This window comes from Podarcis liolepis, assembly GCF_965112155.1.
Source record: "Podarcis liolepis genome assembly, chromosome: 13".
Lineage (NCBI taxonomy): Eukaryota > Metazoa > Chordata > Lepidosauria > Squamata > Lacertidae > Podarcis > Podarcis liolepis.
Genome location: NC_139573.1, coordinates 23971530 through 24115708, shown reverse-complemented (window position 1 = coordinate 24115708; position 144179 = coordinate 23971530). Strand labels below are relative to the sequence as shown.

At 39.8% G+C, this 144179-nt stretch overlaps 1 protein-coding gene across 1 annotated transcript; it reads right to left on the bottom strand.

Moving 5' to 3' along the window:
* Positions 1–29000: 29000 nt before the first annotated feature.
* LOC310691589 (vomeronasal type-2 receptor 26-like) lies at positions 29001–143510 on the bottom strand (the record flags this gene model as incomplete). Its single annotated transcript, XM_083471448.1, has 7 exons — positions 29001–29911; positions 30780–30906; positions 31828–32055; positions 32309–33163; positions 141583–141709; positions 142175–142353; positions 142713–143510. The coding sequence occupies 7 exons, from the start codon at positions 143508–143510 to the stop codon at positions 29001–29003; spliced, it is 3225 nt and encodes a 1074-aa protein (XP_083327574.1).
* Between the last annotated feature and the right edge of the window lie 669 nt (positions 143511–144179).

The window sequence follows — 144179 nt, the reverse complement described above, 5'->3', positions numbered from 1 at the left end:
GCCTTATAAGTCATTCCTGCAGTGTAGTAGCTATTGAGGATGTGGAACCCCAAGGAAACATTTGATAAAATGTTGAGATTCTCATTTATCTCTTTTACAGCAAATGTGAAAGCCATGACATGCTGGTAGTTCTTGGGCACTGAACTGCAATTAGAGTTACAGGCTCTTTAATCAAATAACAACAACAATAATAATAATTTGTTGAATTTATTATAATCATTTATTGGCATCATTTCATAAGTTAAATGTAGCAAAAAATGCTAATTCTGGTAGGAACCAGAATTAGTCAGAATAGACCGTTGACTTAATGAGCAAAACTAATATAGGACTTTTTTCATTTTAATGAGTCTGCTTTGAGTAGAACTCAGTAAATACTAACTACTCAGGAGAAGTGGTAGTCTACAGTATAATGAAATGAAGGGGGGCAAAAATTTGGGGACAATCTCATTGTTGATCAAACTGCTCCCTCCACTTATTTTTAGGAGCAGAATAGGAATATTTTTTGCCTTCTCCCTACACATTTATTTCATTTAGTACATTTATTATTGAAAATCTGTTTAGCAGCAGGTTAAATCAAACATTAAATATACATAATAATAAGTAAGCTACAGATCAAGCAACTGATCTGGATCATTTATGATATCAGGGGCCAGATATATTTTAATTCAGTTGCAGTGCGTATACCCAAAGAAAGAAGAGAAGAAGAAGAGGAGTTTGGATTTGATATCCCGCCTTTCACTCCCTTTAAGGAGCCTCAAAGCGGCTAACATTCTCCTTTCCCTTCCTCCCCCACAACAAACACTCTGTGAGGTGAGTGGGGCTGAGAGACTTCAAAGAAGTGTGACTAGCCCAAGGTCACCCAACAGCTGCATGTGGAGGAGTGGAGACATGAACCCGGTTCCCCAGATTACGAGATTACTGCTCTTAACCACTACACCACACTGGCTCTCAAGTGAAATGAGAAAGTGAAATGAGAAACGATCCTGCAGGTGGAAAGTACAAAGGAGAGCCTACAAGAATGAACTCACCTATATTTAAAATATCACCTATACTGACCCAGTTTCTTATGACTGAGGGCCAATTCCAAAATAATATTTTACAAACCATGTACCTGTACAATAATTTGTGTGCACACTTTTAAATTCAAAAAGTATGTGCGAGACCATATTGTATTTCCAACCACAAATATCAAAAACATACTCTCAATAGAGATTCAGATCCTTCACTAATTCTGAGTTTATCATTGTACAAGACGGGAATAGACTGGGCAAGCTACGCTCATACCAAAAACTCAATAATTTTACTTAAGCACAGTTTTACTTAATGATGCATTCTGAGTCACTATGGACTAAACATATTACAGGAAGAGAGAGAGAAAGGGAAAGAGAGAGAGAAGATGATGCTTTACATGGGTTCATTAATCAAGATTTTTGCAGGCTGTTCCATGAAAGAAAGGTTATTATAGAGGAATAAGACCTGAGAAACAATCCCTCCAATGAGGAGGTCTCCTGGTTGATAAAATCCATGAGGAATCAGGAGACGATCATCAAACATGGTGCAATTAATCAGGTTTGTCATGCATACACTTTGGCACAGGAGTACAAGTAGCAACATCACCATCACCCAGATCCTGTTGAAAATGTTTTCCATCCCAGCATAGATCTCTGTGTTTCCAACTATTGGATTTCTATCAACACTATTTATTGTGCAGCGCAATGTGTTAGTATTGTAAATTTTGTTACAGCCTCCCTTGAATGGTAATGATTCTGTTGGTACACACAGTTTTATAGCTGAAATTCTTAGATTAGCTCTGCACGAGTAACCTGGTAGCAAAGTTAATAATTGCTCCCTTTTCACATGCCTAATTAAAGAGGTCCAGTTTTTCACAGGAAGAAATGGACAAGTGGAAAATCATCAGCCGACAAAAAAGGGATGAGAAGCAGAGATACTCTAGAATACATTTCTTGAATTTTATTCTAAAAAAGTATAGTTGAATCAGCTGCTGGGATTATAGGTGAACATATGAAGTGGAAACAGTCACCCAAAAGATTAGCAAAGCTCTTCCTGTGCTAGGATTCAGTTGTGAACCATATGAAGATTATATAGCCTTTTCAGATGCTGATTGTTGATCTTGTTATTGGCCTCTGAAAATCTATTCTGTCAGAGGATGCAAAACAGTAATTTGAACAATGATGGGATGATGATCACTTCCCCAGAGTGCTATTGGCATTTGAAGTTACATAATATACCACAAAACTGCAAGGAATAGCCTCCTCCTAATCCTACAACTATTTTCCCTTATATTTTAGGGAGATTTAGAAATACATGGCCCATGGCCTTATTGGTGCAGGTTGCTTCTGCCCAGAACTAAGTTCACACACTTGCCACTCAGATTTGGTATAAGTGTGTTTAATGCAGAGTTATAGCCTGGCAAATCTGAGGGTGAGTGTTTTCATGTAAAACAGTATATTATATGTTGTTTTGTTTTGTTTTGTTTATTAAATGTGTATATCACCCTTCATACATAGATCTCAAGGGGGTTCACAACATAAAATCTAAGATAAAAAACACAAATTAAATAATAAAAACAAGAAAAAGAACAGAAAAAAATCAATTACCTCCTCCAGTTCGTTTAGCAGAACAATTGCAATTGTCTGTCACAGTTATTGATATTAATATTATTTTGTCATTGAAAAAAAATTCATTCATGCAGTAATAACAATGTCCAAGATACAGCAGACAGAATATCAGCTCCATGGAGCTTACAGCATATAAATTGACTGAGTATATGTATCTAGGAGCAAGGAACAGAGTAAGCAACTGGAGTTCTGGGCCCATTGCAAACTTGTTTTCATGGTCTGTGTAACTCCATGGTGTGAATGACAGTGGCCCTACTACGTTTTCGGGCAAAGTTCATTTCCAGCTACAACGGTAGCTAATGTGGAACACCTACCCACCTTGCTAGTTATTAGATGCACCCCGTAATTCCTTTTAAGGAGCACTGAGAGGAGAAGTGCTGGGATCAGCCACATCAGCACCATTTTCATTCTCCATGATGCCATACCTTTCAAGATACCTCAGATGAAAATAGGGACATTTCTCACTCCCCCCAACTGATACTCTCCGAGCTCCATTTTTGTTTTCCCGCCACAGAGCCGTTCCTATCAGAAGAAGGGTGAGGGCTGCCACCACTGCATCAACAGGACACAGCATACATACCCTCAACCATATCAATAACGGGGCAAGATTAGACGCAGGCACACAAAGCATTTTTTAAAAGCAAGATTCCTTGTGGCCCACTCTGCTCCCTCTTTCTTCCTGCCCAGGGTGGCCCTTCCCTCTGCCTGCCCTTCAGAGCCAGTGCATCATATGGGTTTGGGCCTTGGTGGTGGCAGCCTCTCCTCCTCCTCACCCACTCTCCAGCAACCACTACAAACTGCCCAAGGGAGGAAGCCAGCAGCTGCGGCCATGGAGAGGCCATGGAAAGGCTACAGGATGCTCCCTCACCTCCGCTGCCACTTGAGACAAGCACTGCCTCATCCTCCTTCCTGAGCTCAGCAGTGGCAGCACTGGTGGAGGAAATAGGGACATTCCAGGTTCAAATCAGAAGCCAGGGTGGCTTTCTTAATTCCAGGACTATGCCTGGAAAATCTGGACACTTGGAGGGTATGCAATGCCTCTTGGCTCTGATTTAGCACCACAGAGGGATACTTCACAGGGACAGAACCTAAAAATAATGTAGAAAATCATATAGTGCCTATAAGCCCTTACTTTTAAAATAAAAATAAAAAGATGCCAGCTGTGGTGGTTGAACTGGCTCTCATCTCCTTCCCCTGCAACAGTCTGTAAGGCCCATGTTTCCCATCAAAGTTTATGGTGCAGAATTTCACAGCTTATCAACACTAGTGGGAACCGTGCCCACCCCCCTAGTGCCGGTGTGCTGGTAATGTCTTCACATTACTAAGAATAGAAGAAGGCAGACAGAAGGAGTAGACCACCAACCCTTTATCATAATCGGGTATCTCTTATTCTCTGCCTGAATCAATATAGGGAGTACTTTGAGGTGGGCTGTGGCCAAGAATTTCTTCAGAAATTTTTGACTAAGGAAGCACTTGTACTGGAATTACAGATATACCTAAAATAAGCATTTCCAAAGGACTACATATATGAGCAGAAAGAAATGTATTTATTCTTCTTTTTATTTTCTTCTTATTATTAATTGATCCCGGTTGTTCAGCTCAGGCCTGAGCAGAATGATGTAGCATTTAGGGAAGAAGATGCAGCCCAGTAACCCAGCACTCGAGGACAAGATGGAAAAGACCTCTACAGCCACCATATATTTCCCTTTGGTGCTTAGATAGGTTGGAACAAAGGATAACCAAACAGTGCAAAACACCAACATGCTGAAAGTGATGAACTTGGCTTCATTGAAACTGTCGGGCAACTTCCTAGCCAGGAAAGCCACAACAAAGCTGACAATGGCCAGTGAGCCCATGTAGCCCAAGACACAGTAAAACATGAAAGCAGAACCATCATTACATTCCACTATGATTTCCCTATCCAATGAGTACATGTCCATATCTGGGAAAGGAGGGGAGGTACTTAACCAAAGAGTACAAATGCCAACTTGAATGAAGGAAGAGGAAAGGACAATAGAATCTGCCATTCTTTTCCCCACCCATCTCCTCATTCCAGATCCTGGTTTGGTTGCCATGAAAGCCAGAACCACAGTGATGGTCTTTGCCAACACAGAAGAAAGGGCCACAGAGAATATGATACCAAAGGCTGTTTGTCGGAGAAGGCAGATGAGCTTTCCAGGATGACCAATGAAGAGCAAGGAGCAGAGGAAGCAAAGGAGGAGGGAGATGAGGAGGATGTAGGTGAGGGTTCGGTTGTTGGCTTTGACTATGGGAGTGTCCTTGTACTTCATAAAAATTCCAAGTACTAAACTTGTGATCAAGCAGAAAGAAATCACCAATATAGTTAAGATGATCCCTAAATCTTCTTTGTAAGAGAGGTAGTTCACATCCTTTGGAATGCATTTAGTTTGTTCCTTGTTAGGACACTGTTCTTCTGGACAACTGACACAGGCATCGGCATCTTTAAAAAAGGAAGATATAGTTAACAGCTGTGAGGCACTTTCTATTTCTACATTTATATGGCTGCTGAAAACTTGACTTATGCAGGCAAATAAAAATACATATTTCCACAATAGCTCTAGCTACTTCAGCTAGCCAACTAGCCAACAGGATGAGGTGGTAGCATAGCTGGAGACAGAGGGTAGGAAACAATCTTGTGCCAGGAGCCAGACACCAGATTTATAGGTGGGATCAGAGGGAATCCACCGCTTGACACAGACATAATGGAGCACACATTCAGCAGAACTGACGACAAGGGATTTCCATGAGTGAGCTTGCTCTGTCTCATCTTTAAACGCTCTGTACAAGGGGTATTTCAACTCTTGGGGGATCTTCATAGCTTCTGTTTGGTTATGAACAACTTTCCTTGCTCATGCATCTTAAAAACTTGACTTATTTACCTTCTGTGGGCTGCTGAACCTGCACCGCTATTTGGTTGAATAAATATAGCTTTGTTAATTTCAAGTAAGAGTAGCTGTCATTGCATTTGGGGGCAGGGGTAGTATAGGTTGGCAGTTCTTAACTGGGCATGTTCAAGATGGGCACATTTCCTTCTGCTTTTGATGATGGGATGGCTGGCAAACCAGCCAAAACTTTTCTATAATTTCAAGGAACATATAATCTAAACAAGTAAATAAAAAGATGATGCATTACAGAACTTCCTTGATATTTCTGTTCATTATTTCTCCTACCCTTCTGGTGAGAGATCATCCCTTCTGGACATGGAGCACAATCATAGCAGCAAAATTTCTCCCCCTCTTTCTTTTTTCTGCTATAACCTGGGTAGCAGTTCTCATTGCAAATGGAAAGTGGCAGCACCTGTTCATATGCATTAAATACTATTAGTGATGTGTTTTGAGAACAGCAGGTCTGCAAAATATCTGAGGATTTGGACAACATGTTTGTATCAGTCAGGATAACCACTTGCACTGTGACCCGTTGCTCCTCATGGCTTATAAATACTAGCAGAGAATGGACAGCTGGGTGGGCTAGGGAAGTAATTAATGCCTCCTTTTGAGAGGCAATGGTTCCACTTTATGAAGCCTTCCATGAATTAGGAAAATCTAAGTAGTTACCAGCCAGTGGCCAATCTCCCCTTCTTGGGCAAGGTTCTTGAGTGGGTAGTCGTGGACCAGATCCAGGCAATCTGGGAGGAAACTGATTTTCTAGATCCATTTCATTTGGGGTTTAGGCCCAGTTTTGGCACAAAAACTGCTCACTGGGGCAACATGGTTTGGGCATATTACATTGATCCTGGTCTGCCTGCATTGCCTGCCAATTTGTTTCCAGGGCTAGTGCTAGTTTTGACCTTAAATGACTCAAGACCTCAAGGACAATATCTTCCTATATGAACTGACCCAGACCCTGCAATCATCATCTGATGCACTTCATTTGCTCCCTCCACAAGAGGTCCAGAGGGCAGCAACACAAGAATGAGCCTCTTTTGCTGTAGTTCCCCAGATCCCTCAATGTTCCAAGCTAACTGGGACAGCCATTGCTTCTGATTCCAATCCTGAATGCCCCAATTTTGCTCCCTGCACTGGCCGCACCAGAGCAAGGGACCAAAAGGCGAGTACTCTTTTGGTTCTGCACTGTGACGTGAGTCAGTTGGCTCTTACTTGTAACCAAGCACTTATAGATGTTTCTCACCTGGTTAAAGCTTTGATGCCACACAATTTGATCATCATTGATAGCTAACTGTTTGCCTTGAGGTGCCTGAGGTTCCAGCCTGCCAACTTTCACTCGAACCACAGAGCCATTGGGGAACATCAGCCAGTTTGTAATATCAAAACTTGTAACTAATTCACCATTTTCATCAAAAGACACAGTATCTCCTTCATTGTTGTTGAATGCAATCTTCCTTAGAATGTGATGAACCTAAAATGAAAAGAATGTGAACAAAGAGACAGCAAAGTCTTGAAACCATTTCCAAGAAATAATATATAATGAATTGAAAAGGATGTTTAAAATAACATTTGTAAAAAACTTAGAAGCTTTCCTTTTGGGAATTATAGGGACAGAACTACCCAAACTGTACAGAAATGTATTCATGTATGCTACTACAGTGGCAAGAATGTTACTTGCTCCAAAACAGAAAGAAGTAGAAGTCCCAGCAAAGGAAGAATGAACAAAAACTTATGCAATATGTAGAAATGGCAAAATTTACTGGAAAAATAGGAAATCAAGATAACAAACTTTCTATAAAAGGATGGAAATGGTTTATTGAATATTTACAGACAAATTGTAAACAGAAAAGAACATTGGCAGGATTATCCTAATAACCTGTTGTTTCATAAGAATATATATTTAAAGTAGAAGAATAAATGAACAAATTAAGTTAATTTGGAAATGTAGAAGTTAATAAAAATACATTTAAGGAACCACAGAAAGTGGGGGAAGGAAATCAAGTCTGAAATGTTAAAATGACTGCAAAATTATTGAAATGTTTAAACCTGAAAATCATAAATAAAAATAATTAAAAAAAAACATTTCCAAGAACTACCCAAAGAGTTGTCAAACTCTGTTTGGGATAATGTATTTGATGGCATATTTCTATCTATCATCATTATCATAATCTTTCGCCTTTTCCCCTGACAGGGCTCCATACACATGAGTAGTGATGAATTAAAATAATGAATAAATCACTATTTCAAGTGGCGTTGGAAGGAATTATCAAAATAGATTGACAAAAAGAAAAATGAAAAGAACTTACCTTTACTTCTGCATCATAATCTTAACTGTATTGTTCTTTAAGCTGCAATTACCTGCCATGGTTGCACATCCTGAAGTTTCAGACTCCCTCTGAAGCTTCGATGTTGGGAACTGATTTTATTTAAAGCATGTGCCACAGCATAGACAGCATTGTAGACATTGTAGCTGTGACCAGTCATCTTCCCTTCAAACAAAATTCCAGAAAGGCTCTCCAGTTTCTCTTCTCCAGTGCATGCTTTCTTTCTCTCTCCTAGCCCGTTGTACACTTTTAATGAACAGCTGAATGCCTGTTCCCAGAAGTCCTGGACAAAACCATCTCCTTTAACCCAGGAAGGTCTAATCATCTGAATAAACTTTTGGAATCTTTGGGGCTGTTTTGAGTGAACTGTGAATGATATGGCACCATGGAAGGTTTGTATATCCCATATCTTCTGAACAGACAGTGATGCAAAATCCCAGTGGGATGTAATAATCCATACTTTACACAGAGGTGGAAGTGACAAGAAAGGTGCTAGAAACAGTAATACTCTCAAAATCTGAAAAGACGGTGGTTCTCCATATACAAATAATGCATTTGCTTTTTTGTCACTGACGATTACATAACTTACCCAGTGCTTTATCATCAAGTCAATCAACTCATCAAAATATGCCCGTTTTGGTATTCTATCTATGAAGGCAGAACAGATGCCATTCTGAGAAAGCATTGGTACCATGGTCTGTAAAAAGTGGTCCCCTTTGTCATCAGCCACAGCCAAGAGCCCAACCCATGTCAATCTGAAATGCTGAAGTAACAGAACAACTCCCATGTGCTGATGAGCTTCATTTGGAACCATCTGGTATAAAAATGGGAATTGCATTCTGATATTTTTTACAGGCAAAAATGATCCATAAGTAAGCTGAAATAAAATATATCATCCATCTTTATTACAAAGCAATACATAATTCAGACAGCCTACCACCAGGTTAAACAAGCATTTTGTTCAGACTCAAAGATAGGGATGATTGGTTCTTGCAACTACCGATAAAAACTTCGCCACTGCTAATGTTCTAGTGTTTGTCGGGTCTTCCAATAGTAACTTGACATAGTGAACCTCTGGTTTTCCCAGGAAAGGTACCAGCAAGGGTAATATCAGTTCAGCCCTGGCTTGCTTGTATTTCGCACAGTGCAGCAAAATATGTTTTATAGAATTGATGTCTTGAGCACACGAGCAAAGTCTGTCCTGGTAGTGAACTCCTCTCAACCTGCCATCCAACATTGCAGAAGGAAAGATGTTTAGTATGGCTTTGGTGAATAACCTTCGCTAATTTGGTACTGCCAGGTTTTTAATGTAAGGTGTTAACTTTAAGACATGCCCATATTGTATTCCTACTGCCAACGGACTACAGACTCTGTGTGATCAGGATTTCAAGTCACTGTGTGTATTACTCATTACCAAACTTAAAACCATGGAGAGACCTGGTCTGAACAAAGACATTGGATTCTTATCTCATTATACATGACTAAGCCATTTCTCACCTTCTCACCCCTTGCCTTTTCCTGTAAGACCTATTACAGTCGTTAAGAGTCGTCAACAGGCTCATCTCAGCTATCTGCCAATCTCCCATTCCCACCACCCTTCTGAGTAATATCCCTCCCCACCTTCTCACTATAAAGAAGGATCTGGCAACTTCTGTTTCAGTGTATCTGAAGAAGTGTGCATGCACACGAAAGCTCATACCAAGAACTAACTTAGTTGGTCTTTAAGGTGCTACTGGAAGGAATTTTTTTTTTATTTAGTTTTATCACACCTCCAAAATGTAGAACCTAGTTGGTATGAAATTTTCATGTAACAGTTATATTGAAATAAACTATAGATAAATTTGAGTTCATATGGTGTCAAATAACAGACACATTGTTTTATAGCCCCCTCCTCAGTTTGTTGCATCGAGGAATTTGTCCATATGCAAAAAACACCATATTTTTTGTCTAACCAACACTAGCTGGAAGGAAACCTCTGTTCCATCCAACACCCCTCTCCAAGCATGGCAAATTGGGGGTTTAAGTTGCTCTGGCTACTATCACTCCCTGTTTTCTGTCATCTGCCTATTAGTGCTTCCCAGTTTCATCTAAGCTATTCAAGAGAATGTGCTAAAGAATTGCTAAATAAAATATCACAAGAAGTCATCTGTTTTACAGAAATCAAGGCAATGCGCACAGTTGTTGAATCCCTATACTCTCATGCATACAACTTACCTGTGGAATTTTGTGGATTGCAGAAATAATGGCTACGTTGGCAGAGATCTCAGAGATACATCCTCCAATGAGAGCTATCAGCTTGCTCAGGTGGTGACACTTGAAGTTGGTGACAAACCTCTGTTGTGTGGAAAGCAGGTTCAGTGTGGCCTTATAAGTCATTCCTGCAGTGTAGTAGCTATTGAGGATGTGGAACCCCAGGGAAACATTTGATAAAATGTTGAGATTCTCATTTATCTCTTTTACAGCAAATGCAAAAGCCATGATATGCTGGTAGTTCTTAGGCACTGAACTGCAATTAGAGTTACAGGCTCTTTAATCAAATAACAACAACAATAACAATAACAATTTGTTGAATTTATAATATTCATTTATCGACATCATTTCAAAAGTTAAATGTAGTATAAAACTGCCGAGGAGGAACCAAAATTAGTCAGAATAGACCCATTGAATTAATGGGCACAACTCAGATAGGACTTTTTTCATTTTAATGAGTCTACTTTGAGTAGAACTCAGTAAGTACTAACTACTCAGGAGAAGTGGTAGTCTAAAGGGAGCAAAGGTTTGGAGACAATCTCAGTGTTGATCAAATTGCTCTCTCCACTTCTTCTTAGAAGCAGAATAGGAGTATCTTTTGCCTTCTCCATACACATTTATTTCATTTAGTACATTTATTATTGAAAATCTGTTTAGCAGCAGGTTAAATCAAACATTAAATCTACATAATAATAAGTAAGTCAGGCAACTGATCTGGATCATTTATGATATCAGGGATCAGATATATTTTAATTCAGTTGCAGTGTATATACTCAAAAGAAGTGAAATGAGAAAAGATATCGCAAGTGGAAAGTACAAATGAGAGCCTACAAGCTTCTATGAATTCACCTATATTTTAAATATAATCTATACAGACCCAGCATAGGGCCAACTCCTAAATAATATTTTTAAAAGCGTGTCCCTGTACAATAATGTGTGTGCACACTTTCAAATTCAAATAGTATGTGCAAGACCAGATTGTATTTCCAAACACAAATAACACAAACATATTCTCAACAGAGATATAGATCATTCTGAGCTTATCCTTGTATAAAATGGGAATAGCCTTGGCAAGATACACTCACACTAAAAGCTAAATGATTTTACTTTAGCACAATTTTTCTTAATGTTGCATTCTGAGTCACTATGGGTTCAGGAAGAGCCTATATTACAGGCAGAGAGATAAAGAAAGGGGCAGAGGAGAGAAAGAGAGAGAGAGAGAGAAAAGATGATGCTTTACATGGGTTCATTAATCAAGATTTTTGCAGGCTGTTCCATGAAAGAAAGGTTATTATAGAGGAATAAGACCTGAGAAACAATCCCTCCAATGAGGAGGTCCCCTGGTTGATAAAATCCATGAGGAATCTGGAGACGATCATCAAACATGGTGCAATTAATCAAATTTGTCATGCATACACTTTGGCACAGGAGTACAAGTAGCAACATCACCATCACCCAGATCCTGTTGAAAATGTTTTCCATCCCAGCATAGATCTCTGTGTTTCCAACTACTGGATTTCTATCAACACGATTTATTGTGCAGCGCAACGTGTTGGTATTATAATTTTGTTACAGCCTCCTTTGAATAGTAGATGATTCTGTTGGTACGCACAGTTTTATAGCTGAAATTCTTAGATTAGCTCTGCACGAGTAACCTGGTAGCAAAGTTAATAATTGCTCCGTTTTCAGATGCCTAATTAACGAAGTCCAGTTTTTCACAGGAATAAATGGAAAAGTGGAAAATCATGTGCTGACGAAAAAGGGATGAGAAACAGAGATACTCTAGAATACATTTTTTGAATTTTGTTCTAAAAAGTTATAGTTGAATCAGATGCTGGGGTTATAGGTTGACATATGAAGTGGAAACAGTCACACAGAAGATTAGCAAAACTCTTCCTGTGCTAGGATTCAGTTGTGAACCATATGAAGATTATATAGCCTTTTAAGATGCTGATTGTTGATCTTGTTATTGGCCTCTGAAAATCTATTCTGTCAGAGGATGCAAAACAGTAATTTGCACAATGATGGGATGATGATCACTTCCCCAGAGTGCTATTGGCATTTGAAGTTGTGATTCAAAGACCTGCCACTTGCTTGGGGATAAGAAAGACACATGGACACAGTATATTAGGTTAATGGGATAAAAAAGGCCACAACTTTATTGATTACAGCATGTGAGAGGTATTGGCTTAGGCATTGGATAAAACAACAGAGTGTGACTCCACCCTCTCGGGGGGGGGGTGAGTCTAACAAGGGTTAACCACCAGTGGGAGCAGCCTGTTGATGCAAATATAACAAAGCTCTTCCTGATGTCACTGGGGGTTGTGCCATGGCCCTAGCCACCAGCAAGGGTGTCAGACAGGATCCACGACCACCGGATTCCTTTACCGGAATAACCATAAAGTGGAGGGGGAGGCAATGACCACCCCCAGCCCTCCAATACACAAACATATTCCAATGCCTAACCGCCAATACCTAAAAGTTGTGACAATTTGCTACGAGGTAGGCAAAAAACTAAGTGGCCGGTGCCAATTTGCCAGTCGGATAAAAATTCCTACCAGGCCCCTTGGGCAACCAAGGTGACCAACCACAGGTCCGTAGCAATGTCAAGAACCAAGCAATGAACTAAAGGGAGGGTGGGTGGGTGATCTGACAAAAACCAGCAGCAGAATGAAAAGGAAGAAAACAAAACACGATTAGTAAGATAAGGGAAGGAGAAAGGATTGTGGAAGAGCCAAAAGAAATAAGGAAGATATTTCAAAAATATTATAAGGACTTATATAAAAGAGGAAAGGAAACAAAACAAGAAATAGAGCAGTTTTTGCAAGAACATCATCTAAAACAAATCCCAAAAGAAGAAAAAGAGATACTAGACCAGGAAATTACCCAAGAAGAGATAAAGAAGGCTATTAAAAAGATGAAAAACGGGAAAGTGCCAGGCCCAGATGGGCTCTCAGCCAAATATTATAAAACACTAAGTAACCAAATATCCCCAGTGTTAGGTGAAGTGATGAATAATATATTAAAGGAAGGAAGGATCCCGAATACCTGGAAGGAAGCATATATTACTTTGATTCCCAAAAAAGAGGCAGATACTTTGGAAGTGAAAAACTATAGGCCAATTTCACTACTAAATAATGATTATAAGCTATTTGCAGATATAATGGCAGAAAGACTAAAAAAGGTTTTGAACAACAGAATACATAAAGATCAAACGGGCTTCCTCCCAGGGAGACAATTAAGGGACAATGTAAGGAACTTGATAGACATTATTGAATATTTGGATATGAGCATAGATAGACAAGCGGCCTTGGTATTCATAGATGCTGAAAAAGCGTTTGATAACATCTCGTGGGATTTCTTGAAGAAAAGTTTGGAAATGATGGGAATGGGAGAGAAATTTAGAAAAGGCATAGAAGCTATATATAAGGAACAGAAGGCAAAATTGGTAATAAACAACACCACAACAGAATATTTTAGTATATATAAAGGAACTAGACAAGGCTGCCCCCTGTCCCCTCTATTATTTATAACAGTATTAGAAATACTAAACGAGAGACTGAGGGGGGCAACAGAAGTCACAGGAGTCAGGGTAGGAAAGAGGGAATACAAAATCAAGGCCTTTGCAGATGACATTGTACTAACCTTAGAAGACCCAAAAAACAGCGTAAAAGAAGCTTTACAAAAAATTGACGAATTTGGAGCCGTGGCAGGACTTAAGGTAAATAAAAACAAAACCAAAATGTTAGTTAAAAACTTAACAAAGGAAGAAGTGATAGATCTAGAAAGAAAGACCAAAATCGCGGTAGCTAAGAAAGTGAAATATCTTGGGATCTGGGTTACAGCTAAGAACATAAATTTATATAAGGATAATTACGATGCTACCTGGAGGAGTATAAAGAAAGACATGGAAATTTGGGGGAGGATGAAACTCTCCTTTTTGGGGAGGATAGCTGTTGTTAAAATGAACATTCTACCCAGAATGTTATTTTTATTCCAAACCATCCCCATACTTAAAGGCCTAAAACAATGTAAAGAGTGGCAGAGAGCCTTGGCAAAGTATATTTGGCAGGGGAAAAGGCCACGGATAAAAATGAAAATTTTGATAGACAAAAAAGAAAGAGGGGGTTTTTCTCTCCCAGACCTAAGCTTATACTATGAAGCGGCTTGTATATATTGGGTAAAAGATTGGATAAAACTGGAGAATAGAGAGCTACTGGACCTGGAAGGCTTTAATAATTGGTACGGATGGCATTCGTACCTTTGGTATGGGAAAGTGAAAGTTCACAAGAGTTTTTTAGACCATATTTTTAGGGGACCATTATATCAAGCATGGGAAAGGAACAAAAACCTCCTTGAAAGAAAGACCCCATGGTGGATTTCACCAATAGAGGCCTTAACGATCAAGAAAATAAATATGGAGGAGATAAACGCCACCTATGAAGAAATGTTAAGAAAAACTGACCAAGGGCCCAAACTTAGACCTTATGAAGAAATAAAAAATTTATTCACTGGTTGGCTGCAATACCACCAGGTGAATGATTTGTTAATGATAACAAATGATTTGATGATAAAAAAATCAAAATTTAATATAGAAGTAATAGAAGGCAAAAATAAAACCCTGTCCAGAATTTATGATATATTACTAGAGTGGTACACAAAAGACGAGGAGGTGAAGGAGGCAATGATTAAATGGGCAATTGACTTTGGTTATAATATTGATTTTGAAAGGTGGATAGAGGTTTGGAATTGTAACATAAAGTTCACAGCATGTATGGCACTGAGAGAAAATATCTGGAAGATGCTATATAGATGGTACCACACCCCTGTGAAATTGGCCAAAATGTATAGATTAAAGGATAAGAGATGCTGGAAATGTGGCGAGGTGGAGGGTGACCTATATCATTTATGGTGGACTTGTAAAAAGGTGAAAGGCTTTTGGGAATTAATTTATAATGAACTTAAAAAAATATTTAAGTATACCTTTCCCAAGAGGCCTGAAGCCTTCCTGTTGGGAATGATGGATAAAGAAATTAAAAAGGAAGATAGGACGATATTCCTCTACGCCACCACAGCAGCGAGAATTATGTTGGCACAATATTGGAAAGTGGAAACCATCCCCAACATAAAGGACTGGCAGATTAGAATGGTAAACTATGCTGAGCTTGATAAACTAACAGGTAAAATAAGAGATCAGGATGAACAGAAATTTCTGAAAAATTGGAGTAAATTTTGGAAATATATTGGAATAAATGCTTAAAGTGAACTGACGGGGTTAGAACAATACGACCAGCGAGTGAATTTAAGACTATAGATTGAAAATCAAATACGTAATGGAAGGAGATATTTGATACTTATCAAAAGGATGGAGGGAAGTTCAGATTGTGTGTTTTTCTTTTTTCGGATGTGTGGTTTTTCTTTTTTCTTTTTTTTTTCTTTGTAATTTTTTCTCTGTATTTTCTTATATGTCTGTTTTTTGTGTATAACTTCAATAAAAATGCATAAAAAAAAAGGAAGTGCTGCTGCGGCCGCATTTGAGCAGCTAAACCCCGCCCCCAAGCCTTCACCTGATTGCTTGGCTACCTGGGGGCGTGGTGCAGGAGACAGGCCAGCTGGGGAGGGGATGGAACGCCCCTTGCCAATGCGGGAAATGGCTCCTGCTCACAACTCCTCCCCTCTGTAAGGAGGAGAGGCTTTACATCATATACCACAAAACTGCAAGGAAGTGCCTCCTCCCAATTCTACAACTATTTTTCTTTATCCTTTAGGGAGATTTAGAAATACATGGCACATGACCTTATTGGAGTTGGATGCTTCTGCTTAGAATTGAGTTCACACAACAGCCATTCAGATTTGGTATAAGTGTGTTTCAATAGTGAGTTATAGCCTGGCAAATCTGAGAGTGAGTGTTTTCATGTAAAACTATATTATATATTGTTTTGTTTTGTTTATTAAATGTGTATATCACCCTTCATATGTAGATCTAAAGATGGTTCGCAACATAAAATTTAAGATCAAAAACACGAAATACATAATAAAAACAAGTAAAAGAACAAAACAAATCAATAACTTCCTCCAGTTCCTTTAGCAGAACAAATGCAATTATTGTCTGCCACAGTTATTGATATTAATATTATTTTGTCATTGTTAAAAAGAAATTATTAATTCAGTAATAAAATTGTGCAAGATACAGCAGACGAAATTGCAGCCCCATGGAGCTTACAGCATATAAATTGACTGAGTATATGTATCTAGGAGCAAGGAACAGAATAGGCAACAGGAGTTCTGGGCCCAGGAGGTCTGTGTAACTCCATGGTGTGAATGACAGTGGTCCTACTAAGGTTTTTTGGAAGGTTCATTTCCAGCTACAATGGTAGCTGATATGGGAGACCCACCAACCTTGCTAGTTATTAGAGGAATTACAAATACACCTAGCATAAGCATTTCCAAGGGAATACATATATGAACAAAAAGATATGTATTTCTTCTTCTTTTTATTTTCTTCTTATTATTAATTGATCCCGGTTGTTCAGCTCAGGCCTGAGCAGAATGATGTAGCATTTAGGGAAGAAGATGCAGCCCAGTAACCCAGCACTCGAGGACAAGATGGAAAAGACCTCTACAGCCACCATATATTTCCCTTTGGTGCTTAGATAGGTTGGAACAAAGGATAACCAAACAGTGCAAAACACCAACATGCTGAAAGTGATGAACTTGGCTTCATTGAAACTGTCGGGCAACTTCCTAGCCAGGAAAGCCACAACAAAGCTGACAATGGCCAGTGAGCCCATGTAGCCCAAGGCACAGTAAAACATGAAAGCAGAACCATCATTACATTCCACTATGATTTCCCTATCCAATGAGTACATGTCCATATCTGGGAAAGGAGGGGAGGTACTTAACCAAAGAGTACAAATGCCAACCTGAATCAAGGAAGAGGAAAGGACAATAGAATCTGCCATTCTTTTCCCCACCCATCTCCTCATTCCAGATCCTGGTTTGGTTGCCATGAAAGCCAGAACCACAGTGATGGTCTTTGCCAACACAGAAGAAAGGGCCACAGAGAATATGATACCAAAGGCTGTTTGTCGGAGAAGGCAGATGAGCTTTCCAGGATGTCCAATGAAGAGCAAGGAGCAGAGGAAGCAAAGGAGGAGGGAGATGAGGAGGATATAGGTGAGGGTTCGGTTGTTGGCTTTGACTATGGGAGTGTCCTTGTACTTCATAAAAATTCCAAGTACTAAACTTGTGATCAAGCAGAAAGAAATCGCCAATATAGTTAAGATGATCCCTAAATCTTCTTTGTAAGAGAGGTAGTTTATATCCTTTGGAATGCATTTAGTTTGTTCCTTGTTAGGACACTGTTCTTCTGGACAATTGACACAGGCATCGGCATCTTTAAAAAGGAAGATATAGTTAACAGCTGTGAGGCACTTTCTATTTCTACATTTATATGGCTGATGAAAACTTGACTTATGCAGGCAAATAAAAATACATATTTCCACAATAGCTCTAGCTACTTCAGCTAGCCAACTAGCCAACAGGATGAGGTGGTAGCATAGCTGGAGACAGAGGGTAGGAAACAAGGTATCAATTTGCTGTTTATTTTTATTGTAAAGAAAGCAGGGGATGGAAGACGTGGGGAAGTCCAGTTGATTATGACAAAAGATCTGGAAAAGTGAATTTTCTTTTATTTAATTTCTTCTTTCTTCTTGTAAAACCGCTTTTGTTGTGTTATTGACGATGAATTCTGATCTTGGAAAAAAAGCAATAAAAAATATTATTAAAAAAAATATATAGGTGGGATCAGAGGGAATCCACCCCTTGACACACACCTAATGGACCACACATTCAGCAGAACTGATGACAAGGGATTTCCATGAGTGAGCTTGCTCTGTCTCATCTTTAAAAGCTCTGTACAAGGGGCATTTCAACTCTTGGATGATCTTCGTAGTTTCTGTTTGGTTATGGACAACTTTCCTTGCTCATGCATATTAAAAACTTGACCTATTTACCCTTTGCAGGCTGCTGAACCTATTTGGTTGAATAAATATAGCTTTGTTAATTTCAAGTAACAGTAGCTGTCATTGCATTTTGGGGCAGGGATAGTATAGGTTGGCAGTTCTTAACTGGGCATGTTCAAGATGGGCACATTTCCTTCTGCTTTCAATGATGGGATGGCTGGCAAACCAGCTAAAATCTTTTTTATAATTTCAAGGAACATATGATCTAAACAAGTACCGTATTTTTCACCCTATAGGACACACTTTTTCCCCTCCAAAAATGAAGGAGAAATGTGTGTGCGTCTTATGGGGCGAATGCAGGCTTTCGCTGAAGCCTGGAGAGCAAGAGGGGTCGGTGCGTACCGACCCCTCTTGCTCTCCAGGCTTCAGGAGAGCCCCGTCGCCAGCCCCGCAAACTCGGGGGACAGCGGGAGAGGTGCGGCGCGCCTTTCCCGCTGTCCCCCGACTTGGCTAGAAGGCTGGCGGGGGGGGGGGGAGAAGCCTGCTCCTCCCCGTCGCCAGCCCCGCAAACTCTGGGGACAGCGGGAGAGGCGCAGCGCGCCTTTCCCACTGTCCCCTGACTTGGCTAGAAGGCTGGCGGGGGGGAGAAGCCTGTTCCTCCCCATCGCCAGCCCCGCAAACTTGGGGGACAGCAGGAGAGGCGCAGCGTGCCTTTCCCGCTGTCCCCCGACTTGGCTAGAAGGCTGGCGGAGGGCTTTCCCCTCCTGCAGCCCCGTAAGCTCCCAGAGTGATGCCAAAGCTGCATGCAGCTTCGGCATCGCTCTGGGTCCTGTTCTGGGGGCTGGGGGAAGCTCTGCTTTCCCCGCCCCCAGCCCCACAAGCTCCCAGAGCGATGCCAAAGCTGCCAAAGCCCGAGCTTCCCCAGCCTTGCGCCTGGGGGGGGATAATTTTTTTTCTTTATTTCCTCCCCCCCAAATCTAGGTGCGTCCTATGGGCCGGTGCGTCCTATAGGGCGAAAAATACGGTAAATAAAAAGATGATGCATCACATCACCTTGATATTTCTGTTCATTATTTCTCCTACCCTTCTGGTGAGAGATCATCCCTTCTGGACATGGAGCACAATCATAGCAGCAAAATTTCTCTCCCTCCTTCTTTTTTTTGCTGTAGCCTGGGTAGCAGTTGTCATTGCAGACAGAAACAGGCAGCACCTTTAAAGAAGCATGAAGGATGATTTGCACTAAGAGAGTGGGTCTTGAAAATAGCTCTTGGCATGAAAGTATGACTGAGAGAAGACAGTGAATTTTGCCTTCACCAAGCTATAATAATAATAATAATAATAATAATAATAATAATAATAATAATAACAATTTATTATTTGTACCCCACCCATCTGGCTGGGTTTCCCCAGCCACTCTGGGCGGCTTCCAACAAAGATGAAAAATACACTAAAATGTCACATGTTAAAAAATTCCCTGAACAGGGCTGCCTTCAGATGTCTTCTGAATGTCAGGTAGTTGTTTATCACTTTAACATCTGATGGGAGGGCATTCCACAGGGCGGGCGCCACTACCGAGAAGGCCCTCTGCCTGGTTCCCTGTAACTTGGCCTCTCGCAGTGAGGGAACCGCCAGAAGGCCCTCAGAGCTGGACATCAGTGTCCAGGCTGAACGATGGGGGTGGATACGCTCCTTCAGATATACTGGACCGAGGCCGTTTAGGGCTTTAAAGGTCAGCAGCAACACTTTGAATTGTGCTCGGAAACGTACTGGGAGCCATGTAGGTCTTTCAAGACCAGTGGTCTATGGTCTCGGCGGCCGCTCCCAGTCACCAGTCTGGCTGCCGCATTCTGGATTAGTTGTAGTTTCCTGGTCACCTTCAAAGGTAGCCCCATGTAAAGCGCATTGCAGTAGTCCAAGCGGGAGATAACCAGAGCATGTACCACTCTGGCGAGACAGTCTGCAGGCAAATAGGGTCTCAGCCTGCGTACCAGATGGAGCTGGTAAACAGCTGCCCTGGATACAGATTTGACCTGTGCCTCCATGGACAGCTGTGAGTCCAAAATGACTCCCAGGCTGCGCACCTGGTCCTTCAGGGGCACCGTTACCCCATTCAGGACCAGGGAATCCTCCACACCTGCCCGCCTCCTGTCACCCCCAAACAGTACTTCTGTCTTGTCAGGATTCAATCTGTTAGCTGCCATCCATTCTCCAACCGCCTCCAGACACTCTCACAGGACCTTCACCGCCTTCACTGGTTCTGATTTAAAAGAGAGGTAGAGCTGGGTATCATCCGCATACTGGATTGGATTGGAACATGAAACATTGTCATAAAGATCAGGCAAAGTTTATCACCTCCATAATCATTTTCAAAATTATTGAACATGGCTTACATGAAAGCATTTATTCACAAAACAGGAAGTGATGTTGTTGAGGAGGCAGGGTTGTTTACTATATATAAAAAAATCTACTGGGAGCTCACTTGGAGTGATGTGACATTTAAGGGGTATGTGATTTATTTTATAATAATTTTAATCAGCATTGTTCAGAGCCTGAAAACCAGATAGAAATATGAACTGGCCAAAAATAAAAAATTTCTCATTTGATTATTTAAATATTTTTTGCTATGTCTCACCTGATTAAAACTTTTATGCCAGACAATTTGCTCATCATTAAGGGTTAATTCTTTGCCTGAAGGAGCCTGAGGCTGGAGTCTTCCAACTTTCACTCTAACCAGTGAGCCATTGGGGAATGTCACCCAGTTTGTAACATCAAAACCTGTAACTAATTCACCATTGTCATCAAAGCGCACAGTGTCTCCAGCACTGTTATTGAATGTGATCCACCTTAGAAAGTGATGCACCTAGATTGAAAGAGAATATGAACGACTAGGTATTGAGATTATTAGACTGAGACCAAGGTTAGATTAAAAAACTTTTTGAGATTCTGCCCAACCATGTTACTTTGGATGTAAGAAAGGGACTGCTAAATTGGTCCAACTGTTTGGGCGAAGTTAACCCTGCAGATTCCTATTTGTTGGAATCTTTGCATAATCAAATAGGTGGTCAAATATAGGTGTTATGTTGCCACAAAAATAAATAGTTGGAGTTGATGTCATCAATGTGTTGCAGTCTTGAAATTGGACCTGACTTGGTATCTGTAAGAAAGGTAAAAACCCAAGGTACAAACATGCCCTGTGACTCCTGAAATATCTTACTTCTGACCACATGTAACATTTATTCCATGAGCTTCAGAAAAGTCTGTTCTAACAAAGTTCTATTTCTAACAAAGAATTATCTAACAAAGAATTCCTTCACCTCCACTTTTGGGGCTTTATACTTCCACCTATATCTCCTGTCCATTTAGCGTCATGTGCGTGGCCCATTATAAATAATAAATCACTATTTCATAATCAGGGAGCTATTGCTTATGTAAATCAGTGTGGAAATTTGGTGAATTTTTTTAATGTAGAGATCCCTTTACCTCTGAATCATAAACTTTACTTCTTTTCTATTTTAAGTTTTGACTTGAAATTACCTGCCATGGCTGTACACTCTGAAATGCCAGTCTGTCTCTTTCCTCCAATCTTTTACGTTTGACATGGGATTTGTATATAGCATTCAAAGCATGTGCCATTGCATAGACAGCATTGTAGACATTGTAGCTGTGTCCAGTCATATTCATTTCAAACAGAACTCCAGAAAGGCTTTCCAGATTCTCTTCCCCAGTGCAGGTTTTCTTCCCATCCTTCTCTTGCTGCTTAGACATCATTAGTGAACAGCTGAATGCTTGTTCCCAGAAGTCCTGGATGAAACCATCTCCTTTGGCCCAGGAAGGTTGTATCATGTCTGTGAACATTTGGAATCCTAATGGCTGATTTGAGTGAACTGTGAAAGATATGGTGCCATGGAATGCCTGTATATCCCATACCTTTTCTACAGAGTGTGATGCAAAATCCCAGTGGGAAGTTACAACCCAAACTTTTCCTAGAGGTGGCAATGCCAAGAAGGGTGCTAGAAACAACAACATTCTCAAAATCTGAAAGGATGGAGGTTCTCCATATACATACATTACATTGCATTTTCTCTCCATGAGAATTTCATAGTTTTTCTGCTGCTGTATAAGCAAGTCTATCATCTCATCCACATAATTCCATTTTGGTACTCTTATTATGAAGGCATAACAGTTGCCATTTTGGGAAAGAATTGGGACCATTGTTTGTAAAAACCTGTCCCCTTTGTCATCATCTACAGCTAACAGTCCAACCCAAGTCCATTTGAAATGCTGAAATAGCCGGATAGCTCCTATGTGCTGATGAGCCTCATTTGGGACCATCTGGTACAAAAATGGGAATAGCATTTTGTCATTCTGTAATGCTGAAAATGATCCATAAGTGAGCTGAAATAAAAAAGTAAACATTTCTCATTTTACATAAAAGAAAATATTGTATCTTAGAATTATGAGCCATTGAATCATTGAATCAAACGGGGGGGGGGTAGCTAATGCCACAGAGGACAGAATCAGAATTCAAAATGACCTTAACAGATTGGAAAACAGGATGCAAGCTAACAAAATGAATTTCAATAGGGACAAATGTAAGGTTCTGCACTTAGGCAGGAAGAACCAGATGGGGGACACCTAGCTTATTAGCAGTACATGTGAAAAGAATCTAGGGGTCTTGGTGGATCACAACTTAAAATGAGTCAACAGTGTGATGCAGCAGCAAATAAAGCTAATGCAATTCTAGGCTGCATCAACAGAAGAATAGTGTCCAGATCATGGGAAGTACCGGTAATAGTACCAGTTAAGATGATTGTCCTAATTTTAAATGGAAATATAGTTTCCCCTTCTTTTTCTCTCTCCCCCCCCCCTTTGCTGCTGACAATTCTACAGTTTAAATGATACAGGAATTAACTTTGTATAACACAGTTGTGCTACAATAGTTAGTGTTCAGATTTTATTCTTCCACATTTGCCTCTGTAATGATAATTTGTACTATGTGTCTTTAAAAAGGGGGGGGCTTTTATTCTTGTCTTTCAGTGTGCTGTGAGTCCTCTGGATTGTTTTGTCATTTAACTGTTATAACACCTTAATATCATTTATCAAAGGATTTGCTGAAATCATGATGGTGTGCCACAGTTGTGAATTTTCTGTACCCCCTTATTTACCTGTGGAGTCTTGTGAATTGCTGAGATGATGGCCACATTGGCAGAGATTTCAGAGAAGCATCCACCAATGATGGTGATCAGCTTGTTCTGATTGTGACATTTGAAGTTGGGGACAAACCTCTGTTGTGTGGAATGCAGGCTGAGGGCAGCCTTATAGGTCATCTTTGCAGTATAGTAACTATTGAGGATGTGAAACCCCAGCGAGGCATTTGACAAGATGTTGGGATTCTCATTGATCTCTTTGACAGCAAATGCTAAGGCCAGGATGTGCTGGTAGTTCTTGGGTACTGAACTGTAAAAAAGAGTTGCAGCTATTTAACAAAACATCAATAATGAAACCAGATTTATAGTCTTCATCAACACACTTTCAAGAATGAGCTGTAACTTAATACCCAAGAAGGTGAAATATTGAAGTAAAAATTAAGATACCTGATTGGTTCTGTTCCTTCCTGCAAGGTGACTGCCAGCAAGCAGTACAGGCAATTCCCAATTTACATGGGGGTTACATTCAAAGGCACTGTGTATTAAAGTGAGATTGTGTATATTTGAAACACCATTGAAAAAGCCTGCAAACAACTTGTGACTGCTAGCCTTCCAACGGAGATGGGTTGTCAGTGAGCTACTAGACCAAATTCAATGTGTTCATATTATCATAACATAAATAGCTTGAAACCCAAATACATAAAAAGAGTTCCTTCAACCATCTCAGAGTCTATGGTGGCTTTGGTGGTGATGAAACTGAGTGCAACGCATTTGGAAGTGATCCTGACTAAGGGTTTTCCATGGCGGTTGCCCATCTGTGGAATGCCTTCCTAGGGAGGTCTATCTCTCTCTCCCCCATCACTGACTTCCATCAACAATTGAAAAACATTCCTGTTTACCCAAGCATTTCATGACTTTACAAAAACTGATCCTGGAGATACTGAGGTCACTGGCTGAGAATGATTTTAATTGTTTTTAGAATGTTTTTAACAGTTTCTTTAAAGAATGTTTTAGAGCTGATTTTAGTTCTAGTTTAGAGGACAGGACCTAGAGGAGAGTGAAACTCTTATTTCCAGTAATATTCTTGTTATCTTATGCAATACAGCGAAGCAAGAAATATACAATAATATGGACCTTGTTGAAGCAACTGACAACAGTGCATTTTTTCTATCTGTGATGCATAAATACAATAGAAGAGCATCTGTCATAAACAGATGAAAACAGAGAAGATATTACAAGTGAAAAGTACAAAAGGGAGCGTCAAAAAACTAATGTATATTTGAAAGCAATTCAATATATATCTCAGACTAACTAGTGTACGGTACTTGACAGCCAATTCACAAATAACTTTTTTTTTTAAATGTAGACCCCTATAATGTTGTGCCTGTGTGTTTTTGAATTGAAAAGTATGATAAATATTAACTATGTTAATACAACAAATGCAGGTATTACATGCATACCTTTTTAGAGTCAGGTTGTGGTTCCCTGTCCAGCCTGCTTTACTTTTCAAATGAAAGTGTTAAAACAACAGGAAGTGTGAAACATGCTGTTATTTCTAAAATATAATAATCTGAAATAATTGATTTTAAAAACAGATGATTGGAAGGGCATAAGAGAGTGCACCATTTGAGATTAAGGACAAGAGAGAACAAAATATGGAAAGAAGAGAAATGGGGCAGTAACTAAATAATAGATATAATATACAGTGTTGTTATCCTGCACAAACACTATATAAATGGATTGTAGGCATTCAACTGATTTTGCTGTCACTGTTGCTGGCTTCTGATCTGATTTCACTTTGATGGAAGCTCTTACTCATCAATCCCTTAATATTGAAGATGAATATGATGTAAGCAACCTCTGTACTTCACACAGTCACAGTTACGGTTATGGGGTTTTTAATAGTCTTTTGATTGATTTGTACATCTTATTGACTTTTTATAGCTATATTCTCAAAATCAATAAAGATATATTAAAAAAAGAAAAAAATACACAGTAGTCATTCATTTCAATGGTGATGGTGGAGAAAAACATACTAGTGGTTTCTGCCCAACAATTTAATATAGAAAGCATGACAAAAATGCAGGATTGCACAATTATGTGTTCTCTACTATTATTCTCTTAATATATTACAGAAGCAAGAGAAAATAAATGCTGCCTTACACTGGTTCATCAATCAAGATCTGTGTTGGCGGTTCTGTGAAAGAGAGGTTATTGTAGAGGAAGAAGACCTGGGAAACTATTTCACCGATAACAAGTTCACCTGGCTGGTAAAATGCATGAGGTATAGGTAAGGGATCATCATAGATGCTGCAATTAATAGAATGTGCCTGGCATACAGTAGGGCACAGCAGTACAAGTAGAAAAAGCATCACCATCATGAGCTTGTGAGCATAACATTCCTTCCAAACATAGGTTCTCATGTTTCCATTTACAACATTATATGTAGCTGTTATCTGTTTTGCTACAGCTTCCCTTGAATGATGGATGATTCTGTCTCTATGCTGATTAAGCAGAAGGACTTCTTTGAGGATCTGTGAAGCAGCACCCTGTACTCAGAACTAATAACGGTGCCTTGTCCATCAGTGTCCCTGATCAAGGTATTCTCTTTATCTACTCAGTTTATCCTCCAAGACTCACTGAGAAGTATGTTTATTTCTACACCCTCATCTGTTCAGGTACGTATACCAATAAGTTTGCTTTGGTCTGCAAAGGGGGGGGGGAGTATACTCTTAAGGTTTTCCAATCCACTTATCCAAAGCAGCATAAGATATTAAATAAATAAGCTATATTATGATCCAACAACAGCTGTGTGGATGCCTACATATGTATATGTTTTTGTATCTAGCCAAAGAGGTTTGATTTTTCACAGTAAGAAACTTTGAAGTGGAAAGTTAATTGGACAAGGATACTCATGGAATTTATTTATTATTGTTGTTGTTATTTTTTTAAAAAACTAGGGCTTAATCAGCTGCTGAAAAAATATCCTAGCATGTAAAGAGGAAATGAACACCCAAAAAAATGACAGAGCCCTGCCTATGTCTAATATCCAACTTTGTTGATGGTTTCTTATGCCTCTCTTCATATGCAGGTTGGGCTCTGGCTGTCTGCTGTGTCAGAGGATAGATACCAGTAATTCTGACAATGATAGGGATTATTATCATTTCCCTTGTGTGCTGCTGTCATTTCAAGTTGCCTTGTGCATTCTGAAACTGCTAGGAGTCCCACTTCCCTGAATGTTACAACTATTATTTTCTCCTTTGACATATGATAAACAGTTAGTGGTGCACAAAATAATGAAATCGTAGAACTGTAGAGTTGGAAGGGATCACAAGGGTCATCTAGTCCAACCGCCGGTAATGCAGGAATCTCTTGGTGAATTTTAGCACCAATCGTTATGTTTCCTGGATGAAGGAAGTGGGACTAATATAAAATTATATTGGTATGATATTGGTATGATTAAAAGCTTGCAGTCATGGGTAATTGGGTTTCTCTGAATGAGGAAAGTCAGGTAAAACCAAATTATTGTTGAATCATAGAATTGTAGAAGAGACTCCACGGGTCCAAGCCCCTTCAAGGCAGGAATCACAGTTAAATTAACCCTCACAGATGGCTATCCAATTTCTGTTTAAGAAGCTCCAATGAAGGAACGACCACCATTTTCCACAATAGTGGAACAAAGTATCAGACAGCTCTTACTGTCAGAAGGTTCTTTCTAACGTTGGGTTGAATTCTCCTTTCTTGTAATTCGAACCCAATGGTTCAGGTCCTGCCCTCTGGAGCAGCAGGAAACAAGTTTGCTCCATCGTCCACGAGACAGCCTTTCAGATATTTAAAGGTGGCTATCATATCCCCCTCTCAGTCTTCTGTTCTCTAGGCTAAGCATACCAAACTCCCATTGTTCCTCATAAGGTTTGGTTTTCAGATACTTTATCATCTTTTTTTTAATAAAAAAATTAAAAGTAATATTTATTAATATTAACAACAAAATATAACAATACGCCAAAACAAAAGAGAAACAATTCCAAATCTTACAGATTAAAACACGAAACAAAGAATGAAAGAAAAGAAAAAAGAAAAAAGAAATGAAACAAAGAAAAAGGACAAAGAAAAAAGAAGAAAGACAGACATATTCCCAACATCGTATTCATCGTTACATAACCAAAGTTGATAAAACAAAGACTTCCACCGACCTCACAACACTTCATTTCATTCTCATTATATCTTTCTGTATTTCCTTATTATCTCAATTCTAATTTATTTATGTATATATATGTCAATATTCCTTTCCCTTTCTATTCATGAGGTCGACACTTTATCATCTTGGTTCCTGTCCTCTGCACACCTTTCAGCTTGACAATATCCTTCTTAAAATGTGGTGCCCAGAAGAAGAAGAAGAAGAAGAAGAAGAAGAGGAGTTTGGATTTGATATCCCGCCTTTCACTCCCCTTCAGGAGTCTCAAAGCGGCTAACATTCTCCTCTCCCTTCCTCCCCCACAACAAACACTCTGTGAGGTGAGTGGGGCTGAGAGACTTCAAAGCCTAAGGTCACCCAGCAGCTGCATGTAGAGGAGCGGAGACGCAAACCCGGTTCCCCAGATTACGAGACTACCGCTCTTAACCACTACACCACACTGGCTCTCTGGTACTGCACTCAGTACTGCAGATGGGGCCTGACCAAGTGATAGAGTGATGTTATTACACTGGACGCTATATTTCTGCTTTTGAATTTTATAATGTTGACTCATATTAAGCTTATGGTCTAGTAAGGCTGCTAGATTCTCATAAAGCAGCAGATTCATTTATGTTAATTTCAAGAGAGAAGGCGGAAAGTTGAAACACAGCACAATTAATTAATATTTTAGCAGTTTGACCCAGAGTAGAAGGCAAGTTGTTTCCAGATTCATCATCAATATTTAATAATGGGAAACTTCCCTCACTAATAAGAATTAATTTATAATAGTAATTACTTTATATTTATATACAACTTTCAGCTTCCAAAGAACTCAAATCAATATAATACTCTTTGTTTTCTATTTTTTTCAATAAGTGACCAAGGAGCTAGATTTGCAATTAATGACATGCCTATTCATTGTTATTAGAATTTGTGTAATATGCAAAACAGAATGAGTGTACCTAGTATTGGAAGAATATAAATTCAAGCACAACAAAAGATCAATAAGCTGAAAAATAATCAATCTGATTGCATTGAATTTCCTAGGAAGGGAAACTGTGATGAAGCCAGGGAATTCATATAGCCCAAGACAAGACAAAAGACAACAAAAGAAAAGATGTAGCACTGGAATCCTCATTACCTTAAATTATATTGCAGTACTTTTCCAATTCACTGTATGCATGTGGAAATGGACAGAAGCTTCTTAAGAACATGATATCTGGTAAAAATATAAACCACTGCCAGAATGCTTACATAAGCATCACTTTACAAATAGCCATAGGAAAATGAGAACAGGCAAAGCATTTTTTTCATTCATAGTTGGTAAATGCCACACATTGTGACTCAATTTCTCCTTAGGTATGGGGGTAGGAAGGAGTCAGTGGAGCACTGTATACTGTGTTAGAGCAAAACCATGGTAGGAGGTACAATAGAGGAACCAAATGTCAGCACAACTCTATTCATACGAATTTGAGAAGGGATGCTTAGTTAAGATCCCTGAGATCCCTAGCATCGGCATTCCTGTGTGTGTGTGTGTGTGTGTGTGTGTGTGTGTGTGTGTATATATATATATATGAGAAGAATAAAGACACAGACTTATATTCTATCACCTTTTCTTATTATTAGTTGCTCCTTGTTGTTCAGCTGAGGCCTCAGCAGAATAATGTAGCATTTTGGGGAAAAGATGCAACCCAGTAATCCAGCACCGGAAGACAAGATGGAGAAGATCTCCACGGCCACCATGTATTTTCCTTTGGTGCTCAGGTAGGTTGGAATAAAGGATAACCACACACTGCAAAACACCAGCATGCTAAAAGTGATAAATTTGGCTTCATTGAAACTGTCTGGCAACTTCCTGGCAAGAAAAGCTACAATGAAGCTGACAGTGGCTAGGAAACCCATATAGCCCAGAACACAGTAAAGCATGGAAACAGAACCCTCATTACATTCTAGTAAGATTTCACCCTTCATTGAATGCATGTCTTTATCAGGAAATGGGGGAGATGTACTTAACCAAAGAGTACAAATTCCTGATTGAATGAGGGAGCAGGTAAGGACAATAGAATTTGATAGTCCTTTCCCCACCCATTTCCTCATTCTAGATCCTGGTTTGGTTGCCATGAATGCCAGAACCACAGTGATAGTCTTTGCCAACACAGAGGAAAGGGCCACAGAGAAGACAATGCCAAAAGCTGTTTGTCGGAGAAGACAAGTCACCTTTCCAGGCTGTCCAATGAAGAGCAAAGCACAGAGGAAGCAAAGGAGAAGGGAGATGAGGAGGATGTAGGTGAGCATTCGGTTGTTGGCTTTGACGATGGGAGTGTCCTTGTACTTCATAAAAATTCCAAGTACTAAGCTTGTGATCAAACAGAAAGAAATCGTCAATATAGTTAAGATGATCCCTAAATCTTCTTTGTAAGAGAGGTAGTTCACATCCTTTGGAATGCATTGACTTTGGTCCTTGTTGGGATACTGTTCTTTTGGACATTTGACACAGGCATCCATGTCTGAGGGGGAAAGGGAAAAGCTGCTTAGATTTTGTTTGTTCAAACTTGTAAAATGGGGGGTGGGGGTGGGGAGAGAGAGCTGTAATTCAATGGTAGAGTATCTACTTTGTATGCAAAGGGACCCTGGAAAAGACGCCCGCTTGACATCCTGGAGAACCACTGCCAGTGAGCTTCCTGGTTTCATAGGCTCCAATCTGAAGTAATGTCATCCTATAACATGAAAGTCGTTCCTTTTGTTTCCTTTCCTTTTATTTGCAGTTATTTGACCAACTCTAAGAGAGACGACTGGCATAATCACATAGAACAAGCAATAATTCATTATTATTAGCTTTTGTGCTTCCAAAGGTTTTTATGGTTTGTGCTGTGCTCTTGTCTTTACTGTCACAGGTGAATGCTAGCCACGGCAGGTGCAGGAAGGGCCACAAGAATGGACACTGAGGCTGGTATTGGGTTGAATTAGCCCACAACTTTTATTGATGACAGGAAAGAGTAGGTTTGGCTAAGGCTGTGCCAAAGATGGTGGGGCCCCTGGACCCACTATGGCCGTGTAATGCAGCAAAGGCTGCCCACCCATGGCCCCAGGTGAGCATATATTCTTTCTTAGTCTTCATTTGTAATGTGGTTATTATAATAACCTATATTACACTGATATAGGAATACTATTCACATTTACCAGCATCCTCATCATCATTATGATTTGGAGCAGATTTGTCCTATTGACTATCTGATGCTGTTATACACACTTTAATTTTTTTAGGTGGATTCTGTTTTGAAATGCCATTGTGAAACCACTTCATATATATTCAAGGAATAATCATTCTCAAAGAATTATGAACATTTCTTCATATCTTTACATTATGTCTCCTACCCTTCTCATGAGAGATCATCCCTTCTGGACACAGAGCACAATCATAGCAGCAAAATTTCTCTCCTTCTTTCTTTTTCCTGCTGTAGCCAGGATTGCAATTTTCGTTGCACACAGACAAGGGCAGCACCTGCAAAGAATAGTAAATTGGCAATAAAACATTAGCCTCTTCAGTAATTCACCTCCATGTGATTAGAATAGCTTGGCAGGAGACTCCTACTCAATCATTCTGTTCAATCATTGATCATTCTCAATCATTGATCATTCTCAATCATCACTTCTTACTACTCTCCACATGCTGAGGGCTGAATGTCTGCATTGGGGAGCCTTCTCTACCTGTATTGGATCCTCACATGATTCAGAATCCTGATGTATACCTGTAGTCAGCTCCCAGGATGTAGATGTAGAGGGTGATGGAGGATCAATGTGGCCATGATTAATGGGTTGGGATGAAAGGGCTTATCTCAGACCTGAGATTCTACCACTGCATGTAGTCATCATTTAACATACATTTAAAATACATTTAATCACACAATTTCTCCTAAAGAATCCTGGGGAGTTTGATTTGACCCTCACAGATTTACAATTCTCAGCACCCTTAGGTTGATCTCATAGATCTTTTGTCCCATATGTTAGCCTATGATGTGTCTTTAATGTTGTCCTCTAATACCTTTCTCTGCTCAGTTGCAGTCCCTCAACATTTCCCTCACCAGTTCAGTACATTTTTAAAAAATCCTTTCTTATCCTGCCTGAGCCCTAACCATCAGGCTCAAGGTAAAATGAGTTATATGTATAGTCACAGTTTGTACTAACACACTGTTGTTTTTGCATATTTGTTTGACAGAAACTGACCTCACTCTTTCAAAAAAAAGAATGATTTCCATATATTCCCCCCCTTTAGGCAAATTTATTATAATATAATATAATATAATATAATATAATATAATATAATATAATATAATATAATATAATATAATATAATATAATATAATATAATAATATGGATTTTTAGAAAGAAGGGAAGGAACTACATCTGCATATGCAGTCTCACCTGATTAAAGCTATGATGCCACACAATTTGTTCATCGTGAATAGATAACTTTGTGCCCTGGGGAGCCTGAGGTTCCAGTCTTCCAATTTTTACTCTAACCACTGAGCCATTAGGGAACATTAGCCAGTTTGTAATATCAAAACCTGAAACTAGTTCTCCATTGTCATCAAAGTGCACAATGTCTCCAGCACTGTTGTTAAAGGAAACCCTCTTTAGAAGTTGATGGACCTAGATAAAAGGGGATTATAAACAAAGCTACAAAAACACACACCATTGAAATCATTTCAAGGAGCTTCACAAAGGAAGCCCTATTCATTTTGGGGTTAATACATGTGGCAACTTAATGTTTCTATTTGAATTTACAAAAAAGAAAAGATAATGTTGAACAGTTTGGGTGGAGTTGTTTTATGTAGATTTAAAATCCTCTTTCATTTTGCAGGAAAAGCTGGACTTCTTTTTATAAGTGTTTATTTGCAATTACCTGCCATGGTTGCACATTCTGGAAAAAAAGCCTGTCTCTTTCTTCCAATCTTCTGTGTTTGGAATGGGATTTATATATAGCATGAAAAGTATGTGCCACAGCATAGACAGCATTGTAGACATTGTAGCTGTGGCCAGTCATCTTCATTTCAAACAGAATTCCAGAAAGGTTCTGTAGATTCTCCTCTCCAGTGCAGATTTTCTCCTTCTCTTCCCATTTAGACACGTTTAATGAACAGCTGAATGCCTGTTCCCAAAAGTCCTGAATAAAACCATCTCCTTTAAACCAGGAAGGTCTAACCATCTGAATGAACTTTTGGAATCCTTTGGGCTGATTTGAGTGAATTGTGAAGGAAATGGAACCATGAAAAGTTTGTATATCCCATATCTTTTGAACAGATAGTGATGCAAAATCCCACTGGGATGTAATAATCCACACTTTATTAATAGGAGGCATTGGCAAGAAGGGTGCTAGAAACAGCAATATTCTCAAAACTCGAAAGGATGGATATTCTCCATATATGAGCAATACATTGACATTTCTTTTGATGACAGTTACATAGCTTTCCCATTGCTTTATAAGCATAGCAATATACTCATCTACATAAGAGTATTTTGGTAGTCTTACAATGAAGGCATAACAGATACCATTCTGAGAAAGCATTGGCACTATGTTCTGTAAAAACTTGTCCCCTTTGTCATCATCCACAGCCACGAGCCCAATCCATGTCCATCTGAAATGCTGAAGTAACTTCACAACTCCTTTGTGCTGGTGAGCTTCATTTGGTACCATCTGGTACAGAAAAGGGAATAGTCTTTTGTCATCCTGTGTTGTCAAAAATGATCCATAAGTGAGCTGAAATAAATAAATAAATTTCTCCAAATCATACAGTCATAATGTGTGGGGTTCTTTAATGCCACCCTGTGTGATGCAAGAACTATAGCCACTGTCTGAAGGCCTCCCTCTGCTAATTGATTCCATCAATTAACTAATTTTACTATTAATAAATTTATCCCAATATTCTATTTCAGTCCTTTGTGGTACTATGAATATTTGAAGAATGCTATAATGTTCTCCATTAGTCTAATTTTCTGCAGACTTCATATAGAATTTTTTTTTAAAATTGAAGTACTTATTTCTGAGAGAAATGCCAACCTTTCCTGCACTGCTTCCAGTTTGTTTACATCCATTTTATAGTTCAGAACCAAGACCCAGAAACAGTAAGCCACACACCCCTAGAGAAAAGACTTGTGAGATACTGTGTGTAGTGGGGTAAAATCACAACTGAAACAGGAGCTGTTTTCTCCACCCTGCATTTGTCAGGGCAGATCCTTGAAATCCCACAGAGACCCCTTGAGACAGGCACAAATTCAAGGTACTTTCTATGAATTAGAAACTATGTTTCTGTTTACTGTACTTTAGTGCTGCTGGAGCTATATTGACACTGCCGACTCAAATTTAGCTTGAAATAAATTTTAACCTGGAGATCCCTTTCACATTTACTGCTGCCAAAGCAGGTACAATAAAAGGTAAAGGTAAAGGTAAAGGACCCCTGAACATTTAAGTCAAGTCAAAGGCGACTATGGGGTGCAGCGCTCATCTCGCTTTCAGGCTGAGGGAGCTGCCATTTGTCCACAAACAGTTTTCCGGGTCATGTGGCCAGCATGACTAAACTGCTACTGGTGCACGGAGGACTATGATGAGTGCCAGAGTGCACGGAAACACCATTTACCTTCTCGCTGCAGCAGTACCTATTTATCTACTTGCACTGGCGTGCTTTCAAACTGCTAGGTTGGCAGGAGCTGGGACAGACAATGGGGGACAATATTAATTTTTGGTCTGAAATGGGAGGACTCTTATGAAGTTATTCAGTTAACTGTTATCCAAAAAGCATTGAATTCACCTGATTGTACTACCTTCTAGTATGCATTCAATTAACTTGCTAAGCAAAATATCACAGGGAATGTTTGGCTGAAATCAAGATGATGTGCAACAAATATGAAAGCTTTATGTCCCATGCACACAGCTGACCTGTGGAGTCTTGTGAATGGCTGAAATTATGGCCACATTGGTAGAAATTTCAGAGATGCATCCTCCAATAAGAGCTATCAGATTGCTCTTCTTGTGACAATTGAAGTTGGGGGCAAACCTATGTTGTGACGAAAGCAGGCTCAGAGTGGCCTTGTAGGTCATCTTTGTAGAGTAGTAGCTATTGAGGATGTGAAATCCCAGGGAAATGTTTGATAAAATGTTGGGATTCTCATTGATCTCTTTGACAGCAAATGCTAAGGCCAGGATGTGCTGAAAGTTCTTAGGCACAGATCTGTAATAATAATAATAATAATAATAATAATAATAATAATAATAATAATAATAATAATTTATTTATACCCTGCCCTCCCTGGGCTGGGCTCAGGGCGGCTAACACCAAATATAAAATAAGAGTTAGAGTAAAAATAAAAACAACCATGAAACAACTATGACAATAACAAATGTATTGTACTCATCTACATGCTTTCAAGTATCAGCTTAAAACCATAAGGTATTATAGTTTGAAGAAATGTAACTTGGTGAAATTAAGAAAGTAAGACACTGTATCTGAAATAGCAAGAACTAAATTTTTGCAATATTTTGGAAGAGTAAAAGTGCTTTGGAAACTGCTCCCTGCGGCTATTGGAGTAATTTCCTTGGCACAGAAACAATATCATCAAGATAAACTAAAAAGTAGCACTTTAATAATGCACTTTAATATTTAAAACTACGAATAACAAATGGGGTCATGTTTGCAAATCCATTAGGAAGTCGCTTTTGATTGCATGTTTCCCCTCCAGAGCGTTTTAAGTTGTAGAAACAAAGTCTTTTTGTAAAATGGGAATAGGCTGGAAACAATTGGAGGAATGAAACATGGCGGCATTTCTAAAATATAATATGAGATCCAATATTGAAAGAGTCAGAAGATTGGAAGTGCAGGGAAGAGGGTATATATAGTGGCAAAGGATGAGAGGAAACAAAATGTGGAAAGAGCAGGAGTAACATAATATAACAAGAGCACACTCTACTATGTTGTTATTCTGCAGAAATCCTACAGAAATGTACACGATCTATTTATTTCTGTGAAGTGTCTGGTGGAAAGGCTTTTAGTGATTAATTAACAGGAACATAACGCAGGGACATAATGCAGAAAGCAAAAATAAACAGTAGTCCAAATACTGTGGGGATAACACTTTTTCCCACAAAGTAAAAATAGTTACTTAATCACAAAGCTGTATAATGGTGAATGTCACATGAACTTATTACAGAAGAAGAAAGAAATGTTTCCTTACATAGGTTCATCAATCAATACATGTATAGGCTGTTCCTCGAAAGACAGGCTATTATAGTGAAAGTAGACTTGAGAAACAATCTCACCGATGACAAGGTCTCCTGGCTGGTGAAATTTATGAGGTATAGGGAGGGGATCATCAAGTGTACTGCAGTTAATAGAATGTGTATTGCCTACAGTATGACACACCAGTATGAGCAGCAACACCACCACCTGTATAATCCCATTGACAAAGGATGCCCTCCAAATATAGATTTTCATGCTTCCACCTACAGCGTTATATATGGCTTTTATCTGTTTTGCTACATAGTCACTTGAATGGTGGATGATTTTGTTGTTGTTAGGGAATCTCTGCATTAGTATCTTGGTCATTGATATAATGGCTTCTTTTTTTGTCAGTTTCCCTGATCAGAACATTCACTGATTTATACTCTAAGCACGAATGAGAAGTATGAGCTTTTACTACTCTTTTTCTCTTTTCAAAATCTTTGTTTTTATCCATTCAGCCGCAGGCATCAATAGCTTTGTGGTACTATACAAGAGTTACCTTCAGAATTCTCAAATTCTGTAAATCAAAACTGTTGTAAAAAATAATTGATGATGGAGATACCTGATGAAGAGTGAACAAAACATTTGTCTAATAAGAGCATCAGGAGAAGGAATGAAGAACAGAGATACCCACAGTATAGATATTTTTGTTTAGAAAATAATGGTGGAGTCAGCTGGTGGAAACACGCTGAAACAACAATACGATAGAGCTCTGTCAATGCCTAGATCCAGTTCTGAACAACACAAGTCTCTAATATCTCTTTTCAGATGTTCATTGTTGATCTCTGGATATCTTTTGCATAAGACAATGCAAACCAATAATTTTGATAATGATAGGGAAGAAGATTGTTTTCCCAGTATCCTGCTGGCTTCTGAAGTTACATCATGCATGAACAAAATGCTACAACTCCCTCCCTCAATAGTCTACATCCCCCCTCTGCCCTGTTTGCATGATGGTCAATAGTTGGTGGGACTCAGTTGACAGGACCAGGCTCTCTGTGTCCAGAACTTGAATTTAGTTCACTCACAGTTCATTCACATTTCACATAACTTGAAGGATGGTTACATCTCTTTTAAGAGACTGCGCCTAATTACTGAATGTCCCTTTTATTGTTATTGCTATTATTTTTTGTTATTATTAAAATATTTGTGCAGTATTATTTATATGCATTACAAAATATTAGTATGGGAAACCTAAGTCTCAGGTCAAATGTAGCTTTCAGTTCCAGATGCTCTCCTCACACTTTAATGAATTTATCCAACCCTATGTACTTGTTCTTTATTTGTCCTTCTGTTACAATTGCACTTTTGAAATTGTTTGGACCTTCTCTGTTCTGTTTTAGACATGTCTGCATTTATTGCATGGGTGTGGGGCCTTCTTCAGCCAGATGGCCACACTCCCATCTGGGCAATATTTTGGGAGCCAGAGGCAAAAGAGAGCACAGCAATTAATGTAAATATTATTTTTGTACAACAGGCTGCTTTTTATATACATTCACACACCCCTCTTGACCCTCCATCAAGGTAAACAAGAGGCATTATCAGGCTTCAGAGACACATTCAAGCCAGGCAAAAACAAAAAAGAAGGACGTGTGAGGAGTGTGGCCTTAGAAGCAAGACTTTTTACAGTCACCTCGGCATATCCTGAGGTTGGCAATTGCTGTCCTAGATCCTCTGACCTAGAACTGGGGACAGGGTGAGGGCATGGAATTGATTTTACAGCTCCAATGACACAGCATGGGGAATTAGATAAAAGTAATGGCTGATATTAAGATAGAATACATGTGCTGGTTTCTTCTGAAACTGATAGGCTGCCCAGAGAGACTTGTTTCACTATGATAGTAACATCTTAGTAACATCGAGAGCCAGTATGGTGTAGTGGTTAAGAGCGGTAGTCTCATTATCTGGGGAACCGGGTTCGCGTCTCCGCTCCTCCACATGCAGCTGCTGGGTGACCTTGGGTCACTCACACTTCTCTGAAGTCTCTCAGCCCCACTCACCTCATAGAGTGTTTGTTGTGGGGGAGGAAGGGAAAGGAGAATGTTAGCCGCTTTGAGACTCCTTAAAGGGAGTGAAAGGCGGGATATCAAATCCAAACTCTTCTTCTTCTTCTGCATCTTCACTTCATTAACAGTTGTAGGGGAAGGAGAAGAGGTACAATGTTCCTCTCCCATTTGGGAAAGATCTCCTCCATGCTACCCCATGCTGTTGTGGGCCCAGGCACAATGAAGCCAGTGGCAGAGGGGGTGCACATACAACACAAGATGAAATATGGCCACAACTTTATTGATTACAGATGTCAGAAGGTTTGATGTAGGCATTGGAGGTATATCCTGAAATCAGTGAGCCAAATTGCTGGTTGTTGGTTAGATGATGGGGTTCAGCAAGATTAATTGTTGCCCTTTGAATTGCACTGCATCTGGGTGACCTACCAAGATCACCATGAGGCAATACTAAGTCCTGTCAGCCCTTGAGCTGAGTATCTGCACATATAGCTAAAAAATCAAGTAGCAATCAGCTTGGGAGAAGGGGGCTTGTCTAGCAGAATGTAGGTGGGCAGACACACTGGGTGAAATGTGTGTGTCTCAGCTCTACTTGCAAGAATTCTCTGAGACATGTTTACTTAAACATATACCTATGCAAAATTTCTCAATATATCTCTGCCATATCAACATAGGAGCAGAATGAAGTGGGCATAATAAATTCAGTCTCACAGTTCTTCAACTAGGCCCAACACAATGATGTAGCATAAAGAGGGAATGATGCAACCTGGAAAAACAGAATATGAGGATATAATAAAGATAACCTTTACCAAAAAATATAGGTGATAGAGATAGATAGCTGATAGACAGACAGACAGATAGAGGTGATTTATTGCTCAGATAAGCCTGGCGTCCAGCCCGCTCTCACTGCGCAGCCTCCTGCCAGGCCTCCGCATTCCAAAGTCCACATTCCAATGCTCCGAGCAAAAGCAGAGTCCAGCAGCGGTCAGAGAAAGCTGCTGCCTTCTGTGGTTAAACAGAGTCTCACACAGAGCTTACTAATAACTAAAAGCAGCTTTATTACAGCAGAAACTATCCATTGTCTAATACAGCGCATGACATCATAAAAAACGTGTCCACTCTCTTCAAAACGAAAGTAGAGAGAACAAAGGGTTGAGACTCTCGGAAATGACGCAGAATCTCCCCCCACCCCAGAGTAGGCAGGACGTACACTCTGAGCTGTTTAACCCTGTAAGCTCAGGTTCTCCTCACAGATAGCTGGTATATACATAGATAGATAAATGATAGATGATAGATAGATGATAGATAGATAGATAGATAGATAGATAGATAGATAGATAGATAGATGATAGATAGATAGATAGATAGATGATAGATAGATGATAGAGCTATAGATAGATATAGATGATAGATAGATTTGAAGCAGAATGAAGTCATAGATATATGCTTTCATTTTATTTTCCTTATTAATTGCTCCTTGTTGTTTAGCTCAGGTCTCAAAATAATGACATAACATTTAGGAGAAAAAATGCAACACAGTAACCCAGAACTGGAAGACAAGATGGAGAAGATTTCCACAGCTACCATGTATTTTCCTTTGGTGCTCAAGTACGTTGGAACAAAGGATAACCATACACTGCAAAACACCAGCATGCTAAAAGTGATAAATTTGGTTTCATTGAAACTGTCAGGTAACTTTCTGGCCAGGAAAGCCACAATGAGGCTGACGATGGCCAGGAAACCCATATAGCCCAAGACACAATAAAACATGGTAGCTGAACCTTCATTACATTCTAGTATGATTTCTGCCTTTGCTGAGTGCATGTCTTTGTCTGGAAAAGGAGGGGAAGTACTTAACCAAAGAGTACATATGGCAACTTGAAGAAAGGAGCAGGAAAGGATGATAGAATTTGTCAGTCTTTTCCCTATCCATTTTCTCATTTTTGAACCTGGCTTGGTTGCCATAAATGCCATAACCACGGTGATGGTTTTTGCCAAAATGCTGGAAAGAGCCACAGAGAATATGAAAGCAAACACTGTTTGTCTGAGAAGGCAGATCACATTTCCAGGCTTCCCAATAAAAAGTAAGGAGCTGAGGAAGCAAAGGAGGAGGGAGATGAGCAGGATGTAGGTGAGGGTTCGATTGTTGGCTTTAACTATTGGGGTCTCTTTGTGCTTCATAAAAATTCCAAGAACTAAAACGGTGATCAAGGAAAAAGCAATAGTCAAGATTGCTAAGATGATCCCTAAATCTTCTTGGTAAGAGAGGAAACTTGGAACTTTAACAATGCATTTAGTTTGGCTCTTGTTTGGATGTTGGTCTTCTGGACATTTGATACAGGCATCCATATCTGGAAAAAGTGAAGAGCGTTGAAGAAATTGACCAATTTCTTTCCGAAGCAGTCAGTTCTGAGAGCAAGTGATAGTTCTCCATTTGTGTTATTATAGTCATTTGAATCACTCTAGGAGAAGGGACTTCCATATTTCCACAGGATTGCAAGGTTGTCATAGGAGATAGTGGGATAAATCATCATTTTAAACACTCTTGCAGTACTTTGTAGTTTTAACAATATGCTTGCTAAAACTCCTATCTGTAGTTTTAACAAGCATATTTTTGTTGGTGGTATTCTGCCCCCATAAACAGTCTAGCCTCAACATTTTACAACACCTGTAGCATCTAATGAACTTCTGTTAGCCCCACATAGAGCACATTGGAATAGCTATTGAGGTTGCTAGTGCATAAATAATTGTGGTCATATTATTCCTATCCAAGAAAATTGATAATTAAAATAGCAGCTGCAAATTTTCAAGCTACCAGAGTTGGACCCAGGAGCACCCCTAAAAGACAAAACTATTATTTCAGAGTGAGCCATCCAGAATACAGAATAGACCAATCTCCCATATATGGGAATCACCTACATACAGTGCTTTGTTCTTCCCAGGGTTCAATCTCACTTTATGGACTGTCATCACTTTGCCAAGGAAATAGTTCAGATCATATACAGCTTATACTGAATTAGACTTTATGGAGAAATACAGCTGTGTGTCATTAGCATATTGATGACACTTTGCCCAAACTCCTAATAACCAGTCCTAGCAGCTTCATGGGCCTCAACACTGGGGACAAGGACACCATAGAACAAGGACCATGCTGTTATCGGGACATAAATATTTAGGTAGGTTAGAGATACTCCTCCAACTGCCCCACCACACCTTCTTCACCATATTCCCAAGATGATAATATTCATGTCCAGAAAGTAGTCATTATAGGGTCTAAGGTGGGCTTCGACAGAAATGGATGCACCACCATAAGGTTAAGGTCAATTGGAACAATTCCATCACACAGAGACATGTTCACCCCACCTGAGATCCATCTAGTCAACCCTCTGTATAATTGTCCTTCATTAGCTAGGAAGGACACATACCAAGTGAGCAAGCTGCTCATCACATCACTGCAAGGGTTCACATCATCAGGCCACATACACTGAAATACTCATCCAATATATGATCCTATGGGTTGCGACAACAATGTATTTTTTAATGTATTATTACATTTATATACTCCCTTTCAACCTATAAAATTTGTATTGCAAATTTTAAAAGTATTCAGGGCATATGCATTCTCCAAATATAACCATTATGTTGTGTTATGAAAATGTTTTGGTATCACTATACATTGTGCTTCTTACCCTTCTTGACAGAGATCATCCCTTCTGGACACTGAACACAATCATAGCAACAAAATTTCTCTCCCTCTTTCTTTTTCCTGCTATAGCCAGGGCAACAGTTCTCATTGCACACAGAAACAGGCAGCACCTAAGGGGAATCATAGATGGAAGATGAGCAATAAGAGATTAGCTTTCCTCATTCATCAGTCAACTACCATCTGATCTGAATCATGTGATAGGGGAATGAGAACAAAGCATTTGGCACAGCTTTGTATCACTCTTCCCACTGCTTGGGAGATAAATGTGTGCAGTGAGGAGCCATCTGTATGAATGTCTACCTGCATCAGCCATGACTGCTCTGTGCATGTTCCAGAATTCAACATGAATAGAGAAGGCTGTCCACTACAGCAAATTAATCCCCTGGTGTTTTCTAGGAACTACAGTATAAACTCAAGTATTTGCTGGTAAATTTCACCTGATTAAAACTTGGATGCCATTCAATTTGATCATCATGAATGGTTAATTCCTTGCCAGAAGGAGCCTGAGGTTCCAGTCTTCCAACTTTTACTCTAACAACAGATCCATTGGAGAACATCAACCAGTTTGTAACATCAAAACCTGCAACTATTTCTCGATTACTGTCAAAGCGCACAATGTCTCCAGCACTGTTATTAAATAAGATGCTCTTAAGAAAATGATGGATCTATGTTAAAAGAGGAACAAAAGATGGAGTTAATTTTGAAATTATTTCAGGGAGCTTCACAAAGGTATGTCATAGTTGAACAGTAGATGTAATGATTTGCTCCCTCTGTCTGCCATGTCCATCCATTTGATTCCAGGGATGGCCATTGGTTTTAAAACACTAGAGTCTTATCTCTAACCAAAAAGAAATCTGCATGCATTTTAATGTAACTGATTTATGCAAACTTACACTTCCTTCTCCCTCTGGTTCCAAAGCTAGGCTACTTTTTAAACAAAAGTATTGATGTGTAATTACCTGCCACAGTTGCATGTTCTGAAATGTCCATCTCTCTCCCAATCTTCTGTGTTTGGAGTTCAATTTGTATATGGCCTGCAAAGCATGTGCCACAGCATAGACTGCATTGTAGACACTGTAGCTGTGGCCAGTCATGTGCATTTCAAACAGAATGCCAGGAAGGCTCTCCAGTGTCTCCTCTCCAGTACAGGTTTTCTTCTCCTCTTCCTCCTGCTCCTTAGAGGCTTTGAATGAACAAGTAAATGCCTGTTCCCAGAAGTCCTTTATAAAACCATCTTTTTTGGCCCAGAAAGGTTTTAACATCTGAATGAACTTTTGGAATCCTAATAGCTTATTTGCATGAACTGTAAAGGATATGGAACCATGGAAAGTCTGTATTTCCCAATTCTTCTGAACAGACAGTGATGCAAAATCCCAGTGGGATGTAATAATCCATACTTTACCCAGAGGTGGATATTCCATTAAGGGTGCTACAAGTAGCATTAATCTCAAAACCTGAAAGGATGGAGGCTCTCCATAAATAAAAAATACTCTGGGGTTTTGCTCAAAGACAATTGCATAATTTACTGAATGCTGTAAACCATAGTCCACCATCTCATCCACATAATTCCATTTTGGTATTCTTACTATGAATGCATAACAGATGCCATTCTGGGAAAGCATTGGCACAATTGCCTGTAAAAACCTGTCTCCTTTGTCATCATCCACAGCCACGAGCCCAATCCATGTCCATCCAAAATGCTGAAGTAACCGTGCAACTCCTATATGCTGGTAGGTTTCATCTGGGACCATCTGGTACAAAAATGGAAATAGAAGTTTTGTACCTTGTTGTGGCAAAAATGATCCATAGGTGAGCTGAAATCAAATGCATAAGCATTTTTTTAAAGGATGACAAGATCATTCTTAATTATTGAATCACAGAGGTGCAGGAGTTATTTGGGTCATGTGAGAAGGACCACACTCTCTCCACTTAGCCTATTCTGGTGCACACTAAATCTACAAAGTTCTTTCAAACTTCCCTTAAATGGGTTATTATCCATTTTAGATTCATTACCCTTCTCTGAACCCATTTCCTGAAATAAAGATTCTGTACCAGAGAGTTGAAATCTCCATATCCCCATGCACACAGCTTACTTGTGGAGTCTTTCGGGTTGCTGATATGATGGCAATATTGGCAGAGATTTCAGAGATGCATCCTCCAATGAGAGCTATCAGATTGTTCTGATTGTCACAAATGAAGTTGGGGACAAACCTATGTTGTGTGGAGTGAAGGTTCAGGGTAGCTTTATACGTCATTCTTGCAGTGTAGTAACTATTGAGGATGTGGAATCCTAGAGATATATTTGATAAGATGTTGGGATTCTCATTGATCTCTTTGACAGCAAATGCTAAGGCCAGTATATGCTGGTAGTTCTTTGGCACAGATCTGTAATAAGAGTAACAGCTGTTTAATAAATTTACAACTTTTTTTTTGGTATTCTTCATCCTTGCTCATCTGCAGGCACCCAAACCACTTTTGTGACACTAGAAAGTAAATAAAAAACAGCATTCCTTAATAATAATGGTCTGCACATATTAAAAATTGGGTGAGAGATAAATAATATTGCCTTACATGGGTTCGTTAATCAAGATCTGTGTGGGCTGTTCCCTGAAACTGAGATGGTTATAGAGGAAGACAACTTGAGAAACAATGACACCAATGATAAGGTTTCCTGGCTGGTAAAATTCATGAGGAATAGGGACTGGATCATCCAATATGCTGCAATTAATAGAATGTGTCTTACATACAGAATGACACAGCAGTGCAAGCAGCAACACGATCACTACCATGATCCTGGTGAGAAAATTTTGCCTCCAAACATAGATTCCCATGCTTCCAAATGCAGCATTGGATGTGACTGTTAGTAGTTTTGCTACATCCTTGAATGCTGAATGATATTGTTGCTAAACAGGTTTACCACATGTCTAGTTAGGGAATCAGTGCTCGGAGATCCTGGTTGTATATTTAGAAATATCATCTTATCTGTCTGTGTCTCCAAACACTGCATTTCTTGTATATCCTCATTTCATTGTGTAAAGAGGAGTGTTTAAAATAAACATACAGATATCTTTATGTATCATGAGCAAAGAAACCAAAACTGTAACTTTAACCCTCAATCTGTATTTCAAAGGAATGGAATGTACATGTTATTATTTCCAAAGCACAGCCTATGCCTAGATCAAATTTAGAGTAACACAAGGGTTTTATAGTTCTCTTCAAATGCTGACTATTGATCTTGCTTACAGGCTCTGGAATCTCCAGTGGGCCAGAGGATAGAAAGCAGTAATTTTCTGAGTGATAGGAATGATTATTATTTCACCAATGTGCTGTTGGTCTTTGAGGTTGCATCATTCTTGACTAGGAAGTTATTTTTTTCTAAATTTTGCAGCTATACTTCTTTGAGAGATACGTAGCACATAGCTGAGTAAGCACAGGACTACAATTCAGTTCCCTCGTGATTCCTATTTCACATAATGTGAATGGACTCGCCTTTCTTGGAGGTTTTTATGCAGAAGTTGGATGGCCATCTGCCATGGATGCTTTAGCTGAGATACCTGCATTGCAGGGGGTTGGACTGGATGACCCTTGGGTCCCTTCCAACACTATGATTCTACGATTATGTGAATGCTCCAGTTTAAAATCACAGCCTGAGGAATTTTATCATGTTTATGGCTCCATGTTCTTTAACAAATCCCTTTCCAATTTTGTTTGTCCTACTTATTGTTAATATTATGACAATTATTAATTTGCTGAAGTAAAATATATTTGGCTATACAGAACTATCACAATTTGATTTTCTTGACTGGGCAGGGTGACCTGAAGGTGTGGATGGTTAAATTGATCTCCTTTTCGTGATCTTAGGGGTAACAGCAACCTTCCCTCTTTGCAAGTTTGGTGGAGATGTTAATTTTCTCCTGATATTCTAGAGGACTTAGGAGGGGGGAGTTCTGTCCAACATACATTGCTCTTCTGTTGAAACCTTAACTGATGTGCAGAATGCAGTGCTGGCCCAGAAAATTGAGACAATTTATCATGAGTGCCCTCGCCCACTTAGCACAGCTTAAACATTTTGAGAGCATTCCCCAGAACTGAAAATGATGAAGTGAACTGAGAGACTGTTTATAGACCCTGACACACACCTAGAGTTTATATTATGTATGATTTTTTATTTATTTATTGGATTTATATGCCACCTTTCTGTTGAGGCACCCAAAGTGGTGTGCAATTTCAACATTAAAACAGGCACATTATATAAGCTGAAGATTGACAGAGTCCTTGCATGCCAACTGGGAGCTGATGATATAGGTGCTTCTTGCTTCTGCCTTGCCTCATGGCACACAGTTCTTTAGCAGTCCCAGGGAAGTTGGGGTGGGACCTGTGTCAAAAGTTATGAAAAGTAAGGTGGTATGCTAGGGGGTTTGTGGATCGAGGGCCCGACCCCGCTATGTGAAATAAATACACAAGGACACGTGATATAAGGTTAATGGGCAAGAAAAGGCCACAACTTTATTGATTACAGCAGTGAAAAGGTATTGGCTTAGGCATTGGATGACTATAGGTGGTGGGTTTATTCAACAGTAGGTGGAGCCTGTTGATGCTCACCCAACTATAGGCTCACCCCCTGAGGTCACCGAGGGTCGTGCCATGGCCTCCCGCCAAGCAGGCATTGGACGGAATACACGACCGCCAGATTCCTTTAACGGAATAACCCACGGTAGATAGCATAGGCGATGGCCACACCTAGCCCTTGACACAGCACAACACATGAATCCAATGCCTAACCTACCCACCAATACCACAAAAGTTGTGACGATTGCTACGAGGTAGGCGAAAAAACCAAAAGGCCTAATGCCTAATGGAAAAATTCCTACCAGGTCCCCCAGACAACCAGGGTGACCAACCTAAGGTCCATAGCAAGGCCAAAAACCTATACCCTGAGCTAAATGGGAGTGGAGGATGGGTGACTCGCTGAGGGACGACGACGAATGAGGAGGAGGTGGAGCTGGCACCACAGCATTAAGCTGCTACACACGCCGCCCCCCCCCGGAGGCACCTGGTTGACCACCTCCGGTGGGCGTGGGTGCCAGCCAGGTAGGAGGGGAGGGGGCTAATGCCCCCTACCAGGGGCGGAGCTCGGTCTCCCGCCCACAACCACTCCCCTCTCTTCCAGGGAGGAGAGTCTTTATGGTGATAGGGCAGGAGATAAGCTAGCCACCCTTTGTTTCCAATTGTTATAAATGGTTTGTGTGAATTTATTGAGGAGTTTTAACTTCAATCTAAATTTATGCTTCAATAATGGAAAAGCAGAAAATGGAATACCCTCATTTCTTTTAGATTGTAATCCCATCCGTCTGGAAAATTAGGAATAGTATGATGGAAGTGATTTGACAGATAATATGTTACTAAATTGGATAGGCCCCAGTCATCTTCTTCAGGAAAATACAAATTTGGCTTGTTTTTACGGGATTTCTTTTTCTGAGCAAATCTAAAAGTTTTGTACAGCAATAGATTTTGCAATGGATTTTCTGACATCCAAAGTGGAATTGTTTGAAATAGATAGCTTAATCATTTTGGTGACGTTAATCTATCTATGATAGAAAAACTCTCTTTTTTTTCTGGCACTGAATGTCATTGAGTATCATCTGCCATACTTGGCTGTATTTATCCTTTCTAGTAATTTGGATGTCAGGCTTGGGTCTCTCCCACACACACAAAATGACTCCGGCAGTTAATTATTTCAGATTTATTTGTCAATTAAGAAGCCTCAGTTGGAGTTCAGCTAATTTCAGTCCTCCTCTGATGAAACAGTTGCTGGAACAGTTTGCCCCCTTTTCCCCCAACAGGAAAAACGCCACCTTCTCTTCCTGTTAGTTTTGTGCTTCTCAGTTAATCTTGTGAGTCCACGAGATCGGGGAGATTGCACTCCCACTATTTCTGTCGGTATCACTATCTGACCTTTGTAGATGCATTTCTGCATTTGTGCCTCTTTGTGTACAAAGGTCAAATTCCTGTGGCTGACTGATTCTCCCCACCCTCCAAGTAGAGTTAACCTAGTAGTATCTTTTCTGTGAGGGATCAAGGGGCTAAAACACAAGTTCTACAACCTTTGTAGGAAAAAGAAACTTGTTCACTATGATAGCAATGTCTTCTATATGAACAATTATGGGGGACGGAACACAGGTAGTGTTCCTCTCTCATTTGGGAAAGATCTCTCAACTGCTACCCAGGGGCAGCCCACTCATGAAGTGGGGTGAAACAGCCATCTTAGGTAGCAGAAGCCCATGAGGCAGTGCCCCTGTGGATGCCCAAACTCCATCACTGTCGCCACCACTGGCAGAGAAGCAGAGCCAGTATTGGCACCAATTTCCGATGAGATCTCATGAGATTTTACCAAAATCTTGTGAGATCACACAGGGAGTGAGATATCTCATGACATGTTGGTGAGATCTTATGAGATCTTACAGGAAATAGGGGCCAATGCTGTCCAAGGAGGTGACAGAGCAGGTCGAATGGCAGAACCAGCAGCACTTCCCATTTTACCTCAAGTAGTGAAACGAGATGCACCACCCATGATGCTAAATAACTGCACTAGGCACCAAAGCTAGATATTTCTCCTCAGAAATCAGGTAGCAGTCACCTGGAGGGTGGGGCGGGGGCGGACTGGACTAGTAGAATAAAGATGGACAGGCACTTTGGGTGACATGGGTCTGTCTCAGCTCTACTTGCAAGAATTCTCTGAAGGATGCTTGCTTAAACAAGCGCCTATGCAGTACTTGCCAACTCCAATGAAAATATATACAGGAGTAGAAAGAAGAAGTGGACATAATAACATTCATGACAATGTTATCCATATAGCTTGTTTTCTCTAGATCTATTATGCTATTCATTCTCTCAGTTATTCAGCTGGACTCTAACACAATGATGTAGCATTTAGAGGAAAAGATGCAACCCAAAAGGCCAGAATGTGATGATATAATGCAAATGACTTATACAGCAAAGTAAATATATGTATATTCAGGAGCAAAATGTAGTTGTGGACATAAGTTTTCATTTTATTTTCCTTATTAATTGCTCCCTGTTATTCAGTTCAGGCTTCAGTGCAATGATGTAGCATTTAGGGAAAAAGATGCAGCCCAGTAACCCAGCACTGGATGATAAGATTGAGAATATTTCCACAGCTACCATGTATTTCCCTTTTGTGCTCAAGTACGTTGGAACAAAAGTCAGCCAAACACTGCAAAACACCAACATGCTGAAAGTGATAAATTTAGCCTCGTTGAAACTGTCAGGTAACTTTCTGGCCAGGAAAGCCACAATGAGGCTGACGATGGCCAGGAAACCCATATAGCCCAAGACACAATAAAACATGGTAGCTGAACCTTCATTACATTCTAGTATGATTTCTGCCTTTGCTGAGTGCATGTCTTTGTCTGGGAAAGGAGGGGAAGTACTTAACCAAAGAGTACATATGGCAACTTGAAGAAAGGAGCAGGAAAGGATGATAGAATTTGTCAGTCTTTTCCCTATCCATTTTCTCATTTTTGAACCTGGCTTGGTTGCCATAAATGCCATAACCACAGTGATGGTTTTTGCCAAAATGCTGGAAAGAGCCACAGAGAATATGAAAGCAAACACTGTTTGTCTGAGAAGGCAGATCACATTTCCAGGCTTCCCAATAAAGAGTAAGGAGCTGAGGAAGCAAAGGAGGAGGGAGATGAGCAGGATGTAGGTGAGGGTCCGGTTGTTGGCTTTAACTATTGGGGTCTCTTTGTGCTTCATAAAAATTCCAAGAACTAAAATGGTGATCAAGGAAAAAGCAATAGTCAAGATGGCTAAGATGATCCCTAAATCTAATTTGTATGACAGATAGGTTAGAACCTTGTGAATGCATCGAGTTTTGTCCTTGTTTGGGTATTGGTCTTCTGGACATTTCACACAGGCATCCATATCTGAAAAATGAAAAAGAATGGTTCAAATATTTCTATAGGTTGACATACATAATTATAGAAATTACAAATCCCAATAATCCATTTAGTGTAAAGCTTGCTGTTGATTGCTTTTTCTTCCTCAGAAATTCTTGTTGATGTACTCCAAATAATCAAGAGATCAACTAGTAAAGTACAATCAATAGAGTAAACCACAGTAGTGGTTTTTTGAGGTGAAGCAGGCAGAACTCCACACTGTATTTCAAATACAGTCACACCAAATATTTGTATGATAACACTTTGGTATCTGCAGTTTATTATGAAACCCTTTCCCTGTATATTCTGGAAAAGTGTAACATCTATCTGAAGCATAATAGCTGAACAAAAGCAACTGAAGTTTAAAAGTAGCTCTGCTTGTTTAGAAGCCTGTAACATCCATTAGAATTAGTATAATTATTCCTAGGGTAACTTTTCCTAATAGAACATTGCCTCCTGATAAATCTTTTGTTTTATCAGCTTTGTTATGTTAAATAAATCTTTCTTATTTGTTCAACTCCAAGAATCTAAGATTTTCCTCATACAAAATCCAAAAGATAACCTGTGGTGGTTAAAAATATATTTATAAGAGTCATATGGAGTCAGGGTTTGCCAAAATCGGTGGAAGTGGTGAGATTACGCTTCATTTGTTATGATTCAGGTATATGTTACAGGTTTCTAGACTAGATGGAAAATGCTCAGCTTATTTGGAATTATTTTACTCCAGTTCCTTAAGCTAAAGTAGTTGCATGCTACAGCTTAATAATTTGGTTCTTAAACAAGCTCCATACACAACTTCCTTCACAGCTAAATACTTTAGTTCTTAAACAAGGTGGTATTTTCTGTCAGTTACCCAGCCTTTTAACAATCACACTCCTGAGGTACTCCAAATAGTATCACAGATCCAGGGGATCACCACACCCCCTCTTAACTGGTTTGGGAGTCTTTTTCTAGACGATCTTTCCAATCCCAACTTGGATGGCTTTAAAAGTGAATTGGAGAAATTGATGAAGATTAGGAGTATCAGTGATTACTACAGTTGGAGACAGTGTACTTCTGGACTGGAATGAGGAGTGCTCTTGTGCTTGGGTCGTACGTCTCAAATCAAATACGGTAAATTTACAAAAGATGAATGATATCACATTACATAATTGTCTCTTACCCTTCTGGCCAGATATCATTCCTTCTGGGCATGGAGCACAGTCATAACAGCAAAATTTCTCTCCCTCCTTCTTTTTCCTACTATAGCCAGGATAGCAGTTGTCATTGCACATGGAAAGGGGCAGCACCTGAACATAATAGTATAAAACTGGGATTAGTGCTCTTCATTCATTCAGCTCTTTGATGAGACTTACGTTGGTAGAACCAGTTGGCCCAACTTCCCCTTCCATGCTTTTGCCAGTAATTACTCTCCACATCAGGCTGAATGTCTCATGAGAAGCCTTCCTTTCTGAATATTTACTGATGTCCACCCTGTTGGCTCAGTGTGTGGTTTAGAACCCTACAATGTGTAAACTGAAACACAGCCAAAACTTGCCCTTCTCCACATTTTGTGAAGTTCTCCAACCAAATAATGTGCACCAAAATGCATAACTGTTAAAGTAATATAGAGTACAGAAAATGTACATAAATGTGTATATTAGTGGAAATAGCATACAAATATGCATACAAAATGTTTATACTACAAGAAATATATAGTAAAATGTATATATGAAATATTGTTAGCCTGCATAATCTAGCAGCTAAAAAGCAAAGAACAATGACAAAGTGACCCAAACTTCATTTTCTGGTATGTCTCACCTGATTAAAGCTTGGATGCCACACAATCTGGTCATCATTAATGGTTAACTCTTTGCCTGGAGGAGCCTGAGGGTCCAATTTTCCCATTTTTACTCTTACCACAGAACCATTGGGAAACATCACCCAGTTTGTGACATCAAAACCTGTAACCAATTCTCCATTTTCATCAAAGCACACATTGTCTCCAGCACTATTGTTGAATATGATGCGCCTTAGAAAATGATGGACCTAGATTGAAAGAGGAAATGAATAGAGACAACATAGTCCTAAAATTATTTCAGCGAGCTTCCCAAAAACCTTATAGTTGTCATCACTGCAAGCTGCTCTATGTAGGCGCCCAATCCAAGAGCAATTATATCAACAAGAAATGGACACAAAGCAAGCTAGTGTAAATTAAGCTGGTGTAAAGTTATACCAGCTTAATTTACACTAGTAGTAGCACTGCTGCTGCTACCTAAGCATGGTAGAGGGAAAGCAAGCCTTTCAAACTGCGTTTTATGCTGAATTCCCAAGTCATGTGACAGAGCTGAGTCATCTTAGGATCCTGCCTATGTCCCCACTTTCTCCTTCTACCCCCGTCCTGTCCTCAGCATGCCCCACCTTTGGACTTAAATAGGCTTCTAAGTCAGCTGAGCCCCCATGAACAAGTTGTGATGGTGTATCTTTAGCTGAGCTGCAGCTGAGGACTTAACACTGGCTTAGCCTGATTGAAATCAGTTGACCTTGCTGGCAATATGCCACATGCTAAGCTGCTTATCCTAGTGGAGATTGCCCACCTAGTCTGTATTTTATGATGTGACTGACAGTGTTTTTCCAAAGAAAAAGAATTCCACAAACTCCATTTTAATGAAGTTGAATTGTGCATGTATAGTTATTTTTAAGTCTCTGTCTCAAACACAAGTCTGCTTTATGGTTTTTCATATACTTTAAAAGTATTGATTTGTTATTACCTGCCATGATTGCACGTTTGGAAATGTCAGTTTGCCCCTTTCTTCCAATCCTCTGTATTTGGAGTTGGATTTGTAAATGGCCTGCAAAGCATGTGCCACAGCATAGACAGCATTGTAGACATTGTAGCTGTGGCCAATCATGTCCATTTCAAACAGAACTCCAGGAAGGCTCTCCAGCTTCTCTTTGCCAGTGCAGGTTTCATTTTCATTTCCCTCCTCTGATTCATCCGACATTTTAAATAAACAGTTGAATACCTGTTTCCAGAACTCCTGGATAAAACCATCTCCTTTGGCCCAAAAAGGGCTCAGCATCTGAATGAACCTTTGGAATCCTAATGGCTGATTTGAGTGAACTGTGAGGGATATGGAACCATGAAATGTTTGTACCTCCCAATTCTTCTGTATAGACAGTGATGCAAAGTCCCAGTGGGATGTAATAATCCATACTTTCCCCAGAGGTGGAAATCCTAGTATGGGTGCTACTAATAGCAACATTCTCAAAACCTGAAAGCATGGAGGTTCTCCATAAATAAAGAACACAGTTGGGTTTTCTTCAAAGACCATTGCATAGGTTCCTAAATGCTGTAAAGCAAAGTCTATCATCTCATCCACATAATTCCATTTTGGTATTCTTACTATGTAGGCATAACAGATGCCATTCTGAGAAAGCATTGGCACCATTGTCTGTAAAAACCTGTCCCCTTTGTCATCATCCACAGCCCAAAGCCCAACCCATGTCCATCCAAAATGCTGAAGTAATCGCACAATCCCTGTGTGCTGGTGGGCTTCATTTGGGACCATCTGATACAAAAATGGGAATAGCTTTTTGACACCTTTTAGTGGTAGAAATGACCCATAGGTCAGCTGAAATAAAATGCATGAGTATTGTTCAGATGGATTATAAGAGTTAGACATCATAGTTACATAATAGAAAGCGGTCCTGTAGTCCATCACATTCAACATCCTGTGAAAATTCAGATAATGCATAAGGACAAATAAAAGACAACCAATTACACCCTAAGCTACCCCCAACCTCTCTCACCACCAAGGAAATACAACAAGTGAATAGTAAGAGAACCCAGACAAGTAAAGCTGACACAACCCCCCCCACTACTAAGTAGAAGAATAGAAGCATAACCACCCGACCCCACCCCACTCTTCCCCTTTTTCTTCCTAATTGTTGAAATCAATTCATGAACCAAGAACTTATACATTGACCGCTAATAATGAACCATATGTTGTAGATACCTTTCCACATTTATTATGCTATTTTTGTGATATACAAATGACATGATAAAACTTGGTATACTTATTTGTATAACATTATTCTTGTTTATAAAACCCAAAAAGGGAAAAAAAGGAAAACAACAAAAGCAAATGCATAAGGACTTGAGAAGCTTGGATCATGAGCCAAACTGAGCCACTTGTCTCATGGTAGCAGATTAGGAAGGGTGCTGCCATAAACACACTCCACTCTGTTGGAGAAAGGCCTTCCAAATTGCTTCATAGTTCCAGTTGGAACATAGTTCCACTTCCACTCCCTGTTTCAGAACTCGTACAAGAAATGTCTGAGTTGTGTGTTTGGGGACCTTGCAAACAAATGCAACTAGGAGGCTCCTGTATGGTTCTTGACCATCTTTAAGGCTTTGAGATTCAATGAAGGTGGATTTTCTCCACCTCTTTGTTTCAGCCATTGATAAACATTTTGAGGAGCAATAGCTTCAAAACAAAGCCCTGAAGCATCCCACTTAAAATACCCCCAAACTTTGATGAGAAGCTGTTGAGTTCAGTTTTCCTACAAGCTCCACATCCACCTGATTATATAACCGTCTAGCCCACATTTCTCTCATTCAGTAATTAAACTATCATGGTGAACACTGTCAGAGAGCTTGCTGAAACCAAGATGGTGTACCACAGTTGTGAAACCTCCATACCCTCATGCATACAGCTTACCTGTATGACAACTGGATCGAGGCGGGTCAGGACTGCTGATCCTTTTAGATTTGTCAGCAGCCTTTGACATGGTCGATCATGATCTTCTGGACCACTGCCTTGCAGATGTGGGGATACAGGGCATAGCCCGTAACTGGTTGTGCTCTTTTATCTCTGGTCGGGGACAGAGGGTGGCACTAGGGAGGGAAATGTCGTCACGCCACTCCTTGATGTGTGGAGTGCCGCAGGGTGCAATTCTCTCCCCGATGCTTTTTAACATCTTTATGCACCCCCTTGCCCAGATTATCCGGAGCTTTGGGCTGGGCTGTCACCAATATGCTGATGACACTCAGCTCTATCTGCTGATGGATGGCCACACGGACTCAGCCCCGAACACACTGACCAGATGCTTGGAAGCTGTGGCTGGATGGTTTCGTGGGAGCCGATTGAAACTAAATCCTTCGAAGACAGAGGTCCTATGGCTAGGTCGGGATGGCATGGGGATGAGGGACCAACTCCCTTCTCTTGTGGGGGCCCAATTAGTGCCATTGTCTTCCGTTAAGAGTTTGGGTGTAATTCCCATGGAGGCGCAAGTTACAGCAACAGCCAAGGCGACATTTTTCCACCTTCGCCGCATCAAGCATTTGGTCCCTTTCCTTTCCCGCCCCGACCTGGCCACAGTGATCCATGCGACGGTCATCTCCAGGCTTGACTACTGTAATTCGCTCTACGCGGGGCTGCCCTTGAAGCTGTCCCAGAAACTCCAGCGGGTACAGAATGCTGCAGCGAGGCTCCTCACGGGGTCTCTGCCATGGGAGCATATTCACCCAGTGCTTTTCAAGCTGCACTGGCTCCCGGTGGAGTACAGGGTCAGATTTAAGGTGCTGCTTTTGACCTTTAAAGCCCTTCATGGCCTAGGACCCTCGTACCTACGGGACCGCCTCTCCTGGTATGCCCCACGGAGAGCCTCAAGGTCCATAAATAACAACACCCTAGTGGTCCCAGGCCCTAAGGAAGTTAGATTGGCTTCAACCAGAGCCAGGGCCTTTTCAACTCTGGCTCCGGCCTGGTGGAACGCTCTGCCTCATGAGACCAGGGCCCTGCAGGATCTGATTTCTTTCCGCAGGGCCTGTAAGACAGAGTTGTTCCGCCTGGCCTTTGACTTGGAGCCAATTTGATTCCCTCCCTCCCTCTCTTTCTTTTTTCTTTTCCTTCTCCTCCTGCGATGAGGCTACATTTTAATATTTTAATGTTCCATTATTTTAATGTTGTATTTTATTTTTGTTTTTAAGTTGTAATCATTCATCTTGTTTTTATTATTGCTTGTAGCCGCTCTGAGCCCGGCCTTGGCTGGGGAGGGCAGGGTGTAAATAAAAAATTATTATTATTATTATTATTATTATTATTATTATTATTATTATTATTACCTGTGGAGTCTTGTGGGTTGCTGAAACAATGGCCATATTGGCAGAGATTTCAGAGATGCATCCCCCAATGAGAGCTATCAGATTGTTTTGCTTGTCACATTTGAAGTTCGGGACAAACCTATGTTCTGTGGAGAGCAGGCTCAGGGTGGCCTTATAGGTCATCCTTGCAGTGTAGTAGCTATTGAGGATATGAAACCCCAGAGAGATATTTGATAAGATGTTGGAATTCTCATTGATCTCTTTTACAGCAAATGCTAAGGCCAGGATGTGCTGGTAGTTCTTTGGCACTGAACTGTAAGAACAGTAGCAACTGTTTAATAAAACAACTGCCAGAATAAAATATATCTACAGGTTTCCAAGATTGAACTGCAGTTTATAACTGCCCAATATTATATACTGAAGTACAAAAATAAGACACCCTCCAATGTGCTAACGAGATAAATGTGCCTACAGTTCTATGTCTTTTTAAATGCTTAATAAAGTTTGTCCTTCAGTTTTGGAATCCACTCTTTTCCAAGAAGAACATTGTAAAAAACCGAATCTAGGCAGACAATATGTAAACTATGATGTGCTTCCCATCTTTCTAGAGGAAAAAAAAAAAACAACAAAAACAGATGTAGTATGATCATCTTTGGTCAGTTGCTTAACCATGCAAAATGAACACGGACATAAGTAGTCTTCCTTGTTACTCATCTGCACATTTTCAAGTTGTAGGTGTATTTTACAACCATACATGGAAATAAAAAGAAAACAACAGATATACCCACCATGAGTTGAAAAACTAAATGTTTCAAATGTTCTGAGATCATTTTATTGGAGTTACCCCCTTTGGATATGAAAACAATAACAGAAACAGCAAGGCCCAATCAGAAGTGTGTCCTATGCAAGCTATGGTGTGCTTCCTATTGTTTAAGAACCAACCAAAAGAATATAGATATGGATATAGATGATATAGATATAGGTACTGTGATAGTTTTCCATTAGCAGTTTAACTAAGCAAGCACAAGGACACATATTTTTATTTTACTAACTCATTTTTATCATTGAGAATCTCGGTTTCAACAGGTTCTATGAAATACAAAATAAACCAATAGATGGAGTAGCTCAAGTAACTTATAATGGACCATGGATATTCTCTGAAGTTTGAAACACATTAATGCAAATGAAGAGCATCTGCCATAAGTTATACAAGATAAAATATTGCAGGTGGGAAATACAATGAAAGCCCCCCCCCCCAAAAAAAAACCCGTTAGGCTGTTTCATTGTACATGAGAATCACTAACTACCTTTCTTTAAGGAAAAAAGAAAAAGGCAACGATCGTATTTATTCTGCACGTTTAATTTTTAATATCTGCTGTATAGTTCAGTCAGGTAGAACATGAGACTCTTAATCCCAGGGTCATGGGTTCAAGCTCACATTGGGCAGAAGATGCCTGCATTGCAGGGGGTTGGACTAGATGGCCCTCATGGTCCCTTCTAACTCTACAGTTCTATTATTCTAAATTAAAAAGTATGAACAACAAATATGGACAAGTTTTTGTTTGTAAATATATACCCATCTACACATAGTCCTGTGAGAGAGTCAGATTTGGTTTCTGGCTCTATTGTCTCCTGTATATCGAATTAATAAGCCTATGTTTGTCCCTGGCCGGATCTAGACACAGAAAAGAAGCATTTCAGTTTAAAGCATTGGAAAGTAAAACATGGAAAACAGGTGGAGAAAAATGGGACTCCATGTCACCATCTTGTGGCACAATGTTATATTGTACATACAATGCATATAAATCGCTTTTTCATTACCAGTCTAGCTGAGTCCCCTGTATAATGTGAGGGAGTCAGCTCTCCAAATTATATGTGTTAAAACAATAGGAATAACAAAAGATGTTTATTTCTCTAAAATATAATAATATGAAACACAACGTTAAAAATTCCTGTTGTCTGAAAGGGCAAGCGAGGGGCAGAGATCGAGGCCAAGGATGAGAGACAACAAAATGTGGAAAGAACAACAACATGTGTTGTCACTCTTTGTGGGAAGGAAGTGCATTCTTGAACTCTTGCAAGGAGTGCAACAAAACTATTCTTAAAAAGAAGAGGACTTTTAGCAGTTTGGAAATAACTTTAAAATATGGGATGAACAAATGGCTAAAAAGAAGATAAATGCTCATTGTCAGATAACCACTCATCAAGCAAATCAGAAAAAAATGCTCAATAAATAGATTGCACCAGTAGCAAAACAAAAATGCATGTGATCCATTCATTTCTATAAGTTATCTGGAGGAAACACACTAGTAGTTTATTATGCCCAACAAGATAACGTAGAAGGCAATGTACACACATATTAAAAAGCCAAGTGCCACTTTTCTTATCTCAAAAGCTCAATGAAGCACAACATTCATCAAAGATATGTTCTGAATAATTATAATTCATATATACAATAATTCAAATTGTGTGATAAATATTGATTCCTTACATAGGTTCGTCAATCATTATCTGGGTAGGCTGCTCCATGAAAGAGAGGATGTTATAGAGAAAGAAGACCTGAGAAACAATCTCACCAATGACAATGTCTCCTGGCTGGTAAAATTCATGGGGAATAGGTAGGGGATCATCATGTATACTGCAGTTAATAGAATGCATCTTGCAAACTGTATGACACAGTAATATAAGCAGCAACATCACCACCAGCAAGATCCTGTTGGTAACACGTCCCTTCAAAAGCTGTGTCCCCATGATTCCAATTTCAGTATTCAGTCTGGCTGTTTTCAGCTTTCCTACAGCCTTCAGTGAATGGTGGATGATATTGTTGCTACACAGATTTACAGCATGGCAGTTTAGGGAATCTGTGTGCCAGTATCCTGCTACTTTATTTCATTTTGTCTCTTGCCAGTAATTTCCCTTTAACATTGTGTCTTCTTTATCTCTTCCATTTATCCTCTAAGGATGAGTGAAGATTTTTTGTTTTTTATCTATAAACAACTTTCTACTTTTCTCTGCAGGTCAGGTGTTAGTAATATTGTTCTGGTGAGCAAAGGCACCAAAATGTAAACTTGTGAATTCTTAGCCTGTTTCCCGCAGATAATGTTATGCAAATTACAGGGCATGTGTGTTATTTTATATTGGTCAATGAGCTTCAGTTTTCCACAGTAAGAATCTCGGAAGTAGAAAATAAACTGGGCCAGCAGGAGAATGTATGAGGAACAGGGATACTCACGGTATACTTCTTTTTGTTAAAGATCATGGTGGAATCATCTGGTGGACACACACCCCAACATTTAAAGAGAAAGTGGTTATGCAAAAGAAGGAATATACCATACATATCCCTAGATCAACTTCTGAATGACACAAAAGTTTTATAGGTTTGTTTTTTAAGAAAATAGGCTTATTGTTGATTTTTCGTATAAGCTCTGGGCGTCCATGGTGACAGAAGACAGAGAACAGTAATTATTACAATAATAGGAATGATCATAATTTCTTAAGTGTATTTTTGGCCTTTGAAGTGGCATCATTTAATACAAAGCTCCAAGGATGTCATTCTCCCCCCCCCCCCCGAATTTTGCAACTATTTTTTCTTCAGTGAGGAATATCAATTAGTAAGTGGCACTTAGCCTGATGGTTCCAGGATCTCTCTGCCCAGAATTAGAGTTATGTTCACCCACATATAATTAATATTTAGTATAATGTGAATGCCCTGGTTCAGAGTCTCACCCTGGGGCATTTGAGATTTAATTTCATCAAAATAGTAGTTACATCTTGTTCAACAAATCACATTCCAGAATTATTTTTCTCTATTATTTTTTATTAATGATTTATAATAAAATTGAATGATGCAATATAATCAATGTGGTTTTCTATCTGGGAAGGGAGTGTTTGAACTGAACATTGTATCAATACCCATCTCCTGTTAAGATCACCTTCCCCTAAATTTTAGGCAAATAGAAGACTTCCCACTCAGCATGTTGTGGTCTTGTTAAGATGGTTCACTTTCAGAGGCTATTATATCTGAATAATTTGTAGAGAGCTTGATTTTCCCCCTTCCAGCTGATACAACCAACTTTTCTGTCAAAATGCTAAACAATGTATGGAATGGAATGATGACCTGGGCAGTTGACACAGTTGCTTCTGACACCCTCTCCTGGAGCTAATAAAGTTCTATGCTATATCCTGGAGAAGAGAGCAATGAAACAAGCTGGGAGACATTTTGAGCATATGTGGAGTAAGAATCCCAAAGAATTCATCAGAATTCAATGTGATTTTTGACTCAGTGATAAAAGTGAATAATTTTGTTTTCTCTGCCTCTATTTCATTGCACGTATACTATCCAATGGATTTTTTTGGGATGGTTTGGAATCTATTACATGCTGGTACAAGGAGGGAGGGGGTTGAATCTCTTGGGAGCTGGCTGTTACATATCTGTCAGGCTATAGCTTTGTGTTTGCTTCATGGTTGTTTTCCTGCTAGTCTAAGCATGAAAAGCACCCCCCCCCCAAAAAAAAAATCTACAGAAGAGACACAGTATAGTGTCATCATTCTGATAGATCATGGCTGTTCTCCTTTCCACAATTATGTAGGGTCTTTGTTGAACTTGGGTTTCAACAAATGGATAAAATAAACTATTTGCTGATTTGTCCAGATAAGATTTTTAATCCCCTATTCTTTATTGTTCCTCACATTGATTCCCCAAAGATTGTAATTTAAAACTTTTATGCTATAAACCTTTATGTTGTAGACGTCTTTAAACTTTATACAGTGGTACCTCAGGTTAAGAATTTAACTCGTTCTGGAGGTCTGTTCTTAACCTGAAACTGTTCTTAACCTGAAGCACCACTTTAGCTAATGGGGCCTCCTGCTCCTGCACGATTTCTGCTTTCATCCTGAAGCGAAGTTCTTAACCCGAAGTAATATTTCTGGGTTAGAGGAGCCTGTAACCTGAAGCATATGTAAACTGAAGCATATGTAACCTGAGGTACCACTGTAGATTCATATTGCATGGGTTTAGTGTAATGCCTTGCTTTTGCACTCTGTTATTCATTGTGAAGGCATTGGGCTATATACAATAAATTGAAATTCATATGGAACTGCATATACAGCATTTCAGACATTGTAGCTATGGCTAAGCATGTTCATTTCAAGCAGAATTCCAGGAAGGCTCTCCAGCTTCTCCTCCCTAGTACAGGTTTTCTCTATTTCCTTAAATAGGTTTAGGAAACAGCTGGCTGCTTGTTCCCAGAAGGCCTGAATAAAACCATGTTCTTCTGTCTTAAGTCTCTCTCTCTCTTTTCAAATAATTTTTATTGATTTTCTTTTCTGATAACAATTATTCAATATCATCATTTAACATCCATTTTCTAGTTTCCCCCTTCCCTGTTGACTTCCCCCAACTTCCATTTCTGGTTTATTACACCAAATGTTACATTCTGCTGTTTATACATAATGTTCTGTTATCACTAATTATATTTATGTTCTCTGTAAATAAAGTTGTAAATGTTTATTTAAATCCTGTCAACAAGTCCATGTTTTTTTGTCTTTTTTCTGCAAGTATGTTGTAAAGGGTTCTCATTCTTTTCCAATGTCACTATTGTACTTTTCAAGCAGTTCGTCCATTAATATTGCCAGTTCTGCATCGTTCATCAATTTTTCTTGCCATTGTTCTTTAGATGGTATTTCTCTAGTCTTCCAATTTTGTGGTATTAGGATTCTTCCTGCTGTAGTGGCGTACATGAATAATGTCTGATTTTTCTTTGGCATAAATGCCTTAATTCTCTAAGCTACAATTTTATCAAATATGTTTCATTTGGTTTTCCTTATTAGTTGCTCCCTCCATTAGGTCCAGTCATGGCCGACTCTGGGGTTGCGGTGCTCATCTCACTTTATTGGCCGAGGGAGCCGGTGTACAGCTTCCAGGTCATGTGGCCAGCATGACTAAGCCACTTCTGGGGAACCAGAGCAGTGCACGGAAATGCCGTTTACCTTCCCACTGGAGCAGTACCTATTTATCTACTTGCACTTTGATGTGCTTTCAAACTGCTAGGTTGGCAGGAGCAGGGACCAAGCAACGGGAGCTCAACCCGTCACGGGGATTTGAACCACCAACCTTCTGATCGGCAAGTCCTAGGCTCTGTGGTTTAACCCACAGCGCCACCCGCGTCCCTCATATGCTTATATTTCCACAATTATGTAGGACCTTTGTTGAACTTGGGTTTCAACAGATGCCCTCAACATACTTAGAAGGGAAATACCTTGGAATAGTTCATATGGTATGAAAATGCATTTATGAATGCAATCAGGTTGAAGATAAAATGAACTATAGTGGTAACTCGGGTTAAAAACTTAATTCGTTCTGGAGGTCTGTTCTTAACCTGAAACTGTTCTTAACCTGAGGTACCACTTTAGCTAATGGGCCTCCTGCTGTCACCATAGGATTTCTGTTCTCATCCTGATGCAAAGTTCTTAACCCGAGGTACTATTTCTGGGTTAGCGGAATCCGTAACCTGAAGTGTTTGTAACCTGAAGCATCTGTAACCTGAGGTACCACTGTACTTGTTGATTTGTCCAGATAAGACTTGCCCTGATAAGATTTTTAATCTCCCATTGTTTATTGGTTCTCACATCGATCCTCCCAGGATGCTAATCTTAAACTTTTATACTGTAGACTTCCTTAGACTTGATATATTAATATTGCATGGGTTCAGCGTAATACCTTGCATTTCCCCTCTGTTACTCATTGTGAAGGCATTGGCCTATATACAATAAATTGAATTGCATGTGCAACTGCATATACAGCATTGCAGACATTGTAGCAAGGGAAGTTCATTTCAAACAAACATTCCAGGCTCTCCAGCTTCTCCTCTCTAGCACAGGTTTTATCTACCTCCTTAAACAGGTTTAGGAAACAGCTGGCTGGTTGCTTCCAGAAGTCCTGAATAGAAACACATTCTTCTGCATGGGGTGGGTTCCTCCATTTTATGAATTTCTGGAAGCCTAACAGTTTATTTGAGTAAACTGTAAAAGTTATGGAAACATGAGGGTGTGGCTTATGATTGCAGAATATAGGTATGAAGCCAACTTGAAGTGTGATGCATCCATCTTCACTGAAGTTGAAAGGATTTCCTTAATGTTTTCTTAATCAAGTCCAAGTACCTTAACACTCTAAGATACAATTTTATCATATATGTTTCATTTGGTTTTCCTTATTAGTTGTTCCCTCTTATTCAGTTCAGGCCTCAGAACAATGATGTAGCATTTAGGGAAAAAGATGCAACCCAGTAAGCCAGCATTGGATGCTAAGATGGAGAAGATTTCCACAGCCACCATGTATTTTCCTTTGGTGCTCAAGTAGGTTGGAACAAAAGTCAGCCAAACACTGCAAAACACCAACATGCTGAAAGTGATAAATTTGGCCTCATTGAAACTGTCTGGCAACTTCCTGGCTAGGAAAGCCAAAATGAAGCTGACAATGGCCAAGGAACTCATGTAGCCTATAACACAGTAGAACATGATAGCTGAACCCTCATTACATTCCAGTAGCATTTCTCCTGTCATTGAGTGCATGTCCATATCTGGGAATGGAGGGAAAGTACATAACCAAAGAGAACAAATGCCAGTTTGAAGAAAGGAGCCGGAGAGGACAATAGAATTTGCCATTCGCTTCCCCACCCAGTTTCTGATTTTGGATCCTGGCTGGGTTGCCATAAATGCCAGAACCACGGTGGTGGTTTTTGCCAAAGTGCTGGAAAGGGCCACAGAGAATATGATGCCAAAGGCTGTTTGTCGGAGAAGGCAGATGACCTTTCCAGGCTGTCCAATGAAGAGTAAGGAGCAGAGGAAGCAAAGAAGGAGAGAGATGAGAAGAATGTAGGTGAGGGTCCTGTTGTTAGCTTTGACTATGGGGGTGTCTCTGTGCTTCATGAAAATTCCAAGTATGAAAGTTGTGATAAAGGAGAAGGAAATGGCTAAGATAGCTAAAGTAATCCCTAATGTTTCTTTGTAAGAGAGGTAGCTTACAGCTTTGGGGATGCATTGAGTTTGGTCCATATTGGGATACTGGTCTTCTGGACATTTGACACAGGCATCCATATCTGAAAATAGTAAAGAGCTGCATTAAATACTTCCAGAAGTTGATCACCTATTTAAAGGGGTCATAAGTGAGAATGAATTTCTAGGAAAAAGGGGTCCCTTAATTTCAAAATTCTTGATTATAATTTCATCTCAAGCAAAGAATGTCATATGAAACTTCTCAACCATCTATGCTGTGCTGTGAGAATTATAATAATACTCACTTATCTGATTTATAGGGATAATTTAAGTGGATCACTTTAAAGACCAAAGAAGTAATTTTCATATGGAATTTTGCATTTATTGTTGTTTTTCTTTTTATTCTACTAATAATCTGTTGCTATTTTGGGTAGTACTATTCTTATAGGGTATGGTTTGAAGGTGCAATTCATAGCCATCCTGTTAAAGTGACTGATGACTGATTCAACTTTCTCACTGTTTGGAATCTCTATGTACATTGCCTTGAGTTCTCTTCTGAAGACAGTCAGGATTACAAAAAGAGCCCAGGGTGTGCCATGGCTTTTTGCCACCTGAAGCAAAATGGGACAGAGTCACCCCGACCACACCACCATTCCACACCTCTGCTGCAATGTCCCCTCTCATGGAACTTGGCATGAGCCAGGGCATTCTACAAGGAATACTGCTCATCTTCTTCACACCAGGGTAGGGAAGATGAGCAGAAACACTGTATGTAGGAATACCCCACTCTCGCCAGCATAAGGGGGGATTTCCACCAACAGCAGAAGCAGTGTGGCAAGCTAATTTGATCTGGATGGATCATGATGTCAATCAAAACATGTAGGTTATTTTCTGGCTATTCAAAAACAGTTCTATCTCCTAACTGTAAAATTTGCAAAAGTCAACTTTTAGGGCCACATGTTCACATTCGCTGAGAAAATATCAGAGAGCAATACTAAATGGTTTCCATGGCTGGGCCAGGAGGAGGAGGAGTGGGGATGGGATGCATGAGATGGTTCCTGCTCTGGGTGGGGCTGCACTCCCTTTGAAGGAATTGTTCACATCTTGGGGGAACTTCAGGTTCCTTTGTTGTTGCTTGAGGCTCAGAGGGGTTCAGTGGCTTGGAGTGCCTTCCATCAGCTTTGGCTGGTGACCCAGCTGCACCCTTATCTGTACTGGGATAGCACAACAATTTGACTCATGAAAAACCTATCATGGGAAGCACTTCTGTAAGCACTGTGTCTTTTATGGTGTAAATTAATATGAAAACACGAAGAGCTTCTGGGCAGCTGTGCGCTAACTCCTACATCATAATGCTCTCTACTTTTCACAGTTTGGCCACTGATCGAGGTCTCCTAATCTATTCATACATTAAGATTTGTTGGAATTCCATTTTTAGGGATATGATTAGCTAGGACCCAGGAGATGGTCTCAGCAGTTATGGAACTCCCTGGCAAATAGGGTCGATTTTGACTCCTTAAATTTTGATAGGCATTTGCACTATCACATTTCTCTTGTTCTTTTGTGGTACCTTACATTTGTGTTCATTGATTAATTTTATTTTTACATTTATATGCTTCCTTTCACCCAAGGAGCTGTAAAACCAACAATAAACTGTGAGGAGATATCCCCCCCCTGCCCCCCAACAAATATAATATGAATTTTGTTATATATTCTTACATTCATATCCCATTTTTCTTCCACTGTGGAATACAAGGTTGTATATGTAGGGTCCCCAGTCTGTCTCCCATTTAGATACTGATCAGACCTAAAACTGCTTAGCTTTATCAAAGTAGTGGCTATATGTGCCTTAAGAGGCAAGATATCCTTCCATATGATGTATTTTATATTATATCTCATACCTTTCTGGTTAGAGATCATCCCTTCTGCACACAGAGCACAATCATAGCAGCAAAATTTTTCTCCCTCCTTCTTTTTCCTGCTGTAGCCAGGGTAGCAGTTGTCATTGCACACAGAAATAGGCAACACCTACACATACAAATAACATGGAGATTAGCAATATTTTTTACTCTTCCATCGTTCACTTCCCATCTGATTTGAATCATGTGAGGGGCAGAGTGAGGAATTATGAACACCAGAATCCTCTTCCAGCTTGAAATGAAATAGGGAGGAGAGGATTACTGAATTCCTTTGCTGACAGATCCTTTGCATTCATCTTCTCCAGCTTCCAAAGAATTCTCTTAATATGGTATTCTACATTTATTTCACAAATATGTACATTATATACAGTTTTGGATTGATATTTTCCCCATTTACATCATCAAGCGTTCACTGCTTTATATATTTAAAAGTTAGCTAACCTGTCTTACCTGGTTAAAAATTGGATGCCATAGAATTTGGTCATCATTTATTCTTAACTCCTTTCCTAAAGGAGCATGAGGATCCAGGCTTCCAACTTTTGCTCTAACCAGTGAGCCATTGGGAAAAATCAACCAGTTTGTTACATCAAAACATGCAACTAATTCTCCATTGTCATCAAAGTGCACAGAATCTCCCACACTGTTATTGAACGCGATGTGCCTTAGAAAGGAATGCACCTTTGAAAGAGAATATGTGCAGAGATGTCACTAGGTCTTGAAATTTATTCAGTGGGCTTCACAGATACCTTACTAATTTTTCAACAGTAAGTCATACTCATTAAATAACTCTATAATAAGAAAATAATGTAATATATCTGGCAGTGATTATTCAAAATAAAACAAGAAGTTCTCATTAAATAATTATATTTTAGGACAATTTTTTAATATATCTGGCAGTGCTTATTCGAAATAAAACAAGAAGGCAGGCATACAAAATGTAGTTAGAAATAAATTATGCAAAATTTACAGATCCCTTTACCTCTGGTCCAAAAGCTGAATAGTAATTACCTGCCACGATTGTACGTTTAGAAATGCCAGTTCCCCCCCTTGCATAATCCTTCTACTTTTGGAGCTGCTTTTCTTTATGGCATGCAAAGCATGTGCCACAATGTAGGCAGCATTGTAGATATTGTAGCTGTGGCCAGTCATGTCCATTTCAAACAGAATTCCAGGAAGGCCCTCCAGCTTCTCATCCCCAGTGCAAACTTTCTTGTTTTCCTCCTTTTGCTGTCCTTTAGAGAGTTTGAATGAGCAGCTGAAGGCCTGCTCCCAGAAGGACTGGATAAAGCCATCACCTTTAGCCCTTGATGGTCTTAATTTGTGAATGAACTTATTGAAATCTAATAAATGATTTGAGTGAACTGTGAAGGATAAAGAACCATGAAAGGCTTGCATATCCCAATTCTTCTGAAGAGAGTGTGATGCAAAATCCCAATGGGATGTAACAATCCAAACTTTATTCAGAGGTGGCAGCGAGAATAAAGGTGCAAAAAACAGCAGCATTCTCAAAACCTGAAAAGATGGAGGCTCTCCATAAATAAAGAATACACTGGGATTTCCCGTGTTGGAGTTTCCCTCAAAGATTTTTGCATAGCTTTCAAAATGCTGCAGAGCAAATTCTATCATCTCATCCATGTAATTCCATTTGGGTATTCTTTTTACAAAGGCATAACAGATACCATGAATGGAAAGCAATGGCATCATTGTCTGTAAAAATCTGTCTCCTCGATCATCATCTACAGCCACAAGCCCAATCCAAGTCCATCTGAAATGCTGAAGTAACCGCACAACACCCATGTGCTGGTAGGCTTCATTGGGAACCATCTGGTATAGAAATGGGAATAAACTTTGGGCACCTTGTAGTGGCAAAAATGATCCATATGTGAGCTGAAATGAAAAGTATAAGAAGAGAAGAGAAATTTAAACCATACACTTGTAGGAGGTCCTGTATGTCTTCTTGAAGACTATGAGGATATCCCAGTGATTGGTTTCATCATGAATCAATTGTCTCAGGCAACATGTCTCTTCTTCTAAATATTTCATTTACTGCTGCATTCATGTCTGCCTTCTACCATGCTAAATGAACCTCACCTGAACTTGGCAGAGCACTCTTTGTTTAGGATGGTGCCCTGAAAGGCCATGGAACACTTCCGCCATGCTGCTAGAGCTCCTACATCAATTATCACTCCTGCTAGCTTGAGTTGTAATAGCAAACTAAACAACAGTGATCCAGATTGAAGCTGGCTACATTCAGAGAGAAATTAGGCTTCCACCAAGTCTGTGGTCTTCAGGAGGCCATTTCTCATGTTACATTACAAAATGTCACAAAACCTGGCCATAGTATTGACAAAGTCAAATGAGATTTAGACTAACTTCTCTGTAGTACTGGGAATACCGTATTTTTCGTCCCATAGGACGCTCCGTCCCATAGGACGCACCTAGTTTTTTGGGGGGAAATAAAGGAAAAATTCTTTCCCTTTATTTCCCCCCCAAAAGCAGGTGGGGAAAACAGAACCAGGTCGAGGAACAGCGGGATGGCGGTGCTGCGCCTCCCTGCTGTCCCCCGAGCTTGTGGGGCTGGCCGATGTCTGCCCCGCGCGAGGGGCACTCTGCATCAGGCCCCCCCCCCCCGCTGGGCAGCAGGCTGCTATCTGCAGCATGGGGAGCCTTGCGGGGAACTCCTGCAAGGCTCCCCACGCTGCGGATGTCTGCCTGGCGCGGGGGGGCGCTCTGCTTCAGGGCGCCCCGCCCGCCGGGTGGCAGGCTGCTATCCGCAGCATGGGGAGCCTTGCGGGGAACTCCTGCAGGGCTCCCCACGCTGCGGATGTCTGCCTGGCGCGGGGGGCGCTCTGCTTCAGGGTGCCCCTCACGCTGGGCAGCAGGCTGCTATCCGCAGCCTAGGCATCCCTGCCGGACCTCCCGTAGGGCTGCCTAGGCTGCGGATGTGTTCCTGAAGCCTGGAGAGCGAGAGGGCTCGGTGCGCACCGACCCCTCTCGTTCTCCAAGCTTCAACAAAAGCATGCATTCGCCCCATAGGACGCACCCAGATTACCCCTTCATTTTTGGAGGGGGAAAAGTATGTCCTATAGGGCGAAAAATACGGTAAGTAGGGAAAGAGGAGAAATAAAATTCAGTTCGCATTTAAGCAAGGACCTACATAATGCTCATGTTCAAAACAACCTGAGAAGAAAAAAACAAAGTGATCCTTTGAAATTTGCCATTCATTTATTTTAGCAATGAAAATGTCCAGCTGAGTGATATGGGATAAAATGCATATGCAAAGGTATTGTATGCACTAAAATGCATACAATAGTGAAAATAATATATAAAAATGCATTACAGAAGAGAATATGTTTTGCAAAATAGTTTACATTAGGGAACATTGCAACCAAGCATGTATATTAAGACAAGTCCACAGGAAAATGCTCATGGGAAATATATAGAAAGGGTTGCTGAGATCAAGATAGTGTACAACAGTTGTGAGAGCTCCATACACTCATAAACAAAGCTTACCTGTGGAGTCTTGTGGGTTGCTGAAATGATGGCCATATTGGCAGAGATTTCAGAGATGCACCCTCCAATGAGAGCTATCAGATTGTTCTGGTTGTCACACTTGAAGTTGGGGACAAACCTATGTCGTGTTGACAGAAGGCTTAAGATAGCTTTATAGGTCATCCTTGCAGTGTAGTAGCTATTGAGGATGTGGAGTCCCAGAGATATATTTGGTAAGATGTTGGGATTCTCATTGATCTCTTTGACAGCAAATGCAAAGGCCAGGATGTGCTGGTAGTTCTTAGGCACTGAACTGTAATCAGAGTTGAAGTCTGTTTAATAAAATAAGTGCTGCAGTGACAATAAGAGAGCATTTCAACACATCATCTTCAGTTAACTAAGTGTGTAAGACTGAGGGGTAGTGTAGCTTAAAATTATGCAATATAATATTGAAATGCACAACTATAAGCATCATATGTTCTATCACAAACGGTATATGCAAATGTTCAATATGAATAAATTAAGCTCTGTACATATTGTGCTCCCTCCTGTTTCCCACAGAAGCAGCACCAACCACCAGCCCAAGCAATGGGGCTTCAGCATGATGTGCTTGGTTTTTTGTGTTTGTCACATCAATAGGGTCATGGAGGAAAGCTTATTAATGGTCTGTGAACAACAATATAATGTAGAATGTAACATATCTATCAAGAATTTCCAACTGTTACTGGAAAACCACATTTATCACACTAACACATTCTCAGTAATTATGAACTGAAAATATTACAGTGTGAGAGAGGGAAGAAGTAAGGTCTTACATTGGTTCATCAGTGATGGTCTGTGTGCGCTGTTCCAGGAAAGAGAGGCTATCATAAAGAAAGAATATTTGAGAAACAATCCCACTGATGACAAGGTCTCCTGGTTGGTAAAATTCATGAGGAATCGGGAGGGGATCATCATATATACTGCAATTAATAGAATGTATCTTGCATACTGTATGACACAGAAATATAAGCAGCAACATCACCACCAGCAAGATCCTGTTGGTAAAACGTCCCTTCAAAAGCTGTGTTCTCATGATTCCAATTGCAGTATTCAGTCTGGCTGTTTTCAGCTTTCCTAGAGCCTTCAGTGAATGGTGGATGATATTGTTGCTACACAGATTTACATCATGGCAATTTAGGGAATCTGTGTGCCAATATCATGCTACTTTATTTCATTTTGCCTCCAGCCATTCATTTCCCTTTAACATTGTGTCTTCTTTATCTCTTCCATTTATCCTCTAAGGATGAGTGAAGATTTTTTGTTTTTTATCTTTAAACAACTTGCTATCTGTTTCTGCAGGTCAGGTGTTAGTAATATTGTTCTGGTGAGCAAAGGCACCAAAATGTAAACTTGTGAATTCTTAGCCTGTTTCCCGCAGATAATGTTACGCAAATTACAGGGCATGTGTGTTATTTTATATTGGTCAATGAGCTTCAGTTTTCCACAGTAAGAATCTAGGAAGTAGAAAATAAACTGAGCCAGCGGGAGAATATATGAGGAACAGGGATACTCACGGTATACTTCTTTTTGTTAAAGATCATGGTGGAATCATCTGGTGGACACACACCCCAACATTTAAAGAGAAAGTGGTTATGCAAAAGAAGGAATATACCATACATATCCCAAGATCAACTTCTGAATGACACAAGAGTTTTATAGGTTTGTTTCTTAAGAAAATAGGCTTATTGTTGATTTTTCGTATAAGCTCTGGGCGTCCATGGTGACAGAAGACAGAGAACAGTAATTATTACAATAATAGGAATGATCATAATTTCTTAAGTGTATTTTTGGCCTTTGAAGTGGCATCATTTAATACAAAACTCCAAGGATGTCATCCCCCCCCCCGAATCTTGCAACTATTTTTTCTTCTGTGAGAAATATCAATTAGTAAGTGGCACTTAGCCTGATGGTTCCAGGATGTCTCTGCCCAGAATTAGAGTTATGTTCACCCACATATAATTAATATTCAGTATAATGTGAATGCCCTGGTTCAGAGTCTCACCCTGGGGCATTTGAGATTTAATTTCATCAAAATGGAAGTTACATCTTGTTCAACAAATCACCTTCCAGAATTATTTTTCTCTATTATTTTTTATTAATGATTTATAATAAAATTGAATGATGCAATATAATCATTGTGGTTTTCTATCTGGGAAGGGAGTGTTTGACCGAACATTGTATCAATACCCATCTCCTGTTAAGATCACCTTCCCCTAAATTTTAGGCAAATAGAAGACTTCCCACTCAGCATGTTGTGGTCTTGTTAAGATGGTTCACTTTCAGAGGCTATTATATCTGAATAATTTGTAGAGAGCTTGCTTTCCCCCCTTCCAGCTGATACAACCAACTTTTCTGTCAAAATGCTAAACAATGTATGGAATGGAATGATGACCTGGGCAGTTGACACAGTTGCTTCTGACACCCTCTCCTGGAGCTAATAAAGTTCTATGCTATATCCTGGAGAAGAGAGCAATGAAACAAGCTGGGAGACATTTTGAGCATATGTGGAGTAAGAATCCCAAAGAATTCATCAGAATTCAATGTGATTTTTGACTCAGTGATAAAAGTGAATAATTTTGTTTTCTCTGCCTCTATTTCATTGTACGTATACTATCTAATGGATTTTTTTGGGATGGTTTGGAATCTATTACATGCTGGTACAAGGAGGGAGGGGGTTGAATCTCTTGGGAGCTGGCTGTTCCATATCTGTTAGGCTATAGCTTTGTGTTTGCTTCATGGTTGTTTTCCTGCAAGTCTAAGCATGAAAAGCACCCCCCCCCAAAAAAAAAATCTACAGAAGAGACACAGTATAGTGTCATCATTCTGATAGATCATGGCTGTTCTCCTTTCCACAATTATGTAGGGTCTTTGTTGAACTTGGGTTTCAACTGATGGATAAAATAAACTATTTGCTGATTTGTGCAGATAAGATTTTTAATCCCCTATTCTTTATTGTTCCTCACATTGATTCCCCAAAGATTGTAATTTAAAACTTTTATGCTATAAACCTTTATGTTGTAGACGTCTTTAAACTTTATACAGTGGTACCTCAGGTTAAGAATTTAACTCGTTCTGGAGGTCTGTTCTTAACCTGAAACTGTTCTTAACCTGAAGCACCACTTTAGCTAATGGGGCCTCCTGCTCCTGCACGATTTCTGCTTTCATCCTGAAGCGAAGTTCTTAACCCGAAGTAATATTTCTGGGTTAGAGGAGCCTGTAACCTGAAGCATATGTAAGCTGAAGCATATGTAACCTGAGGTACCACTGTAGATTCATATTGCATGGGTTTAGTGTAATGCCTTGCCTTTGCACTCTGTTATTCATTGTGAAGGCATTGGGCTATATACAATAAATTGAAATTCATATGGAACTGCATATACAGCATTTCAGACATTGTAGCTATGGCTAAGCATGTTCATTTCAAGCAGAATTCCAGGAAGGCTCTCCAGCTTCTCCTCCCTAGTACAGGTTTTCTCTATTTCCTTAAATAGGTTTAGGAAATAGAGAAATAGGTTTAGCTGGCTGCTTGTTCCCAGAAGGCCTGAATAAAACCATGTTCTTCTGTCTTAATTCTCTCTCTCTCTTTTCAAATAATTTTTATTGATTTTCTTTTCTCATAACAATTATTCAATATCATCATTTAACATCTATTTTCTAGTTTCCCCCTTCCCTGTTGACTTCCCCCAACTTCCATTTCTGGTTTATTGCACCAAATGTTACATTCTGCTGTTTATACATAATGTTCTGTTATCACTAATTATATTTATGTTTTCTGTAAATAAAGTTGTAAATGTTTATTTAAATCCTGTCAACAAGTCTATTTTTTTTGTCTTTTTTCTGCAAGTATGTTGTAAAGGGTTCTCATTCTTTTCCGAAGTCACTATTGTACTTTTCAAGCAGTTCGTCCATTAATATTGCCAGTTCTGCATCGTTCATCAATTTTTCTTGCCATTGTTCTTTAGATGGTATTTCTCTAGTCTTCCAATTTTGTGGTATTAGGATTCTTCCTGCTGTAGTGGCGTACATGAATAATGTCTGATTTTTCTTTGGCATAAATGCCTTAATTCTCTAAGCTACAATTTTATCAAATATGTTTCATTTGGTTTTCCTTATTAGTTGCTCCCTCCATTAGGTCCAGTCATGGCCGACTCTGGGGTTGCGGTGCTCATCTCACTTTATTGGCCGAGGGAGCCGGTGTACAGCTTCCAGGTCATGTGGCCAGCATGACTAAGCCGCTTCTGGGGAACCAGAGCAGTGCACGGAAATGCCGTTTACCTTCCCGCTGGAGCACTACCTATTTCTCTTCTTGCACTTTGATGTGCTTTCAAACTGCTAGGTTGGCAGGAGCAGGGACCAAGCAACGGGAGCTCAACCCGTCACGGGGATTTGAACCACCAACCTTCTGATCGGCAAGTCCTAGGCTCTGTGGTTTAACCCACAGCGCCACCCGCGTCCCTCATATGCTTATATTTCCACAATTATGTAGGACCTTTGTTGAACTTGGGTTTCAACAGATGCCCTCAACATACTTAGAAGGGAAATACCTTGGAATAGTTCATATGGTATGAAAATGCATTTATGAATGCAATCAGGTTGAAGATAAAATGAACTATAGTGGTAGCTCGGGTTAAAAACTTAATTCATTCTGGAGGTCTGTTCTTAACCTGAAACTGTTCTTAACCTGAGGTACCACTTTAGCTAATGGGCCTCCTGCTGTCACCACAGGATTTCTGTTCTCATCCTGATGCAAAGTTCTTAACCCGAGGTACTATTTCTGGGTTAGCGGAATCCGTAACCTGAAGTGTTTGTAACCTGAAGCATCTGTAACCTGAGGTACCACTGTACTTGTTGATTTGTCCAGATAAGACTTGCCCTGATAAGATTTTTTTATATATATAAAATATTTATTAAAGTTTTAAACACAAACATAGAATCACACGTTAAAGTTTACAGAAGTCATAAGTTTACAAAATAGAGAGATTAACAAACTAGGGAGAAAAAAAAGAAAAAACACACATAGAAAAAGTATATATATAAAAAGAAAAAATCATAATAACTAAATATAAAAAAGAGAACAGGAAAACTTTAAAATTAACTCCATCTTTCAATAATCCTTAGTCTCATTTCCTTGATTCTTTGACCTCCTCACACCTCCCCTTTTGTATTCCCATTTAAAAAATCTTTTCAGCAAATCCTTACCCTTTGTCATTTTTCATAGCTCAATATCATCACCTATTATAAATATGTATTTTTGACCATTATCAACCCATACTTGCATGTTCTTATAAAACTTTTTACCAATACCACTTATTTTCCATCCAACATCATTTTAACATTCCTTAATTTTACAGTATTTCTGCAAATAGTCTTTAAATTTCTTCCAATCTTCTTCCACCGACTCTTCTCCCTGGTCACGGATTCTGCCACTCATTTCTGGCAATTCCATATAGTCCATCACCTTCATCTGCCATTCTTCCAGGGTGGGTAAATCTTGTCTCTTCCAATACTTTGCAATGAGTATTCTTGCTGCTGTTGTTGCATACATAAAAAAAGTTCTGTCCTTCTTTGGCACCAATTGGCTGACAATGCCCAGGAGGAAGGCCTCTGGTTTCTTCAGAAAGGTATATTTAAATACCTTTTTCAATTCATTATATAGCATTTCCCAGAAGGCCTTAATCTTTGGGCATGTCCACCAAAGGTGAAAGAATGTACCTTCAGTTTCTTTACATTTCCAACATTTATTATTGGGCAAGTGATAGATTTTTGCAAGCTTGACTGGTGTCATGTACCACCTGTATACCATTTTCATAATATTCTCTCTTAAGACATTACATGCCGTAAATTTCATACCTGTGTTCCATAACTGTTCCCAGTCAGCAAACATAATATTATGTCCAACATCCTGTGCCCATTTAATCATAGCAGATTTCACCGTTTCATCTTGAGTATTCCATTTTAACAGCAAGTTATACATTCTTGAAAGTATCTTAGTTTTGGGATCTAACAGTTCTGTTTCCAACTTTGATTTTTTCACCTGGAAGCCAATTTTTTTGTCCAAATTATATGCCTCTCTTATTTGATAATAGTGAAGCCAATCTCACACTCTGTCTTTTAGTTTCTCGAAACTCTGCAATTTCAATTTATCTCCTTCTTGCTCCAAAATCTCCCAATATTTTGGCCACTTGGCCTCCATATTGAGCCTTTTTTTGAGCTTTTGCCTCCATTGGTGACAACCACCTTGGGGTTTTATTTTCAAGTAAGTCTTTATATCGTATCCAGACATTAAACAGTGCTTTCCTGACAATATGATTTTTAAATGCCTTATGAGCTTTAACCTTGTCGTACCACAAGTATGTATGCCATCCAAAAACATTATTGAAACCTTCTAAGTCCAAAATGTCTGTGTTCTCAAGGAGCAGCCAGTCCTTCAACCAGCAGAAAGCTGCTGATTCATAATAAAGTTTAAGGTCTGGCAGGGCAAATCCCCCTCTTTCTTTAGCATCAGTTAATATTTTAAATTTTATTCTGGGTTTCTTGCCCTGCCAGACAAATTTAGAGATGTCTCTCTGCCACTTCTTGAAACAGTCCACTTTGTCTAATATTTGTAACAATTGAAACAAAAACAACATTCTTGGCAATACATTCATCTTGATGACAGCAATTCGACCCAGCAAGGAAAGCTTCAAGTTTGACCATATTTCTAAATCCCTTTTAACGTCTGACCAACACTTTTCATAATTGTCCTTAAATAAATTCCCATTTTTAGCTGTCATATTAATCCCCAAGTATTTCACCTTCTTAACCACTGTTAAACCCGTCTCATTCTGAAACCTCTCTCTTTCGGTCATTGTTAAATTTTTCTCAAGAACTTTGGTTTTTAACTTATTCAACTTAAATCCTGCCACATGACCAAACTCTTGGATCAGTTCTAGTACTCTTTTAGTGCTAGATTCTGGCTCCTGTAATGTCAATACTAGGTCATCTGCAAAAGCTTTCAATTTATATTGTTTAGCTCCGACCGTTATACCTTTAATCAGATGGTCCCTCCTAATCATATTTAACAAGACCTCCAGGACAGAGATAAAAAGTAGGGGGGAAATTGGGCAGCCTTGTCGTGTCCCTTTCTCTATCTTAAATTCCTCTGTTACCACATTGTTAACTATTAATTTAGCCTTTTGTTCTGAATAAATTGCACTTACACCATTTTCAAACCCTTGACCTACCCCCATCCCCTGAAGATTTTTCTTCATAAAGCTCCAAGAAATATTATCAAAGGTTTTCTCGGCATCCACAAAAATTAAGACTGCTTTTATATTGATATCCTCTTGCAACTTCTCCAATATGTTAATTATATTCCTCGTATTATCCGACAGATGTCTGCCTGGAAGAAAGCCAGCTTGGTCTTTATGTATCACTTCCTTTAATACTTTTTTTAACCTCTTGGCCAAAATATCAGCAAAAATTTTGTAATCCACGTTTAACAGGGATATGGGTCAATAGTTCTTAAGTTGTGTCTTTTCAGACTCAATTTTCGGTATAAGTGTAATATATGCTTCTTTCCATGACTCTGGCGCTTTTTTCCCCTCCAGGATTTCATTGCAAACCTCCTTTAGTGGTTGAATTATCCAGTCCTTCAAGGTTCTATAGTATTTTGAGGTTAAGCCGTCCGGCCCTGGAGATTTTCCCAGCTGCATGTTCTGAATGGCACCTTCTACCTCCTGTTCCATAATTGTATAATTCAACATTATCTTATTTTCTTGTGAGATTTTTTGTAATCCATTTGTCTTCAAAAACTGGTCTATGTCGAACTCTTTCTGAGGCCCTTGTGTATATAGTTGTTTAAAATACCTCTGGAAGCATTTTCTAATTTCCACTGGATTCTGGATATTTTTTCCTTCCACTTCCAAATTAGTGATGGTATTAAGTTTTTGTCTTTTCTTCATCTGCCAAGCTAGCAGTTTCCCACATTTGTTTGCCGATTCAAAAGTCCTTTGTCTCATTTGTTTAATTTTCCATTCAATTTCCTGGTTTATCATCTTCATGTACTGCACTTGATGTAACTTTATTTCTCTCAAGATCTCTTGTGAGTTGGGTTTCGCTCTCAGTTTTTTCTCGCCCTCTTTTATTTTTTCCAGAATTTTTTCTTTTTTCACATTTTGGGCTCTCTTCTTTATTGAATTCTGTTGGATCAGAAACCCCCTCATAACTGCTTTACTTGCGTCCCAGATTACTCTTTTTTCCACAGTAGTGTTCAAATTTATCTCAAAATAGTCTCTCGGGGTTTTTTGGGCCTTCTTGGTCACCTCTTGATCTCTAAACAAGGTGTCATTCATCCTCCATCTGAAGGAACCAGTTGATGTTAGTTTCATCTCCATTCTCACGGCATTATGGTCGGAGCACGTCTTAGGGCAGATCTCTACCTTCCTAATCTTGGGTGCCAGTCCTCTAGTTATCCAGATTTGGTCAATTCTTGTCCATGTTTTTGGGCTTCAGAAAAGAAGGTTCCCTCTCTGCCCAAGGGGTTCCTGGTTCTCCAAATATCAATCAAGTCCATATTGTCAGTCAGTTCAAAAAAGGTTTTTGGTAGTCTGCCATCTTTGGTAATTACCTGTCTCTGCGACTTATCCATGTTTGTGGATACCACCCCATTCATATCTCCCATCAAAACGATGTTATAGTCCATATAGTCCAATAGAGTCTCATGCAACTTCTTATAAAATGAAGATTTCCCCTCATTCGGTGCATATACACCTACTATCAAAAAATTTTCTCCTTGTGTTTGAATTTCAATTGCTATGAGTCTTCCTTGATCATCTTTAAAAACAAATTTCGGTGACAGGCTCTCTTTTGCATAGATGACCACTCCTCGCTTTTTAACCTTGTCCGATGAGATAAATTCTTGGCCCAACCTTTTGTTAATCAATATTTTCCTATGTAGCTGTCAGGGAACTGCCATCGGAGCATCAGGTGGTGGAGGGGCTCAGGGAGGAAGAAAGAGACTCAACAGCTGAAGCAGGGACCAGCAGGGGGAGGAGTGGGTCTCTGAGGGAATGCGAGCAGGAGGGAGGGCTCAGGGACGCTTCCAGCGAGAACAGTGGGGAGGTATCTGAGTCTCCCATAGGGAGACCCACACCTCGCCGGAAACTGTCACGCCGTGAGTCCAGGAGACGCGTTTCCGTTAAGGAGCTCCTTTGCTGGAAACGCTTCCGCAGACAGCCACTGTCGGACTCTACTAGTGACTAGAGCAGACATGTCTGAGGAGCTCCGTCACACACGGAGGTTTGTGGGGTCGCACAAACTCTGAGGGAGCACGTTTTACGCACAAGCAGCTAATCAATCCCTAACAGTAGCCTTGTCACATGTGTTTCCTGAAGACAAATTAAGTCCAATTGTTCCTTTTTAAATATATGAAAGACTTTTTTCCTTTCTCCGGGGAATTAAATCCATGAATGTTCCAACTTAATAGTTGCAGAAACATGATGTACTTAAATTTACTCTCCTCCAACTGCTCCCAATATAAGATTTTTAATCTCCCATTGTTTATTGGTTCTCACATCGATCCTCCCAGGATGCTAATCTTAAACTTTTATACTGTAGACTTCCTTAGACTTGATATATTAATATTGCATGGGTTCAGCGTAATACCTTGCATTTCCCCTCTGTTACTCATTGTGAAGGCATTGGCCTATATACAATAAATTGAATTGCATGTGCAACTGCATATACAGCATTGCAGACATTGTAGCTAGGGAAGTTCATTTCAAACAAAAATTCCAGGCTCTCCAGCTTCTCCTCTCTAGCACAGGTTTTATCTACCTCCTTAAACAGGTTTAGGAAACAGCTGGCTGCTTCCTTCCAGAAGTCCTGAATAGAAACACGTTCTTCTGCATGGGGTGGGTTCCTACATTTTATGAATTTCTGGAAGCCTAACAGTTTATTTGAGTAAACTGTAAAAGTTATGGAAACATGAGGGTGTGGCTTATGATTGCAGAATATAGGTATGAAGCCAACTTGAAGTGTGATGCATCCATCTTCACTGAAGTTGAAAGGATTTCCTTAATGTTTTCTTAATCAAGTCCAAGTACCTTAACATTCTAAGCTACAATTTTATCATATATGTTTCATTTGGTTTTCCTTATTAGTTGCTCCCTCTTATTCAGTTCAGGCCTCAGAACAATGATATAGCATTTAGGGGAAAAGATGCAACCCAGTAAGCCAGCATTGGATGCTAAGATGGAGAAAATCTCCACAGCCACCATGTATTTTCCTTTGGTGCTCAAGTAGGTTGGAACAAATGTCAGCCAAACACTGCAAAACACCAACATGCTGAAAGTGATAAATTTGGCCTCATTGAAACTGTCTGGCAACTTCCTGGCTAGGAAAGCCAAAATGAAGCTGACAATGGCCAAGGAACCCATGTAGCCTATAACACAGTAGAACATGACAGCTGAACCCTCATTACATTCCAGTAGCATTTCTCCTGTCATTGAGTGCATGTCCATATCTGGGAATGGAGGGAAAGTACATAACCAAAGAGAACAAATGCCAGTTTGAAGAAAGGAGCCGGAGAGGACAATAGAATTTGCCATTCGCTTCCCCACCCATTTTCTGATTTTGGATCCTGGCTGGGTTGCCATAAATGCCAGAACCACGGTGGTGGTTTTTGCCAAAGTGCTGGAAAGGGCCACAGAGAATATGATGCCAAAGGCTGTTTGTCGGAGAAGGCAGATGACCTTTCCAGGCTGTCCAATGAAGAGTAAGGAGCAGAGGAAGCAAAGAAGGAGAGAGATGAGAAGAATGTAGGTGAGGGTCCTGTTGTTAGCTTTGACTATGGGGGTGTCTCTGTGCTTCACGAAAATTCCAAGTATGAAAGTTGTGATAAAGGAGAAGGAAATGGCTAAGATAGCTAAAGTAATCCCTAATGTTTCTTTGTAAGAGAGGTAGCTTACAGCTTTGGGGATGCATTGAGTTTGGTCCATATTGGGATACTGGTCTTCTGGACATTTGACACAGGCATCCATATCTGAAAATAGTAAAGAGCTGCTTTAAATACTTCCAGAAGTTGATCTCCTATTTAAAGGGGTCATAAGTGAGAATGAATTTCTAGGAAAAAGGGGTCCCTTAATTTCAAAATTCTTGATTATAATTTCATCTCAAGCAAAGAATGTCATATGGAAGTTCTCAACCATCTATGCTGTGCTTTGAGAGTAATGATGATACTCACTTATCTGATTTATAGGGATAATTTAAGTGGATCACTTTAAAGACCAAAGAAGCAATTTTCATATGAAAAATATTATTATTGTTGTTTTTCTTTTTATTCTATTAATAATTGTTTGCTATTATGGGTAGTACTATTCTTATAAGGTATGGTCTGAAGGTACAATGCATAATCATCCTGTTAAAGTGATTGATGAATGATTCAACTTCCTCACTGGATAGTAGACAGCTTGGAATCTCTATGTACATTTCCTTGAGTTCTCTTCTGATTACAGAGACAGTCAGTATACAATGAGAAAGAAATAGGATTGGAACAGGAATGTGCCAAACTCAGATTACAAAAGAGCCCACGGGTGGCCCATGGCCTTTTGCCACCTGAGACAAAATGGGAGGCAAAACGCCCCAACCACACCATCATTCTGCACTACTGCTGGAATGTCCCCTCTCATGGAACTTGGCATGAGCCAGGGCATTCTGCAAGGAATTGCTGCTCATCTTCTTCACACCAGGGTAGGGAAGATGAGCAGAAACACTGTATGCACTCCCTTTGAAGGAATGTTTCACAGCTTGGGGGTACTTCTGGTTCCTTTGCTCTTTCTTTAGGCTCAGATGGGTCAGTGGCTTGGAGTGCATTCCATAAGCTTTGGCTGGTGACCCAGCTGTGCCCTTACCTGGGCTGGATAGCCTAACCATTTGAGTCGGGAAACAAATAGCATGGGAGGCACTTCTACAGGCACTGTGTATTTCATGGCTGAACTTAATATGAAAACACTAAGAGTTTCCTGGCAGCTGTGTGCTAATTGCTACATCATAATCCTGTCTACTTCTTACAGTTTGGTCACTGATGGAGTTCTCCTAATCTATCCATGCATTAAGATTTGTTTGATTTCCATTTTCAGTGATATGATTAGCTGGGACCCAGGAGATGGTCTCAGCAGTTATGGAACTCCCTGGCAAATGGGGTCCATTTTGTCTCCTATGATATTGATGGGCATTTGTATTATCACACTTCTCTGGTTATTTTATGGTACCTTGGACTTGTATTTATTTATTAATTTTATATTTATATTTATATGCTCCCTTTCACCCAAAGAGTTGTAAAACCAACAAAAAAACTATAAGGGGATATTCCCCCCAACCCCTCAAACAGATTTAATATGAATTTTAAAATATTTTCCTACATTTATATCCCATTTTTATTCCACTGTGGAATGCAAGTTTTTATATATCTGTCTCCCATCCAGATACCGATCAGACCTAGACCTGCTTAGCTTCATCAAATTAATGGCTATATGTGCCTTAAGGGTCAAGACATACTTCCATATGATGCATTATATATTTTATCTCCTACCTTTCTGTTTAGAGACCATCCCTTCTGCACATGGAGCACAATCATAACAGCAAAATTTTTCTCCCTCCTTCTTTTTCCTGCTGTAGCCAGGTTGGCAGTTGTCATTGCACACAGAAATAGGCAACACCTATACATAATAATAACAGAGATTAGCAATAAGATATTATTACTCTTCTGTCGTTCACTTCCATCTGATTTGATTCATGTGAGGGAAAGAGGCAGAAAAACCCAGAAGGCCCAGATGCCTCTGTCACTTTCTTCTTACCCATTTTCACCAGCTTCTATCTGTTGTGAATATAAAGTCTGAAGTAGAGACCCTTCTCTATTGAATTCCTGCTGAAGTCAGTAGTGTTGCATCAACTGAACATGAATAATAATGTTGTATGGGAAGAGAAGGCTCCTTACTGCTCGCAATGAGCACCCAGAACATAAGCAGAGCCAGCAGGCTCATTCCCACATTCTTCATCACGGAATTATAAATGCATCAGGGGATTAAAAACCTAAGAATAAGTAGAGAATTGCTGATGTCCATATTGTGGGTGGTTGAATTTGACATTACTAATGCCAATGGTAATCAAAATGTAGGCAAGCTGTTTGGAAGGCAACCTTGAGATCTATCTAAGTGCCTGCATCAAATATGAGTCAAGGTTTATGAACACCAGAATCCTCTTCCAGCTTGAAATGAAATAGGGAAAGGAGAGGATTGCTGGATTCCTTGGCTGACAGATCCTTTACATTCTTCTAATCTTCTCCTTCTTCTTCCAAAAAATTGTCCTAATATGGTATTCTACATTTATTTCACAAATATGTGGATTATATACAGTTTCGGATAGATATTCTCATTTACATACTGAAGTGTTGCTTTTGAACTGTGGTGCTGGAGAAGACTCTTGAGAGACAGGAGTGCCCGGCACACTCTGGTCCATGGGGTCACGAAGAGTCGGACACGACTAAACGACTAAACAACAACAACAACAAATACTTACAGTTAGCTAATCTATTTTACCTGGTTAAAACTTGGATGCCATAAAATTTGGTCGTCATTAATTATTAACTCTTCTCCTAAAGGAGCCTTAGATTCCAGTCTTCCAACTCTTGCTCTAACCAGTGAGCCATTGGGAAAAATCAACCAGTTCGTTACATCAAAACATGCAACTAATTCTCCATTGTCATCAAAGTGCACAGAATCTCCCACACTGTTATTGAATGTGATGCGCCTTAGAGTGGAATGCACCTTTTAAAGAGAATATGTGCAGAGATGTCACTAGGTCTTGAAATTCATTCAGTGTGCATTACTAATTTTTCAACAGTAAGTCGTTCTCATTAAATAAGTCTATATTAGGGCAATAATATGCGGCAGTGATTATTCAAAACAAAACAAGAAGGCAGCCAAACAAAATGTTGCTAGAAATGAATTATGCAAATTTACAAATCCTTTTACCTGTGGACCAAAAGTTGAATAGCAATTACCTGCCACGACTGCACATTTGGAAATGCCAGTTTCTTGCCTTCCATAATCCTTCTACTCTTGGAGCTGCTTTTCTTTATGGCATGCAAAGCATGTGCCACAATGTAGACAGCGTTGTAGACATTGTAGCTGTGGCCAGTCATATCCATTTCAAACAGAATTCCAGGAAGGCCCTCCAGCTTCTCGTCCCCAGTGCAAGCTTTGTTGTTTTCCTCCTCTTGCTGTCCTTTAGAGAGTTTGAATGAGCAGCTGAAGGCCTGCTCCCAGAAGGACTGGATAAAGCCATCACCTTTTGCCCACAATGGCCTTAACTTGTTAACGAACTTATGGAAATCTAATAACCAATTTGAGGGAACTGTGAAGGATAAAGAACCATGAAAGGCTTGCATATCCCAGTTTTTCTGAATAGAGTATGATGCAAAATCCCAGTGGGATGTCACAATCCACACTTTACTCAGAGGTGGAAGTGAGAAGAAAGGTGCATAAAACAGCAGTATTCTCAAACTCTGAAATGATGGAGGCTCTCCATAAATAAAGAATACACTGGGATTTCCCTTATTGGAGTTTCCATCAAAGATATTTGCATAGATTTCAAAACGCTGCAAAGCAAACTTTATCATCTCATCCACATAATTCCATTTGGGTATTCTTATGATGAAGGCATAGCAGATACCATGAATGGAAAGGAATGGCATCATTGTCTGCAAAAATCTGTCTCCTCGATCATCATCTACAGCCCAAAGCCCAATCCAAGTCCAACCGAAATGCTGAAGTAACCGCACAACACCCATGTGCTGGTAGGCTTCATTGGGGACCATCTGGTATAGAAATGGGAATAAACTTTGGGCACCTTGTAGTGGCAAAAATGATCCATAGGTGATCTGAAATGGAAAGCACAAGAGCTGAATAGAATAGAATTTTAAACCATACACTTGTAGGAGGTCCTGCATGTCTCCTTGAAGGCCCACTGTGAGGATGTCCACAGTAATTGGTTTCATCATGGTCTACCCTGAATCACTTGTCTCAGGCAACATTTCTTCTAAATATTTCATTTAGTGCTGCATGCATGTCTGCCTTCTACCATGCCAAATGAACCTCACGTGAACTGTTTGGTTAGTATGGTGCCCTGAAAGTCAATGGAACACTGCTTCCATGCTGCTAGAGCTCTCACATCAATTATCACTCCTTCTTGCTTAAGTTGTTATAGCAAACCACCAGACTGAAGCTGGCAACACTGGGAGAGATATTCGGCTTCCACAAAGTCTGTGGTTTTCTGGAGGCTCATTCTCATGTTACATAGCAAAATGCACCAAACGTGGACATGGGATTGATGAAGTCTAATGAGATTTAGAGTAGCTTCTCTGTAGTACTGGGAATAATTAGGGACACAAGAGAAATCTAATTCAGTTCTCATTTAACCAGGGACCTACATAAAGCTCATGTTGAAAACAACCTGAGAACAAAAAGATAGTGATCCTTTGAAATTTGCCATTCTTGGACTTCCGGGTTAGCGCCATCGGCAATGGCGGAGTTTCTCTGACCGAGAGGAACCCGCTCCGCGAAAATCGGGTCTTGCCGCCGCGGCGAAGGTGGAGACCCTTCAAAAATCCCAGGCAGAGGAAGCCTGGGAACGTGGGATTCGGCTGACACCAAGAGCGCCTCCCCTACATGCGGGGAAACCCTTTTTAGGGGATCCGAAGCGAAGTGGGGTGAGTGGCGCGGTGTTTGGATCGACTGCTACTTTTACGGAGTGAAGCCACACAGCCGTTGCCAGAGTAGAACGGAAAATTGGACTACGAAACATTCTAATTTGGCACCAAAGCGGGAAGGTTCTAAACAGGAAGTCCGCCTCCCGCTTTTGTAAATAGACTGAAGCAAAAATTTTGCAAGCTAAAGTCTGGAAAGTCGTATATAAAGGACTAAATTTCCTTCAGTTAAAATTACCAAAACCCCTCTTGGAAGCAGGAGAAGGGGGGGGGAATCTTAGATTGTTTAAACCTGCATGAGAGAGAGTGAAGAAAGATAAATTTCCACCATCTTGAACCTGGGAACGGGGTGTCAGAGACAGACGTTTTGGGGAAGTTCATTGACTCTGAATGGAATGTCTTTTGACAGATAGTTAAAAAAGAGAAACATATTGATTCCAATGTTTCCTTTTGCATTTAAAAGAAACAAAATATTTGAAAAACGAAAGTATTTTTTTTTTCTTGCTGGACCTGCTTTCAAAAGATGGATACAAATAGAAATTGTCTCCTCTAGAGGGAGCTTGTTAAACTGTTGCTGGAGTCGATCTGGGGAATTCCACAGCTGTGGAGATTAAGGATCGTGAGACTAGACTTTGACCTTGGATAAGAATGTGCTTAGAAGAAGTTTTGGTGCTTGCTTTTTGCAAGACTAGTGCTTTGTTGGAGCAGCTGCATGAGAAGATGGATTTGATGACTGTTGCAGTCAGTAATTTTGGACAAACAGTGAATACTCACATAGAAACCACTCAGGAACCAACCCAGGAATCTGCTTTGACAGGGCAAGTGCAGAAGATAATGGAGGAGGTTGTTGTTGAACCTCAAGTAACACAAATGGAGAGACCCGAGGCCTTGTCGGAACATAAGTTGCTGTCTTTGACGACTGAATCTGGAGAAAGTCAGATTTGGAGAGATGGAGTACTGTTTGGTTTGGAGATGGGAAGTTGGATGGACCCCCCTATGCAGGGATGTCTCAGCTTTTGGGATATGGTTTTGGGCCAGGGGGAGTCTGGAGTTGTGGGGGTTCTTAACTTTGGAGGGACTTTGAAACATGCCTATAAATATTTTTTGGATTACAGTGCTGACTGCGGAGAATGGGCTGACCTGCCGAGGGGGGATGGAGACATGGTTAGGTTGGAGTCTCCCCGAGACCTACTCCTCAATGAGAAAGGAAGGAAATTAAGAATAAGATCAGCAAAAGACAAAGTAAAGGTCAGGTATAAACAAGAAGAAGATCTGCAGAAGGGACATGGAAAAGACTTAAGAGCCTCGGACAGACGATCACCAGGTTGATAGACTAGAGGGAATGGATAGAAAGGACTGACATAACCCGAGACCAGGAAGAAGAGACGTTGGATGACGATTGGAAGAAAGTTTTTTAAAATTCACTTTGAGAATTAGTGTAAAATTTATGAGTGTTAGGAAAAATGTTGGAATGAAACTACTTGGCTTTAGTAGAAATGATATAAGGAGTTATGTATAAATAAGTATTAAGTTTTAAGTTCAAAGGCTTTTTATGATAATATAAGGTTAAAATAAATTAAGGTAATTTAATGATAGAATACAGTTAAAGATGGAAAGGATTTGCTGAGTTAATAAATAGGTTAGACTGTTAAGATAAATTATAGAACAAAAATTGAGAAAGATGGAAAGAATTTGCTGAAATAATTAATTGAACTAGAATACAAAAAGGGAGGTGTGAGGAGGTCGATAAAACAAGTAAATGAAAGATAAAGATATGGAATATTGGATTTTTGTTCTTTTTTGTTATATTGTTGTATTGTTTTTTATGGTTTCCTTTTTATGTATTGTAATGTATGTCTTGTTAAATTTTGTGTTGTTTTCCTTTTTTCTTTTTTCTGTAATTGTTAAACTTTTAATAAATATCATTAAAAAAAAGAAAGAAATTTGCCATTCTTTTCTTTTAGCAACGAAAATCTCCAGCTGAGTGATATGTGCTAAAATGCATGTGAAAAGGTATACTGTGCATTAACATTAAAACAACAGTGAAAATAGCATGTAACTGCATTGTAGAAGAGAATATATTTTGCAAAATAGATTACATTAGGGAACATTGCAACTAAGCATGTGTATTAGAAGACGTCCACAGAAAAATGCTCACAGGAAATATATCAAAAGGGTTGCTGAAATCAAGATAGCGTACAATAGTTTTGAGAGATCCATACACTCATGAACAAAGCTTACCTGTGGAGTCTTGTGGGTTGCTGAAATGATGGCCATATTGGCAGAAATTTCAGACATACACCCTCCAATGAGAGCTATCAGATTGTTCTGGTTGTCACACATGAAGTTAGGGACAAACCTATGTCATGTTGACAGAAGGCTTAAGATAGCTTTATAGGTCATCCTTGCAGTGTAGTAGCTATTGAGGATGTGGAGCCCCAGAGAGATATTTGGTAAGATGTTGGGATTCTCATTGATCTCTTTGACAGCAAATGCAAAGGCCAGGATGTGCTGGTAGTTCTTAGGCACTGAACTGTAATCAGAGTTACAGACTGGTTGTTTTTTTTTGTTTTTTTTTAAAAGTAAGTGCTACAATAAAACAGCATTTTAACACATCATCATGAATTAACTGTAACTTTGCAAGACTGAGGTGTAGCATAGCTTACAATTATGCAATATAATATTGAAATGCACAACAATAAGTGTCATATGTGTTATCACAAACTGTATATCTAAATGTTCAATATGAACAAATTCCTCTCTGAACATATTTCACTCACTCCTATTTTTCACACCAAAAGTAAATAAATCAAAGTATTTCTTGATAACGCATTCTCAGTAATTGTGAACTGAGCGTAATACAAAGTGAGAGAGGGAAGAAGTAATGCCTTACATAGGTTCATCAGTGATGGTCTGTGTGCGCTGTTCCAGGAAAGAGAGGCTATCATAAAGAAAGAATATTTGAGAAACAATCCCACCGATGACAAGGTCCCCTGGCTGGTAAAATTCATGAGGAATAGGGAGGGGATCATCAAATATGCTGCAATTCACAACATGTTTCCCACAAACAGAATGACACAACAGTATGAGAAGCAATGCCACTACCAGCATGATCCTGTTGCCAAAACTTTCCCCCCTAATTGAGATACCCATTTTTCAATGTGCAAAATTATATGTTTACCATCCACAGCATTATATGAGACAATGCAGGAGTATGCAGCTGTCCCATACAGGTATCAAATCTGGAAACTTGGAATTGTCAGCACCAGGCAGCTCGGATTATACTCTTCCTACACTGATTTACTGATTGATCTGTTAGGTAACAATTTTGCTGTGCATTTAAATATATATCATTTCCCATCAGTATCCATCTCCATATAGTGTACTTTCTCCTCAATTTATTCTCTCAAGGTGAGTGAGAAATATTAGCTCCTTCCCCTTTTGCAATACTTAGCTATAGATCTTCACCTCTAGGCATCAATTACTTTAACTTGGATTGCAATGGGGGGTGTTGTGTTGAGAGATCTTAGTCTGCCCCCTACCCCACAAAATGGTAAATTAGGTCAAGGGTGTGTAGGTCAGTGGAACCGTTAATCGATACATAGCTACTGCCCAATTTCTTCACACTAAGAATTAGAAGATGAATCTGGAGAAAGAAAGTGTTGAGGGTTACTCCTAGTAAAATTTTTGCAATAAAATAGTGGCAGAACAAGCTCATGGAAGCCCTTCTGACCCAACAAATGCATGATAGAGCAATGCCTCTTCCTAGATCCAGTTTGCAGCATGAAGACTTTATAGCTTTTTTTGGATATTCATTGTTATTCCTGTTTCTGGGCTCCAGGCATCAATTAAGTCAGAGGATGGAAACCAGTAATTTTGAAAATGACAGTGGCTCTAACCTCCCCAGTGAATAGTCAAGCATGACAAAAGTTTTAGAAATTTCTCCACACTCCCACACCCCGAAAAAGTATTCTAATTCCTGAATTATACCATTCACCTTTCATGTTCTTACTTGGCAACTGCAGGTGTTAAGGGCAACAGAAGTATTATTTAGGCAATACGGATAGTGTATGGTATTGTGGTTAGTTCAAGCTTCACCACTGCCTTGGAACTGGATTGTTGTCAGTGGCAAGGAGTGGATTAAAGTCCCAGATTTGTTTATTCACTAGATTAGACACGTGGATTCTGTGTAAGTGAAGTGATCGTGCAATGGAAACTACAATTCAACAAGTAGCCAACTTGCAACCAATATTGTCCACATGGAATGATGAGAGACTGAGGTGACCTTGAGAGCACAATGCGATTTAGGGATATATTGGAGATATATAGGAATGAGGTACAGGATTATGGAGCTTGCACAAACCTTTATTATTTAAACTTGAATCCACCCACACTAATATACAGACTGTTAAACAGAAACATATATTTAATTAAGGAAGTAATTACTATTTAATTAAGGAACATAATATCCAGACATGATTTTGGAGGAGAACATGAAGTAATTGCCTTCTATAGCCTTGGCCTTTGCCCGCTGTTACTCATTGTGAAGGCATTGGGCTATATAAAATAAATTGAATTACATGTGCAACTGCATAGATAGCATTGCAGACATTGTAGCTATGGCTAGGCATGTTCATTTCAAAAAAAAGTCCAGGAAGGCTTTCCAGCTTCTCCTCTCTAGAACAGTTTTTTTCTACCTCCTTAAACAGGTTTAGGAAACAGCTGGCTGCTTGCTTCTAGAAGTCCTAAATAGAAACACATTCTTCTGCATGGGATGGGTTCCTTATCTATATGAATTTCTGGAGGTCTAACAGTTTATTTGAGTGAGCTTGGAAAGTTATGGAAACGTGAGGGTGTGGCTTATGACTACAGAATATAGGTATGAAGCCAACTTGAAGTGTGATGCATCCATCTCCACTGAAGTTGCAAGGATTTCCTTAATGTTTCCTTAAACAAGCCCAAATGCCTTAATAACTCTAAGCTACAATGCTATCATATATGTTTCATTTGGTTTTCCTTATTAGTTGCTCCCTCTTATTCTGTTCAGGCCTCAGTACAATGATGTAGCATTTAGGGAAAAAGATGCAACCCAGTAAGCCAGCATTGGATGCTAAGATGGAGAAGATTTCCACAGCCACCATGTATTTTCCTTTGGTGCTCAAGTAGGTTGGAACAAAAGTCAGCCAGACACTGCAAAACACCAACATGCTGAAAGTGATAAATTTGGCCTCATTGAAACTGTCTGGCAACTTCCTGGCTAGGAAAGCCAAAATGAAGCTGACAATGGCTAAGAAACCCATGTAGCCTATGACACAGTAGAACATGATAGTTGAACCGTCATTACATTCCAGTAGCATTTCTCCTGTCACTGAGTGCATGTCCATATCTGGAAATGGAGGGAAAGTACATAACCAAAGAGAACAAATGCCAGCTTGAAGAAAGGAGCCAGAGAGGACAATGGAATTTGCCATTCTCTTCCCCACCCATTTTCTGATTCTGGATCCTGGCTGGGTTGCCATAAATGCCAGAACCACGGTGATGGTCTTTGCCAAAGTGCTGGAAAGGGCAACAGAGAACATGATGCCAAAGGCTGTTTGTCGGAGAAGGCAGATGACCTTTCCAGGCTGTCCAATGAAGAGTAAGGAGCAGAGGAAGCAAAGAAGGAGAGAAATGAGAAGGATGTAGGTGAGGGTCCTGTTGTTAGCTTTGACTATGGGAGTGTCCTTGTGCTTCACGAAAATTCCAAGTATGAAAGTTGTGATAAAGGAGAAGGAAATGGCTAAGATGGCTAAAGTAATCCCTAATGTTTCTTTGTAAGAGAGGTAGCTTACAGCTTTGGGGATGCATTGAGTTTGGTCCATATTGGGATACTGGTCTTCTGGACATTTGACACAGGCATCCATATCTGAAAATAGTAAAGAGCTACTTTAAATACTTTGAGAAGTTGATCATTACCTATTTAAAGGAGTCATAAGTGATAATGAATTTCTAGGAGAAAGAGCTTCCTTAATATCAACATCCTTGATGTTAATTTCATCTCAAGCAAATAATACCATATGAAACTTCTCAACCATCCATGCTGTGCTGAGAGAACAACACTAATACCCACTAATTTGACAGTGTTAAAAACTTACAAGGAATTTATGTGATTTACTTTAATGAAAATTTTGATTATTGTTGTTTTTCTTTTTATTCTTTTAATAATTGTTTGCTATTTTGGGTAGTACTCTTCCTATAAGGTATGGTCTGAAGGTACAATGCATAACCATCCTGTTAAAGTGATTGATGATTGATTCAACTTTCTCACTGGATAGTAGACTGCTTGGAATCTCTATGTACATTGTCTTGAGTTCTCTTCTGATTAGAGAAGATAGTGAGGATATAGTGGTGCCTTGCAAGACAAAATTAATTCGTTCCGCGAGTTTTTTCGTCTAGCGAATTTTTCGTCTTGCGAAGCACGGTGTCGGAAAAGCTTTGGAAAAGCTTCAAAAATCACCAAAAACCTCAAAAAAGGCTACCACACCGCGTTCTATGAGTTGCTCCTCAAAGTCAAGTCGCAACTGTATTAACGGTGTTAAGAAAAAGGAAACAAACTTGCAAAAAACGCAAGACATTTTCGTCTTGCGAAGCAAGCCCATAGGGAAATTCATCTTGCAAAGCAGCTCAAAAACCGCAAAACCCTTTAGTCTAGCGAGTTTTTCGTCTTGCGAGGCATTCGTCTTGCGGGGCACCACTGTACAATGAGAAAGAAATAGTATTGGAACAGGAATGTGCCAAACTCAGATTACAAAAGATCCCAGGCTTGGCCCATGGCCTTTTGCCACCTGAGGCAAAATGGCTGGAATGTTGCCTGCTGTGGGTGGGGCTGTGCTCCCTTTGAAGAAATGGTTTACAGCTTGGAGGTACTTCTGGATCCTTTACTGTTGCTTGAGGCTCAGATGGGTTCAGTGGCTCAGAGTGCTTTCCATCAGCTTTGGCTTGTGACCCAGCTGCACCCTTACGTGGGCTGGGAAAGACTAACAATTTGACTCATTAAACACATAGCATGGGAGACACTTCTACAGGCACTGTGTATTACATGGTGAAAGTTAATATAAAAACTCTAAGAGCTTCTGGGTGTTTATGTGCTACCTACTACACCACAATGCTCTCTACGTCTTACAGTTTGGTCACTGATGGAGTTCTCCTAATCTATCCATGCTTTAAGATTTGTTTGATTTCCATTTTCTATGATATGATTAGCTGGGACCCAGGAGATGGTCTCAGTAGTTATGGAACTCCCTGGAAAAGGGGGTTTTGCCTCCTTTAATTTTGATATGCATTTGTACTATCACATTTCTCTGGTTATTTTTTTGTACCTTTGACTTGTTTGCATTTATTTATTGATTGATTTGATTTTTACATTTATATGCTCCCTTTTGCCCAAGGAGTTGTAAAACCAACAAAAAAACTATAAGGGGATATCCCCCACCCCCTCAAACATATTTAATATGAATTTTAAAATATATTCTTACATTTATATCCCATTTTTCTTCCACTGTGGAATGTAAGGTTGTATATACTGGGTCCCCAATCTGTCTCCCATCCAGATACCGATCAGAACTAGAACTGCTTAGCTTCATCAAAGTAATGGCTATATGTGCCTTAACGGTCAAGACATACTTCCATATGATGCATTATATATTTTATCTCCTACCTTTCTGTTTAGAGACCATCCCTTCTGCACATGGAGCACAATCATAACAGCAAAATTTTTCTCCCTCCTTCTTTTTCCTGCTGTAGCCAGGTTGGCAGTTGTCATTGCACACAGAAATAGGCAACACCTATACATAATAATAACAGAGATTAGCAATAAGATATTATTACTCTTCTGTCGTTCACTTCCCATCTGATTTGAGTTACAGATAGGTAGCCGTGTTGGTCTGCCATAGTCAAAATAAAAAAATTCCTTACAGTAGCACCTTAAAGACCAACTAAGTTAGTTCTTGGTATGAGCTTTTGTGTGCATGCATTCGTGTGTGGTATCTGAAGAAGTGTGCATGCACACGAAAGCTCATACCAAGAACTAACTTAGTTGGTCTTTAAGGTGCTACTGGAAGGAATTTTTTTATTTCATCTGATTTGAATCATGTAAGGGGGAACGTGAACAAAACCCGGTAGGCCCAGATGCTTCTGTCACTTTCTTCTGACCCTTTTCCACCAGCTTCTATCCGTTGCAAATCTGAAGTCTGCAGTAGAGACCCTTCTCTGTTGATTTTCTGCTCATGTCAGCAGTGTTGCATCAACTGCATAGGATTAAGAATGCTGTATGGGGTTTGTGGGAGAGGTACAAAGATTTAATAGAACAAAAAACACCCTGGTGGTTATCACCATTTGAAGGTTCCTAACTCAAACCGCTTGGCAAAAAGGGGAAGTGGCCTACATATAGAAAATTACTAGAAAATTACTAGAAGAGAAATAGAAATTAAAAGACTATGAGGAAGTTAAAGACCATTTTCATAGTTGGCTACACTATAGACAACTACATGAGATGTACAAGGAAGATAATAAGAAAGGGTTCAGTTATACAATTTCCAGATTCCAAATGGAAGTTGTAGAAGAAGTGAAGCTGTTGAAGAAAGCATATAGTATTCTGCTAGAATGGGAAACAAAAGGTGAGGTCAAATGAGTCATGATTAAATGGGCACAGGACATAGGGCATAATATACAATTTGAAGATTGGGAAAAATTGTGGAAAGTAGATTTGAAATTTACAGATTGTTCTCTTTTGAAAGAAACCTATATGAAAATGATGTATAGATGGTATACTACACCTGTACAAATAGTAAAAATGTACAAAACTGGATCAAACATATGCTGGAAATGTAAAGAAAAAGAAGGTACTTTTTATCATATGTGGTGGGAATGTAGAGAAGTTAAAAAAAATAAAATGGAAATGATCTAAAATGAATTGAAAAAAGTTTAAAATGACATTTGCAAAAAAAACCCCAGAAGCATTTTTGTTAGGGATTGTGGGACAAGACCTGCCAAGAAAACAAAGAATTTATTTATGTATGCTACGACAGTGGCAAAAGTCTTGTTAGCACAAGGATGGAAGAATGAGGAAATCCCAAAGAAAGAACAGTGGCAAGAAAAACTGATGAGTTGTGCGGAACTGGCCAAACTGACCTACAAATTACGTGAGAAGGACAATTGTGACTTCAAAGAAGATTGGGAACCTTTTACAAATTACTTAAAAAATTAATAAAATGACTTGGACTCCTTGGCATGTTTTGAATAAACATACACAAATTTATTAATAGAATATATGACAGATAAGGTAATGATATGTACAATTTTTAACATGCAGAGTAACAAGTGCAAACAAATCAGAGAAGGGAGCTGAGGGAAGTCTCGGGAGAGAGGGAGAGGGAGGGATGGCAAGGGGGGATGGAAGGGGGAAAATAATGTAATTGATTATTTGCATTGGTAACTTGTTTTGTTAAAATGGTTTAATAAAAATATATTTAAAAGAAGAAGAAAAAAGAATGCTGTATGGGTAAAAAAGCCTCCTTACTGCTAGCAATGAGCACTGAGAACGTGAGCAGAGCCAACAGGCTCATTCCCACACCCTTCATCACAGAATCATAAATGCATCAGGGATGAAAACCTAACTACGAGTAGAGAATTGATCTCCATATTGCGGGCGGTTGTCCTTGACATGACTAATGCCATTTGTAATCACAATGAAGCTGAGCTGTTTGGAAGTCAACCTGGGAACTTTGTAAGTGCCTGCGACAAATAGGAGTCAAGCTTTATGAACAACAGAATCCTCTTCCATCTTGAAATGAAATTGGGAAGTAGAGGATTGCTGGATTCCTTGGGTGACACATCCTTAGCATTCTTCTTCTCCTTCTTGCCCTCCCCCCCCCAAAAAAAATCTCCTAATACAGTATTCAACATTTATTTCACATATATGTACATTATATACAGTTCTGGATTGATATTTTCCCCATTTACATACTTGTGTTCACTGCTTTATATATTTAAAAGTTAGCTAACCTATCTTACCTGGTTAAAACTTGGATGCCATAGAATTTGATCATCATTAATTATTAACTCTTCTCCTAAAGGAGCCTGAGAATCCAGTCTTCCAACTTTTGCTCTAACCAGTGAGCCATTGGGAAAAATCAACCAGTTCGTTACATCAAAAGAAGCAACTAATTCTCCGTTGTCATCAAAGTGCACAGAATCTCCCACACTGTTATTGAACGTGATGTGCCTTAGAAAGGAATGCACCTTTTAAAGAGAATATGTGCAGAGATGTCACTAGGTCCTGAAATTTATTCAATGGACTTCACGGAGGCCTTACAAATTTTTCAACAGTATGCCGTTCTCATTAAATAATGCTATATTAGAACCATTATATAATGCTGCTAGAAATGAATTATGCAAATTTACAACTCCTTTTACTCTGTACCAAAGGGTGAATTGTAGTTACCTGCCATGATTGCACATTTGGAAATGCCAGTTTCCCTCCTTGCATAATCCTTCTAATCTTGGAGCTCCTTTTCTTTATGGCATGCAAAGCATGTGCCACAATGTAGACAGCGTTGTAGACATTGTAGCTGTGGCCAGTCATGTCCATTTCAAACAGAATTCCAGGAAGGCCCTCCAGCTTCTCGTCCCCAGTGCAAGCTTTGTTGTTTTCCTCATCTTGCTGTCCTTTAGAGATTTTGAATGAGCAGCTGAAGGCCTGCTCCCAGAAGAACTGGATAAAGCCATCACCTTTTGCCCACAACGGCCTTAACTTGTGAATGAACTTGTGGAAACCAAATAACTGACTTGAGTGAACTGTGAAGGATAAAGAACCATGAAAGGCTTGCATATCCCAATTCTTCTGAAGAGAGTGTGATGCAAAATCCCAATGGGATGTAACAATCCATACTTTATTCAGAGGTGGCAGTGAGAAGAAAGGAAAAGAAAACAGCAGCATTCTCAAACTCTGAAAAGATGGAGGCTCTCCATAAATAAAGAATACACTGGGATTTCCCGTACTGGAGTTTCCCTCACAGATTTTTGCATAGCTTTCTAAACGCTGCAAACCAAACTTTATCATCTCATCCACATAATTCCATTTGGGTATTCTTGCGACAAAGGCATAACAGATACCATGAATGGAAAGCAATGGCATCATTGTCTGTAAAAATCTATCTCCTCGATCATCATCTACAGCCCAAAGCCCAATCCAGGTCCATCTGAAATGCTGAAGTAACCGCACAACACCCATGTGCTGGTAGGCTTCATTGGGGACCATGTGGTATAGAAATGGGAATAAACTTTGGGCACCTTGTAGTGGCAAAAATGATCCATATGTGAGCTGAAAGGAAAAGTACAAGAATAGAAAGGAATTTTAAACCATAAACTTGTAGGAGGTCCTGTATGTCTCTTCGGAGGCCCACCATGAGGATCTCCCCAGTAATTGGTTTCATAATGACCTACCCTGAATCACTTGTCTCAGGCAACATGCCTCTTCTTCTAAATATTTCATTTAGGTCTGCATGCTTGGTCGCCTTCTATCATGCCAAATGAATTGGCAGAGCACTCTTTCGTTAGGATGGTGCTTTGAAAGGCAATGGTACAGTGCTGCCATGCTGCTAGAGCTCTCACATGAATTATCACTCCCACTTGCTTAAGCTGTAATAGCAAACTACAATAGTGATCCAGACTGAAGCTAGCTACATTGGGATAGACATTAGGCTTCCATCAAGTCTGTGGTCATTAGGCTTCCATCAAGTCTGGAGGCCATTTCTCATGTTACATAACAAAATGTCACAAAACGTGGCTATAGGATTGACAAAGTCTTATGAAATTTAGAGTAGCTTCTCTGTAGCACTGGGAATAAGTAGGGACAGAAGAGAAATAAAATTTATGTCTCACCCCCCCTATTTATTTTTATTAAAGATTTCTTGTTGCATACAATGGTAGGTTAGGAAGAAAAGAGGGGAGAGAGGGGGGAAGGTATGGGGTGGGGTGGTTATGCTTCTTTTCTTCTACTTAGTGTATGTGTGGAGTTTTGTGTCAGCATTACTTTTGTCATATTGTTGGGCTCTGTGTGTGATGAAGGAGAGCCATACTAGGGTGATTAAGCAGGGACCTACATTATTACCTTGTTCAAAACAACCTGAGAACAAAAAGCTAGTGATTCTTTGAAATTTGCCATTCTTTTATTTTAGCAATCAAAATTTCCAACTGAGTAATATGTGCTAAAATGCATATGGAAAGGCATAGTGTGCATTAGAATGTATATAATAGTGAAAATAGCATATAAAAAATGCATTATAGAAGAGAATATGTTTTGCAAAATAGATTACATTAGGGAACATTGCAACCAAGCATGTGTATTAAGAGAAGTCCACAGGAAAATGCTCATGGGAAATATATAGAAAGGGTTGCTGAGATCAAGATAGTGTACAACAGTTGTGAGAGCTCCATACACTCATACACAAAGCTTACCTGTGGAGTCTTGTGGACTGCTGAAACAATGGCCATATTGGCAGAGATTTCAGAGATGCACCCTCCAATGAGAGCTATCAGATTGTTCTGGCTGTCACACTTGAAGTTGGGGACAAACCTATGTAGCTTAAGGTAGCTTTATAGGTCATCCTTGCAGTGTAGTAGCTATTGAGGATGTGGAGTCCCAGAGAGATATTTGGTAAGATGTTGGGATTCTCATTGATCTCTTTGACAGCAAATGCAAAAGCAAGGATGTGCTGGTAGTTTTTAGGCACTGAACTGTAATCAGAGTTACAGTTAGGTGTGTTTTTTTTAAGTGCTGCAGCTACAATGAAACAGCACATTAATGTTAAGCTTGTAAGACGGAGGTGTATCGTAGCTGAGAATTATACAACATACTATTGAAATGCACAACAATAAGCATGATATGTGCTATCACAAACTGTATACCTAAAGAAATTCCTCTCTGTACATATTGTCCTCCCTCCTATTTCTTACAAAAGCAGCAGCAATTACTGGCCCAAGCAGATGGGGCTTCACTGTGATGTGTTTGGTTTTTTGTATTTTCACATCAATGGAGTCATAGAGCAAAGCTTATTAATGGTCTGTAAATAACAATATAATGTAGAATGTAATATATCTATCAACAATTTGCCACTGTTACGGGAAAACCACAATTCTCACACCAAAAGTAAATAAATCACAGTATTTCTTGATAACGCATTCTCAGTAATTATGAACTGAATATATTATAAAGTGAGAAAGGGAAGAAGTAAGGTCTTACATGGGTTCATCAGTGATGGTCTGTGTACGCTGTTCCAGGAAAGAGAGGCTATCATAAAGAAAGAATATTTGAGAAACAATCCCACCAATGACAAGGTCCCCTGGCTGGAAAAATTCATGAGGAATCGGGAGGGGGTCATCAGATATACTGCAATTCACAACATGTTTCCCACAAACAGTATGGCACAACAGTATGAGAAGCAATGCCACTACCAGCATGATCCTGCTGCCAAAACTTTCCCCCAAGATTGAGATACACATTTTTCAATTTGCAAAATTATATGTTTACCACCCACAGCATTATATAAGGCAGTTCAGGAATGTGCAGATGTCCCATACAGGGATCAAACCTGCAAGTTTGACGTTGTTAGCACCAGGCAGCTTAGACTATACTCTTCCTCTACTGATTTACTGTTTGATCTGTTAGGTAACAATTTTGCTGTGCATATAAATATATATCATTTCTCATCTGTATCCATCTCTATATCGTGTGCTTTCTTCTCAATTTATTCTCTCAAGGTGAGAGAGAAATAAAAGCTCCTTCTCCCTTTACAATACTTAGCTATAGATCTTCACCTCTAGGCATCAATTACTTTAACTTGGATTGCAAAGGGGGGTGTTGTGTTGAGAGTTCTTAGTCTGCCCCTTACCGCACAAATTGGTAAATTAGGTCAACAGTGTGTAGATAGGTGAAACTGTTAATCGATACATAGCTACTGCCCAATTTCTTCACACTAAGAATTGGAAGATGAACTTGGGGAAACAAAGAGTTGAGGGTTACGCCTAATACAATTTTTGTAATAAAATGGTGGCAGAACAAGCCCATGGGAGCCCTTCTGACCCAACAAATGCATGAAAGAGCAGTGCCTCTTCCTAGATCCAGTTTGCAACATGAAGATTTTATAGCTTTTTTTCGATATTCATTCTTATTCCTAATTATGGGCCCCAGACATCAATTAAGTCAGAGGATGGAAACCAGTAATTTTGACAATGACAGGGATGGCAAAAACTTCCCCAGTGAGTAGACAGACTTTGAAGTTTCATCAAGCATGACAAAACTACCTCAAATCTCTCCACCCCAAGAAAGTATTATAATTCCTGAATTATACCATTCACCCTTCATGTTCTTACTGGGCAACTGCAGGTGTTAAGGGCAACAGAAGTATTATTTAGGCAATACAGATATTGTATGGTATTGTGGTTAATTCAAGCTTCACCACTTCCTTGGAACTGGATTGTTGTCAGTAGCAAAGGAATGGACTGAAGTCCCAGATTTGTTTATTCACTACAATAGACACGTGGATTCTGTGTGAGTGAAGTGATCATGCAATTGAAACTACAATTCAACAAGGAGCCAACTTGCAAGCAATATTATCCATATGGAATAGTCAGAGACTGAGGTGACCTTGAGAGCACAATGTGATTTAGGGATAAATTGGAGTTATATATGAATGAGGTACAGGATTTTGGAACTTTTACAAACCTTTAATGTTTAAACTTGAATCCATCCATAATAAAACACAGACTGGTAAAGAGAAACATATTTTTATTTATTTGTTTGTTTGTTTGTTTGTTTGTTTGTTTAATATTTAATGAAAGAACATAATATCCTGACAGAAATTTGGTGGAGAATATGAAGTAATTGCCTTCCATAGATTATAATTAGAATGCATAACACATCATAGTAGAAATTATCAACAGTGCCTTCCATGCTCAATTGGTATAAATGATTTGACAAAGTTGGAGATTTAAAGATTAAACCTGTTAGGGGACATATTTCCAAGAAATATACATAGTATATTGTAAACTTTTTATTGTGACAGAGCCAAAAAAGAAGTTTATAAATTTTGTTGAGAAATTATAATGGAATAGTGGGAAAAATTGAATCATTGCTCTTTCCTTTCTTCTTATTTGGTCTCCCTGCTATACAGTCTCATCCCATGTAGAGGAGAACAGCTCAATGTGGAGACCAGGATCCCTGCAACAATTTTTAAAATAAGGAAGATCCTATCTCTCTTCTGATAGTGTCATCATTTTGGGTCATCGTGGCTGCTCTCATATGCTTATTTTTCCACAATTATGTAGGACCTTTGTTGAACTTGGGTTTCAACAGATGCCCAAAACATACAGTGGTGCCTCGCAAGATGAAATTAATCCGTTCCGCGAGTCTCTTCGTCTTGCGGTTTTTTCGTCTTGCGAAGCACGGCTATTAGCGGCTTAGTAGCTATTAGCGGCTTAGCGGCTTAGCGACTATTAACGGCTTAGCGGCTTTAAGAAAAAGGAAACAAACTCGCAAGAACTCGCAAGACGTTTCGTCTTGCGAAGCAAGCCCATAGGGAAATTCGTCTTGCGGAATGACTCAAAAAACGGAAAACTCTTTCGTCTTGCGTGTTTTTCGTCTTGCGAGGCATTTGTCTTGCGAGGTACCACTGTACTTAGAAGGGAAATACGTTGAAATAGTTCATATGGTATGGAAATGCATTTATGAATGCAATCAGGTTGAAGATAAAATTAACTACAGTAGTACCTCGACTTAAGAACTTAATTCGTTCTGGAGGTCTGTTCCTAAGTTCCTAACCTGAAACTGTTCTTAACCTGAGGTACCACTTTAGCTAATGGGCCTACAGCTGTCACCACATAATTTCTGTTCTCATCCTGAAGCTAAGTTCTTAACCCGAGGTACTATTTCTGGGATAGCGGAGTTTGTAACCTGAAGCGTCTGTAACCCGAGGTACCACTGTACTCATTGATTTGTCCAGATAAGACTTGCCCCAATAAGATTTTTAATCTCCCATTGTTTATTGGTTCTCACATCATTTCTCCCAGGACAGTAATTTTAAACTTTTATTTTGTAGACTTCCTTAGATTTGATATATCCATATTGCATGGGTTCAGTGTAAGACCTTGCATTTTCCCACTGTTACTCATTGTGAAGGCATTGGGCTATATACAATAAATTGAATTACATGTGCAACTGCATATACAGCATTGCAGACATTGTAGCTATGGCTAGGCATGTTCATTTGAAACAAAATTCCAAGAAGGCTCTCCAGCTTCTCCTATCGAGTACAGGTTTTCTCTAACTCCCTAAACAGGTTTAGGCAAGAGCTGGCTGCTTGCTTCCAGAACATTCTTCTGCATGGGGTGGGTTCATCCGCTATATGAATTTCTGGAAGCCTAACAGTTTATTTGAGTGAACTGTGAAAGTTATGGAAACATGGGGTTGTGGCTTATGACTGCAGAATATAGGTATGAAGCCAACTTGAAGTGTGATGCATCAATCTTCAATGAAGTTGCAAGAATTTCCTTAATGTTTCCTTAGGTAAAGGTAAAGGTACCCCTGCCCGTACGGGCCAGTCGTGTCCGACTCTAGGGTTGTGTGCTCATCTCACGTAAGAGGCCGGGAGCCAGCGCTGTCCGCAGACACTTCCGGGTCATGTGGCCAGCGTGATGAAGCTGCTCTGGCGAGCCAGCACCAACGCAGCACACGAAAACGCCGTTTACCTTCCCGCTATAAAGCGGTACCTATTTATCTACTTGCACTTAGGGGTGCTTTCGAACTGCTAGGTGGTCAGGAGCTGGGACCGAAAGACAGGAGCTCACCCCGCCGTGGAGATTCGAACCGCCGACCATACGATTGGCAAGTCCTAGGCACTGAGGTTTTACCCACAGCGCCACCCGCGTCCCACAATGTTTCCTTAATCAAGCCTTAATTCTCTAAGCTACAATTTTCTCACATATATATTTCATTTGGTTTTCCTTATTAGTTGCTCCCTCCTATTGAGTTCAGGCCTAAGTACAATGATATAGCATTTAGGGAAAAAGATGCAACCCAGTAAGCCAGTATTGGATGCTAAGATGGAGAAGATCTCCACAGCCACCATGTATTTTCCTTTGGTGCTCAAGTAGGTTGGAACAAAAGTCAGCCAGACACTGCAAAACACCAACATGCTGAAAGTGATAAATTTGGCCTCATTGAAACTGTCCGGCAACTTCCTGGCTAGGAAAGCCAAAATGAAGCTGACAATGGCCAAGGAACCCATGTAGCCTATAACACAGTAGAACATGATAGCTGAACCCTCATTACATTCCAGTAGCATTTCTCCTGTCACTGAGTGCATGTCCATATCTGGGAATGGAGGGAAAGTACATAACCAAAGAGAACAAATGCAAGCTTGAAGAAAAGAGCCGGAGAGGACAATGGAATTTGCCATTCTCTTCCCCACCCATTTTCTGATTCTGGATCCTGGCTGAGTTGCCATGAATGCCAGAACCACGGTGATGGTTTTTGCCAAAGTGCTGGAAAGGGCAACAGAGAACATGATGCCAAAGGCTGTTTGTCGGAGAAGGCAGGTGACCTTTCCAGGCTGTCCAATGAAGAGTAAGGAGCAGAGGAAGCAAAGAAGGAGAGAAATGAGAAGGATGTAGGTCAGGGTTCTGTTGTTAGCTTTGACTATGGGAGTGTCCTTGTGCTTCACAAAAATTCCAAGTATGAAAGTTGTGATGAAGGCGAAGGAAATGGCTAAGATGGCTAAAGTAATCCCTAATGTTTCTTTGTAAGAGAGGTAGCTTAAAGCTTTGGGGATGCATTGAGTTTGGTCCATATTGGGATACTGGTCTTCTGGACATTTGACACAGGCATCCATATCTGAAAATAGTAAAGAGCTACTTTAAATACTTCCAGAAGTTGATCACCTATTTAAAGGGGTGATCAGTGAGAATGAATTTCTAGGAAAAAGGGGTCCCTTAATATCAAAATTCTTTATTTTAATTTCATCTCAAGCAAAGAATGTCATATGGAAGTTCTCAACCATCTAGGCTGTGCTTTGAGAATAATGATGATACTCACTTATCTGACAGCGTTAGAAACTTACAATGAATTCACTTTAAAGACCAAAGAAGCAATTTTCATATGAAAAGTATCATTATTGTTGTTTTTCTTTTCATTCTATTAATAATTTGTTGCTATTATGGGTAGTATTATTCTTATAGGGTATGGTCTGAAGGTACAATGCATAATCATCCTGTTAAAGTGACTGATGACTGATTCAACTTTCTCACTGGATAGTAGACAGCTTGGAATCTCTATGTACATTTCCTTGAGTTCTCTTCTGATTACAGAAGACATTCGGTATACAATGAGAAAGAAATAGGATTGGAACAGGAATGTGCCAAACTCAGATTACAAAACAGCCCAGGGTTGTCCCATGGCCTTTTGCCACCTGAGGCAAAATGGGAGAGAGTCGCCCCGACCACACCATCATTCCACACCACTGGTGGAATGTCCCCTCTCATGGAACATAGCATGAGCCAGGGCATTCTACAAGGAATTACTGCTCATCTTCTTACCATCAAGGTAGGGAAGATGAGCAGTCACACTGTTTGCACTCCCTTTGAAGGAATGGTTCACAGCTTGGGGGTACTTCTGGTTCCTTTGCTATTTCTCTAGGCTCAGATGGGTTCAGTGGCTTGGAGTGCATTCCATAAGCTTTGGCTAGTGACCCAGCTGCACCCTTACCTGGGCTGGGATAGCCTAACTATTTGAGTCGGGAAACAAATAGCATGGGAGGCACTTCTACAGGCACTGTGTATTTCATTTTGAAAGTTAATATGAAATATGAAAACACTAAGAGTTTCTTGGCAGCTGCGTACTAATTGTTTCATCATAAGGCTCTCTACTTTTCACAGTTTGACTACTGATGAAGTTCTCCTAATCTATCCATACATTAAGATTTGCTGGACTTTTCAGTGATATGGTTAGCTGGGACCCAGGAGTTGGTCTCAGCAGTTATGGAACTCCCTGGCAAATAGGGTCCATTTTGCCTCCTATAATATTGATGGGCATTTGTATTATCACATTTCTCTGGTTATTTTATGATACCTTAGACTGGTATTTATTTGTTAATTTTATTTTTACATTTATATGCTCCCTTTCACCCAAGGAGCTGTAAAACCAACAATAAACTGTGAGGGGATGTCCCCCCCCCCGTCCCACTGCAGCAAATTTAAAATGAATTTTAAAATATTTTCTTACATTTATATCCCATTTTTATTCCACTGTGGAATGCAAGGTTGTATATATTGGGTCCCTGGTCTGTCTCCCATTCAGATACTGATCAGACCTAGAACTGCTTAGCTTCATCAAAATAACGGCTATATGTGCCTTAAGTGTCAAGGCATCCTTCCATGTGATGTATTTTACATTATATCCCCTACCTTTCTGCTTAGAGATCATCCCTTCTGCACATGGAGCACAATCATAGCAGCAAAATTTTTCTCCCTCCTTCTTTTTCCTGCTGTAGCCAGGTTGGCAGTTGTCATTGCACACAGAAATAGGCAACACCTATACATAATAATAACATGTAGATTAGTAATAAGATATTTTTACTCTTCTGTCATTCACTTCCCATCTGATTTGAATCAAGTGAGGGGAAAAGTGTCATGGTGGTGTCTGCTCTTCGCAATAAACACCCTCTGCTCACTTAGAGAGATATTTACAGTTCTTTATTTACATATGTACAAACAGCAACAGTTCCGAATCATGCTTCTACATCCGACGAGTCAGATTCGGGGAGTGGCTTCCTTTGGTTCCTTCTCCAACACAGCATATATGCGACTCTTGCAAGACATCTTTGATCTCTGTGTTTTAACTCTCTCCTCGCGTGTGCCAAAGACACCACTTCCCCTTCTGTTCCTGACTCCCTGGTTGGTGGTAGGGCTCCCCAGCATTGCAGAGCCCTGACACCCCTTGACTGCTCTCCGCCTTCTCCTCCCCATTACATCCGCCATTCCCCTGCTTTCCCCAACTGACTGTCCCTTCTTGGATATTCCCCCTTCACTTGATGCAAGGGTGTTCCTTGTCTGTCCCGTTACAGAGAGTGAGGAAAACCCATTAGGCTCAGTTGCCTCTGTCACTTACTTCTTAATCTTTGTCATCAGCTTCTATATATTGCAAATCTATAGTCTGAAGTACAGACCCTTCTCCATTGAATTTCTGCTCATGTCAGCAGTGTTGCAGTGTAAGAGCCAACAGGCTCATTTCCACATTCTTCATCAAACAATCATAAATTCATCAGGGGATGAATAACCTATGAATAAGTGGAGAACTGCTGATCCCCATATTGTGGGCTGTTGACCCTGACATTACGAGTGCCAGTTGTAATAAAAATGAAGCTGAGCTGTTTGAGATCTTTGTAAGGGCCTGCATCAAATATGAGTCAAGATTTAAAAAACACCAGAATCGGGACGCGAGCAGTGAGGAAGCACAGAAAGCCAGCTCTTGGCTTTCTGGGCGCTGTGAGATTGTGGGGAAAGACGCAAGGGCGCAGCGTACCCCGAAACCTCAGGGGGGGAACCCTTGGGGGAGAGGGCCACCTGCAGCGTGGACGCGGTCGACCTACCCCTCTGGGAAAAGAGAACAGAGAGGAACGAGAGAACGGCGACCGCTAGCGCAAACTGGGAAGTGCCGCCTCACAGCGAAACGCCCAGAGCTTCAGCTGCAAACAGCGTCGGAGCTCCTCAAGATAAGAACGGGGTCTCCAGCATGGGAAATTTTCTTTCTTGAAGTGCTTATTATATGCTTATTATATAAGCGCGCAGTTGGCGTGAAGCTAGGAGACGCCCAGGTTTTTCTTTGTTTGTTTATTTATGGGATTCTCCTCGGCAGCGGAGACAAGATGGCGCAGAAGGGGAGCCGCAGGAGCGAGGAGGTTAGTGAATAGTCTGACTGAATGAGCAAGAGCCGAGTTGATAGTGAATTTGGACTGAATTGTTTTTTAATGATTTCAAGGACTAAATTGTATTAAACAATATAACGCCAATTCCGGGGGCAGACAGTGACGGACGCTTTTTCAAGCTTTCCGGTGAGGTCTCGTCTTGACTACGACGACCCCCCCAAATATCATCTACGCTCCTCAAGGATATTTATTCAAGGATAGACTGGTGAGGACACGCCAAGGGAGGTGCGGTAGGGGTTTGACTCTCGGTTTGCAGCCTGAGATACGTTAAAGACGCCCAAAGCTGTGACGGTAACAACAGGTCAGGTCGCTGTTGCAACAGGTCAGGTCGCTGTTATTGGTGGCGGAAGTCGGACGCTGAGTAATCAACGGTACAGAAGTTTCCCTCTGCTTGTTTATTTGTTTGTTTTTTTTCTTCATGACTGTGCCTGACTTGTGTGGGGCTGAAGAGGAGGGCATGAAACTCTGAGTGGGAGCCTAGACTGTAACCGGGGGATATCACTGGGATTGCAACCACTTGGTGAGAGGAGACCAAAGTGCGTAAAGTGCTTAAAGTGTTCAAAGTGTCTGAAGTTCCTGAAGTGCTGGAAGTGCCGGAAGTGTTAGAAGTATTGGAAGCTCCTGAAGTTCCTGAAGTACCGGGAGTGAATTAATCAGGACTAAAATTGACTGTATAGGAAAAGAAGCTGTGTAGGACGACCACGTCTCCAATTAGACTCTAATAGACTTTTATAGACTCTCCACCCCTCTCCCACCTTCCATTCCCCCCCTTCCATTCCCCCCCCTTCCCTTCACTCTTCTTCGGAGTGCTGGGCGCTGGACGTGACGCAGGTGAAACTAGGCAAAAAGACCCGAGGGGAGGACTGAGAGGAGTAGAAGGGGAAAACAAACTAAAGCCAGAGGTGGACTAATCGATGTTTCTGGAACAAGAATTCCCCCCAGGGCTTTTAAAGGGTATATAGAGGGTTTGTCGGTTCTCCCGGGGTATACACGTATTTTGTATGGACATTGGATGGGGCAAGATCAGTCATAATATTTACCACCCCAGCAGGCGCTCTCTGAGGGGAAAGGAGGGAAGGGTCAGGATTATAGGACTATAGGACGAAAAAGGATTATAGGAAAGAACTAACGGAGAATAAAGGGAGTGCGTCACAAATAATGATGGGGAAGGAAGGGAGGGACGCAAAGAAAGTCGGTGGGACCCCGGGGGAGAGAAAGACATCACGCCAAGAGGAGATCAAAGATTTAGATAGCTTATGGATCAAAATAAAGGAAGAATTTAAACAAAACGAAACATATATAGAAAATAAGCTAGGGGATATGCAAGAACTGATTGACAAAAAAATAGAAGAGGCAGTAGGAGAGCTCTCATCAAAAATCCAAGACCTGTCAGTAAAATCTAAGATAATTGAGGAGTCTAATAAGAAATTACAGAAAGAAATGAGGGAACAGGAAAAAGAAACTGGGAGGATGAGGGAAGAGTTGGGGGAGTTAAATAAAGCACAGGACAGGATTTGGGACAATCTTGCTATGGCGGACATGCGTCAAAAGCAGCTCCACTTAAAATTTAGAGGTGTGGTAGAAGAAAGAAATGAAGATGTCAGGAAGAAAATGATTAAGGAGCTATCTAAATGGTTGGGCCTGGAAGAAGAAGAGATAGCATTAACAATAGATAACGTATTTAGAATGTCTAGACCACAACATTTAAAACCTAATAAATTTTTGGGAGACTGTCTGGTGATATTTAACTCCTTAGAAATGAGAAATCTAATTCTAAGGACGAGCTATCGTAATAAACTCAGAATTGAAGGTAGGCCCATCATTATCTATAAAGAAATCCCAATTAGACTATTACGAAAAAGAGAGGGCTATAGACAAGTGGTCGCGGCTTTAAGGAGGAATGGAATACAATTTAGGTGGGAGTTCCCCGAGGGGATCACCTTCTTCTATAAAGACAAGAAATTTAAACTGACGGACATACAGGAAACAGAGAAGTTCCTGAGAAGATATGAAAGAGAACTGGGAAGGACAGAGTATAGACTGCGAGATAGGGAAGAAACGAAGGGGAACGGTCGGGAGAAGGAAGAGGAGGGGGAGGAGAGCGCGAAAGACCAAGAAGAGAGGGGGTTAATCTCAGGAGATGAAGAGGAGGAAGCCGCAGTGGGAGAAGGGGCGGCTGAGGAGGAGGGGCTCTCAGGAAACAAAGGCGCTAGATTCTAATTAGAGTTTTGACCTGAGATAGAGTAGTCGGAGAACTAAGATAACACTGGACACTTTAAAATTTTTATCGTGGAACGTGAATGGGTTGAATGAGAAAATTAAAAGAAATAAAATCCAAAAAGCTTTGAGAAATAAGAAATGTGACGTAATCTGTATTCAGGAAACTCATATGGCAAAGAGGCATAGACATATTTTGGTGAACAAAAAGTTGGGAGTAGAATTTGTAAATTCGGATGTAAACAAAAAAAGAGGAGTGGTAATATACGCCAAAGAAAGGTGGGAACCAATACAAATTTGTAAAGATGAGGAAGGGAGAATATTAGGTATTCAATTAAATTTTCGAGGGGAAAGAATCAATGTAGTGTCGGTATATGCACCGAACTCAAATAGAGCAGAGTTCTTTGAAAAACTTGAAAGTTTGCTGCTGGAATTGGATCCTTATAAGTTAATTCTATTGGGAGATTGGAACGGGGTACCAACACCAAGTATGGACAGAAGTGAGAACCAGAGGAACGTAAACAGGGGGAAGCTCCCCAATGCTTTCAATGAGTTAGTGGAAAATTTAGATCTAATTGATATCTGGAGGCACCGAAATCCCACCACTAAACAGTTCACTCACTATTCAGAGCCCCACAAAAGCTGGGGCAGGATCGATCAGATATGGGTGACTAGGGCGATGGTATGGAGAGTTAAGAGATGTGAGATACTACCCAGGACCCTGTCAGATCACTGCCCTTTGGTCTTGGAAATTAAAAATGAATTGAAAGGGCAACCCAGGTGGAGGATGAATGAATATCTATTTGAGAATGAGGAAGTACTAGATATGGCCAAAAAAACTCTGAGAGAGTACCTGGCGATAAATCTGAGTAGAGATACCCCAATAGAGTTGGTATGGGATGCCGGTAAGGCAGTCCTAAGGGGCTTTTTGATACAGCAAAATAGTTATAGAAAGAAGTTAAGGGAGAAAAAGAAGGACAATATTTTGACCCAATTAAAAGATTGTGAAAGGAAACTGGCCTTAAATCCAACAGATGAAACGATCAGCCAAGCGGTGAAGGTGTTGCAGTCCCAATACTCAGCTATTTTGAACCAGGAGATAGAACAAAAAATCAAATTTACAAGACAGAAATATTTCGAGTCGGCTAATAAAATGGGGAAGCTGCTTGCATGGCAGCTCAGGAAAAGAAAGAAACAAAATACGATTAATAAACTTATTGTAGATGAGAGGGTGATAGAAGACCCGAGTGAAATTGAACGCAGATTTGTTGCTTTTTTTGAAAAGTTGTATGAAAAAGGAGAAGAGAGTAGTGTAGAAGTAAAAAACTACCTGGATCAAGAAGAAAGGAAATTTTTTACAGAAGAGGACTGTATACAACTAAACAAAGCGGTGTCTGTAAAGGAGGTCAGGGATGCTATTAATAAGATGAAGAACGGGAAGTCCCCAGGTCCGGACGGCCTGCCAGCAAAATATTACAAGAAATTGGTAGATCTGTTAGCGCCGGTATTAACAGAGGTAATAAATAATACTCTCCAAGAGGGGAGGATTCCTAGTTCCTGGAAGGAGGCGTACATTACGCTGATTCCCAAGATAGAAAACGAAAAGACAGATTTAAAAAATTATAGGCCAATTTCACTTTTAAATTGTGATTACAAGGTTTTCGCTGACATCATGGCAAGTAGACTCAAGAATCTACTAAACAGATATATACACAGAGATCAAGTGGGATTTCTCCCAGGGAGGCAATTGAGGGACAATGTCCGACACGTACTAGATATAATGGAGTTTCTGGAGGCAAGACCAGATGTACCAGCGGCCCTTATCTTCATTGACGCAGAAAAAGCTTTCGATCGCGTCTCCTGGGAATTTCTGTTGCAAAATATGGATAAGGTGGGAATAGGGGGCCCCTACTTGAAGGCCATTAGGGCGATCTATACAGAACAGCAGGCTAGGCTGATTATTAATAACAACCTGACTAAATATTTTCCAATAATGAAAGGGACAAGACAGGGTTGCCCTCTGTCACCTTTACTGTTTATTTTGGTGCTAGAAACAGCCGCGAACAAAATAAGAGCGACCCCGAATATTAGGGGATTAAAAATTGGAGAGAAAGAATACAAACTAAAGGCCTACGCTGATGACCTGGTCCTTTTCTTAGAGAACCCAATTGAAAGTATTAGCAGAGCGGTAGAACTCTTGGAAGAGTTCGGTAAATTATCCGGATTCAAGTTAAATAGGGGGAAAACCAAAATATTAATAAAGAACTTAACAGCACAGGAGAGATCACAGTTGGAACAACAGGTGGACATTAAAGTAGTAAATAAAGTGAAATATTTGGGAATCTGGTTATCCCCAAAGAATATTAACTTAGTAGAAGATAATTATAATAAACTATGGAAAGAAATGAAGAAAGACATGGACACCTGGCGTAGATTGAATCTATCCTGGACGGGGAGGATGGCATCGATTAAGATGTGTATTCTCCCGAGGCTGTTATTTCTGTTCCAGAACTTACCAGTCATAAAAGGTACCGCCTGCTTTAAAAACTGGCAAAGGACCTTGACCAAATATATTTGGCAGGAGAAAAAACCTAGGGTGAAACTTAAATATTTGATGGATTCTAGGGAAAGAGGGGGCTTTGGTGTACCAAATTTAAGGCTCTATTACGAGGCGGCATGTTTACTTTGGATTAAAGAATGGGTCACACTGAAAGATACTGATTTACTAGACCTAGAAGGATTTGATTTAAGATTTGGGTGGCATGCCTACCTCTGGCAGGAGAAAGATAAAATTCATAGAGGTTTTTATAATCATTCAGTTAGAGGGCCACTTTTAGAAGTTTGGAATAGGAAGAAAAGCGTGATAGAACAGAGTATCCCTTGGTGGCTCTCACCCGTGGACATCATCAAAATAAAGAAAGTAAACATGACAGGTAGAAGGTGGACGTATGAAGATCTCCTAATTAAATCAGAAGAAGGGTGGAAATTAAGACAGCAGGATGAATTAAAAGAGAAAATCAAGGACTGGTTTCATTTACACCAAATTAACGCACTATGGAGGGAACATAAGAGAATAGGCATGGGAGAAAATAAATCTAGATTCCAAGTAGAGATTATTGAGAATAACAATAAATTATTATCTAAAATGTATAGGCAACTGCTGGAAAATGAAAATAAGGAAGTGCTGATCAAAGAGGTAATGACTAAATGGAATAAAGACCTTGGATATGAGCTAGGTTATGACAAATGGCAAACTTTGTGGAAGAATGGCATGAGATTTACGGCATGTGCTGATTTAAGGGAGAATTTATACAAGATGATGTATCGTTGGTACCTGACCCCGGCCAGATTAGGGAGAATGTATAGAACAGCAGATAACACTTGTTGGAGGTGCAAAGATAAGGTGGGGACCTTCATTCATATTTGGTGGACCTGCGGGGAAGTGAAAGGTTTCTGGGGACAAATTTACGAGGAGTTAAAGAAAATTTTGAAGTATAATTTCCCCAAGAACCCCGAAGCTTTCCTCTTAGGGATGATTGGGGAGGAAATAAAAAAATCAGATCAGACCTTCTTTCAGTATGCTACTACTGCTGCAAGGATTTTAATAGCAAAGAAATGGAAATCCCCCGAAATACCAACAATGAGAGAGTGGCGGGTGAAATTGTATCAATATGTGGAATTGGCGAAACTTACACAATATATTAGGCGGGATAATCCCAAAAAGACAGAGGATTGGTCCAAATTTTTAAGTTACCTTGAGATTAATTTAGGAATTAATAATTTAACAGTAGATGATGTTTAACTCCTACGACGTGGAAAGATGAATGAAAATAACTGCAGATGATATATGTAGAATAATTAATCCAAAGCTGAGGTTATTGGAAGTCAAATGTGTGTAAGGGTGTGATTGGTTTTCTTTTTTCTTTCTTCTTTGTTCGTTTTTTTTCTTTTCCAGGTGTATATGTCTGATTTTATGTATGTGTAATTTTATGTGCTTGTAATAAAGTTTAAAAAAAAACAAAAAAAAAAAAAAAACACCAGAATCCTCTTCCAGCTTGAAATGAAATAGGGAATGAAAGGATTGCTGGATCCTTTGGATGACAGATTCTTTGTATTCTTTTTCTTCTCCTACTTCTCCTTCCAAATAATTCTCCTATTCTACATTGATTTCACAAATATGTACATTATATACAGTTTTGGATTGATATTGTTCTCATTTAGAGACTCAAATGTTCACAGCCTTATATACATAAAAGTTAGCTAACCTATCTTACCTGGTTAAAACTTGGATGCCATAGAATTTGGTCATCATTTATTCTTAACTCTTTTCCTAAAGGAGCATGAGAATCCAGTCTTCCAACTTTTGCTCTAACCAGTGAGCCATTGGGAAAAATCAACCAGTTTGTTACATCAAAACATGCAACTAATTCTCCATTGTCATCAAAGTGCACAGAATCTCCCACACTGTTATTGAACGCGATGTGCCTTAGAAAGGAATGCACCTTTTAAAGAGAATATGTGCAGATATGTCGCTAGGTTTCGAAATTTATTCAATGGGCTTCTTGGAGACCTTACTAATTTTTCAACAGTAAGTCATTCTCATTAAATAACTCTATATTAGCACAATTATATAACATATCTGGCAGTGCTTATTCAAAACAAAACAAGAAGGCCAGCAAAAAAAAATGTTGCTAGAAATGAATTATGCAAATTTACAGCTCCTTTTACGTCTGGACTAAAAGCTGAATAGTTATTACCTGCCATGATTGCACGTTTGGAAATGCCAGTTTCCCCCCTTCTATAATCCTTCTACTCTTGGAGATCCTTTTCTTTATGGCATGCAAAGCATGTGCCACAATGTAGACAGCATTGTAGATATTGTAGCTGTGGCCAGTCATGTCCATTTCAAACAGAAGTCCAGGAAGGCCCTCCAGTTTCTCATCCCCAGTGCAAGCTTTCTTGTTTTCCTCCTCTTGCTGTCCTTTAGAGAGTTTGAATGAGCAGCTGAAGGCCTGCTCCCAGAAGAACTGGATAAAACCATCACCTTTTGCCCATGATGGCCTTAAATTGTGAATGAACTTATGGAAATCTAATAACTGATTTGAGTGAACTGTGAAGGATAAAGAACCATGAAATGCTTGCATATCCCAATTCTTCTGAACAGAGTGTGATGCAAAATCCCAATGGGATGTAACAATCCATACTTTACTCAGAGGTGGCATTGAGAAGAAAGGTGCAGAAAACAGCAGCATTCTCAAAACCTGAAAAGATGGAGGCTCCCCATAAATAAAGAATACACTGGGATTTCCCTTACTGGACTTTCTCTCAAAGATTTTTGCATAGGTTTCAAAATGCTGCAAAGCAAATTCTATCATCTCTTCCACATAATTCCATTTGGGTATTCTTGTGGCAAAGGCATAACAGATACCATGAATGGAAAGCAATGGCATCATTGTCTGTAAAAATCTGTCTCCTCGGTCATCATCTACAGCCCAAAGCCCAATCCATGTCCATCTGAAATGCTGAAGTAACCGCACAACACCCATGTGCTGGTAGGCTTCATTGGGGACCATCTGGTATAGAAATGGGAATAAACTTTGGACACCTTGTAGTGGCAAAAATGATCCATATGTGAGCTGAAATGAAAAGTACAAGAATAAAATAGAATAGAATAGAATTTTAAACCATACACTTGTAGGTGGTCCTGTATGCCTCCTTGAAGACCCACTGTGAGGATCTCCCCAGTAATTGGTTTCACCATGATCTAACCTGAATCACTTGTCTCAGGCAACATGTCTCTTCTTCTAAATATTTAATTTACTGCTGCATGCATGTCTGCCTTCTACCATGCCAAATGAACTTGGCAGAGCACTCTTTGGTTAGCATGGAACACTGCTGCCATGCTGCTAGAGCTCTCACATCAATTTTCACTCCTTCTTGCTTAAGTTGTAATAGCAAACCACACAACAGTGAACCAGACTGAAGTTGGCTACACTGGAGAGACATTAGGCTCACCTGAACCTCACCTGAACTTGGCAGAGCACTCTTTGGTTAGGATGGTGCTCTGAGAGGCCATGGAACACTGCTTCCATGCTGCTAGGAGTTATCACATCAATTAACACTCCTTCTTGCTTAAGTTGTAATAGCAGACCAAGCACAACAGTGACCCAGATGGGTCCGTATGGTTAAAGCGATAGTTTTCTCAGTTGTGATGTATGGAACTGAGAGCTGGACCATAAAGGAGACTGGTAGCCAAATAATTGATGCTTTTGAATTAGGGTGCTGGAGGAGACTCTTGAGAGTCCCATGGACTGCAAGAAGATCAAACTTATCCATCCCTAAGGAAATCAGCCCAGAGTGCTCACTGGAAGGACAGATCCTGAAGCTGAGGCTCTAATACTTTGGCCACCTCATGAGAAGAGAAGACTCGCCGGAAAAGACCTTGATTGTGGGAAAGATTGAGGGCACAAGGAGAAGGGGACAACAGAGGATGAGATGGTTGGACAGTGTTCTTGAAGCTACCAGCACGAGTTTGACCAGACTGCGGGAGGCAGTAGAAGACAGGAGTGCCTGGCTTGCTCTGGTCCATGGAGTCACGAAGAGTCAGACACGACTAAACGACTAAACAACAACAGCAACAACATTGGGAGAGACATTAGACTTCCACCAAGTCTGTGGTCTCCAGGAGGCCAATTCTCATACATAACAAAATGCCACAAAACCTGGCCATAGTATTGACAAAGTCTAATGAGATTTAGAGTAGCTTCTTTGTAGCACTGGGAATAGGTTGGGATGGAAGGGAAATAAAATTCAGTTCTCTTTTAAGCAGGGACCCACCTAATTCTTATGTTCAAAACAACCTGAGAACAAAAAGATAGTGATCCTTTGAAACTTGCCATTTTTTTATTTTAACAATGAAACTATCCAGCTGAGTAATATGTGCAGTAAAATGCCAAGAATAGTGAAAATAATTTTTTAAATGCATAATAGAAGAGAATATATTTTGCAAGATAGTTTACATTAAGGAACATTGCATACAAGGGTGTGCATTAGGAGAAGTCCACAGGCAAATTTATTGAAAGGGTTGCTGAAATCAAGATAGTGTACAACAGTTGTGAGAGCTCCATACACTCATATACAAAGCTAACCTGTGGAGTCTTGTGGGTTGCTGAAACAATGGCCATATTGGCAGAGATTTCAGAGATGCACCCTCCAATGAGAGCTATCAGATTGTTCTGGTTGTCACACTTGAAGTTAGGGACAAACGTATGTCGTGTTGACAGAAGGCTTAAGGTAGCTTTATAGGTCATCCTTGCAGTGTAGTAACTATTGAGGATGTGGAGTCCCAGGGATATATTTGGTAAGATGTTGGGATTCTCATTGATCTCTTTGATAGCAAATGCGAAGGCCAGGATGTGCTGGTAGTTTTTAGGCACTGAACTGTAATCAGAGTTGCAGTCTGTTAAATAAAATAAGTGCTGCAGCTAAAGTAAAATGGCATTTTAACACATCATCATCACTTTACTGTAAGCTTGTAAGACTGAGGTGTAGCATAGGTTAGAATTATACAATATAATATTCAAAGGCACAACAATAAGCATGATATGTGCTATCACAAACTCTATATCTAAATGTTCAATATGAACAAATTCCTCTCTGAACATATTTCACTTACTCCTATTACTCACACCAAAAGTAAATAAATCTCAGTATTTCTTGATAATGCATTCTCAGTAATTATGGACTGAACATATTACAAAGTGAGAGAGGGAAGAAGTAAGGTCTTACATTGGTTCATCAGTGATGGTCTGTGCACGCTGTTCCAGGAAAGAGAGGCTATCATAAAGAAAGAATATTTGAGAAACAATCCCACCAATGACAAGGTCCCCTGGCTGGTAAAATTCATGAGGAATAGGGAGGGGGTCATCAAATATGCTGCAATTCATGACATGTTTCCCACAAACAGTATGACACAACAGTATGAGAAGCAATGCGACTACCAGCATGATCCTGTTGCCCAAACGTTCTCTCCAAATTGAGATCGACATTTTTCAATATGTAAAATTATATATTTACCATCCACAGCATTATATAAGGCAATATAAGAATATGCAGCTGTCCCATACAGGGATCAAACCTGCAACCTTGGTATTATCAATACCGGGCAGCTCAGTTTATACTCTTCCTGTACTGATTTACTGGTTGATCTGTTAGGTAACAATTTTGCTGTGCATTTAAACATATATCATTTCTCATCAGTATCCATGTCCATAGCCTTTACTTTCTCCTCAATTTATACTCTATAGCTGACTGATAAATATAAGCTCCTTCTCCTTTTGCAATCCTTAGCTATACATCCTCATCTCTGGGCATCAATTACTTTAACTTGGATTGCAGAGGGGGGTGTTGTGTTCAGAGTTCTTAGTCTGACCCCATACCTCACAAAAAGGGAAATTAGGTCAAGGGTGTGTAGGTCAGTGGAACCGTTAATCAATAAATAGCTGATGCCCAATTTTTTCACACTAAGAATTGGAAGATAAACTGGGGGAAAGAAAATGATGAGGGATATTCCTAGTACAATTCTTGTAATAGAATGGCAGCAGAATCAACTCATTAAAGCCCTCCTGATCCAACAAATGCATGAAAGAGCACTGCCTCTTCCTAGATCCAGTTTGCAACATGAAGACTTTATACCTTTTTTTTGGATACTCATTGTTATTCCTACTTATGGACTCTAGACATCAATTAAGTCAGAAGGATGGGAACCAGTAATTACGACAATGACAGGGATGGCAAAAACTTCCCCAGTGAGGAGACAGACTTTGAAGTTTCATCAAGCATGACAAAAGTATTAGAAATTTCTCAACACTCCCACACCCCCAAAAAGTATTGTAATTCCTGAATTATACCATTCACCCTTCATGTTCTTACTGGGCAACTGCATGTGTTAAGGGCAACAGAAGTATTATTTAGGCAATACAGATAGTGTATGGTATTGTGGTTAGTTCAAGCTTCACCACTGCCTTGGAACTGGATTGTTGTCAGTGGCAAAGGAGTGGACTGAAGTCCCAGATTTGTTTATTCACTAGAATAGACACGTGGATTCTGTGTAAGTGAAATGATCATGCAATTGAAACTACAATTCAACAAGTAGCCAACTTGCAACCAATATTGTCCAAATGGAATGATGAGAGACTGAGGTGACTTTGAGAGCACAATGCGATTTAGGGATATATTGGAGATATATAGGACTGAGATACAGGATTATGGAGCTTGCACAAACCTTTAATATTTAAACTTGAATCCACCCACACTAATACACAGACTGGTAAACAGAAACATATATTTAATCAATAACTATTTAATGAAGGAACATAATATCCTGACATGATCTTGGAGGAGAATATGAAGTAATTGCCTTCTATGGACTATAATTAGAATGCATAACACATGATAGTAGAAATTATCAACAGAGCCTTTCATGCTGCATTTGGAGAAATGATTTTGACAAGGTTGGAGATTTACAGATTAAACCTGTTAGGGGACATATTTCCAAGAAATATACATAGTATTGTAGCCTTATTGGAGTTCACCGATTGGGTCTGCGTTGCTCCGTGACAGGAGGAAGGAAGTCAAAATGACACCGAGTTGGTTCAAAGAAAGAGTTTATTCTGCTCTCCGGATAGCAGAAGGCACTTGCGTGGTGAGTCCACAGCAAGTCCAAAGAAATGACAAGTTTCATGCAGTATATATATCCTCCAGGCACCCTCTCCCTCCTTCCAACCACATCAGCTTGTATACGTAGGTTGACATCACATATGTTCCTGCTCTGGTACTCTCAACCATAAAAGGGATTTCCTTCCTGCACTCCTGACCATAAAAGGATATTCATGTTCCTACTCCTATCTTGGAGCAAGAGGTCACTACTTCCGAGAACATGCTCTGGCGTTAGTCCCAGACTTGGGTCTCTGCGTCATTTGTGGTCAGGACATAAGATATGTCTATGTCTGTTCTACTGGTAAAGTCAAGGCCAGTCTTGCCATCAAACTGATAAGGGAGAGAGCTGTGTTCTTGTTTTGCATTTGCTCAATGGCTAAAGTTTATGCATTTTAGCTAAGGAGAAATGGGGATTTTGGTGCAGTTTAAAAACTGCCTGCACAGTCAGTTTTGGGTTTTGGAAACCCATTCCTTCAGTATATTGTAAACTTTTTATTGTAACAGAGCCAAAAAAGAAGTTTATAAATATTGGTTGAGAGATTATAATGGAATAGTGGGAAATATTGAATTATTGCTCTTTCCTTTCTTCTTATTTGGTACTCCCTGTTATACAGTCTCATCCCATGTAGAGGAGAAGAGCTCAATGTGAAGACTAGGATCCCTACAACAATTTTTAAAATAAAGAAGATCCTATCCCTCTTCTGATGGTGCATGAGTATAGTGCCATCATTTTAGTTCTTTGTGGCTGCTCTCATATGCTTATATTTCCACAATTATGTAGGACCTTTGTTGAACTTGTGTTTCAACAGATGCCCTCAACATACTTAAGAAGGGAAATACCTTGGAATAGTTCATATGGTATGGAAATGCGTTTATGAATGCAATCAGGTTGAAGATAAAATTAACTACAGTGGTACCTCAGGTTAAGAACTTACTTGCTTCTGGAGGTCTGTTCTTAACCTGAAACTATTCTTAACCTGAGGTACCACTTTAGCTAATCGGCCTCCTGCTGTCACCGCAGGATTTCTGTTCTCATCCTGATGCAAAGTTCTTAACCCGAGGTACTATTTCTGGGTTAGCGGAGTCCGTAACCTGAAGTGTTTGTAACCTGAAGTGTCTGTAACCCGAGGTACTACTGTACTTGTTGATTTGTCCAGATAAGACTTGCCCTGATAATATTTTTAATCTCCCCTTGTTTATTGGTTCTCACATTGATCCTCCCAGGATGGTAATTTTCGACTTTTATTCTGTACACTTCATTAGACTTGATATATTCATATTGCATGGGTTCAGTGTAATATCTTGCATTTTCCCTCTGTTACTCATTGTCAAGGCATTGGGCTATATACAATAAATTGAATTACATGTGCAACTACATATACACCGTTGCAGATATTGTAGCTATGGCTAGGCATGTTCATTAAAAAAAAAAAAGTCCAGGAAGGCTTTCCAGCTTCTCCTCTTTAGTACAGGTTTTATCTACCTCCTTAAAGAGGTTTAGGAAACAGCTGGCTGCTTGTTCCCAGAAGTCCAGGATAAAACCACATTCTTCTGCATGGGAAGCATTCCTCTTCTATATGAATTTCTGGAAACCTAACAGTTTATGTGAGAGAACTGTGAAAGTTATGGAAACATGAGGGTGTGGCTTATGACTGCAGAATATAGGTATGAAGCCAACTTGAAGTGTGATGCATCCATCTCCACTGAAGTTGCAGGGATATCCTTAATGTTTCCTTAATCAAGCCCAAATACCTTAATAACTCTAAGCTACAATTTTCTCATATATGTTTCATTTGGTTTTCCTTATTAGTTGCTCCCTCTTATTCAGTTCAGGCCTCAGAACAATGATGTAGCATTTAGGGAAAAAGATGCAACCTAGTAAGCCAGCATTGGATGCTAAGATGGAGAAGATCTCCACAGCCACCATGTATTTTCCTTTGGTGCTCAAGTAGGTTGGAACAAAAGTCAGCCAGACACTGCAAAACACCAACATGCTGAAAGTTATAAATTTGGCCTCATTGAAACTGTCTGGCAACTTCCTGGCTAGGAAAGCCAAAATGAAGCTGACAATGGCCAAGGAACCCATGTAGCCTATGACACAGTAGAACATGATAGCTGAACCCTCATTACATTCCAGTAGCATTTCTCCTGTCACTGAGTGCATGTCCATATCTGGGAATGGAGGGAAAGTACATAACCAAAGAGAACAAATGCCAGCTTGAAGAAAAGAGCCAGAGAGGACAATGGAATTTGCCATTCTCTTCCCCACCCATTTTCTGATTCTGGATCCTGGCTGAGTTGCCATGAATGCCAGAACCACAGTGATGGTTTTTGCCAAAGTGCTGGAAAGGGCAACAGAGAATATGATGCCAAAGGCTGTTTGTCGGAGAAGGCAGATGACCTTTCCAGGCTGTCCAATGAAGAGTAAGGAGCAGAGGAAGCAAAGAAGGAGAGAGATGAGAAGGATGTAGGTGAGGGTCCTGTTGTTAGCTTTGACTATGGGAGTGTCCTTGTGCTTCACGAAAATTCCAAGTATGAAAGTTGTGATAAAGGAGAAGGAAATGGCTAAGATAGCTAAAGTAATCCCTAATGTTTCTTTGTAAGAGAGGTAGCTTACAGCTTTGGGGATGCATTGAGTTTGGTCCATATTGGGATACTGGTCTTCTGGACATTTGACACAGGCATCCATATCTGAAAATAGTAAAGAGCTCCTTTAAATACTTCCAGAAGTTGATCACCTATTTAAAGGGGTGATCAGTGAGAATGAATATATAGGAAAAAAGGGTCCCTTAATATCAAAATTCTTTATTTTAACTTCATCTCAAGCAAAGAATGTCATATGGAAGTTCTCAACCATCTATGCTGTGCTTTGAGAATAATGATGATACTCACTTATCTGACAGCGTTAGAAACTTACAATGAATTCACTTTAAAGACCAAAGAAGCAATTTTCATATGAAAAGTATCATTATTGTTGTTTTTCTTTTCATTCTATTAATAATTTGTTGCTATTATGGGTAGTATTATTCTTATAGGGTATGGTCTGAAGGTACAATGCATAATCATCCTGTTGAAGTGACTGATGACTGATTCAACTTTCTCACTGGATAGTAGACAGCTTGGAATCTCTATGTACATTTCCTTGAGTTCTCTTCTGATTACAGAAGACAGTCGGTATACAATGAGAAAGAAATAGGATTGAAACAGGAATGTGCCAAACTTAGATTACAAAAGAGCCCAGGGGTTGGCCCATGGCCTTTTGCCACCTGAGGCAAAATGGGAGAGAGTCGCCCCGACCACACCATCATTCCACACCACTGGTGGAATGTCCCCTCTCATGGAATGTGGCATGAGCCAGGGCATTCTACAAGGAATTACTGCTCATCTTCTTACCATCAGGGTAGGGAAGATGAGCACCCTTACCTGGGCTGGAATAGCCTAACTATTTGAGTCGGGAAACAAATAGCATGGGAGGCACTTCTACAGGCACTGTGTATTTCATTTTGGAAGTTAATATGAAATATGAAAACACGAAGAGTTTCTTGGCAGCTGTGTGCTAATTGCTTCATCATAAGGCTCTCTACTTTTCACAGTTTGACTACTGATGAAGTTCTCCTAATCTATCCATACATTAAGATTTGCTGGACTTTTCAGTGATATGATTAGCTGGGACCCAGGAGATGGTCTCAGCAGTTATGGAACTCCCTGGCAAATAGGGTCCATTATGCCTCCTATAATATTGATGGGCATTTGTATTATCACATTTCTCTGGTTATTTTATGGTACCTTAGACTTGTATTTATTTATTAATTTTTTATTAATTTTATTTTTACATTTATATGTTCCCCTCACCCAAGGAGCTGTAAAACCAACAATAAACTGTGAGGGGATGTCCCCCCGTCCCACTGCAACAAATTTAATATGAATTTTTAAATATTTTCTTACATTTATATCCCATTTTTATTCCACTGTGGAATGCAAGGTTGTATATATTAGGTCCCTGGTCTGTCTCCCATTCAGATACTGATCAGACCTAGAACTGCTTAGCTTCATCAAAGTAGTAGCTATATGTGCCTTAAGTGTCAAGGCATCCTTCCATATGATGTTTTTTATATTATATCTCCTACCTTTCTGCTTAGAGATCATCCCTTCTGCACATGGAGCACAATCATAGCAGCAAAATGTTTCTCCCTCCTTCTTTTTCCTGCTGTAGCCAGGTTGGCAGTTGTCATTGCACACAGAAATAGGCAACACCTATACATAATAATAACACAGAGATTAGCAATAAGATATTTTTACTCTTCTGTCATTCACTTCCCATCTGATTTGAATCAAGTGTGGGGGAGAGTGTCATGGTGGTGTCTGCTCTTCGCAATAAACACCCTCTGCTCACTTAGAGAGATATTTACAGTTCTTTATTTACATATGTACAAACAGCAACAGTTCCGAATCATGCTTCTGCATCCGAGGAGTCAGATTCAGGGAGTGGCTTCCTTCGGGTCCTTCTCCAGCACAGCACATGTGGGAATCTCTTGAGACGTCTTTGATCTCTTTATTTTAACACTCTCCTCGCCTGTGCCAAAGACACCACTTCCTTTTCTGTTCCTGACTCCCTGGTTGGTGGTAGGGCTCTCCAGCATTGCAGAGCCCTGACACCCCTTGACTGCTCTCCGCCTTCTCCTCCCCATTACATCCGCCATTCCCCTGCTTTCCCCGACTGACTGTCCCTCCTTGGATATTCCCCCTTCACTTGACGCAAGGGTGTTCCCTCTCTGTCCTGTGACAGAGAGTGAGGAAAACCCATTAGGCTCAGTTGCCTCTGTCACATACTTCTTAATCTTTGTCATCAGCTTCTATCTGTTGCAAATCTATAGTCTGAAGTACAGACCCTTCTCCACTGAATTCATGCTCATGTCAGCAGTGTTGCAGTGTAAGAGCCAACAAGCTCATTTCCACATTCTTCATCACACAATCATAAATTCATCAGGGGATGAATAACCTATGAATAAGTAGAGACCTGCTGATCCCCATATTGCGTGGACAGGCGGAGTCCCCAGATCCTGCACGGTCCCCCCGTCATGTGGAATAACGACTCAAGACAACGTGCTATGGGATTAAATTGGCCACAACTTTATTAAATTTCAAATGTGGGTAGACCTTGGCTCAGACATTGGGCGTTCTCCCTCCCCGGTCCCCAGCCGGGGACCTAGGGAGCATCAGGGTTATCCAGTGTGTGTGTGTGGGGGGGATGGGCCGGCTCTGGAGAACATATGTTCAAGCAGAGATGGCCGCCCCCGTAGCGCCGCCGCCGCAGGAGAGGGCAATGACGACATTTCGGTGTACGGCCAAAGCCTCCCTTCAGAAAACCCCTTTAACGGGGAACCCTGGTATCGCCGCCACAAGAGGAAGATGGACAAAAGGATTCCGCCCAAGGCCTGATACCGCCAAAGTTGTGACGTTTTGCTACGGGAAAGGCGAAACCTGCCAATGCAGGGAAATTCCTTTCCGGCCCTTTAACAGCGACCTTAACGTAGCAGCGCCCGCATACCTGTGAAGAAAGGTTAACCTGCAAAACCTGTGAAGAAAAGTTAACCTGCAAAATAAGACATTAACTGAGGGTGGGTAGGGTGGGAGAAGCTCTGGAGCCAAGTGAGGATTCCTAGGTAAGATCCTCCCTCTATTGTGTGGGCAGGTAATCCCTCCCCTACCTGGCCTGGTCTCCTTGGCAATGCTTCCCCCAGGTGGGATTGGACAACTGACTGAGGTAGGCGGAGACCTCCAGGTATCCCACCTGAGGGAAGGCAAAGCCAAGCCTATGCTGTTGGGGCCGCTCCAGATCTAGGGGCTGCACGCGTCCACGCAAAGGCCGCCCCCCGTTTTAAGCGGGGAGCGGTCATTGTGGGCTGTTGACCCTGACATTATGTGTGCCAGTTGTAATAAAAATGAAGCTGAGCTGTTTGAGATCTTTGTAAGGGCCTGCATCAAATATGAGTCAAGATTTAAAAAACACCAGAATCCTCTTCCAGCTTGAAATGAAATAGGGAATGAGAGGATTGCTGGATCCTTTGGATGACAGATTCTTTGTATTCTTTTTCTTCTCCTACTTCTCCTTCCAAATAATTCTCCTATTCTACATTTATTTCACAAATATGTACATTATATACAGTTTTGGATTGATATTCTTCTCATTTAGAGACTCAAGTGTTAACTGCTTTATATACATAAAAGTTAGATAACCTATCTTACCTGGTTAAAACTTGGATGCCATAGAATTTGGTCATCATTTATTCTTAACTCTTTTCCTAAAGGAGCATGAGAATCCAATCTTCCAACTTTTGCTCTAACCAGTGAGCCATTGGGAAAAATCAACCAGTTCGTTACATCAAAACATGCAACTAATTCTCCATTGTCATCAAAGTGCACAGAATCTCCAACACTGTTATTGAACGCAATGTGCCTTAGAAAGGAATGCACCTTTAAAAGAGAATATGTGCAGAGATGTCACTAGGTCTTGAAATTCATTCAGTGTGCATTACTAATTTTTCAACACTATGTCATTCTTATTAAATAACTCTATATTAGCACAATTATATAACATACCTGGCAGTGCTTATTCAAAACAAAACCAGAAGGCCACCAAACAAAATGTTGCTAGAAATGAATTATGCAAATTTACAGCTCCTTTTACGTCTGGACTAAAAGCTGAATAGTTATTACCTGCCATGATTGCACGTTTGGAAATGCCAGTTTTTCCCCTTCTACAATCCTTCTACTCTTGGAGATCCTTTTCTTTATTGCATGCAAAGCGTGTGCCACAATGTAGACAGCATTGTAGATATTGTAGCTATGGCCAGTCATGTCCATTTCAAATAGAATTCCAGGAAGGCCCTCCACCTTTTCGTCCCCAGTGCAAGCTTTGTTGTTTTCCTCCTCTTGCTGTCCTTTAGAGAGTTTGAATGAGCAGCTGAAGGCCTGCTCCCAGAAGAATTGGATAAACCCATCACCTTTTGCCCACAACGGCCTTAAATTGTGAATGAACTTATGGAAATCTAATAACTGATTTGAGTGAACTGTGAAGGATAAAGAACCATGAAAGGCTTGCATATCCCAATTCTTCTGAACAGAGTGTGATGCAAAATCCCAATGGGATGTAACAATCCAAACTTTATTCAGGGGTGGCAGTGAGAATAGAGGTGCAGAAAACAGCAGCATTCTCAAAACCTGAAAAGATGGAGGCTCTCCATAAATAAAGAATACACTGGGATTTCCCTTATTGGAGTTTCCCTCAAAGATTTTTGCATAGGTTTCAAAATGCTGCAAAGCAAATTCTATCATCTCTTCCACATAATTCCATTTGGGTATTCTTATGACGAAGGCATAACAGATACCATGAATGGAAAGCAATGGCATCATTGTGTGTAAAAATCTGTCTCCTCGGTCATCATCTACAGCCCCAAGCCCAATCCAAGTCCATCTGAAATGCTGAAGTAACCGCACAACCCCCATGTGCTGGTAGGCTTCATTGGGGACCATCTGGTATAGAAATGGGAATAAACTTTGGACACCTTGTAGTGGCAAAAATGATCCATATGTGAGCTGAAATGGAAAGTACAAGAATAGAATAGAATAGAATAGAATAGAATAGAATAGAATAGAATAGAATAGAATAGAATAGAATTTTAAACCATACACTTGTAGGTGGTCCTGTATGTCTCCTTGAAGACCCACTGTGAGGATCTCCCCAGTAATTGGTTTCACCATGACCTAACCATGACCTAACCACTTGTCTCAGGCAACATGTCTCTTCTTCTAAATATTTCATTTACTGCTGCATGCATGTCTACCTTCTATGAGATTTAGAGCAGTTTCTCTGTAGCATTGGGAAGAAGTAGGGATGGAACAGAAATTATATTCCATTCGCGTTTAAGCAGGGACCTACATAATACTCATATTCAAAACAACCTGAGAACAAAAAGATACGGGTCCTTTGAAATTTGCCATTCTTTTATTTTAACAATGAAACTATGCAGCTGAGTAATATGTGCAGTAAAATGCCAAGAATAGTGAAAATAAGATATAAAATGCATAATAGAAGAGAATATATTTTGCAAGATAGTTTACATTAAGGAACATTGCATACAAGGGTGTGTATTAGGAGACGTCCACAGGAAAATGCTCACGGCAAATTTATTGAAAGGGTTGCTGAAATCAAGATAGTGTACAATAGTTGTGAGAGCTCCATACACTCATATACAAAGCTTACCTGTGGAGTCTTGAGGATTGCTGAAACAATGGCCATATTGGCAGAGATTTCAGAGATGCACCCTCCAATGAGAGCTATCAGATTGTTCTGGTTGTCACACATGAAGTTAGGGACAAACCTATGTCGTGTTGACAGAAGGCTTAAGGTAGCTTTATAGGTCATCCTTGCAGTGTAGTAGCTATTGAGGATGTGGAGTCCCAGGGATATATTTGGTAAGATGTTGGGATTCTCATTGATCTCTTTAACAGCAAATGCAAAGGCCAGGATGTGCTGGTAGTTTTTAGGCACTGAACTGTAATCAGAGTTGAAGTCTGTTTAATAAAATAAGTGCTGCAGCTAAAGTAAAATGGCATTTTAACACATCATCATCAGTTTACAGAAAGCTTGTAAGACTGAGATGTAGCATAGGTTAGAATTATACAATATAATATTCAAATTCACAACAATAAGCATGATATGTGCTATCACAAAGAGTATATCTAAATGTTCAATATGAACAAATTCCTCTCTGAACATATTTCACTCACTTCTATAACTCACACCAAAAGTAAATAGATCACAGTATTTCTTGATAATGCATTCTCAGTAATTATGAACTGAACATATTATAAAGTGAGAAAGGGAAGAAGTAAGGTCTTACATGGGTTCATCAGTGATGGTCTGTGTACGCTGTTCCAGGAAAGAGAGGCTATCATAAAGAAAGAATATTTGAGAAACAATCCCACCGATGACGAGGTCCCCTGGCTGGTAAAATTCATGAGGAATCGGGAGGGGATCATCAAATATGCTGCAATTCACAACATGTTTCCCACAAACAGTATGACACAACAGTATGAGAAGCAATGCGAATACCAGCATGATCCTGTTGCCCAAACGTTCTCTCCAAATTGAGATAGACATTTTTCAATGTGCAAAATTATATATTTACCATCTACAGCATTATATAAGGCAATATAAGAATATGTAGCTGTCCCATACAGAGATCAAACCTGCAACCTTGGTATTATCAATACCAGGGACCTCAGATTATACTCTTCCTGTACTCATTTACTGGTTGATCTGTTAGGTAACAATTTTGCTGTGCATTTAAATATATATCATTTCCCATCAGTATCCATATCCTGTGCTTTCTCCTCAATTTATTCTCTAAAGCTGACTGATAAATATAAGCTCCTTCTCCTTTTGCAATCCTTAGCTATACATCTTCATCTCTGGGCATCAATTACTTTAACTTGGATTGCAGAGGGGGGTGTTGTGTTCAGAGTTCTTAGTCTGACCCCATACCTCACAAAAAGGGAAATTAGGTCAAGGGTGTGTAGGTCAGTGGAACCGTTAATCAATAAATAGCTGATGCCCAATTTTTTCACACTAAGAATTGGAAGATAAACTGGGGGAAAGAAAATGATGAGGGATATTCCTAGTACAATTCTTGTAATAGAATGGCAGCAGAATCAACTCATTAAAGCCCTCCTGATCCAACAAATGCATGAAAGAGCACTGCCTCTTCCTAGATCCAGTTTGCAACATGAAGACTTTATACCTTTTTTTTGGATACTCATTGTTATTCCTACTTATGGACTCTAGACATCAATTAAGTCAGAAGGATGGGAACCAGTAATTACGACAATGACAGGGATGGCAAAAACTTCCCCAGTGAGGAGACAGACTTTGAAGTTTCATCAAGCATGACAAAAGTATTAGAAATTTCTCAACACTCCCACACCCCCAAAAAGTATTGTAATTCCTGAATTATACCATTCACCCTTCATGTTCTTACTGGGCAACTGCAGGTGTTAAGGGCAACAGAAGTATTATTTAGGCAATACAGATAGTGTATGGCATTGTGGTTAGTTCAAGCTTCACCACTTCCTTGGAACTGGATTGTTGTCAGTGGCAAAGGAGTGGACTGAAGTCCCAGATTTGTTTATTCACTAGAATAGACACGTGGATTCTGTGTAATTGAAGTGATCATGCAACGGAAACTACAATTCAACAAGTTGCCAACTTGCAACCCATATTATCCACATGGAATGATCAGAGACCGAAGTGACATTGAGAGCACAATGTGATTTAGGGATATATTGGAGATATATAGGACTGAGATACAGGATTATAGAGCTTGCACAAACCTTTAATGTTTAAACTTGAATCCACCCACACTAATACACAGACTGGTAAACAGAAACATATATTTAATCAATTAATATTTAATGAAGGAACATAATATCCTGATATAATTTTGGAGGAGAATATGAAATAATTGCCTTCTATGGACTATAATTAGAATGCATAACACATGATAGAAGAAATTATCAACAGAGCCTTCCATGCTGGATTTGGAGAAATGATTTGACAAGGTTGGAGATTTACAGATTAAACCTGTTAGGGGACATATTTCCAAGAAATATACATAGTATACTGTAAACCTTTTATTGTGACAGAGCCCAAAAAGAAGTTTCAAAACATGTGTTGAGTGATTATAATGGAATAGTGGTAAATACTGAATTATTGCTCTTTCCTTTCTTCTTATTTGGTGCTCCCTGTTATGCTCATCCCATGTAGAGGAGAACTGCTGAATGTGGAGATCAGAATACATACAACAATTCTTAAAATAAATTGCTATCCCGCTTCTGATGGTGCATGAGTTTCTTCCATCAGAGAATATTAACTGCAAATCCCAATTTCACTTGTCAAAACAGATTCCAGCAATACTATCAATAGCCGAAGTTAGGTTTTGTTTTCCCAGTTAAAAACATGTAATGTTGATATTACATGTTGTGATATGAGGACACGGGTGGCGCTGTGGTCTAAACCACAGAGCCTAGCGCTTGCCAATCGGAAGGTCAGCGGTTCGAATCTCCACGACGGGGTGAGCCTCTGTTGTTCGGTCCCAGCTCATGCCCACCTAGGAGTTCAAAAGCACGTCTAAGTGCAAGTTGATAAATAGGTACCGCTCCGGCAGGAAGGTAAACAATGTTTTCCGTGTGCTGCTCTGGTTTGCCAGAAGTGGCTCAGTCATGCTGGTCACATGACCCAGAAGCTGTCTGTAGACAAATGCCGGCTCCCACAGTGTATAGAGTTAGAGGAGCACACAACCCCAGAGTCATCCGCAACTGGACCTAACGGTCAGGGGTACCTTTACCTTTACCGTTGATATACAGTATGTAAATCAGATCAAAATAGGGGTTTGACCTGAGTTAATGTGTGTCCAGTACAACTGTATTCACAAGAAAGGTGCATTTGAGCAATGACTTCTATCTTTTATAGCACTAACACTAATAATCTCAGTTTCAAGTAGGCAGTCATGTTGGTCTGCCCTAGTCAAAATAAATTAAAACAATTCTTAAAAAAAATAGTTTAAAAGACTCTTCTTAAAAACATAAAAACTCCTTTAAAAGAATCAAGTCTTCAAAAAAAGGCATATGGTCTAAGAAAGTCTTTAAAAGAATCCTTCTAAAAGATTTTTTAAATTATAAAGTAGCACCTTAGAGAACAACTGAGTTTTTTTAAGTATAAGCTTTCGTGTGCATGCACACTTCTTCAGAGTCTGTATCTCTAATAAGACTTGATTCTTTTAAAGGAGTTTTTAGGTTTTTAAGAAGAGTCTTTTTAACTATCTTTTTAAAGAATTGTTTTAATTTATTTTGACTAATAATCTTGTGGTATGGACTTCCAGTGAATTTTAAAGTGAGAAATGAATTTATATTCTCTCACTTTTTTCTGGCCATTATTTGCTCTCTGTTGTTCAGCTCAGGCCTGCACAAAATTATGTAGCATTTAGGGGAAAAGATGCAACCCAGTAATCCAGCACTGGAGCATAAGATGGAGAAGATCTCCACAGCCACCGTGTGTTTTCCTTTGGTGCTCAGGTAGGTTGGAATAAAGGATAACCACACACTGCAAAACACCAACATGCTGAAAGTGATGAACTTGGCCTCATTGAAGCTGTCAGGTAACTTCCTGGCAAGAAAAGCCACAATGAAGCTGATTATGGCCAGGGAACCCATATAGCCCAAGACACAGTAAAACATGGTCTCTGAACCCTTATTACATTCTAGTATGATTTTCCCATTCGATGAGTGCATGTCTGAATCTGGGAAGGGAGGGGAAGTACATAACCACAGAGTACAAATGCTAGCTTGAATGAAGGAGCAGAAGAGGACAATTGAATTTGCAAGTCTTTTCCCCACCCATTTTCTCATCCCAGATCCTGGTTTAGTTGCCATGAATGCCACAACTACAGTGATTGTTTTTGCCAACACACAGGAAAGAGCCACAGAGAAGACCATGCCAAAGACCATTTGGCGTAGAAGGCACATCTCTTTTCTTGGCTGTCCAATGTAGAGCAAAGCACAGAGGAAGCAAAGAAGAAGGGAGATAAGGAGGATATAAGTGAGGATCTGGTTGTTGGCCTTGACTATGGGCGTATCCTTGTGCTTCATGAAACTTCCAAGCACTAGAATTGTGGTAAAAGAAAAAGAAATTGCCAAGATAGTCAAGATAATCCCTAAATTTTCTTTGTAAGAAAGGTAGCTTAAAACTTTGGGAATACATTGACTTTGATCCTTGCTGGGATACTGGTCTTCTGGACATTTCATACAAGCATCCATATCTGATGAGAAAACGAAAAGCTGGTTATTTCTAGAAATTGACCAATGTTTATCTGAACAGTCAATTACAAGAGTCCCTTTTTTGTCTTCCTGAATTTCTTCTAACCACTCAAGGGAAATCTCTCCCGTTAGTGAGAGTAAACCTTTCTGTGTTCACATATTCCAGTATGATGGTATTACATCGGTTGTAATACTTAAATGTCCCACCCCCGCTCTGTGATAGAAAGAGACATTGTACAGCAATTTAGTTTAAGATAAAGAGGACTGGGTCTGGTTGATCCTTGGAAGGTTTGCATGCGTAATGACAAGCTAAGTTATAGAAGACAGACAGGTTTTGATGGGTAATTAATAAGTTGCTCCTTAAAAAAGGAATGTGGTCAGTTAGTAATTCATTAACTTAAATTCTTATTAAATCCATCTTTACCACTTGAAGCACAGGTGGTCTTAATTGTCACTATAAAGAAAAGGTTAAAGAATGCCCCCTTTGTATTGTGAACTATAGCCATAAAATTATTAATAAAGAATTAATATGCTATGCTATCACAATTTCTTAATATCTCTGAACATTATGCCTCCAACCTTTATGAAGAGAGACTGTGCCTTCTGGACACATAACACAATCATAGCAGCAAAATTTATCTATTTCCTTCTTTTTCCTGCTGTAGCCAGGATAGCAATAGTCATTACACAGAGAAATAGGCAGCACCTGCACAGAAACAAAAAAGAAAGCTAGGAGTAAGAGATAAGTCTTCTTCAGTATCACGTGAAAGGGAGAAAAAAAAATAGAATCAAACACCGCTTGCTCATGAATGGTTCATTCAAATGCAAGCCCCCAGCAACCTATACGACCAGAGGGAACATTAATGAGTATGTCAAACAATAAACTTTCCTTTTTATATACTCAAGTATTTGTAGCTGTGTCACACCTGATTAAAGCTTGGATGCCAAACAATTCGATCATCATAAATGGTTAATTCTTTGCCCAGAGGAGCCTGTGGTTCCAGTCTTCCAACCTTGATTCGAACCACTGATCCATTGTGAAACATCAGCCAGTTTGTAACATCAAAGCCAGTAACTTGTTCAGCATTTTCATCAAAGCGCACAGTGTCTCCAGCACTGTTATTGATTACGATACTCTTTAGGAACTGATGCACCTAGATTGAAAGAAAACATGAACAAAGGGAAAACTAGGTATTGTAAGTATTTAAGTGAGGATCGCAAGCATCTCTCTTAGTCACCTAAAAACAAGCAAACATAGTGACTCAATATGCCTTTGGCGTCATTTGGGTCCCTTTGACCCAAAACAGAGCAAAAAGAAAGCCAGACATATTTATTTATTTTTAATGGAATTGTATTCCTCAAATTTGGAGTGCCTTGGGAACAAAATCTACCCTGGTTTTGTTAAAAAAAGTTTTAAGTTGTAATTACCTGCCATGACTGTACATTCTGAAATGCCAGTCTGTCTCTTCTCAATCTTCTGTGTTTCAAGTTGGATTTATATATTGCATGCAAAGCATGTGTCACAGCATATACAGCATTGTAGACATTGTAGCTGTGGCCTGTTGCCTCCATTTCAAATAAAATTCCAGGAATGTCTTCCAATTTCTCCATCCCAGTACAGCCTTTCTTCTCCTCTTCCTCCTGCCCCTTAGATATTTTTAATGAACAGCTGAATGACTGTTCCCAGAAGTCCTGAATAAAACCATCTCTTTCGGTCCAGGAAGGCCTTATAATCTGAATAAACTCATTAAATCCTATCAGCTGGTTTGAGTGAACAGTGAAGGTCATAGAGCCATGAAATGTTTGTATATCCCAGAGTTTCTGAAGAGAATGTGATGCAAAATCCCAGTGGGATGTAACAATCCAGACTTTACACAAAGGTGGCAGTGAAAAGAATGGTGCTGCCAACAGCAAAATTCTCAAAACCATAAAGGAAGGAGGTTCTCCATAAACAAACATTATATTGGCTTTTCTCTCAAAGACAATTTTATAGCTTTCCAGACGTTCAAAGCCCAGTTTTATCATCTCATCCACATAATTCCACTTTGGCATTTTTACTATGAAATCATAGCATACACCATTCTGGGAAAAGATTGGCAGAATTGTCTGTAAAAACCTGTCTCCTCTGTCATCATCCACAGCCCAAAGCCCAATCCATGTCCACCTGAAATGCTGAAGTAACTGCACAACTCCCTTGTGCTGGTACATTTCATTTGGGACCATCTGGTACAAAAATGGAAAGAGCCTTTTGGCACCTTGTACTGGCAGAAATGATCCATAAGTGAGCTGTTCAGATGGAAAAGATAATGTTATGCCCCTGAATCACAAAGTTGCAGGGAAGCTGTGGGCCATCAAAAACATTACAAGATAATTCATTATAATTGCAGATAATCCACTAGGCTGACATGTTCAACATCCTGCTTACAATCTTAGAATTGCAGAGTTTGGGTCCTATGGTCTGGGAGGAGAACACAAATTTGTTCAGTGGCCAACACCTGACCACCCCCTTAAATAGGCTAGGGGTGGGCTGATTTCAGCCCCAAGCCCCAGCCTCTAATTGGCTGAGTTGGCACTGCCCACCCTTACCTGAGGGTCTGATGCAGCTAAGGGTGGGCAGCGCCAGCATCCCCTCCTCTGGCTACACCTGGAAGAGTGCAGCTTCCCTGAACCACCACAGCTGTGCTATGCAGCAATGGCTGCACACCCGAAGTCCCAGGTGAGCAGATATCCAATGTGACCTTTCTGGATTTTTCTTTTAAATATATGGTGTGATATGAAAGTGAGGGTGAATCTTTTATTTTGGCGTGCTTCCCTAGGGCCCAGGGGAGCAGGTTCAGATCTTAGAGGAACGAAACTAAACAACCACCAAACAATTATTGAAATATACCCCACAGCACTGCTTTCCTATGGAAGACTCACATTTGGAATACTAACTCATTAAAAGACTTGAAAGATAGCTGCACCATAAATCTTGTTAAATGAAGGAGAGTTGGAAGAAAGCCCAGAGCCTGGAAGATAAAATGCTGAAATGAAAGACTGAGGCCACTGAGGGGACTGTACTGAAAGTTAATCAAAGGACAACAACACAGAATAAACTGCCTCCTGCATGTTAATAGAAATACAGATTTGTTGGACATGACAGAGAGTCATACAGCGGGGACTGTGAAGATAAAACAATGGGTTGAGATCAGACTTATGAAACTGGGGGAAAACAAGAGAGAAGAATGCAGGAACAAATGAAAGAGACTTTCTCTCAACATCCAGAACATGGGAAGTCCTCCTGAAATTTATTTAATTTGGAATGTATAATTGGCCTTATTGTTTGTATTATGATGTGGCAAGATTTGATTTGATTCATTACCAATTGGAATGTTATTAATTGAAAATTAATAAAAAATATTTACAAAAAAGAGAGAACAAAGTAGCTTCTTGAAGGTAAGATGAAATGGTTCTTGAAGATGGGATCCTCCATATTCCATCCCACTCATTGCCATTGATTTCTTTGCCTAATTCAGTCTAATTCAGTCTCCCATACTATGTGTAAACGCTTTGCATTTCCCATGTAATATTCCACAAATCAGTGAAACCATACCTTTCATATCACAATGGGATTCAATGCACCTTGATTCAAATAGCTTAAAAGAATGAGATTCTTCCCCTCTTTCTTCAACATGTTTAGCAATGTATTAACAATATTGGAGAAGCTGGAGCCAATTAGGGTGCAGATCTTTTAGATTTTCCTCTAACATTTCTTTGGTTATTGCTCTGCGTTCACATGGTAAATCTCAAATTCCATATAAACCTCTGTTTTCCCATTCTTTATATTGCCAGTATTTATATTATTGTCTAAAAGCAGGGAGTTAATGGGGATGTTTCAAGGGGCAAGATTTTCCCTTAATTTTTCCATGTCAACATCGTTTTTTAAAAGGGCTCTGTCAATTCCCTTTATCACTGAATCTGATAATTTTAAGAAGGAAAATCTTGACATGAAAGAGACAAGTTCAGTATGGACCCAGGCATCTTCTGTTTCGTCCCTAACCAGTAGGATTAATGATTTGATTTGAAATGCTGTGCAGTAGTTTGAGATTTAGCATTCCCAGTCCTCCCTTAGACCTGTGCCTATATAGCATATACACTGTATGCCAGCAGCCTTGAAAAGGACACAACATGTCACATGAGGTCTGAGTAGCACAAATAAAATTCAGCTATTAGTTTTAGTACCTTGGAAACTATGGTTTCATTAATTCAGCCTGATATTTAGATTTTGTTCAAATGAAACCAGAGCCATAAGCAGGGAACGTTTTGTTATGGTGTCCAGTTTATGGTACTCTTTCCTGGGTAAGATTTGCTTGCTGTCCCTTGCTCCTGCTAGCAAATCTTATAAGTAACTTTAAAACTTTGTTTTTATTTGTCCAGGCCTATTTAAATGATTGCTCATTGTCTTTTGCTGATGTTTTTAACTGTTGTAATATTATTGCTTCATGATTCTTATTAGACTTTCATACTGTTAGCTGCCCTAGGCTCCCAGCGGAGGATTAACAGTGTATAGAAAGTGATATAAAGAGATAAATAGCTAGATCAATCATTCTTACACGTCTTTCACACGTACGACAACTGTCATGTATACTACATCCTATAGGAATTTATACTTTGCATTTTGAGCTTTATACCTATCCTTAGAAATGTTAATAACCTTTCCACTTTTTATCAGATACAGATTGATATGGATTACTTCCAACCTTATACCTGAGTCAGTGATAACATTATTCAAAATTTCAGTTCAGGCTCATAATAAAGCTTTTTTTGGGGGTGGTGGTCCGGTTTGACCTCCTTCCACTTTGATGTTTAGTCTTTGATGAGCAGTAAATGAATACTGTCTTCTAATAAGCTGTCTATCCACTAGATCAGAGGTTTTCAATCTTTTTGAGTCCATGGCTCCCTTGGCCAGCTACATTCTCTAAGCTTCAGATTCCACTTATGCCACCCCTTGCCTGCAGAGCCAGCAGCCCACCACCCCTTTTTGAACACCCTCCTTTGTGGAGTGTTCCCTCAGCCTCTTTTCCTCCCCCCTCTCCTTTGGATTCCTCTGGGCAGCTGCCGCCACTGCTCCTGGTCTCTGAGTCTCTCCCTAACCAAAGTAAAGTGCCTCCTCACACTGACTTATGGGGAGCCTTGGGAAGAAGATGCCACCCCACCTTAGTTGCCAGATGGAGACTGGACCAAGCTGAACATGAGGCAAACAGCCATACAAGCCTTTGGGAGGCAGAGATGCCAGAGGGTATCATAGGGGGGAGGTACAGAGGTGAGTGTTGCCCACAGCACCCCTGACTATCGTTCAAGGCACTCCAGTGTGCCATGGCACACTGGTTGAAGACCACCACACTAGATGATACTATCACTTAGCCATCATTTAATCTATTTGTTAACCAAAATATAGCCGGGCACATTTTCAAAACTTTGTTGAAATCTAGATTGTGTGTCACAATTGTGAAATCTCCACACACTCATGCACACAGCTTACCTGTGGGATCTTGTGAATTGCTGAAATGATGGCCATATTAGCAGAGATTTCAGAGATGCACCCTCCAATGAGAGCTATCAGATTTTTCTGAATGTGACACTTAAAGTTAGGGACAAACCTCTGTTGTGCAGAAAGCAGGCTGAGTGTGGCCTTATAGGTCATCCTTGCAGTGTAGTAGCTATTGAGGATGTGGAATCCCAGAGATATATTTGATAAGATGTTGGGATTTTCATTTATCTCTTTGACAGCAAATGCTAAGGCCAGAACATGCTGGTAGTTCTTTGGTACTGAACTGGAAAAAAAGTACAGCCTGGTTTATTAAAACAACATGAACAGCAAACCCAAATTATTCAGAATCATTGTTCCTATGAATGAAACATGATGGTATCCTATATACATGATAATATGAAATGAAAAATTTTAAAGACAAGAAAACAGGATATATTGGGGGAGGGGGAAGGCGGACAAATGATTTTAATAAATCATTTAAGTATTTTTCTGCAGTTATTCTGCAGTTGTGCTAAAAATACACAGGGTGCATTAATTGTAAAAGTACATAAAGAACAGTATTTCTTACTGATATGTCCTCAGTAATTATGGTCACTGTATATTTTAGAATGAGAAAGGAAGAGAGAATAATGGCTTACACGGGTTCATTAATCAAGATCTGTGTAGGTGGTTTGATGAAATTGAGGCTATCATACAGGATGACAACTTGAGAAACAATCTCGCCGATGATAAGATCTCCTGGCTGGTAAAATTCATGAGGAATAGGGAGGGGATCATAATATATACTGCAATTAATGGAATGTTTATTGTATACAGTACGGCAAAGCAGTATGAGAAGCAACATCAGAAGAAGTATGATCCTATTGACAAAACTTCTCTTCCCCATGTATATTTCCATGGGGAAATATTTCCATGTATATTTCCACAACTCCAGCATTATTTCTGGCTATCAGTTTTTCTACTGCCTCTGTTGATTGGAGTTACTACACTGATTTTACTGTTTTATATGTTATCTGTATTAACTTTGCCTTTGTTTGCAAAGGTAAAAAAAAATAGCATAACCTTGGGGCAATATCTACTGATTCATCCAAATGCTCATAAGACTTTTAAGGACAAAGCAGGGTCCATGTGTGTGTGTTAATAATCACTAATCAACAAGCTCCAAGTTTTCACAATGAGAATCTTGGATGCAGAAGATTAACTGGGCAAGTAGAAAGGTTGAGAATGAGGGATAGTCATTATTTAGATAAAAATTGTGGCAGAACTAACTGAATAAATGAGGAGGGGAAGTCACACACAGAAATGTCAGTGGTGTCTGTGCCTAAATAGTGTTCTCAACATCATTAAGATTTATATCTTTTATCATATGCTGATCATTCATGGCTCTAACAGGCACCAGGTGTCCATTGTGTAAAAGAATGAAAATCAGTAATTTTCATAATGATAGGTATTAAAAAATGTTCTAGTGTGCTTTTGACTATTGGAGTTGCATCACACATGAAAAAACTGTTAAGAGTCAACACACACACACACACACACACACACACACACATAATTCCTACAATTCTGAGGGATAATAGATAGCTAGAGGCACATATCCCAGTAAGTCCAAGATACCTCTGCCAAGAATTAAAATTATGTTCACTCACAAATCATTACACAATTCTTAGGAGATCCCTATTCCTCTGCCAGAGCTACAATTCCCAGGGTGGTTTAACAATCAATCCCTCTTCAGGGGTAACTCTGGGAATTGTAGAGAAAGTGGAGTATAGATTTATCCTCTACATTTATCATGAGCAACTTTATCCAATGATGCTCAAGCAGATTGGTGCAATGAATAACTGTTTCCAAAAACAAAACAAAAGCAAAATCCCATGTTGTCAGTTTGATAAATTTGGCTTCAATGAAATTGCAGGATGACTTTCTGGCTAGGAAAGCCACACTGAAGATGATAATGAAGAATAAGCCTTTGTTTGCCCAAATGTACCAAACTCCCATTTAGTAAGTGCATGTCCAATATTTTTTTCACCTATTTCCTGCTTCTTGATCTTTTGTTATATCTTCACCCAGTCTAGTTTACCCCTGAGCACTGAAAAGACTTTTGGGGTTCATGTGGTGTGAATCCAAGCTCCATTATAGCATCAGTCCACATCACCCTAGGAAGCAAAGAAAGGGCAGTATCTGACAATAATGGCTTTGTTAAAAGTGGAACAGGCCTGCTGGGCTTCTATCCTTCCTTTGTTTTTAATTTGGACCTGTATATAAAGTGCAGAAGAAGCTCCATCAGGAATCATTGGATCTTAACTACTAATCCCATGCTGGCTGGTGGGAAGAGGCAGAACTTTCACTATACTGGAAGTGTCTTTCCTTTCTTAACACAACAGAAAGAGAAGTGCTGTTGCGATATATAAACTCTTGCAACATTCTTCCCATCAATGTTTTCAGTTAAATACATCTAAGAACAGAAAAAAAAGAAATTATATTCTTTCATTTTTTGTCTCTTTCCTCTTTGCTTCCAGTTGTTCAGCTCAGCCATCAACAAAATGATGCAGCATTTAGGGGAACAGATGCAATAATCCAGCTCTGGGGGAAAGTGGACACAAAACTCTTTTAACCACCCATTTCCCCATTTCTGAATTTTGTTATACCTTCATTCAGTCCTAATTCAATGAAATAATTTCTTTGGTTGACCTATGAAGAATTTGAGCTCCAGTATAGCATTAGCCCTAGAACTGTTAGCCCATGTAATATAGATTAGGAAATGAAAAAAACCTGTCTGTTGAAGACCAACCTGGTGTTGGAAGATTTTAACTATGGCCTGCTTATTGCATTAATGTTACTGCTAATGCAGACTACCATACTGGAGTTTGTATAACCAGGTTATGGAATCTGAACAAGAAATGCTTTTGATTCAACTGAGATTTAGCCCCACAAAGACTATACTCTCATCCCTGTGAGGAAGCCTTTTTTTAAACTGGAGCCCTGTCAAATATTGTGCTGAGGCAGAACAAATTGCCTTTGATTGCACCTATCCCTTTTAAAATGTTACAGGATGTTCTTTCACATATCCATTCATCTGGAACAAAGAGCCCACACCAAGCTTAAGCAGTTAGCCACCCAAAAGTTATAATAATATGTATGTCTGAAACCCCAGGTGTTGCTCCAGATTATTCTCCAAAATGTTTTGGCGACCCTGTGGAGCAACACAATTTGAATGAAACACATGAATTTATTTCCAGTTACATATACAGGAAAGCATGGAGCATGAGAAGTTTTGTGAAAACATTATTATACAAATTAAGGAGAACTTATGATAGATCTCACAGGGATTTGTGCTTTTGCTGCATGCTAATCCATCCTGCTCCCATGACCCCACCCCCCCTGCTACTGTTCAAGTAGCAGCACTATAGTCTGCTACAGAGGAAAAATCTTATAGTGGGTCAAGTGAGGGAGCTGTACCTGGTGTAAGTCTACTCAGAAGAAAAAAAAAATTGTGAAAACACCCATCCATGAATTCCTATCTATTCTTCTCAATAGCATTTCCATTGAAATATGTCTAAGAGTTGGAGAAAAAAGAGATGAACTTATATTCTTTCATTCCCCCCCCCCTCCTGGTTAGTTGCTCCCTGGTGTTCATCTCAGGCCTCAATACAATTATGTAGCATTTAGGGGAAAAGATGCAACCCAGTAAGCCAGCACTAGAGGACAAGATGGAGAAGATCTCCACAGCTACCATGTATTTTCCTTTAGTGCTCAGGTAGGTTGGAACAAAAGACAACCAAACACTGCAAAACACCAACATGCTGAAAGTGATAAATTTGGCTTCATTGAAAGTGTCAGGTAACTTTCTGGCAAAGAAAGCCACTGTGAAGCTCACAATGGATAGGATGCCCATATACCCGAAGGCACAGTAAAACATGGTAGCTGAGCCCTCATTACATTCCAATATCATTTCCCCACTCAATGAGTGTGTATCTATATCTGGGAATGGAGGTGAAGTACTTAACCATAAAGTACAAATACCAGCTTGAATAAAGGAGCAGGCAAGGACAATAAAATTAGACAATCCTTTCCCCACCCATTTCCTCATCTTGCCTCCAGGTTTGGTTGCTATGAATGCCACTACCACAGTGATTGTCTTTGCCAGTACAGAGGAAAGGGCCAAAGAAAAGATGATGCCAAAAGCTGTTTGTCGGAGAAGACAGGTCACCTTTCCAGGCTGTCCAATGAAGAGAAAGGAGCAAAGGAAGCAAAGGAGTAGGGCTACAAGGAGGATGTAGGTGAGAGTCCGGTTGTTGGCTTTGACGATGGGAGTGTCTTTGTACTTCACAAAAGTCCCAAGTACTAATGTTGTGATCAGAGAGAAAGAAATGGCAAGGATAACTAGGAGGATCCCTAAGTCTTCTTTGTAAGAGAGGTAGCTTATAACCCTGGGAATGCATCGAGTTTGGTCGTTGTTGGGATGCTGGTCTGCTTGACAACTGACACAGTTATCCATGTCTGAAAAAAGGAAGATGTTAAGTAGTTTTGGATGTAGCCAGAATGCATCTTGCTGCTTTTTTGCAGTTCTACATAGTGACTTAAACTGAGCTGATGTACTTAGTATTTTTAAGGAAACAATAAATTCCTGATTCTGACCTCATCACAAGACATTATATCATTAGGTAACCTTTTTACAAGCCTTTCTTTCTCAGTTTTGCACTAATCTACAATGTGGGAATAATAATATTAATTTCTCTTGTAGGGTGGTTATAAGAGTTCTGTGGTGTTTTCTGTGGCAGTACTTCAAGCACTCACAAAGTACTTTTCACATGCCAAGAATTACTACAGCTATAAATTAGGATGTAAGTAAAAGGTAATGGTAAAGGGACCCCTGATCATTAGGTCCAGTAGTGACCAACTTTGGGGTTGCGGCGCTCATCTCGCTTTATTGGCCGACAGAGCCAGCGTACAGCTTCCAGGTCATATGGCCAGCATGACTATGCCACTTCTGGTGAACCAGAGCAGCACACGGAAATGCCGTTTACCTTCCTGCAGGAGCGATACCTATTTATCTACTTGCACTTTGACATGCTTTCAAACTGCTAGGTTGGTGGTTTAACCCACAGCGCGACCCCCGTCCCTTAAGGCAACATATATACAGTGGTGTCTTGCAAGTTCCTGCTGGTTTTTTTCCCCTCCCCCCCTTTTTCTAAGCCGCTAAGCCGCTTATCAGCTGATCCGATCAGCAGATAAGCCACTAAAAGCCTAGTGCTAATAGCGCTAAGCCGCTTATCAGCTGATCCGATCAGCAGATAAGCCGCTAAAAGACTCTAAAAGCCGCTAATAGCGCTAATCTGCTAATCCTTCAATGGGCTTGCTTCACAAGACGGAAAAAACCGCTAGACGAAGAGAATCACAGAACGGATTCTTTTCGTCTTGCGAGGCACCACTGTAGTTGGTCCTAATTCATCTTCACCATTTTATGTGGTTGATTAGAAAAATCTGTATTGAGAATGATATTCTTGTATATTTTATGAATCACTCTCTACCCAAATAAATACATGAATAAACTAGTAGGTCTTGTTAATGAGATTTGCTTATCTCTTTATATTATGACTTTTACCCTTCTGGTAAGAAATCTTCCCTTCTGGACATTGAGAACAATCATAGCAGCAAAATTTCTCCCCCTCCTTCTTTTTCCTGCTGTAGCCAGGATAGCAGTAGTCATTGCATACCGAAATAGGAAGCACCTGTACAGAATTTTATAAAAGATATCAGTAATAAGTGATTAGCTACCTTAAATCATTCTCCTCCAATATAGTGTGTTTGTGTGTGTGTGTCCATGAATCCAAGGCCTCAGTTGCCACACATGTCACTAATTTCTGTAGCTCAATATCTACAGAAGGCCTTTTTTTTTTTTTTTACTTGCGCAGTCCCCCCACAAGTATTTTGAACTCTTCATAGTAAAAGTTCTAACTTGCATTAGCAGCCTATGTGGGTAGAATTGACAGTCAGTCATTAGTATGTGGAAGTAATTGGGATGGTCAACAAAGAGTGGGTGCAGCAAATTAGCTCCTGCCCACTCATCATGTGATTTTAATTTTGTGTGGTGTGGGCAGTTGAATAGGGTTGGTGAATGCTACCCAGCATAGCAGTTACAACAAACCTGATTAAAACATGGGTGCCATGTAATTTGGTCATCTTTAGTGGTTAACTGTTTGGCTGGAGGAACCTGAGGTTTCAGACTTCCAACTTTCACTCTAACCACTGAGCCATTAGGGAAGAGCATCCAATTTGTAACATCAAAACCAGTAACTAATTCTCTATTTTCATTGAAGTACACACTGTCTCCAGCACTGTTGTTGAATATAATGTGCTTTAGAAAGTGATGGACCTAGATTGAAAGAAATATTAACAAAGGGACAATTAGGTCTTGAAATTAATTGTGTGAGATTCACAGCAACCTGTTTAAGTTTTTCCCTCTTTTTAGCTCTCCTGCTCTTATGGAAAATATATTTGTGGACTTAAAGCTTTATATGATCCTTGTTCTCTATTTGCTCCATGATAATATAACACTATTCCATGTTATTGTCAGTACTTTTAAAAATGTGAAAAGCTGGTAAAATATAAGGAAAACAAAAAATCAAATTTGTTAGAATTGTTTTATGCACATCAGCACCTGCTTTTTAGCTCTGTCTCAAAATTCACTCAGAAAGAATGGATAAATGAATGTTGTAAACAGTATTGAATTACCTGCCATGGTTGCACCTCTGGAAATGCATATTTTCTTCCATCTACCATTCTTCTGTGTCTGAAATAGGATTTGTATATGGCATACAAAGCATGTGCCACAGCATAGACAGCATTGTAGACATTGTAGCTGTGGCCAACCATGTTCATTTCAAACAAAATTCCAGGAAGGCTCTCCAGTTTCTCCTCCCCTGTGCAGGTTTTCTTTTCTTCCACTTTATTTTCCTTAGGCATTTTTAATGAGCAGTTGAATGTCTGTTCCCAGAAGTCCTGGATAAAACCATCATATTTTGACCAGGAAGGTTTTACCATCTGAACGAACCTTTGGAATCCTACTGGCTGATTTGAGTGCACAGTGAAGGATATAGAACCATGGAAGGCTTGTATATCCCATATCTTTTGAATAGAGAGTGATTCAAAATCCCAGTGGGAAGTTACAATCCACACTTTGCCCAGAGGCGGCAGTTTGAAGAACGGTGCTAGAAACAGCAACAGTCTCAAGCCTTGAAAGGATGGAGGTTCTCCATATACAAAGTACACATTGGTTTTTCTATCGAAGATCACTTCATAATATTCCCATTGCTGCAGAATCCTGTTTAGAATTTCATCTAGGTAATTCCATTTTGGCAATCTTACTATGAAGTCAGAACAGATGCCATTCTGGGAAAGCATTGGCACAATTGTCTGTAAAAACCTGTCCCCTCTGTCATCATCCACAGCCAAGAGCCCAATCCACGTCCATCCAAAATGCTGAAGTAACTGCACAATTCCCATATGCTGGTAGGTTTCATTTGGGACCATCTGGTACAAAAATGGGAATAGCCTTTTGACACCTTGTACTGGCAAAAATGATCCATAAGTTAGCTAAAATAAAATATATACATATTTTTCTGATGGAAAAATAGTGAGTGTTAAATCATTGAATCATTGTAGGGGTGAGGTGGGGCACATTCTCCAATACAGAGCCAGAAGATCTTAATCGGATGACTTCCTAGACCCACTTCGAAGAACTCTGTTAAGGGAGAATACCCCTATTGCTCCATTGCCGGATGTTCATTTCCACTCATAAATCCTGCTAATCAGTTCCATTGTTGAACTTCTCTGGTGCCCAATGAACTTCAGTCATGTGTCCAATGTTGGTTTCAGCCTATTTCAGCCTATGTCTTTTTGTAATGTGATCCAGTAATTTATTGTTGTATTTTAATGATTTTCTTGGTGTATTTTATGTGAACATGGAAAACTGCATCTAATACCCCGAAGGAGGTACTGTGACGATGTTAAATAACTGAGCATTTTAACATAGAAACCATGGTTCCATTAAAGCAAATTTTATTGACTCTTTTCCTATTGCTGACTTAGGTTTTGACTTTTTCTCAGCAAATGTAATTATGATACAATTTTCATACATACTACTACTGCCATCAGACATCCTACATCCTGTAGCTGTGCATCTGTTTGTTTTGCTTAAAT